This window comes from Perna viridis, chromosome 10 (genome assembly GCF_037379345.1).
Source record: "Perna viridis isolate PV_CMFRI_1.1 ecotype Kerala chromosome 10, ASM3737934v1, whole genome shotgun sequence".
Classification (NCBI taxonomy): domain Eukaryota; kingdom Metazoa; phylum Mollusca; class Bivalvia; order Mytilida; family Mytilidae; genus Perna; species Perna viridis.
In genome coordinates, this window is record NC_142454.1 from 1,643,437 (window position 1) to 1,778,593 (window position 135,157).

General features: G+C 32.7%; 9 protein-coding genes and 2 pseudogenes across 19 annotated transcripts; 5 read left to right on the forward strand and 6 right to left on the reverse strand.

Moving 5' to 3' along the window:
* Nucleotides 1-3,204: 3,204 nt before the first annotated feature.
* On the forward strand, nt 3,205-16,126 carry LOC148604106 (sorting nexin-5-like). Its single transcript, XM_088548456.1, has 14 exons — nt 3,205-3,249; nt 5,119-5,274; nt 5,548-5,652; nt 6,016-6,146; nt 6,625-6,700; nt 7,182-7,265; nt 7,910-7,984; nt 9,069-9,099; nt 10,051-10,135; nt 10,574-10,613; nt 11,759-11,845; nt 13,272-13,361; nt 13,787-13,852; nt 14,455-16,126. The coding sequence occupies exons 1-14, from the start codon at nt 3,247-3,249 to the stop codon at nt 14,590-14,592; spliced, it is 1,167 nt and encodes a 388-aa protein (XP_088404582.1). The 5' UTR covers nt 3,205-3,246; the 3' UTR covers nt 14,593-16,126.
* Nucleotides 16,127-16,725: 599 nt separating this feature from the next.
* On the reverse strand, nt 16,726-22,168 carry LOC148604107 (short-chain collagen C4-like; annotated as a pseudogene). Its single transcript, XR_015915864.1, has 3 exons — nt 21,868-22,168; nt 20,073-20,165; nt 16,726-17,205 (listed from the first exon to the last, which is right to left on the reverse strand). The product of XR_015915864.1 is annotated as a short-chain collagen C4-like (transcript).
* A 478-nt stretch (nt 22,169-22,646) lies between these two features.
* LOC148604108 (short-chain collagen C4-like) lies at nt 22,647-28,501 on the reverse strand. The gene is made up of 3 exons (XM_088548457.1): nt 25,903-28,501; nt 23,945-24,016; nt 22,647-23,183 (listed from the first exon to the last, which is right to left on the reverse strand). Exons 1-3 carry the CDS (start codon nt 26,138-26,140, stop codon nt 22,723-22,725), a joined length of 771 nt encoding a protein of 256 aa, XP_088404583.1. The 5' UTR covers nt 26,141-28,501; the 3' UTR covers nt 22,647-22,722.
* Nucleotides 28,502-30,490: 1,989 nt separating this feature from the next.
* LOC148604109 (uncharacterized) lies at nt 30,491-33,063 on the forward strand (annotated as a pseudogene).
* A 5,494-nt stretch (nt 33,064-38,557) lies between these two features.
* LOC148604110 (aminoacyl tRNA synthase complex-interacting multifunctional protein 1-like) lies at nt 38,558-48,378 on the forward strand. Its single transcript, XM_088547739.1, has 7 exons — nt 38,558-38,694; nt 40,634-40,761; nt 41,967-42,080; nt 43,809-43,976; nt 44,261-44,478; nt 47,021-47,189; nt 48,137-48,378. Exons 1-7 carry the CDS (start codon nt 38,669-38,671, stop codon nt 48,301-48,303), a joined length of 990 nt encoding a protein of 329 aa, XP_088403865.1. The 5' UTR covers nt 38,558-38,668; the 3' UTR covers nt 48,304-48,378.
* A 2,987-nt stretch (nt 48,379-51,365) lies between these two features.
* On the reverse strand, nt 51,366-60,684 carry LOC148604111 (ganglioside GM2 activator-like). The gene is made up of 5 exons (XM_088547740.1): nt 60,368-60,684; nt 57,165-57,332; nt 56,564-56,731; nt 55,502-55,646; nt 51,366-54,904 (listed from the first exon to the last, which is right to left on the reverse strand). The coding sequence occupies exons 1-4, from the start codon at nt 60,578-60,580 to the stop codon at nt 55,506-55,508; spliced, it is 690 nt and encodes a 229-aa protein (XP_088403866.1). The 5' UTR covers nt 60,581-60,684; the 3' UTR covers nt 51,366-54,904; nt 55,502-55,505.
* A 2,503-nt stretch (nt 60,685-63,187) lies between these two features.
* On the reverse strand, nt 63,188-65,693 carry LOC148604112 (uncharacterized). Its single transcript, XM_088550255.1, has one exon. It carries the CDS (start codon nt 65,143-65,145, stop codon nt 63,355-63,357), a length of 1,791 nt encoding a protein of 596 aa, XP_088406381.1. The 5' UTR covers nt 65,146-65,693; the 3' UTR covers nt 63,188-63,354.
* A 1,030-nt stretch (nt 65,694-66,723) lies between these two features.
* LOC148604113 (uncharacterized) lies at nt 66,724-69,274 on the reverse strand. The gene is made up of 2 exons (XM_088550357.1): nt 69,197-69,274; nt 66,724-68,546 (listed from the first exon to the last, which is right to left on the reverse strand). The coding sequence occupies exon 2, from the start codon at nt 68,544-68,546 to the stop codon at nt 66,741-66,743; it is 1,806 nt and encodes a 601-aa protein (XP_088406483.1). The 5' UTR covers nt 69,197-69,274; the 3' UTR covers nt 66,724-66,740.
* A 1,564-nt stretch (nt 69,275-70,838) lies between these two features.
* LOC148604114 (phosphatidylinositol 3,4,5-trisphosphate 3-phosphatase TPTE2-like) lies at nt 70,839-97,204 on the forward strand. The gene is made up of 15 exons (XM_088548711.1): nt 70,839-70,964; nt 74,802-75,038; nt 76,310-76,516; nt 77,356-77,448; nt 78,344-78,510; nt 80,558-80,622; nt 81,212-81,272; nt 81,581-81,662; nt 82,763-82,913; nt 83,465-83,545; nt 84,958-85,063; nt 85,718-85,818; nt 87,807-87,902; nt 89,091-89,164; nt 90,353-97,204. Exons 1-15 carry the CDS (start codon nt 70,957-70,959, stop codon nt 90,462-90,464), a joined length of 1,641 nt encoding a protein of 546 aa, XP_088404837.1. The 5' UTR covers nt 70,839-70,956; the 3' UTR covers nt 90,465-97,204.
* Nucleotides 97,205-102,069: 4,865 nt separating this feature from the next.
* LOC148604115 (galactose-3-O-sulfotransferase 2-like) lies at nt 102,070-109,691 on the forward strand. Of its 10 annotated transcripts, XM_088549775.1 has the most exons (6): nt 102,095-102,178; nt 102,916-103,021; nt 104,328-104,388; nt 106,417-106,484; nt 107,308-107,667; nt 108,340-109,691. In XM_088549775.1, the coding sequence occupies exons 5-6, from the start codon at nt 107,648-107,650 to the stop codon at nt 109,673-109,675; spliced, it is 1,356 nt and encodes a 451-aa protein (XP_088405901.1). In that variant the 5' UTR covers nt 102,095-102,178; nt 102,916-103,021; nt 104,328-104,388; nt 106,417-106,484; nt 107,308-107,647; the 3' UTR covers nt 109,676-109,691. The 10 variants fall into 10 exon arrangements, with proteins under 10 accessions (XP_088405900.1, XP_088405907.1, XP_088405902.1 ...); XM_088549774.1 differs by lacking the exon at nt 102,916-103,021 and having other exon boundaries at nt 102,070-102,178; XM_088549781.1 differs by lacking the exon at nt 102,916-103,021 and having other exon boundaries at nt 102,070-102,178; nt 107,614-107,667.
* An 8,867-nt stretch (nt 109,692-118,558) lies between these two features.
* On the reverse strand, nt 118,559-133,590 carry LOC148604116 (U3 small nucleolar RNA-associated protein 18 homolog). Its single transcript, XM_088549619.1, has 12 exons — nt 133,316-133,590; nt 128,726-128,793; nt 127,933-128,025; nt 127,210-127,277; nt 126,626-126,750; nt 124,312-124,395; nt 123,269-123,440; nt 121,969-122,069; nt 121,315-121,405; nt 120,622-120,920; nt 119,943-120,085; nt 118,559-119,262 (listed from the first exon to the last, which is right to left on the reverse strand). Exons 1-12 carry the CDS (start codon nt 133,514-133,516, stop codon nt 119,238-119,240), a joined length of 1,470 nt encoding a protein of 489 aa, XP_088405745.1. The 5' UTR covers nt 133,517-133,590; the 3' UTR covers nt 118,559-119,237.
* Between the last annotated feature and the right edge of the window lie 1,567 nt (nt 133,591-135,157).

Below are 135,157 nucleotides of genomic sequence, written 5' to 3' on the forward strand. Positions count from 1 at the left end.
AAAGCTTGCCTAAAGACCCAGCTGACGAAAACTTTTTCATACACCCGACAGACGATCCCCTTGCTATCAACGTACCCAAAGGATACTTGGACGACCATTTCATTCCGTGTTTAAAAATCCCAGAGACGTATCACAGGCCATGACCATGGCCCAACAAATGTTCCCTACAAAGACAAACTACTTCATGAAATCGTACGAGTATGCCACCGCAAAACCCCACGGATATTTATTGATCGACATGAAACAGGGCATTCCTGACAACTTGAGATTGAGAAGCAACATTTTCCCATGGGAAATTCAGGATGTGTTCTTGGATAAAGAAAAGTATAAATAGAGATGAAAAATGATGTGTGGTTACTTTTTGGCCGACTCGCAAAGGAGATAGACGCACCCGGAGCAATAAAAATGTTCAAGGTAGTTCCCTGTCGATGGATTCATTTAGAAGAAGTCATCAGTCGCGATGCCGTACATATGCAATGGACAAAAGAATGTGCCAACTGTAAACCAAAGAATGAATTGACAAAAGAAAGTGAAGCCCCAAAAGATCTCGTGGTAGACCAACTGGAGGAAAGAAAAAAGACAATAAAACAGATGTGACACCTGCATATAAAACTGTATAGAGAGGATTTCGGAACAAAGATAGTGCGGATGTATTAAGAACATAAAACGTACAATGTCAGAATATCAAATACTAGTGGAAACCAGAGCAGAATCCTTGTATAAAAAACAACGACTTTAAGAAATCAATAAAGTTACAAAAGTTCAACAAGATGAGTCATATTGATCTACGGTGCCAGAACCTGAGAGGATAGTTCATCAAAAAATGGAGCTATATGGGAAATACAACGAACACCACCAGAAGTCATGTTACCGAGGAACAAATGGAAGTGAAAATCAAATAGAGTAGAAAAAAACAGCCTTGACGCCAATGATACTTGGACGGCAGAATCATAAGAAGATCGGATCGTAAAGTGTTATTTGAAGGGGAAGAAATAAAAAAAAGGTTAGAGGAACAGACCATTTAGCAGGACCCGAATTTGACGACACCTGACGAATATATGAATATGAATTGTAAATAAAATATAAAAGAAAAAAATCTTGTTGTGAAATAAAACTAGACTAAACAAAACTGGGTAGCTCAAAACCGATAACACCTATTAGCGATAGCATGAAAACATGGTTTCTATCAGAGCCTCAGAACACGGGTCAAAGTATAAGTAACTTGAAAACATACTATAGCAATAAAAAATTCCTTAGAGAGATCCCATCATATAATACTTAAACAAAAAAGGGCGGCGAAGGAAATAAACCACGAATGAAAATATGGAGAGAAAAATAAAATTCCATAGGTCAATGGTTTACCCCCATAACGGGTCAAATCTAGTGCACGTCACATGTAAACATTGAAAACATGAAAAAGGAAATTTACCCACTAGAGCCCCATAACACGGATAAAATCGGTGAATAGTTTCAGTGTACCCGACATGCAAATATCGAAAATATTATAACAATAAAAAGTTCAATCTCCTTATAATAACAAAAAGAAAAACATTAAACGAGCATACAAGTCTCAAACAAAAAGGGCGTAAGAAACAAAGTACGAATGAAAATATGGAGAGGAAAAAAATCAACAAATCAATGGTTTGCCCCCATAACGGATCAAATCAAGTACACGCGACATGTAAACATTGAAAGTATGAAAAAAAGAAATTTACCCACTAGAGCCCCATAACACGGATAAAATCGACGAAAAGGTTGAGTGGGTCTGTAATATGTGATGAAATGGTCGACTATACAAATCTAATTATAATAAAAATGAAAGGCAATACACCATTCAAAAGCTATTAACGTTCCAAATGTAAACCTTACAATTGTCAGGATAATCATTAGTGGTTAGTCAAAATAGTAACATTGATTATTCAAACTGAATACAAAAATATTAAACATAATTAAACAAAAAACAATGATAAACATTGATTTCCCTGTTGTAAACAATGCACAAAACGTCCTTATACCTGTAATGTATTCATAAAGCACAATAAATAGCGGTTAAAAATCAATACATGGGCTTTTGAAATCACCAGTAAAATGGCAAGTTTCAGACATCTGTCTAATTCAAATTACACAATCAATTGAACTCAAAGAAATTCAAATCAAAATTTAAAATCTATTCAAAGTGCCCATTCAATTATTACACAATGACAATGAAATTGCAAACAAATAATTAGCAAAAATAAGATAAAAAAAAACAATAAACGTTAATGAAAAAAATGAAAATTAAAAAATATATATATAAACAAAGAAAGATTACTCTTGTCATAATACACCCCCTTTTTTGTACTCACCTGTTTATAGTATACTATATAATGACATTAATTAGGACACTAAATGAGGATACCTATGGAGGTCGTTTCCCCCTCCCAACCTTTAAGACCACCCCTTCCTACATCGAAAGGTCCCAATGTTCCCTTTATGGGGCCCCTCATCTAAGTCCACTTCCGGTCATACCCAAAGTTCACTTCCGGTCTCCCTCCCTCTACCTGTCACTTCCGGTCCGCGACCACCGAATGTGACGTCATGCGCATGCGCATTGGGGCTAATCCCTTAATCCCCCCTGAAAAATACTAAACCAAACGTGCTCTTATACCTGTCAAGATTTTGATATATATTTTTAAAGACATTTCAACAAAATATATATCAAAATATAGCGAAAAGTTAAAGCTTTAAGAATATGTTAAGTATATGTTTTTTGACAGACATGAGTTTTTTCAAGAATTTTCAAGTATTTAGTGTTTTGTTACCATATCCCATATTACCATAAAAAAAAACGACACATTTCAGACTTTAACTGACTCAAAATCAAATAATTCTTATATTAAAATTTCCTAGGACTGTAAGCTTTAAGAATAAATAAACTTAATTTGACAGACATGACGCATTTTATAAATAATGAACTTTATTCACCGACATGTCCCTCTTTTATCGCCATTTTCTTGTCAGAAAAAGTTCGTCCTGTCAAGATTTTCGCTTTATATTTTGACATTTTCCTTATATCAATTAAAAGCACTTTTATTCTTCTTTAGAAATCAATTTAAATTTTTGAATTCCATTGAGGAAAACTAAAGTTATAGCCAAAAATGTATCGGAAAATGCCCGTCCTGTTTTTAGACCAACCTTTTATTAGCTATTTTGTTCTTTCGAATATTTCTAGGTTTACCGTCTGCCCATAATCTTCGTCTGCAGGCAATGGTTTGTAAATGATAACGATTTTAGACTCAGTTTTAACGATTTACTACTCCTTTTTTAGCAAAAATAACTTGCAGTAACTAGATCTACTATCTTTTTCTATAACCTTCTTAATTCTGTGTTGAACATTTTCTGTACAACTGTTCTTTACTTTGGTTGACACGCCCCCATCTTCTTTGAAGGGTTCTTGGTCAATGTTCAAGTCGTTTTAGACATTGGCAGTATTTCGCATTATAATGTGTTTGGCAGTAGGGAAAACAGATGGAACCCTTGTTGATTCTCACTGATCTTACTTAACAGTTAATAGAATAAGAAAAGAGAAGATCTTGTTTTAATGGTCAACATGTTTTGGACAAATCAACTGGTTCCTGAACATGCCCTAGCCTGAATTGAGACTAGATATATGGCCATTAAAAGATGAAAATCTAATGGTGATTTCAGCTGTTGTTGCTGTTGACAAGTTATAAAAAATCTACCTAGGATACCCATGGACTCCCTGAAGTCAGTGCCACTATACATGTACCATAGCTCAATGCCCAAGTAAAACAATCATTGGAATTTCATTTGTAACAAAATATTTTGACCTGTAGAATTTTGCTGGGAAAGAGAAAAAAAGATGAATTATAGGATTTGGTAGGGGGATGTTGTACAGTAGCTGAAAGAGTAATCAAGGGAACCAAGGTTATAGCGGTAATAAAAAGAATGTAATCCAGGGACAAAGACCAGACATGGAAAACAGACATACACAACAAAGAACATAAAGTAACTAAAATCATACATACAAAGTAACAAAAGTAAATGAGCAACTTGGACTCCACTAAAAACAGGGAGCATGGACCAGGTGCACCATTAGGGTAAGCGTCCTCTGCTTTTCTAGAAACACCCGCCGAGTTGCTCATAAAAAGTCAAGTCCTGGGTAGACAAACGAGGGAAGGAAAACTATGACCCGTTGAATAAATCAGTTTTCATGGTGCTGATGGATACACCATAACGATCCACGAGTTCATGATAACGGCCATAAAACTTCTGTAGTGACGACTTCAATCTTGTAGCAACATAACTCTGTTTTAGAAGCCTATTTGTTAGAGTTCTAGCGCGATACAAAAGTCTGCATAGTTTCGACAAGCTCTGGCATAACGTATGAGTTGTGATATGAACACTCCATATGCAGGAGCTGAAGGGATGTTGCCACAGATGAGAGGGAAGATATTTTATTCAAAACATGTTAATTAAGTTATACTAGCTACAGAGATGTGCTAAAAGTATTCGATCACTCCTAAACTTCCCATTACTTTCTATGTAAAATCATACTTTTTAAAACAATTGTCAGTGAAATGCTTCTCAACTGATTTCGAAGAAAATTTACCATTAAAGGACAACTTTTAAAATTAACCTTTTGTTTTTTGATGAGGTTCTTAGACAGTCTCATTTTTCAGAAGTGTTAGAGAGTTTCACACAGGAAAAAAAATCAGTGTCAAAAATTCAGTTGGATATATTGTAAATTTGTGAGTCTGACATCATTAATTGTCTGGGTAATTATAGTGCCAATACTCATTCATTTTTAGTCAGAAAATCTTTTTCAAAATAAATTGCAAGATTTCAGATATTCCTCTTATTATTTGTAAAAAATTATGAAAAAATTGATCCAGAAATTGTTTGGAAAAATGTGATTTTGCATAGATAGAAACAAAAGGTTAAATTAACAAGTGACCTAATACTTTAGCACATTTCTGTACATATATGGAACTTTAAAATTTCTTTTTTGTCTTTTTTTGTAATTTGTGACTGTATTATTTTCACTTGACATCACTTGTTCTTGTCAATTTCCTTATTTATTTCTTATTTCATGCTTTATTCATTTTCGTTTTGTAGGAAGCAGAGAGAAATGGTCCAGACACCGCAGACAGTGTAGATGCCATGTCAAGCTTAACTGTTAATGAGGGACCATTTAGGCCAATGTTTAATGTAAAAGTACCAGATGCTGTTAAAAACGGTGAAAGTTTACAGTTTACAATCAAAGTTTGTAAGGTATGTGATGTGATCATCAACACAGTTAAATAAGATTTTTCAATTCTTAATCTCACAGTGTGACCAAAACAGTTCAATACATGTATATCTAAACACAGTATTTTTTTTTTGTTAAAAGAGCTAGTCAAATGCAGACTTCTGGAAATTACTTATTTTTTCATTACTTTCAATTGATGTATTCAAGGCAAGAGATTAGTGATAGTCAATTACTAACTTTATTTGTGGTTTTGTTTTATTTGTTTGCTGTAGAGATATAGTTCATTTTAATTCCAGCCTGACAGCGATGAAGAATCTGGTAACTGCATATTCAGAATATATGATGATCTTGAATGGCTTCAACACAACTTGATGACACACAACAATATAGCTGGTGTTATTGTAAGCCAGTCTTCTTTTCTTCTTTTTTCAGTGTGTTAACATTCTTTGGTTTGCATAAAGAGAAGCTATTTTTTAGTAATTTTAATATTTATGATAATCATTGAATCAGTCATTTGTACAGAACTTTGACACAATTTTTTACTGTGAGAAAATTAGTGCAAGTCTAATTTTCTGCTCTCCTTTTTGAAAGTAGTATTTTAAATTCAAATAAATGCAGTAATCCAGGTTCTTTTCACAAAGTTAAAGTAAAACTTAAGCAGTTGAAGCAGTAGATGTTCTCATTGTAAGCTTGCTCACATGTTTTCTAGTTTTCTTTTATTTTACTGCTTGGAAAACTCTTTAATCAATATGTTATATTTTTAGGTACCCCCACTACCTAATAGACCTGAGACAGATGCAAAAGCAGCTGAGTCTAAGTCAAAGAAACAACTTGGTAGTAATACAAAAGTTATAGTACCTGATGAGTTCTCCAGAGATTGTTGGAGTGTGGAAAAGTAAGGTTTAAAGTGATTATATCTGCATTAATTTAGAATTGAAGTAACAAAAACTTCATATACTCTATAAAATAAGTTTTCAGTACCATTCTGTGTTAGAATCAGGCAATGGTTGGCACATCATTTATCTCAATTTGGTCTTGTTTGCTTCAAATATATTCAATACATCTAGAAAACAATAGAAAAACTATTTAAATTTATCCTGAATCATCTGTGATGAAGATGTTTTTATACTGTTTTATAAAAGGAAAAAGTGTGGGAAAATTTTCGTTCCATTTTCCACTGTGCGTTTCAACTAAATTTGACTTATCAGTATCTTATAAAAAGTCCAATGTTACTTTGATGGTTTTTTGTTGCCTTGAAAATTTTTAACTGATGATATTTTTTTCTGCAATTATAACTTCATCTGCCATAAAGTACTGGGATTAGTTTTTGCTATCATTAAAGTATTTGTGAAATGATTTATTTCTGATTTCAGCTACTTACAATTAATTCTACAACACGAAATATTTGGGAAGGATGAAAATTTAAAGAATTTTTTACTTGAAAAAGATGTAGGTACTATACTACAAATGAATATAGGCCTTATAATAGTAGTTTGTTATGGTTATAAATGCCCTTGATGCAAGACATCATACAATTTTGTATTATTTTGAGTTTTTGATTTTTTACAAAACAAATAATGTCATGTATTATCAAACTCAATTTTAAAAGTTTTACTGTCTTCTGTATAATATGGGTGAGTGAACCACAAAAATATAAACTTTAAATTCAAGATTCATTACATAAAAAATGCTCTAATGACTTCGTTCTTCACAAGACTTGGGCTAAATCAATTTGATTTTTTTTAATTAATGGTTCTTCCTGTGAATGTTATTCATCTTTTTCAATGTCTTTAGGTATTCATTGTTATGCCAAACCCCACTTACATTGTTCGGCGTTGCATACAGAATCACCATGATGTTAATAATTTCATTGCTGTTCTGACCGAGATTTGTTTTGATTTTACCTTCAATCATATCTTATGTATTGTAGGCAGCAGTGAGGGCCAAAGTTAAGAGAGGATTCTTCAACAGGATGTCCAACTTAGTGGATGAAGCTAGAAAAGGGCAACACAGGGTATGAGCTTTCTATAAACTCCATCAGATACCATTCATAACTTTCTTTAGCTTTTGTTATTCTCATCACAGTGTAATTTATAATTTAAGTTTACTTGAATTGTTCAGGTATAAAAAAAACACTGATTAAGGCTTTTTATACTGGTTGAAATAACCTTGTGGAAGCAGTCAGGTTTTGACTCATCAGTCTTGGTTACCTGAGGACAGCGGTTTTATATGCAAGTAAAGTTGTCTCTACATTATGTACAATTTAAGTAGAACTTGTATGAGAATATGTCTTTTGACAACTGTGAAAAAATTGTGCATGTTTCATCAAACTCCAGTTGATGCTGTTTGAAATATTTAAAAAAAAAAAAAAAAAAAAACATCAAGAGTTCAGGAGAATTTAATGTGGTTAAAGTAAATTCATGAGAGACATTTCATATCTGGACCCACATCACTGTAAAATGAACTTGTAACTAGATCTGACCAATTTCATGTTTTGTGTGCTTTTCTAAGAGATGAAATTTTGTTGAATTGCTTAATTCACTTTCATTCACTGTTATCACCGTCATATTAGATTCCTGATATCAATATATCTACCCATGCAACATATAGTATCTGAAAATGTTAACTTAATAATCCTTTTGAAGTGTTTCTCTGTAGGATTTAGATGAATACTTCCAGAAGCAGAGAGAATGGGCTGTGACATATGGAAAATACATGAAGGAAACTTCATTGGTATGCTATATATACTGCAATGATACATAGAAAATACAGATTATCTGGGTTTGTGGTTTGAAAATTTACATTTTCATCAGGAACAGTAAAAATTGTTATTTACCATAATCCTTGTTGCACATTGACATGTTTTCTTCAATCCCGTGTTAAAAGTTTGGCTATATGTAACTGATTTGTCTAAATTTTCCTCTTATCATTTTGATGGTAAAATGAGTCATTAATTTTATTAATAAAATGCTATGAAAGTTCTTTAAATCATGAGCATCATTATTATTGGATGAGGGATTTCAGTTTGATTGATTACTTCTTCTGTTAGAAACTATTGCATTCATTGTGATTTTGTACATTTTTATCTAAATGCAGTTTTATTATTTTTTTTTTTTTTGGCTATAAGAAAACCTCAAATTTTTTCATATGATTGGATTTGCCATTTAAAAACATATTGCATTTTCAACAAAAATTCAATTAAGGCTATAATAATTAAGTTTACAGTATATTATGAAAAATGAGCTTTTAATGTGATCAAATTTATAGATGGATCTATCCAATAAAACTTAATTTGAAAAGAATCGTACTGTGTGGCAACAATACTATTTTAACAGTATTTTTAGTTATGAGTTCAGTTTATCAATCAAAGCAGGGTTGGAAACTCCAGCCAGTCCGGAATACAATTTTTCAATATATTTATTATGTGGCTAAATAAAATTTTGCTAAAATTAGCCAGCCCTGCCAAAAAGAGCCAGTCCCGGGCTGGTTGGCAGGCTAGTGTTTTTTACTCTGATCAAAGAACTTCATCAGCTGGAAATGAAGTTTCATTTAGAATGAGAAATGATCTTGTTAAGTGTTTATATGAATTAAACAGTGGGTGGAAATACACCACTTTGAAAATTTGGTGTTTCAACATTCAAACCATCAGAGGAAACTGCTTTATATTTTGGTGACTTCTTACCTGAATGTTTCAGAATTTCGTATGTTTACCTTAATTTTCACATTTGAATTTAAATGAACATATACATTGTACATTCACCAGTTATCACATACTCTTTCTGCCTTTGATAAGTTTTTATTTTATCTTTTTTTCCAGAATTTTAACAGAATGGTTTATGCACAAATGAGTAAGTATACTAATCTTCTTTTATTTGCTGAGAATTTGAATTTGTATGTGCTATTTATAATTTATATAATTCTGTTGGTGTCACAAATGTTTATTGTACACTCCTTGAGATGTTTAGGTTTCCCTGCACACACGATACCCAAACGCATGCTAAACGCTCACCAAATGCACAATAAATAAACGCTTCTGTCGTGTACAAATGTACACTCCTATCATGCATTTAAATGCACGATAAATGAACACTCCCAGCATGGGTTTAAATGCACAATAAACAAACGCTCCCAGCATGCCTTTAAACGCACAATAGATGAATGCTCATATCATGCGTTTAAATGCATGATAGATGAATGCTCATATAGTGGGTTTAAACGCAAGATAGACGAACAACAAAAAATAATAATATTGACATATAATGAAGACAGAAAAAATAGAAAATAAAATTAATGAAATTATATAAATTAACAATAGCAAGAAATATAAAAATAACAGTTAAATCAAGGAAATAATCAATGCACAAAAATAAACGAATGCTTCTATCGTGGGTTTAAATGAACGCTCCTATTGTGCGTTTAAATTAACCCTCCCAGTGTGCATTTAAATGAACGCTACCATTGTGCGTTTAATCAAATGATCCTAGCGTGTGTTTAAACGAACACTTCTATTGCACGTATATCATGTGTTTAAACGAATGCAAAATGATGTGTAAATACACAATAAATGATGCACGAACGCTAAAATGGGAAACATGAACATCTCAAGGAGTGTATATTGCTACATTTTGTCTGTTTTTTAATACATTTAACAGTTTTTTAACCAAGAAGCAGTACATTGTGTCAACTAAAGTGTTAAGGGCTATTAACTGTTCCAATGACTTGATGCTCTTTAGGAATATGCAATTGTTTTAATAAGTAGTTGAAAGTGGTTCACAGCTACTTTGATTGTATCTTTTCAGGATTATGTGGCTGCCACACTCATTTTGTGACCTGTCTGGCTGGTACTACCACATATAAAGATGACGCTACACTCAAAGTCAATAAGTAGGTCAATTTCTATAAAATTTCTTTGGTTTCCTTGGTTTTAATTCCCTGGTAACATACTGTTACTTATATCATCTGTTCTGATGTTTATTTAGTTAGTATACTAACAATGGTGATAGCTTTACACTAAAGATTACCTATATTACATAGCATTCTACATTTACTGTATAGCGGGTAATATTTACAGTGGTGCCCAATTTCACAATTTTCCCTATAGATAGGAGTACTTAATATATGTGGTCATTGTTTTTCTTGTCCATAGATACTTTATATGGGTGAAACATCTTGACTTAACTTTGGAGAGCTTTTCATGTGATTCTCTCAGTCTTGCAAATATAGCTAACATTTCCTGCCGTACTTTTTAAGCTTTCATATATTTAACTAGTGCCTTATCACTCGTTATAATGTAATTCCTTAGAACTTAGCTTTGTTCTATAGATATATGGGTAAACTTGGTGAAGGGCTTGACAGGACCAAGGTACTTTATTTTTCATCCCATTAAATACACAAACCTTTTATATCATCCTTTCCTTTACACTAAAAGTGAAAGAATCATCCATTCATTACATTCCTCTTTTCCAAACATTTAAACAGCTACATCAAGCTATAGTCAATTATTCACAAAATACATGTACATTACAGATATGTTTTCTCTGTTTTTGTCTAATTGTGACACAAGCTGAAATATAAGATTTCATTATTTCATATTGTTACTTTTTTTCAGCCAATTGATATAATTATCTCCCTTCCTAATTTGTATTCACGTGTTTTCATTGAATTTTCAATTTTAAATTGTGGATCTCAGGTTTGCTAGTTTTTCTTAGTATAAAATTGATTTAAATAATGATTAACTTTTAAGGTAAAGAAATAGTGTAAAAAACCATATATTTTGTATTATTTAAATGTTGTATATGTTTGGATGTGCTTAGTTTCAGGTTGTTTCTTTTTTTCAGCAAATTAAAGTTATTACCTTCCTTTCTTTCTACAAATTATTATTTCAGCTAATATATATTCATGCATTTTGACCTATATAAGATACCCTTGCATGTTTTTGTACTGGTACAATTTAAAAGAATGTTTTTTTACTTCTTTTCGCTTTGTTTTGTTTTTTTTATTTGTAGTTGAAAAATTCCATATATATCTGACAGCTCTTGACAAAATGTATTTTACTCCATATGGTAATTCCCAGTGTGTTCAAAATATGGTGCTTAAATTAAGAAAATAAGTAATGTTTTTGCCCTATTCATTTAATTCAACCCAAAAAATAAATGATAATGTACTCTCTTAAAAAGGAATATTTAAGAAATAAATCACGGAAACTCCATTTAATCATTGTTTTACCACGGGCTGGCCATTTATGTTGAATTGTGTTACCCTGAGCGATAGCGAGGGGTTAAATAATGACATAAATGGCCAGTTCATCGTAAAACAAGGATAAGATGGAGTTTCGGTGATTTATTTCGAATGTAATAGGACTAGTTTTTTTCATTTTTTTTTTAATAAATGCAGCCTATGTGTTGCACAAAATGTTGGTCATGTGTTTATCACTTTTTTACCATGACTGTGATCTAAAGAGCTTTGAAGCAAGTCATATTAGATTGAAGAAGGAATTTCTATCTGCAGCATGGTCTAGAGGTACTCAGTACAAATGATGAAAAGACTGTAGGATTCCAACTGGATCTGTTTGCTAGATATATGGAAGCTATCAAGGTAAACATTACACAATAAAAATGATAGGAACATAACAATTTAATGTTTCCATAGCAAGTTCAACAGTAAACAATCAGAAAACTTATAATGTTTATTTATATGTTTTAAAATATGGAACCATGTAGTACACATGCAGATAGCTAGAAAATTTTTAAGTGGATTTTAGAGGGGGTTTATTTGTGTATGCATTATTTGTTTGCACAAAATATCATATGTACAAAAAAGAAAGTTCTAAGAAATATCTTCAAAGAAAAAAAATACAAGTTGTTTAACATGAAAATGCACTTATGTGAATATTACTGTGTTCTATTAACCAAGGTAATTAAAATTGTAAGTTAGTACTTTAACCATGAATGATGAAGTAAAATTTACAAGACTTATACTGTCCTCCTTCAGATTCATTCAAAGGGATTATCTAGATTTAAATAATTAGCTGAATCCATTTCATGTAGAGTCGGGGGACCATATTCACCAGGTCCTCATTTTCACCACCCTCATTTTTGTCTTCCAAAATAAGGGCTGAACAATACAACAGTGCAAATTGATGTGATTAGGCATATAATTCTCAATTTGAAACAATATCACTCCAATTAAATGATAGAATCGATATCTGTTTTCTTAAAAGATTTTGTAGTTAGATTATAAAAAATAATGAACAAGTCATGTGATTTACCCTTGAGTTTTATCGCATTTTGGAGTTTTGTGAAGGAATTGCTTTTGATAGATTCATTTGACGAGTATTTTTAATTGATTTACTGACAAAATAGAGCATTTTGTTTATAAATGAAAAAGCGGTGAAAATGATTTCCCCTAGTGAAGTAGAAACCCTAATATGCTTACGTCTTTACATACATGTATTTCTAAGTATATATTATCTCTGAACAATCTAAGTATTGAGTTTTATTTATTAAATAGTTAACTTCATCAAACTGGGGATAAATTTAATTTCCTCTGAAGGTGTATTCCTTCAGTGTTCAAAAATACTGTGGTGAAAATGATCTATCAACTCTACTTTTTCCTCTTTTTTCATGTCTCTATATACACACTTAAATGTTGAATAATGTCTTTGTTATGAGACAAAGGTGTACAAGTTTATGGTATAATTTTAGGCCATTCAAAATTATTTCTGTGGTTCTCAAGCTATATTTTATTAAAACCACTTAGGGAGAGGGCATTTCTTTTTACCTTTTGATTAGGTACATTGTTTGTAGACAGAAAAAAATGAATGAAAGGAAAGAGGTGCTGTGTTCTTTCCAGTTATTTATAGTGCAATAAAGATTGGTAGTTGGGCACATTCAAAAGAGATGAAGGAGGGCCACAGAACAAAGAAATTAACTTAGAATGGCTTAAAATTCCTTAATTTTGTGTATGGTTAATTATATTGAAATATTCTTTGTTTACATACACAAATCAATCTGTTTACTAGGAAATGTTATTCAGAAGAACTTGTTTATTAGTGGATTTTGAGGATGCCAGTAAAGCATTAGAAAAAGCCAAACCTAACAAGAAGTCTGCAGTAAGTATTAGGGGACGTAGATGTGTATTACATTTTTTGTTTATTTTGTATAACAAAAATTTTGACTTAGTCCCAATCATATCAGTATTTTATTTCAACTTCGAATTACGAAACTTCGAAATCATCTATCTCCTTAAAGCACAGAATGTGGAATCCAGAAAGTGAATGCAAGTTCTATGCCATGTTAACCACTAAATTTCAAATGAAAAAAACATAGAATTACTGTTAAAACTTTGAAAACAACCCTTTTGCAAATATTTGGAAACCATGTGAATGAAAAAAAAATATAAAGTTGATGAGAATTTATAACTGTATATTTATCTACAAATTAAAAAACAATGTTTTTTTTTCTTTCTGAAAAGCCATCATTATCTCTGTGTAGATTAAAAATAGGTTTTTTCTTGATTGTGTTTATTTTTTTATAGGCAGAAGAAGCAAAAAACAAAACAGAGAAGTTATATGAAGACTGTTCAAACACAGCCAGGAAGGAGGTAGTCTTTCTTCATTAACTCTTCTAATCTTATTTCTTTAACAACATAGTGTCATTGTCAAAACCTTTTTGGTATATTACATTGATATTATAAAATATTGGACAAATGCTGTTATCATGACTATAATGACATAATTATTTTATTGCTTTAAAATGATTCCATTGCAATTGATTTGTTATATAAAGCCAATTACTTTGGAGTTATGATCAGGAAACTCACCAAAAAATGATAATTGTTATGGTTATAAGGAAATAGGAAATCAGCTAAGTCCTATGAAGATCAGTTATCTTCACATTTACTATTATTAATTACAAATAACAATAGCCTAATTCACCTAAGTAAAATCTAATGATAAAAAATGAAGATTTAAATTTGATGATAAAAAAAGGAATATTTCTAGAAGGTAATGACTATTGTTTTTTTACGTGATTCAATATTTTATATGAAAGAATCGATGTCTTGTGTATATTTCATTCACATGTTTTTGACTTAAGGACTAGACGTGTTCAATGTGATTATTCTAATACACGCAATGCTTTATAATGGGATATACAAATTTCTGTCTATCATTTTAATTTCATATGTATTTTTAACAATTGTAGTTGAAGACATTTCTCCATAACAGATTGATATCCTTTGAGGACTGTTTATCCAAGTTTGCCGAATCACAGATTAAAACTGCCAGAGATACTTATACACTTCTGGTTAAAACGCTTAATGAATTAAAACAGATGGATTGATTTGATAAGTGATAAAAACTAGAAACATGCATATATTACCAGTACTGTTAATTGAGTGATCAGGTGATAACCATGGTGTATATGTTACTGTGACTTGATGATACTCAGTTTGTTGAGATGACTGATTCCTTTTTACATTATTCAGTCATTTTGTTTAATAATTCAGAATAAAATGTATATGCACATATATATTTTTGTTAGATGTATTTATACAGACTTGCTTTGTAATTGATTCATTAATACAAAATTATAGAGATTCATATCTTACCCCTACATTTAAAAATTAGAAAGATAAGATTTAGTATTTATTTAAATATTTATTCCACCAAATAAATTTTTGTTAGCATTGTTCAAACTGGTTTTGTATCTTTGTTTTGTTTTTATTATATACTATAACAAAGTGATGTTTTCATGTAATATGTTTTTAAAATTTATGCTTCTTGTAGTGAGAGATGATTTTATAGAATGTTCATATATATAAATATATATATATGAAGTCAAGTTATCAGATTTCTGCAAATAAATACAATGTATTAAAAAGTCTAATTATGTTTCCCCGAAGAACATTTCTTATTCTTTTGTCTGATGTTTGTCTTGTCCACAGAACTCCTCAGAAAAGACTTAAGGAATTTAAACCAAACTTTGCACAATAATAGGCTACCATATGTAGATTTAGACAATGAAATTTCAAACTTGGCAGCCATTTTGAAATGACGGCTAAAAAAAAAGGGAAAAGGTCAAAATATAGGACATTGCGTTATCGGGGAAAACCTAGATGGCCAGGAACTTAAAGATATAATGGTAGAGTTCAACATGCTGAACAAGATTAAGCAAAAAAAAATACGGAAACGATATGTCACCAGTTGCCATGGCAACCAGTTTTCCTGCCAAAATTTTAAAATGCTCTGATTTGGATGAAATTTAGTTTTTAAGGTGAAATTTACATATCAATCAAAATTTTATGATTTAAAGAAGACTATTTTTGAGTCGCCGTTGATATGGAAACTGCTTTTGTTTCTAAAATTTGTAAAAACATTTAAATATACTTCATTTTGTTTTCATTAATTTTTATCGTCTGAATATAGCTGAAATATTGCTGCTCGGACGTAAAACCCCAACAAACAAACAAACATTAATTTTTAACCCATTTCTGCCAATAAGAAAGCTTAACTTTACAGATATGCAAATTTTCTACTCTGAACTCATTGAAGAACTTAAAATTACCATTTTTTCTTATGTTAAACATAAAGTCTTACCAAGTTAGCATAGAAATAATGGCATAAATCTGTTTGATTGTGCATGAAAATTATCAGTCAAACCTGTTCAGCAATCAAAGGTCTGTGATACACAGCTCACTTTCATGAAGTATTGAATATATGTTAATTATCATTTTAAGGTGTTATGTTCAATATTACTGGAATGTAAATTTTTTTATAATTCAAAACTGATTGTTCTTTATATGTCACAGCTCCCAGTCATGTATTGTTTATACTGGAAGTTGGCTTATATTTTAATAAATATAATCTTAACAGTGGATTGTATTTTTATGGAAAATATACCCCCATACACAGAATTGTGAAAGTAAAACCAATCAGGAAAAAAAACTTGTACAAAATTAGGTATTAGTCTTTTCTAAGTGTTTTGAAAGTACTAAATTAGTATAACAGTCCTGATTAGTTTAATATTAAAGGAAAATTTCATAATTTCCCGAATTTAGACAACTCAAAATTAAACACGTACCATTGGAAAGAGACTTATGAAAACATTGCAACCATTTTGACCACATTTTGTTTCTGCTTAATGATTTTTTTATATTTCTGATAAAAGATGACCCCAATAATTGATTTATCTTTAACCATGTTAATCTTTTAAAATTTACTACCAAAGAGTGGATTTTCCAAGTTTCGAATCAGTGGTCAACCTAAGAAAAACCATTGATTCCCGTTCAAGTGTTACTGAAGATTTTTATAAGTCAAGAACCCAGATAAATCAGATTCACATTAATTTGAATCACTGTACAGTAAGTTCTTTGTTTAAAAACAATTTATAGTTGTTGGAATTCAAGTAAAAAATCATATCGTCATCAGTTTTAGCACCTTTCCGTCATGGAAATATCAAACAAAAACAACTTCATAATACTAGTACTTATATTTCACTTTGAACAAACGACACATGTGAGGGGATGGTTGTTTTTGTAAGGTGGACATTTTAATGTTCCACACTTGGCAAGGACCTCGTAGAACAATTTACCAAGGTTTTGCGTGAGACCACCTAGTATATATTCGGGATTAATATCAACGCAAACAAACGAAGAGGCGACATCATGACCGTGATTGCCTGACGCAAGATAGCCATGATATTCTAGTTTCCATCCGCTATAACAAGTATTCTTGCCAGGAATCATGATGACAGAAGAAGCACTAGTCGCTCTACATAATGCACATGGAACATCCTCATCATATGAATCTGAAGCAAAAAAGTTTGAATGGTACTCTCCCCCGTACATTCGACCGGAATCTGAACCTGAAGTTTTACCAAAGTCAGGATCTGGCGGTAAACAAACATATTCAGCTGCAGAACCCTTTTCACTGTAATGACCACCTCCGGCATAACCTAAATAAAAGGAGGTCTTAAAAAAATATTATGTGATGAATACTTATGCAGTACTGTATATCAACTACATTTCATAGTTAAATGGTGTATTGGCTTTACCAGTGCTGTGAATTGCAAAAGACTTAAGTTTTCTTAAAACAAGACCAATACATGTCTGAACCTGCGTCACCTTCATATATTTGTCAGATTCAATATGTATACAGACACTAAACAAATTTAAAAAAAAAACATACATGTAGTGCATGTTACAAATTTCCATGTGTTGTGTCCTGATGATACATGTAATACCCCCCCCCCCAAAAAAAAAAAAAATGTCTAAGTTCAACATCCTTTAACGTAGGAAACATTCATCAAATTTCTCATAAAATACGAAAATCGAACTTATCTATAGAAAAAGCGTAAAATGAATAACAATTAACATAAAAAACGACAACAACTGGATTACAGGTTCCCGGCTTGGGACAGGCACATAAAGTATAAATCCTTTGAATTCGGCTGTAACTCTTTAGATCAATACTGAATATAACCACTTTATCACATATGACAAAGGACAACACGCTCTATCTACTTCGAAAAAGTACTAACGGTTTCTGTAAGCTAGTTCCAAATCCAAAAGCAACTGATAAGCACACCTGGTTCACTCGAACTAGGAATATCAATGAAAACACTTTCCACAGGATTTATTGAAAATATATAAAATGTCTTCATGCAAATACTAATTAAAATTAGCAATTATGTTTACATGCAAATTAACATAATAATGTTACGAAGGATTCGTTAATCTTGAACTTTATACAAGTACTTTTGAACCCCATCGTTATACTAGAAAACATAGAATAGAGTACTTTACTAAAGAACTTATTCATGCAATTGATCATACAGTTGTCTGTTTGTTAACAAACAATATATTTTGAAAACATAATAAAATACCTAAGTATAAGAAATATTATTCTTGCAAATGCTAAGGTAAAAAATTATAGCAAGAAGTAGGACGAAACACCGTATAAATAAACCAAAGGAACGTTCCCGTCAAGGAAGGAAAAATTAACAATTTGAATTGAAAAATCGTCCCTCTTGTCGAAACCTTTAATTTGAGTATATCTTGTAAAATGAAAACACCCAAATCTAGAACAGGACAATTAAAACTGTCCTTATTAGCTTTGTTTTAAGTCAACTCCTTACGGTAAATTTCAGCAGTGTATTTAAAAAACTCAATTTTATTTGTGCCTATCGGAATACCGGCAGCCTACCGATAAACTTTCCCGCAGCAAATATATTTTGATTATCGAAATACCATTTGATAAGAAAATGGAATATTTGTTCAATGATGTAATGTGGAAGTGTGGTAGAGTAATCAAGGGAACAAAGGTTAAAGCAGTAATCAAAAGAATGTAATCCAGGGACAAAGACCAGACATGAAAAACAGACATACACAACAAAGAACATAAAGTAACTAAAATCATACATACAAAGTAACAAAAGTAAATGAGCAACTCGGACTCCACTAAAAACTGGGAGCATGGACCAGGTGCACCGGTAGGGTAAGCGTCCTCTGCTTTTCTAGAAACACCCGCCGAGTTGCTCATAAAAAGTCAAGTCCGGGGTAGACAAACGAGGGAAGGAAAACTATGACCCGTTGAATAAATCAGTTCTCATGGTGCTGATGGATACACCATAACGATCCACGAGTTCATGATAACGACCAAAAAACTTCTGTAGTGATGACTTCAATCTTGTAGCAACATAACCCTGCTCCAGAAGCCTATTTGTTAGAATTGTAGCCCGATACAAAAAGTATGAACACTCCATACGCAGGTGCTGAAGGGATGTTGCCACAGATGAAAGAAAAGTTGACAATTCTGAATGAAAAGTCATCAAGTTTGGCCAACAATTTTCCTTTACCATCGATTTCTAAGTGTATGTCAAGATATGAGGCTGGCTTCACAGTGTCTGTAGTATCCGTTATCTCAAGTACTTTGGGGTAGATGCGATGTATCAAATCTCCAAAATTAGGATTGTTTAAAGATAATATGTCATCTATATAGTGGAAACTGAGATTAAAGGATCTAGCTAAACGATATTCTTTCTTTTGGATCAGATCAGCTATAAAGTCAGCCTCATAAGAGTGAAGAAATATGTCAGCAGGTAGAGGAGCACAGTTTGTTGCCATTGGAATGCCGACCGTTTGTTGAAAGAGTAATCAAGGTTATAGCGGTAATCAAAAGAATGAAATCCAGGGACAAAGACCAGACATGGAAAACAGACATACCTAACAAAGAATATAAAGTAACTAAAATCATACATACAAAGTAAAAAAAGCAAATGAGCAACTCGGACTCAACTAAAAACTGGGAGCATGAACCAGAGAAGATAGATCAAACGACAACAACATCAGACAAGATACATTATATTCCGCGTCACCCGGTAAACAAAAATTCTAGTACAACGCCTATAAGAACCGTACATGATTACAGTTGTCATGGGTCGAATGATGCACCAAGCTTAAACGATTCCCTAATGGATAAACCAACGGATCTCAACGACTTGGCAAAGATTCTCGTTTAAGAGCGAAACCAGTTGCCAGGTCAACTGATTTTGAGAAGGCCTTTCTACACGTTGACTTACACGAAGACGACTGAGATTCAACACGTGTTCTATGGCTGAGCAATATCATAATGTGATAAAGGCAATTAATTAATAATGTAATATAGGAAAGATTGGGTGTCATTTTGCAGAGGAGAACTTGTCGCAGGCAAATTCGATTTGGTTTTAGTAAGTTCTGTTGCTAAACTCATTATATTTTTTAATTTGTGCAAAAGCATGACGCCCATTAGTAAATTCACTAACTACCATCGCATTTAACTCACCTGAGTAGACCATCTCCGTCTGGTTATCAGGACACTGTTTCCTTCCCCATCTTATGTATGTTCAGCCGGTATCTGAAGGACAATTATTGATTTCTTTAATTAAAATCATCTTGATCCTCATCGGCGGTACGCTAAGAATCGAGGAAAATTGAGAAAGAACAATAAAACTGCTCGCTCGACAACAGTGCGATCAACAATAAATTAATATTTTCTGATATCCTTCTGGACCTTTTAGCAATCAACGCCTTAACATCAGTTTACGTATAACCAAGACAAAGATGTTCCGTGCGGTCAGATAGACGTTTATTTTAATTTGTTTTATTTGGGTTATTTTTTTTTGTTGTTATTTTTACGCATTTTTTATTTGTTTAATTTGTTTTGCTTTGCTTTGTTTTGTAATATTTTTGCTATTTTAGTTGGTTTTGTTTGTTTGTTTGTTTGGTTTTTTGTTGTTTTTTGTTTTTTGTTGTTTTTGTGTTTTTTTTTTTTTTGTTTGTTTGTTTGTTTTTTTTTTTTTGCTTTGCTCCGCTTTGTTTCTTAGATTGTTTTTTATTGTTTTGTATTGTATTTTTTATGCTATAATTTGTTTGAGTGTAAGGTAGTTTGAATTGTCTGTTGCGTCTTTTGTTGTGTTTTGATTGGATAGAAGGAACATCTACAACTATTCTATCTCTTCAAAAATACAATAAAGACGCAACAGACATTTCAAAGTAAGAAACAAACCTTGAATTCACCCATCTAACCCTTTTAAAGTTTGCATGGTGAAAAAAAAATCACTCTTTCCCCCTTTCACATGAAGGTCATATTGCTTTTTTCCTTCGAAAAGGGCAAAACAAAACTGTCAGTGCTAGTATTCGGTATTAAGGACAGGTTTCCGTATTTAGATCACATGGCTTTCTGATACTAGTTAAACATTTCTTTGCGTTAATGAATAGACATATAAATATCATTATTACAAAGTATTATTCATTTTCTCAAACCTTTCCCTTTGGGTACCCATAATTCGTTACATCTTTTTGTTCACATTTTGAAAAATGACGCCTAAGAAAAAAACTTAAACTTTTCTTGTAGCGCTTTTCACATTAGAAATCTCACCGTTAGCACATTGTTGTCAAAAACATAATGGGATTTTTTTAACAACAGCATATAATAAAGAATTAAGCTATACGTGTCTACACTTTTTCTTAATCTGTTCTTTTACTATGCTACTTAGCAGTTGTGCGACGTTTTTCCTGAATGCCATTCTTCTTTCTTCATTAACCTATCTCTGAGTTTACTTCATAAAGAGAGATTTTCTGTCTGATAATCGTACAGCTAACAATCAGATTGTGTTATATCACAAAGTTGAAGTATTTTTAAAGATAATAATAACCTTGTGTTTCAATCTTGGAATTTTTTTAATAGCCCTATGCAGATGGTAGATTTAAAGTCATGGTTTGATCTATAACCTCAAACTTTATATCCCCTTTTTCAATCATGTTCATTTATGGACAAACAAAATTCTTCACCGAAAATTTGGAAAAATGATTGATTTTTTACTGAAATTTTCGAAGAAAACTTATGGTATACAAAGGTATCTCCCTTCAAAACAACTACATAAAATGAATACGAGGTCAGAATCTTATATATTGAAAATAAGTAATATAAAAATAATTAATTGGCAAATATATTGGTATTGACCGAAAATCTGACAAATTTATCTTTGTAACTTGTTTCTCCACAGTTGTATGAATTTGGAATTGTATGAGGTTTGTGTTAAATAAAAAAAAACACTAGCTTACTAGTATTTTGTGACTGCCTTATAGTTGTTGTATGGTGTTTTCCTGTTGTTTGTTGACAGCGAGAACCTGTTGTATGGTGTTCTCCTGTTGTTGGTTGACAGCGAGCACCTGCTGTAACGTAGCATTAAGGGCTGTCACGGTATTCTCCATAGTGGCTAGTCTATGTATGATCACATCAGGGTCATTAATAAGTAACCGTTTTTTAACACCGTAGGCATCATATTCATTGAATATAATAAGAAACAGCAAACAAAAATATACTTTCATGTTTGATTGCTTTAATGAACTTTTGATAGTGTTCTACATAAGATACGTTTCAGACTTGATTTCATATCTTTATGACATAGTTTCAAACTCGCACTATCTCACCACCGAGTTAAATGCTTAATCATGGAGGAAAATATTGAATTTGATCAATGGTCCAAAATTAAAAGAATACAAGCAGAAGAACCATATTTAATAAATCCTGCTGTATTAGCTTCGGTTTGGTTTCAGTTTAGGTTTTATACAATCAACATTAACGCCATTTCTTGTTTTCTTGTTAGTTTATATTTCTGTTTTGTTTTTCCAACAATCGTAGATATAACCAAAGCACTTTGCAAAACACACTCAAATAATTTGTTCTTAAAGGTTATGGGTTCCTTCACGTCCCCGAATTCACAAAACCTTTAATGGGTAAATAGTGTTTATCATATCAGTGAACAGTATTGAACAATATTCATGGCCATTGAAAATGTTTGGCCAACACATGTAAGTAAACATTAAGTATACTTTATTGATGTTTTAACATTAAAAATACCAGTTCGAGTATAGCAATATAATTCTGTAAGGCAAAACAAAAGGCAGTAAACTTAGTATAATGTACAGCTTCACTTTGAACACACGACACAAGTGATTGGAACATCTTGTTTGTATGGGGGACATTTCAATGATCCACACTTGGCAAGAACACCATAAAATAATTTTCCATATTTCTGATCTAGACCACCAACTATATATTCAGGGTTAACATCAACACAAACATAAGATGTAGCTACATCGTGATCATGGTATCCAGCGGCAAGATATCCATAGTATTCTAGTTTCCACCCGCTATAACACGAGTTCTTGCCGGGTATCATAACGGCAGACGAAGCAGATGTTACTCTACATAATGCACAGGGAACATCCTCACCATTAGAATCAGACGAAAAGAAATTAGTGTAGTATTCAGCACCATACATCCGACCCCCATCAACTCCAACTTTCTTACCGAAGTCAGGGTCAGGGGGCAAGCACACATATTCTGCCGCTGAACCTTTCTCACCATAATGACCGCCACCTGCATAACCTTCAGGGAAAGTAGACATTTTGTATATATATATATATATACAGAAATATGCTTTGGACACTTTTATGGAGAAGTACAAACATGCATCACATATTTATTACAATTGTGTGTTTTGAAGTAAACACAAGTTATTATTTGATTTTATGTGTTGATAATAAATTATTTTCAAAAGGCATGATACTCCTTAAAGTGGTCAAATACAAGAGTACACGAAGATAAAACAGTAATGTTATCTTTGTAGTGCTTTATTATGAATTTACTTAGTATGAATAATTATTTTTATTTTAAATGTTTGTTCAATTTGACAAAAGTAATGTCAAAATATGTTAACGCATGTTACTTTAACTCTTAGTATATTTATTCTTCATTGCATTACTAAAATAAATTAACCTGTCAGTTGTCTGTTATTGAATTTTGCTTCTTTTAAGTTTTTGTATTACTTATCTACAATGTGTATTTACGATGCACGTGTTTATCGTCTTTTGACTTTGTAGTTGTATTTGTTTTTTTTTTATTTATTTATTTTATTTATTTATTTATTGATATATGTATAATTCATGATACATATAATTCGTTTTAATAAAATTTTTAGCATGCTTAGATTTTAAGATTTAATTTTTGAACATCGCACTACCTCTGGTGCATAATTGTCTTGATACCCATTCCATTCCATTCTGTTCGTAACATGTATACGTCATCCACTTAACTAAAAACAGTTATCAAATGCATTTTAATGATTTCAATTAAAGCATTTTACTTACCAGAGTAAACCATCTCTGTATCGTTATTAGGGCATTGTTTCCTTCCCCATCTTATATACGTTGATCCAGTATCTGAAAAAGTAATCAAGGGAACCAAGGTTATAGCGGTAATCAAAAGAATTTAATCCAGGGTCAAAGACCAGACATGGAAAACCATTAATTGTAAAATTGTAATATTTTATGCATATCAGTATTTCTGGATGAATTTTTTATTGTTGGAGCTTATCTTAAGGCGATATGACAAGGGAACCAAACACTTTTGTGGATATTAGGAAACAAGTGATCTGGAATAATAAGTAAATAAAACGATGATAAGCTAGCAACTAAATGTTAAACATATACTAATTGGATCAAAAGTAATATCATATTTGTAAATAGCATTCTTGATGTAAAAGTCACAAGAAATCAGTTTAAAGAAATGAAAAAACAAATCCAATTGGATTTAAGATATAAATATTGTTAAGCGATCCATTCCTAAGCGATTGGTTGATGTACTAGTATCGGAATTAGCAGCAAAATCTGCTGTCGGCGTTAAACGTTTATACAAAGATTTAGATAAATTCATATTTATCACTTAAAATAGTTTTCCTTTCCTCGTTTGTCTACCCCGGACTTGACTTGACTCGGCGTTACTTTGTATGTATGATTTTAGTTACTATATGTTCTTTGTTGTGTGTTTTCCATGCTGGTCTTTGTCCCTGGATTACTTTTTCAGATACTGGATCAACGTATATAAGATGGGGAAGGAAACAATGCCCTAATAACGATACAGAGATGGTTTACTCTGGTAAGTAAAATGCTTTAATTGAAATTACTCTTTAAGAAATTGATAGGAACCGGGAAACTCCGATTGGGATATGTAAATAGATTAGAGTTTGATCTCCAAATCTTAAATGATAATGATGTATTACATGTCTACACATTTATTTTTTAAATATTAACAGGAAAACAAATTATTTTTTTAGATGGAAGTTGTTACAATATATAATACCACCAAAAACTTTTTTTTAAATGGAGAACCACCCAAGACAGTCTAAAGTATGTATTTATTGTAATTTAGAAGATGACTACATGTATTTTTTATTATTTTAAATTTTTGTTCTTATTTGCAGCTTAATTGGCACAATATACATAATAGCCTTACTCGCTGCAACATGAAGTTTAAAAAAAAATATCAATGCATCTTGGTTTTGGTAACAAGATATTTTTTTTTTATTTTTTAAGTTTACATACATTTCTATATTACTTTTTCCTAACAATTCCAGATTTTCCAATTTAAAAGATATATTATATTTCAGAAGAGAAACGGGAAAAGGTTAATGTCTTTGAAATTAATAAGAAAAATAATTTATTAAATGAGTTAATTAAGAAAACACAATTAAACTTTTGTTAGATATTCGGTATAATATAAAAATGAACAGATATGATGATGCAACATCGTATAACCTCTATAAAAATTGTAAATAGTTACAGAGATCACCAGAAGGTCTTCAATCAGTGTAAACACACTTTCAGTCATGAACTCGTGGATCGTTACAGTGTATTCATCTGCACCATGAAAGCTGATTTGTTCAAGGTGTCATAGTTTTGCTTTCCTCTTTAGTCTACGCTGAACTTGTTTTATTAGCAACTCGGCAGGTGTTTCTAGAAAAGCAGAGGAAGTTTATGCTACCGGTGCATCCTTTTGTGTAGTAGCTTGGTCTATCAATGCATATTACAACAAAAACTATATTCGATAAGACGTTTATTGTGTTGTTAAAAAAATATTTTGTGGAAATACATTGACGTTGCACCAAATGGTTGACCTTACATTTATAAATTACTAAAATCACAGTAGATGGGTGCTGTTTTGTTATATAGAACTAACAGAAGAATGAATGAAGAAAAAAGAATATTCTAAGGGGCTTCCAGCCCAAACGTGTCATCTCGGAACTTGGTAAATTGGCTTAAGTACTTACTTGAGTTCCGTGCCACCACTTGTAACTGTCGGTCGAGCTGATGTATCGTGTTCTCCTGTTGTTGGTTGACAGCGAGCACCTGCTGTAACGTGGTATTAAGGGCTGCCACGGTATTCTCCATAGTGGCTAGTCTGTGTATGATCACATCAGGATCATTCAGAAGAAGTCGTCTATTAACACCAATTGCGTCATATGTGTGAATAACAAACACAAGAAGCGTAGAAATGTAGATGGTCATGTCCTAAAGATTTACTGATATGTAGCAAAATTTTGATTATATCGGAAATAGTTTAAAGATAACTGTTACAAGTCAGAATTCCTTATCGTTATGACATAGTAAGAATCTTTATACTGACATTATAACCTAATAAATACGATGGTTCTACAAGGGACCTTCGTTTGCATTTGCTTTGAAACACACATTATTTATTTTTAGGACAACTCTTGAAAATTGCAGTTTTGAATATCTATTCTCCAAAATGATATTTATTGGCATGTGTTCATGGGTTTCGGTGTTTATCCTTAATATGAAAAACGTATGTTTCATAATTTTCTATGTATTACAAGTAAGAAAAAACGATTTAAAGATAAAAAGACAAAAAATGGAAAGCAAATTCAATCGGTCACTTACAAACCAAGGTCTTGAAAGGAAAGGAAGAAAACAAGTTTAATAATAAACACAAAACAGGAGAACGAGTAATGCTAACACAACCATGTACAAAAGAAAAAGTGCACTTAGATTTTGTTTAGTAATGAAGCAACCAAATAGAAATAAGGAATGCGGAATGATATTATGCCTGGCTAAATCAATGTTAAATAGTTGGCACATGCTATCAACATTACGTTATTATAATTAGTACTTACTAATAATTAAAACGACAGTATTTAAGGGGGAAAATTGCTCGGTCTTCAAGCTTCTGAGTTTTGCCGTCCATGGGATAAAAAGGTCGATAAAATTATTTTTTAAAAGACGCGTTAATTGATTATCAATTTTGTTTTTCAAAACGCATCATGTTTGAAATAATGTTATTCGATCAGATTACTTTCTGTTTAAAACAATTACGTTGTGCAGACAGTAGTACAATTAAGGCTAATAGATTGGAAGGCGTCTTCATTATGTCTTAGACATATATAGTCGCCTAGTATTTAGTGACTTATAACTTTAACAAATATACTTTGAAATCAAGAGTTGATATTTTAAGTTTTAGATAAATGTTATTTCTGATAATCAATGTTCTGAGAAAAAAAATGGAATAACGAATAATTATTCAATGTATATGAAACTATGCACATTTTGTCCTTCGTTTCCACTCTCAACCATTAATTTTCCATGGCCTGACAGCGTCATACAGTAAGGACGAGGTATGCCAAAATTGTTAAGACTGACGGACTCCACAAGTGTTCCCTCTGGACTTACTAGACGAAGATATAACGAAATAACTGACAGACATCGAGTATAACAATGTTTGAGAGTGGTGTAATAGAAATGTCAGCAATGTTGAGCGAATGTTCTAAGTGTTCACCAAAGGTCAACTTCAGTTCTCAATATTTTTCTAACGCTATGAGACGTCCACAATAGTCTGATGTTGAATCTGCCACGTATATATTTTCTCCTACCAGTTTAAAATTATTCGGAAAAAAGAAAAGAGTTTTGTCAAAGAGAAAACGAGAGATAGAACACTTTTGCACACTAAACATCGACTCCAGTTCAAAATTTCCTATTTCTTATATGACCTTCTCATAAAAAAAGAGTCTCCTTGAATTCTAGACGCTTTGTGTTGTAAGTCTGATTGGGTAACTCATTCACTTGCTGTTTAGCGTCTTTCATTTTCAAATCGAATACATCTAATTCCGAGTAATCCCTTTTACTTATCTTATTTGATAACTCATCGCTGACAATCTTTAGATTACTTGCTGTCTTATTTAAATCATTTATTTGAGGCTGGACGGTTGACTTAATTGCATTAAAGTGTTTCAAAAAGCTTCCACTTTCGATTATGGGCTGCGGTTTCAATAGTTTTCAGGAAATCCTCAACTGATGACTCAATACTTTGCCTTGTGCTCCTCCTGTTCTTGCGATGGAAATCGATAAGTTCTTTGAGAAAAGTGAGTTTTGACTGTAATCCATTTCGAATATTACCATCAATGGCTTTTTTTTAATCCTTCTAAACCTTTAATCCTCTCAACAATAATAGTCTTATCAACGAACCAATGCTTTTGGTGGCTAGTCAGAAGACATGAAGCGCAAACCAAAGACTGAGAGTCCTCATAAAACATTATGTAGTCTTCATTCTCGTGTAGAAGACATTTTCGGGGAATGACCTCTTTTTTCTAAGCCGTTTAGTTTGTAACTCCTTGATATTACCGATTTCATGATCTTGAAGGGCTTTAATTTTCGTATGAATTTTTCTGCATCTTCACAGACGCTAAGATCACAATCTAAGCATTTGAATTTCACATCAAATGAGTCGTCGCACATGTTACAGACCACTGAAGTTTGTTCCTTTGTTGTATGGAAACTTTCAGCCATGTTTGTATTTTGAATATATACATATAGAAATGAAAATAGGTAGATAGATAGACATGAAGACACATCCGCTACGTTTGTCTGACAATTTTTATTTGTACTTACATGTACTCTTTGACTATTTTGAATGTGTTATCTTCCTCTTGTCACTTGAACTTAAAGATGTATTGATTTTTAACTTTTTAAAAACTATTGTATTTTAACTAATATAATTCGTAATATATCAGAGTAACGCAGGTATTCGATTACGGTAAGAAGACTGGGGTTTATGATGCAGTATAATTATTGTTTTCCCCGGACTTGACTTTTTATGAGCAAGTCGACGGATGTTTCTAGAAAAGCAGAGGACGCTTACCCTACCGGTGCACCTGGTCCATGCTCCCAGTTTTTAGTGGAGTCCGAGTTGCTCATTTCCTTTGTTACTTTGTATGTATGATTTTAGTAACTTTATGTTCTTTGTTGTGTATGTCTGTTTTCCATGTCTGGTCTTTGTCCCTGGATTGCATTCGTTTGATTACCGCTATAACCTTGGTTCCCTTGATTACTCATTCATATCAAAATTTTATTTCGATTGAACGTTTTTGTTTTAAAAAATAACTGATAATGGGGAATGTTTTATGGTGATTATTTCTTACCTAATTCTAATTTTCTAAAAATACTAGATGTGATATGATTTCAAATAAGACAATACCAACGAATACCAAGCAAAAAAAAAACAATATATAGGCCACCCTACGATCTTCAATGATGGGCAAAATCCATATCAGAAGTCAAGCTGTAAAAACCCCAAAACAAATGAAGTAAAACTATTCATAAAAGACGAAAATCAACCTAATCTATAGAGTAACAACGCAAAACGAATAACAAATAACATTCAAAACTACGACAACCACTGGACTACATGTTCTTGGCTTGGGACGGGTACATAAAGTATGGGGCCGGGTTAAACATGTTTGGGAGCCCTCAACCCCCTCCTTTTTCAAGTTACCTGGGACAGTTGTGGGAAAATACAACAATAAAACTAAATATAAAAACCTGTTGAATATGGACTTTACTCGTCAAATCGATAAATCGATACAGAATACAAACATCGTAACAATTGGGACAAAAGACAAGAAGCTGTATAAACATATACGCGCCTTTCTTCTTAGAACTACTTGCTTGGCGGAGAAGCAATGACTTCCAATTTTAAACACCTTGGTTTGACTCGACCTGGAACACGCTATCATATTTCACATTCGAGACTAGCTCATTATCTATTCTGGACCCACCATTGGCGAGTATTAAGATAGCTGTCAAAATGTCTGAATAAAGAAATGGAAAATTTCATCATACGTGATAATTTGAGTATTGGAATACCATTCAAATTTGCACAAATAAAGATTAGCGAATGTTATTCATCTCATTTCAACTTAACAGTCATTATATTAATATGAAAATTAATGACATATCGAATGTGTGACTGTATCTGTACATCGTTGTAGATCCCTTTCTTTCGCACCTGATACCATCTGATGTATATCATGTGCTTATGTTCACATACCAGATTTATTTCCGAAGAAGTATCATTTAGTTTATGAAAGATGTTTTTTTCAAGAATCTGGATGGCATATTAATCTAGAACATTGACCTGGGTGTAGGAAGTAGTTTGCTTCGCAAAGAGTTCAGATATACTACTTGGTTGAACTTTCTTAAGATTGAGGAGTCAGAATGCAAGGTTAAAAGATAAGCCATTATCATGTACGTATCCACAACTCTAGCACTGAGTTCAATTATAATCTAGTAGGTAGGTATAATCATGCTGAACCGACTGTCTGTGTTTTTATTGATTTTACAGGTACATATGTGCCATTGACACATGCAGATGAGAAGCGGTTATTACTGAACGATCCTGATGTTTTAATGCATCGTTTGAACCAAGTGGAGAATATGGTGATTATTTTAAACACAACACTATAGCAGGTGAAGACTGAGAACGACAGGCAAGAACAAATAATCCAGCACCAAGGAAATACTATAACAAATCAGGCAGTCAAAATACAACAACAGGCAAATACAATAATGCAACATGAAAATACCATCAATAATCTTCAGCATAACTTGAGTTCATTTAAAGGTAGACAGCTTTTTACGGAATTTGTTACAAGAAATCGTAAATATCCATGAGAATGAAGATCGCATATTGGTTTCCAAAACACGCTCATTCGTATGTTGAAATCATGTTTTATTATGCTCGTCCAATTCAAGATTATTGGTTACTCATTGAAACTCGTGTACAGCATAACTATGCGCCATTTATATTTTTGGTAGTTTTGCATTTAGAAACCATTTGGTCGATGACACTGATGGTGGATGAAAAGCCCAAAGGGTTCTTGCTGGCCCAGTAGTCAAATTTCTCCGGCCTGTATTTTATCATAAATCATTACCAAAATTTGTAATAGCGCAAAAAGTTCGAGACCCCCGAAGCATTGAAGCTTCATTACGTGTGTAACACATTAAAAAGAATGGACATAATGAAACGTAACAAATACTCCAGCGTATAACCTAAATACATAATAGTAAATACTCTCAGAGATCCCCAAATGTCTTCAATAAGTGTCAACACACCTTTCAGCAAGCTCTGGATGGCCCGATAACAAAGTGATAAAAACGTTAACTGAACGATGAAAGTTCTTAAAAATCAAACTAAAAAGTAATATAACGACACAAAGACACATTAATGACCAACATCTCCTTGTTGTGGACATGCACATGAAATCTGCAGTGTGGTTAAATAAGGCCGTAACCATCCCCCTTTAATGTTAGGACAAAACTGAACTGAAACAACATACAAGCACATCATAAAATTCAATCAATAAAACATCCAATTCTCTACATGGAATTCTTCAGCATAAACATGGTAGAACCCCTCGATGCTGAATTTGGCTTTCTATTTTAAATAGTTTTTACAAATCAGACATTTGTATCAGAAAATGAAGTTGATATAATATCAGAATTTAAATTAGTGGAATTTAATAAAACATATAGCAACTACAAAGATATTTTGTAGCATGTCCTCTATACAAAAACGCGCCATTCGAAGTTTTTCTTTCAGTAACTGGTTCAACGTTTATACGATGAGGAAGAAAACAGTGTCCGGGAAATAACACAGAACTTGTCTATTCAGGTAAAAATAGTCAACAACTTATTAATTAAGCACATAATTTCAAACCAGATATTGAAAAAAACTTGCTCGTTGGCAAAATAAGGTTGTAAAATTAGACATCCTTTATAACTATATAATTGAACAACGTTCGGAGTTGTCTACAGATATCAACGCTTTTAATAATGCCCAACATTTAGTTATTCTTGTATCATTTTTTACATCAGATATCTGGTCATTAGAACATATTCGACCCTAATTTGTGCACAAAAGAGATAGTTCTACGTGTTAATTTAATATTATTACTAGTAAGTTTTTTTATAAGGAACGAACTCAGAAGGTAGATTTTAGAAAAAAATGATTTGATTTGTAAATTTCTAGGTTGTCGAACACAGTTACCTAAAAGCTCATGTCTGTCTGAATAAAATGACTTAGCGAAAGCCATGTTGTAACCATGTTAGCTATGTGTAGATATAGATTCAAAATTCTTCATTAATTTGATAAATATATGTATTTTGAGTTTGGGAGATGATGTCACCGTTACCCTGATCGATCCTGAACGTTTATTATCTTCCTCCAAGTTTCCTATAGAACGTCATTACTCTATTCCTATTATTTCTATTTGTTTCTGTTTAAAGAGTTTAAACTTCTGCATATTTTGCTTTTAAACCAGTTCAATTGACTTGTATGTAGAAATATTGGTTAAAGCGTCGTGACACAGGTATAGTATCGTAAAATGGTATTTTTGTATCACATATAAACAAAACTGTGGAGTTATCCAACTCTTAATTAGTTGAACGAACTACATATTGTATATCATTGTCATGAGTAGACAATTGTTACAACGAATATTTTGTTAAAAATATGAAAAATCCGAAATTTTAATGAAGCTGTCAGTTTGCAGTAGTAGACCAAGACTGGAAAATAAAAACTGAGATATTATCCTGTTGCTGCGCAGTTAGCTATGTCTGTACAAATTCATAAATATCAGCCCTAATGCCTGACTTAATTATGTTTTAAATAATTACAGGATATGGTGGATAGGTGGTGGAATGTTTAACGGAAAGGTTCCGCTGTGGAATACGTGAGTTTGCCACCTGACCCAGACTTTGTTAAAACATCAGGAAATGACTACGGAAGAATGTACGGCGGGGAGTTTGATAATTTCTTTGCTAGTAATGGTGTAAGTAAGGACGTACCATGTGCTTTGTGTAGAGTTACTTATTCGACTTCCTTCATTATGATCCCTGAGAAAAATGAATGTTACACAGGCTTGAAGATGGAAAACTATGGATATCTGGCATCCGGTGCCTATGGTCACGAAGCTGCCTCACAATATGTGTGCGTTGATAATAATCCAGAATTCTTCATTGGTGGTGCTACCCATTACGACGGGAAGCTGTTTTATGAAGTTTTAGCGAAATGTGGCTTACTTCAGTGTCCACCTTACATTAACAATTACCCGCTTACATGTGTTGTATGTTCAAAGTAACTACAATTGTGAAGCTAGCAAGCATGGTCACTCAATTTATTTAGGGATCGATCCGTTAAAAAAAACAAACAAACATTTTTTTTATCGTCATTAACTAGTCTTGAAGCAATTACACCTTACGTATTAGACATTGTACATGTATTATATTCACTAGTATAATACATGTACAATGTATTATATTGTATTGAGTGCCCATTACACAAGTATAGGAGACTTCTTTCTTTTAACATTGAAGTATGCGTTTTCACAATACTTCTTTCTGAAACGTTAACATGATAAACTAATTATTTGTCGAATTACCCGCGTAGGTACTTATAATTATTGATTTATCAAAGCTTTCGAAATGTTTTCAGTTATATGCTATTAAAACTTCTATGGTAAAAAGTATATTACCGGTATAGACCCTTTTGTGGTAAGTTTATGAGCATGCCCAATATACGCGTCCACGAGATGGGACTTGGTAATGTCACGACCTTGTTTTCTATGGGGTTGACTGAAGTAGACTCTAATTTCTAGGGTTCTGTATGGTTTATTGCCAGTAAGTCATATGTAAAATAATAATGCCCTCACATATCATTCAAGAGGCACATTTGTAAATGGTCACAGGAATAGTCCTAGGTAGTACTGTATTGTACCTTAGTAATAGTAAAGTCAGAAATATAATTGAGTTGAAAAGAGTGAACATCAAAACCAACATATCCGTTCAATATTTAGGTAGGAGTGTTCAAACAATTACCATAGATAGACAATGATCAATGCATTTGACTGGAGAACAATCATTAACTCCAGTAACTCTATGGATAACAACTGTAAACATTTTAATCAAAAATACTTGGATATTATGTAGGAATGTGTTCCTAGGAAAGAAGTAACAGTTTGTCCAAATGGCAATCAATTACGTAGAGAAATAAGAAAGCGTAACAAATTCCATGAATTAGCAATCAAAATTAAAAAGGATACCCATTTAAGTAAATACTCCCCCCCCCAAAAAAAAAAAAATAAAATAAAAAAAAACAACAAAACAACACAGAAATCATGTTAATAAAATGAAAAAATACCACAAGCGACAACTTTTCTTAAATGTAAATAATATACTAGATGAATTAGAAAGCACTCAGTCTAAATACTATTGGTCCTTAATAAAAAAAAAATTCACCAAAGGTACTAATGAAATTTCTAGAATTAGTCAATTGAAACAGGAAAACAGTGATGTCGTATCTGATGAATATGAGAACGCATGCCGTCTCAATAAATAGTTTTGTTCTATATCTACAATTAATGATAAAACACCTAATTTGAACGGGTAACGAACGTATCTATTGATACATTTATCCTGAAGATGTTAAAGGCATCCTTCAAATACTTAAACTTGGTAAAGCCCCAAGGACCCGATCCAATCAGTCACCACATGCTAAAAAAATTCAAAAAATATATACTTTTTAAGTTATCCCTTTCAACAGCCCAATCCTCTGAACTATGGAAAACCGCTACCGTATCCCAATTTTTGAAAAGGAAGATAAACTCGAAAATTTAAACTTATAGACCTATCTCACTAATATCATCTGTCGGAAAGATTTTTGAAAGGATTGTATTTAAGCACTTATGTTTACTGATAAAACTTTTAAAAGATAAAAGATTTTTGAAAAAGTTAACAATAACAACAGAGATGACTACAACAGACACAAAGTTAAAATATACGATAAGAAAACAAACCTTTAGCTTCTAACTATATTCTGGTACCAAGAATGGTAGTTTCAAAATCCAGACTTTAATTTCTTAAAGTTTTAATTAATCTAAAGTAAAAATCAACGGAGTGGAACGAATTCTAAACTTGACTTGTAACTTAAGGTGAACTTGAACCAAATTTTAATGTCAATATCTGCAACTGCTTAAAAAAAGTCCGGAAAACTGAAGATGGACTGATGGACAGACGGGCGGGTCAAAAACATTATACCCCGCGCAAATTACTGAAGCTCATCAGAGTTCTTCTTTAAAATTTAGAGAACACATTGTTCAGAACAGAATGATGTTTAAATGATTATTTACCCTGATACTTGGGGTTAAGCACAATCAGGTGATAAAGGGCAAGTGATTCTTTACATTTATGAAATACTACGAGGTGAAATATTGCATGAAATGAGTCATTAACTTAAGCCAAAATTTTGTATGTCATTTGACCATAAGGTCAACGGTCAAGTTCGAAAGTCACTAACCTTGTTACAAGACGCTCCGCCTTAGCGTGAAGTAGCCACATACCTAATGTCGGATATCTAAGTAAAAAGACAAAAAAATTATGGCGAAGAAAAAACTTTGGGTGGTATTTTGCCAACATTTGTATGTTGTTTGACCTTGAGGTTACAGGTTGAGGTCAAATGTCACCTACTTTGGTACATGACACTCCACCCTGAGAGGATACCAACATACCAAATATTAGAAGTCTAGGTCAAAAGCCAAAAAAGTTATGGTCTGGACAAATTTTGTACGAAAAGCGTCAAATTTGGTATGTTATATGACCATGAGGTCAAAGGTCAAGTTTAAATGGCAACCACTCTAGTATATGACGCCTCGACTTGAGGAAATATAACTCCATACCAAACATCAGGTGTCTAAGTTAAAACACAAAAAAATTATGACCCAGACAAAATTTTGTATGTCATTTGAACTTGGAATCAAAGATTAAGGTAAAAAATCATCCTATCTAGAACATTACATTCTACCTTAATGTGATTTACTTACATACCAAATATCAGATATCTGGGTAAAAATACGAAAAAAACATTATGGCCAAGAATGGTTTTATATGGTATTTTGCCATTTTTTTTATATTATTTGGGATCAGAGGTGAAAGTCAAAGGTCATCTACATAAAAGATTACTTTCTGCCTTGGTGCGATATATTTAAATGCCAAAGATCAGATATCAAAGTAAAAAGACCTAAAAGTATTGGCACAGACAAAATTATGTATGTATTATGCCAAAATTTGTATGTGATTTGACCTTGAGGTGAAAGGTCAAGGTCAAAAGGTCACCTACTCTGGTACGCAACACTCTGTCCTGAGATATACCAACATACCAAATATTAGAAGTCTAGGTAAAAAACAAAAAAAAATATGGTCTGGACAATGTTACAATGAAAGCGGGAAGAAGAAGAAAAGTCTTCATGGGTGGTGATTTCGGGTTCAGATGAGCAAAAAAACAAAGACAGGGTACACATTTTTATTTTTGGTATGTTTCAGTGGGGAGGTCTTGCCACACATCCATGCATACATTTGGATAATATCTCCTTTTTAGTGCTGGCAAAACGGGTCTGAACATAGGCTATTATCGTATATTTCAAAATGTAACAAAAATTAAGAATTTTGGTTGATATGGTAACCAGATCTAAACCAATCGGATTGCTTTGTACTTAATTGTAAATTGAAAACCAAGGCTTTAATCATTGCATGCTAAACGCAACCTGACGGAAGACATTGATTTATTATTTCGAAACCAACCAACTGGAATTCGTTCCGTCTCATAAACACTTAGGTATTACGTTTGATTCGAACGGGACGCTCTCGACCCATTTAGACAAAAACATACCCTTTCTTCGAAAACTTAAATGTGTTCTAGGTAGAAAATAATTAGCTTAAATTTATCTAATTTTCATTCGTACAGTGTAGTCTTGATGTTAGAAATAGTTTTTAAAAAATGCAACTTGAAGCTGGGCATATTGTAACAGGACAAGTTACTTTTGCCAGCAGGGAATCGATTTACTATAAAACAAGTTGGGGAGTTATGGAAGATAGAAGACGATTCAAACGTCTTAACATATTTTACTCTATACATAACCATCTGTGTCTACAATACTTAAGCGAACTTATGCCCCACTTAATAACCAGAATTCGTCGTACAATTTATGTAACAGTGCGGATTATACCATACCCCATTTTAGATTTACTAGTACCGCGAAAGGTTATTTTTCTATTCAACAGCTAAATTCATAAATAAGATATGCAAGAAATATAAGGATTTTCAACAAAATTACTAAAGGACAACGGGAAAACCCCCCTGAACACTTCAATTTTGGTGAAAGGAAAGTTAATGTTATACACATCAGGCTAAGAAACGTATGCAGTTCCCAATAATGCTGATTTATTTCGTATAAATGTAGTGCCATCCCCTTCTCGTAGTTGTGGACATCCTTTCGAAAGTGCATCCACTATATTTTATGATTTGAAATTTGTTTAATGAACATAGAAATTACCTACTGGCACGGTTTTAACACTAGCAATAGAATTCCTGTTGGCTGGTGAAAAAAGTATTACATATGGTGAAAACAGATATTTTTGCTTCTGTTTATCATTTTATCAAACGAACTAAAAGGTTCGAATCTCTTCAGTCCTGGCCATCGCCACTATACATCACCTGAGATACATGATGTCTCAATACACATTCATACAAAAACCTGCTGAACGTCATATGTATACGTACTCTATATTTCTAAATTTACTACACATTCTTTACAATAAGGCAAGTCTTGACACTCCAGTTTCAAAGCTATAGATCTGGGTATTTATTATTGATGTCGGTTATCAGACTCTGTAAGCCAGTATTACATTTAATTCATGAGGAAGAGAAATGCCTCTCTATCATTTCCGCTTCCCAAAAAGCTAGAGATGCCATTATATTTGTCCAGTGTGGTGGACGTATTTTTTAACAATCGAGCGGCATTCTAAAGTAAACAAATTGTGCTCTGCTATTCGCTGATCCATTCCTTTATTTTTATGAAGTCAACACCATAGTTTGACCTACTCTTATATATGCACATGCACTAGAAATAGAAAGGGATTGGTACAAAAACATAGAGAGAAAAAAACGTATTTGTATATCATGTAATAGTGGGAACATAGAGGATGAATATCATTTATTCTCGGTGTGCACCCACTACACACCGCAAAGAAATCAATACAGAATGAAATTGGACAACCATAATTTAATTTCTTCATCAAAACCTCACTTCACACCAAGAGACATAGCATATATATTAAACAGAAGCTCTATAGAAATACTGAAAATAACTATCAAATTCATGAGTGAATGTTGGAATCGAAAGTCAATTTAATTTAACAGAAATTATATTGATATATAATAATATATAACGTTAAAACTATTGATTAATCTGTTTTAATCAGATTTACACCACTGTCGCACCATGGTCATAAATTTAGTTTACATGTAATGTGTATTACATTGTTCAGTTTTTGTTCATATACTGTAAATGTGTTTGTGCAAATAAAATTGTCTATTGTCTATTATCTATTGTCTATATACAGATTGAAAGGATGATTCAACAATATGACAAGCGCAATGCCCTCACTTCGTATCGTAAACTCTGTTTGCTGAGAAATAAATATCTTAGTGGGGGAATAACACGAGAAAAGTTTAATATACTCGTATTAACCAATATACCGAATAGAAAAATTGTCTGTATGGAACGAGCTAAATAAGTGACGAATTGAATGTATTTTTTACATTCACTCCCCAGTCTAAATTTCACTCAAAATCAGTGGCACGTGTAATAGCAAGGTTTTCCTTGTTGTTGTCGAGGGAACCGGGTTTAATTTATGATAATTCAGTGTATAAGACCAGTGTAAGATCTCGTTTTATTTCAGCCTAGAGCTAAAGAGAGGTTTCCAAGTCTTACATTGCTGTGAAAACATCACTGTCATCTGCATATCCGCGCCGGATGTTAAATGTATTTTCATGAGCTTAAACATATATATAGTAGTGTCAAAATTTATACAAGTACTTTGAATGTGACTTGCAATGAAATTGTATAGCTCATTCCATAATAGTCCAAATAATAAGGCAGTGGCTCCTCGTCCACATATTCGTGGACGGAGCCTCTTCAGGCTAATCGTCCACACATCCTGTTTGGGTTGAAAACATATGGAATCATGATGGAAATGTCCGATTTGTTACGAAAATGTTGTTGAACTTATATGCAAATGTACGTCACTATCAATGTCATCGTGAACAGTGTTCCCATTTAATAAACTGAACAGTTTTCTGTTTGTGTTATATACTAGCTTGACTGCAAATTTGATAGTGAGAGCAAGTTCCTGTGCTTGAAAATGCATGGATTTTATGTTAGTCAAACACAGAACAAATCACTGAACAGAAGTTATGATTACTAGTGCCAAAGTCAATGCACTGTCTTTATCAGATGTTTGAGAATAAATAATTAAATCTTGGCTGATATCATAAATATCCCACGTGTTAAAAAATGCATTAAATGTTCTTAATATTTTAGTTTCTACAAAGAATGACCAGTGTGAATGGATATGTTTCAAATCTGAAATCTGGAATGGCAGCATTATGATTTAAAATGTGCTGGATCGACTGAATCATGTGCCAAAAAAATCTTTCTCGATGTGCAAAAATAGTCTTTAAATTTATTAAATGTGTATTTTGTGTTTATTCTGAATGATTTGTAATCGTAATTTGGTACATCAGTCACCATTTAAATAGTTACTGTATTAAAAAGGTTGTAAATGGACCATTTCCGACATGATTCTGTGTGTTATTGACCCAAACTGGATGTGTGGACAATTAGCCTGTAGAGGCTCCCATTTCATGAATGTGTGGACGAGCAGCCACTGCCAAATAATAGTAATGTTATCTTTGGAAGCTTATTTTTATTTTGCTTGGTTGCCTTAACTCAATATTTAAGATAAAAACACCACAGCAAAAGTCATGATTAGCTGGACTAATTTTATAAATGAAATGAAGTACTGTAAACATATTAATGTATCAGTTTTTATGTCGGTCAGATAAGCACAAAAAAGACCCCATCAAAATTATTTTTAATGATGAAACTGACCATAAAAAGTCCATGAAAATTGATACATATGTACCAACAAATATTGAAGTAACTGGTACTACTTACTTTTCCATCTTTGGATTTCAATACATTCTACATCGAAAAGTCCAGTAAAAGAAACTAGAACCAGACTTCCCATCCCTTAACCTCTTTAAAGTACCTGATTCTATGATAAATAAACTTTTAAAACCAAGAAGCCTAAAGTTTGGTTTTTTAGTTGAACAGAATCCTATTGGATTAATGAAAACCCTGTGCATACCTTTTAAGTTGCAATGTTCTTTTGTAGAGAATACCTCACAAATGTTCAATTAGACCTTTTACAGTACAAGGCTTTTTGCAGATAGTTACCTGATGTGTGAATTTTGTTTGTGAAAAATTGAAATAAAGTTCAGTTAATATGATAAATGTAAATTGGGGTATCTATTAACTGTATCTATATTGTAACACTGTTGTAGAAAATGCCAATCTTAAAAAATGTATATGGTCACTTTAAGAAAAATTGCATGTACTTTTAAAGTTAATGTAACCCCTCCAAAAAATGAATTGGTTGCTACATTTTACCACTATGTGTACAAGGGTTAAGTTACAAGAATGATTTATAACTCCAGTGATTAGTTATCCACGCACTTAGTTGAAACATGTTAAATAACATGTTAAATAATATTAGTATTTTTGCAGATGATAGTAGAACTTTTTGTTTTTGCAGGACAAGTTTGGTATACAAGAGAATGGCTTCTGCTTCTGTGCTTCAGCGACTTCAGCAGAGAACTAAAGAAGCTGAGAACATCATATCTGAACTTAAAGGCCAGATCGAAGGACTAAGACAGACTGCTGGTGAGTAAAACTAGAGCAGTAGGTCAAAAATTATAGAGACAGAGTGCTGGTTAGTTGAATCTAGAGCAGCAGTAGGTCAGAAATTAAAGAGACAGACTGCTAGTGAGTTAATTCAAGAGCAGCAGGTCAGAAATTACAGAGACAGACTGCTGGTGAGTAAAATCTAGAACAGTAGGTCAGAAATTACAGAGACCGACTTCTGGTGAGTAAAATCTAGAACAGTAGGTCAGAAATTAAATAGACAGAATGCTGGTGAGTTGAATCTAAAGGAGTAGGTCAGAAATTACAGACAGACTAGTGATTTGAATCTAGAGCAGTAGGTCAGAAGTTACAGAGAGAGGTTGCCAGTGGGTTGAATCTAGAGCTGTAGGTCAGAAATTACAGAGACAAACTGATAGTGAATTGAATCTAGAGCAGTAGGTCAGACATTACAGGGAGTAGTGATAGTGAGTTGTTTAATGTATTCAACCTTTACAGAACTGTTGTTTTAATTTTCAAATGAAAGTCTTTTGACAATGTAAAACTTTTTTATTATATCTTATAGTCTTGTAACCCTATGTAGTCAAGAAAATAGCTATAATTTTGGCATAAAAATGGCAAAAACTAAAGCATGGGAGTCTATCCACAGGCATGGAAATTTATGTGTTTGTGCCTATAAATTTCACATGGAAACATAAGTTTTTTCTAAATTATATGAAAACCATACTCTTTTCGCACCGTAATTCCTATGGAAGACATATACTGTATTTTACTGTATTTTCATGAATTAATTTGTTAGTCCTAAACATGTTTTTTCGTATGTTTTTTCATGGGGGTTCTAAAAATTTGATAGAGTAATCCAGGGAACCAGGTTCTAGAGGAAATCAAAAGAATAACCCAGAATGTAAAAACATTTGATAAACATATATTATTTAGGTGTTTTCAAACATATGAAAAGCATACTAGTATGTTGCAATTTTACATGTGTAGTTAATTGATTTGTGGTGTTTGGTAGTCATGTATTAGTATAGAGAATTTGACGATTACTGATATTATTATTATCTTATCTAATATGCATTTATTATACTTGTGTATCTTCTAAAATGCTGTATAAAATTTAAGATTAATGATTAGTTTTTAATACAAATTATAAGACTATGGTACAAGTATTTATTGAAAAGACTTGACCTTTTCACAGGTTTGACTGTACATGCTATTTTTTGTAGCCATAAATATCAGTCAACAAGAAGAAGAGAAATTGAAAATAGAAAATGAATCTCTAAGAAAGGAGATAGAAAACCTCAGAGTTCAACTTATACTGGCTGAAGCAAATAATGGAGGTAACTTGGTCTTTAGTCACTTACTGTGAAATGCTTTTATTTGTGGGTGCCAATTTTCGTGGTTAAGGGGTAAATAATCAGTTCATAGATTCTTGAATGTGTGGATTTGACAACTGTCTTATGAACAATTGAAACATTTCCTTTTTGTTGGGAATTAAATTTTGTGGTTTACAAAACCCATGAAAATTGGTACCCCAAAAACAATAATGCTTTCACAGTTTACAATATATATTATTCTTGTTTTTAAAAAATGGGTTTTCTTTCCCATAGCTTTGCAAAAGTTTACTCATATAATTTGACATTAATATATTAAATATGACCCCAGTAAGAACAAAGGTAAAGTAAAAAAAATCTAAAACTCCAATAAAGCTTAATTGTACTGTTTTGCCACTGTTTGTATTTGAATATTATAAGAGGTGTATAATTCACAAGCATACATGTTAGTTTTACCTACTTGTTATAAAATATAGCAAATTGTATAATTCAGTATAGGGCCTGAAATTCATAAATGTACTTGACTAATTAACAAGGAACTGCATAATTCCTAATAATTGGTGCTAGTAGACATACTAGATTCTTAAAATGAACTAAAACATGATAATAGTGACTATTTTATTGCATTATCCCTGTGACCATTTAGCTGGATTTTATTTGCTTGAATATTAAATATCTATTATAAGTGAAATAATTATAGAAATGGGAGATGTGGTATGATTGCCAATGAGACATTTATCCACTAAATACCGAGGAATAAACAATTAAACTTCTACAGGTCACTATACAGTCTTCAATGATGGGCAAAACCTATACCATAAAGCAAGCTGTAAAAGGCTCGTAAACAAATGAAGCAAGTCTTCCGGTATTAAAAATAGACAAAAATTTGCCTAATCTATAGAAAAATGTAAAAAAATAACAATAAACATACAGTTTCCTGGCTTGGGACAGGCACATCAAGTATGTAGCAGGGTTAAACATGTTTGTGAGAGTTCAATATGACAATCTGACATTAAAAACAATTCTCTCAATCCAGTTTTCATGTATATTTAAAATGTACAAATTTTTGGTAGATTCAGGCAAAATTATAAAAAGAAGAAGCATATATTAACCTCCACCAGTGATATTGTTTACTTTAAATTACCTCCAAAATATTGTTTCCCCCAAACAAAAGTTTCCCAATTTGTAAAAAAAAAATGGCTAAAAACTAATCATTAATAACATCAATTATTTCCCTAGTGCTAGTTAAACACATAATATGGTGTTTTTGTTCAATATTACACTGGTTAATTGTGTCTTTTTCTTGTTTATATCTGCTATGAGATTAATGATTTCAACTATGAATTCAGGATTTTATACTGATATTCCAAACCCAGTTTAAAGAATGAGTCATTTATTCTTAATACAAAACTACCTCATAATAGTCACTGTCCACTCTCACATTGATCTCTCATACTAATATTGACATTTATTTTTTGTCTAACCATCAGAAGAAATTTGTTCGTAAGAATATGTCAGAAAATGTTTATTTTGACAGAGTTGTTTACTCCTGACTTATTCATTTGTGGTGCATTTAAATGAAATTTAAAACTAGCTTGTCTCCAGAAAGATATACATGTAGATCTAGCAAATTTTACCATGATAGTTTGATAGTACCAAAGACATATCTTACCATATAACACCACCTGATTCTTACAGAGATCGGTATTGAAATATTTTACATTTAAACTATAGTTAGGCAGGTGCCCTTACCCACCGCCAAGGGAAGATCAGTCCAAGGGTCAAGCCAAGGTAATGCCAAGGCCAAAGAAGAAGTAAAGGTGAAAGTTGAGAAAAAAGATAAAGCTGCTGAGGGTAAAGCAGCTAAAGGAGAAAAGAAAGATAAACCTTCAGCTGATGCTGGTAAGTTATTGGTGATCAGGCTAGAGAACCTAATGTTTAAAAATAGGTCTTAAGCAATACAAATATAACCATTTTGTGAGCTACCTGGTTGCTAATGAAGTCATTGCATGACAAAGTGTAATTCAAGTATAATTGTTTAATCATATTCAATTTATAAGATTTAGAAATGTTAGAAATACCACTTGTGTTGAATAAGTTTCATCTATCAAACAAAGATTGTTTTTATGAAGAAAATACTTTGAAGACCCAAATATAGTAGATGTAAATGTGTTTATACCTTACAGAGCCTAAAGCTAAGAAGACCAAGCCAGACAAAAAAGCAGCAGCAGCCCCTGTCAACGAAAATGTAGATGTGTCAAGAGTGGACTTCAGGGTCGGGAAAATTACAAAGGTTGAGAAACATGCGGATGCTGATTCTCTGTATGTAGAACAAGTGGATGTTGGTGAAGGCAAAACCAGGACAGTTGTTTCTGGTCTGGTTCAACATATACCTATAGAGGAGGTAGGATATTCTATTGTTAGTGGTAGGGAGTACCAGGAAAGTTATTTCTAGTCTGGTTAAACAAGGTGGGATATTCTATTGCTTATGATAGAGAGTATCAGGATACATACTTATTGTTTGTAATGGTTAATACCAGGATGATTATTTCTGGTTTAGTCAAACATATACCTGTAGAGGAGGTAGGATATTCTAGTGTCTTGGTTAGGGAGTACCAGGATTTTTGTTTCTGATCTGGTTAAACTTAACTCCTACAACGTAAGAGGTTGGAATTCTGTTCCTCCATACCCTAACCTCTTACTTTCAAGCGCCATTTTGCATAATGCTCGTTCCGATGTTCTTTGAAATCGACTGAATTAGTAAACTATTTACCATTTAAAACGTTTTATACAATTTCTTTACCATAACACGGGAGAACATGACTACACTGAAGAAAAAGAAATAACCTACGTGATGAGAAAATCAAGCTATCCTGGAAATTCTTTGTAAATGCAGTTAAAATGAACTTCATATTTGGTTTTTAGGTTTTTTAGTGTGTAATTCTGGTTGATAAAATTACGGATTTTAAAATTTGCGAAATGAACATATCAAATTAACCAACGAATTGCCTTTACCAACATTAAGTTTGTTTTGTCAAAAATATATTGTATTCCGTAAAATTAGTGACCTAATTCAAAATTGCTGGTCATTTTGATACTTTTCTTAATTACAAATGTTTTCTAGGTATTTAAGAAATATTTAGGATTTTTATCGATTGATTTCCGGTAGGTTTAACTTCTTTCATGTAAGTAAAAGACTTAAAATATTTTAAAATACATGTTTAGCTAATTCACGTTTGCGGTGGCTATCAATGTGTCAGATGCTAGAGGTTAGGATGGCACCAAGTCAGAAAATATTTTGCCAGACAACCCTTAACATTGCTGGATTAGTTAAACTTATACCTATAGATTTGTAGGATATTCTGTCATAGTGATGGGGAGTACCAGGGTGTTTTGTTTTTTTTCTGGTCTGGTGAAACATACCTGTAGAGGAGGTAGGATATTCTACTGTTAGTGGTAGGGAGTACCAAGAAGGTTGTAACTGGTCTGTTGATACATACCTATAGAGGAGGTAGGATATTCTACTGTTAGTGGTAGGGAGTACAATGAAAAAATATGGTAAGGTAAATCATGCTCATGATTATTTGTTATACGACTACAAAATATTACATGGTATTATATTATGATATTGTCATCATCATTGTAAATTTTTTTCCTTTTCTGTGCGACAACTTTAACGATATATAGTGAACCAAAGGTCATAAAATAAGAATTTATTGTTACTTACAGCTAGCTTATTATTAAAGAGGAAGTTTTTTATTTTTGGTCTGTTTTTGAAAATTTTTTTAGATTCCTCGTGAAAATTCCTGTGTTTTTCAATCAGATTTCAGATATCTCATTTTTAGTTACGGTAAAGGATTGAAAGCTAAGGTTTCAATGAGCAACCGGAAAGCAGAACTTTTTTCATCTTCTCTTGAATTTCAAATTTTGTGCTATATTATGTCTAAGCTAGTGCCAATAATTAATTGTTAAGTCCCTATGCTTAAATGTGTGGAAAAAAAAACTGATATTGTGTCCACACTTGCCACAGGTGAACTGAGTTAAACATTTTGTGGTTAAATCATGCTGTGCTCCACAAAGCTTTTTATCATACCCCCACTTGCTAAAATGAAAAATGATTACATTCTTTTGATTACCGCTATTACCTTGGTTCCCTTGATTACTTTTTCACAGAATTTTTGTTACATGCTCCCATTGTGCACCTCCTTTTTTTAGATTTTGATTCAAATAAATTTGGGGGTTTCACATAGCAAAACATACTTTGTCATTTGTGCATATGAGGACATGGGAGGACCTCTTATCCATTATTCCTACTATATCACTGAATTGAATTGAATGAAACTTTCACAGAATCTTTATTACATGTTTTCATTGTACACCACCTATTTTAGATTTTGATTTGAATCAATATGAAGGTCGAAAGGTGCATGTTATCAAATGGGGGAGTTGGGAAAATCAAGTAAGTGATCATTGCTCAAAGTTCAACTGCAGCTGTGAGTTGTCATTAAGGTAGGTTCAATGTCATGTGTAAGTTTTATGACCAATGCTCAATGGCAAAAATGTATGTGTGTCAAATATTTGTATTGCAAATAAATTTAAAATGTAATAACTTTAAATATGTTGCCCATACTTATGCCAACTATTCAGAGGCTGACCCCTATAGAAGTTTCATATTGCACCCCACATTCTATCAATGAATAGTAGAATTCAAAACATTTAAGTTGATAATAAAGATGAATTAAAACTGGAAATTCATAACAACAGCAATGAATTCTGTTCTGTTTACAGTATGATATAGGATAAAAAAAAAAAACCCAGTGGTCACAACCCCTTGATTATTGTATCTGTCTGGATGACTTGTGTAACTTGTGTTATTTCAACAACCCATTAAACATTAAGGAGAAATATGGATTGTATCTGTGTAAGTAAGTTAACTATCATTTCAGATGCAAGACAAGGTAGCTGTGTTTATGTGTAATTTGAAACCAGCCAAGATGAGAGGGATACTATCAGAGGCAATGATAATGTGTGCTAGCTCTCCAGAGAAGGTGGAAATCCTAAATGTACCTGCTGGGGCCCAGATAGGGGATAAGGTAACAGCAGAGGGATATACAGGTAAAATATATTAATCCCACCCTCCACACAATAAGTGGATGGTATATTAGAATCACCTTGTCTGTCATTTAGGCCATCCAAATTTCATCACAAAAATCTCAGCTCCTTATTGATGGATTGATTTCAAATTTGATTTGTGGCTGTATAAAACAATGTAGTTTGGGTATATGTTGTAAGCAATTTTGGAATGCTGTACAATATCAACATCCAGTTTCATGGGACTTTTTTCATAATATGGAATGTTAGAGAAAATTTTAGTTATACAAATTTTAACTCCCAATAGATTGATTGATTTCAAATTTGGTCTGTTGCTTTATATGGATGGGGCATATGTTGTAAGTTATTTTAATTGCTGTCCAATATCAACTTTCTGTATGAATGGGGGTATCCCTACCACAACCATGCATGCAACTTTATGTTAGATATGTAATGCATGTTAAGGCTTGTATTCTTTGGTTAATAGAAATAGTTGGTCAAAAGCATGTAATGATATAACAACCCCCCCCCCCCAAATGACAATGAAAACAGAAATCTTAATTTAATTTAACCCGACGATATTTGAAATAAGGAAATCTCACATGGCTAGGAAATCAAAAGTGAAAAAAATGAATCCTCAATGTTAGCGTTTTATGGAAAATTTTGAATTGAGTGGAGAAGACAATGGAGACGTGGGAATGTGTCAAAGAAACCACTTCCCTATCAAACTTTAAAAAAAAAAGAAACAGACGATATCCCTATTGACCTTAGAAAAAAATTATCATTGCCATCTTCCTTTTGAAAAAAAAAGAGCCAAAAGCAGTCTATATGCCTATGCTGAACAGTGAGAAATATTTTAAATGTTTATGTAATTGAATCAGACAGGTAGGCTATAGTATATAAAATTTTAGTGCATTTGTACTTGCCAAGTTTTTTTATGTGATGAATATCTATTGTACTTTCTTCTTCAGGAGAACCCGATGCTATGTTAAATCCTAAGAAGAAAGTTTGGGAAGCAGTAAAACCAGATCTACGTGTAGATAAAAATAAAGTGGCTTGTTACAAAGGTGCTCCACTGAAAATAGAGGGAAAAGGGCAGATAACAGCACCTACACAGGCTGATGTTCAAATCCAATAAGGATGCAAAATAAAACTTACAATGTACCTGTATATTAATATGGAAGTTAAAAAGTAAATTATAAATCTGATGAAATTGTTAGTTGTTTATTTCTTAAAATGTTTAGCTAGATTTTAAGCATAGATTTTTTTTGTCTAAGTTGCAGTAGACCAATTTGCCATTATATGATGGTAAGAGGCTGTCATTGCAGTCATCATCATCCAGACTCTGTTGTACCAACTTCAGTAAGAAAGTGGTGATGGATTTTTGGAATGTTCGTATCATCAGTAAGTAAGTGGTGATGGATTTTTGGAATGTTTGTTTCATCAGTAAGTAAGTGGTGATGGCTTCTTGGAATGTTTGTTTCATCAGTAAGTAAGTGGTGATGGCTTCTTGGAATGTTTGTTTCATCAGTAAGTGGTGATGGCTTCTTGGAATGTTTGTTTCATCAGTAAGTAAGTGGTGATGGATTCTTGGAATGTTTGTGTCATCAGTAAGTAAGTGGTGATGGCTTCTTGGAATGTTTGTTTCATCAGTAAGTAAGTGGTGATGGCTTCTTGGAATGTTTGTTTCATCAGTAAGTGGTGATGGCTTCTTGGAATGTTTGTTTCATCAGTAAGTAAGTGGTGATGGATTCTTGGAATGTTTGTGTCATCAGTAAGTAAGTGGTGATGGCTTCTTGGAATGTTTGTTTCATCAGTAAGTAAGTGGTGATGGCTTCTTGGAATGTTTGTTTCATCAGTAAGTAAGTGGTGATGGATTCTTGGAATGTGTCTTTGTGTCATCAGTAAGTAAGTGGTGATGGATTCTTGGAATGTGTCTTTGTGTCTTTGTGTCGTTTTTTTACTTATAGTTTATTTTGAAGAAGAACATTGTTCTGTTATCATGGCATTTATGACATTGTTCTGTTATCGTGGTGTTTTGTTGTCCGGGCCTTATTGAGCTTATTTGGTGTATTATTGATGACCTTTTGGTGATCTCTACATTTACTATTTGTATAAAGATTATACGATGGTGCATTTGTTGCACTTTGCCATATCTGTTCCTTTTTCTATTGGTGGCAAAGGTTAAATTTTGTGAGGTGAATCGTTGTCAATTTTACTTGTGATGTCAAAGTATGAGTAGATCACTCTTTTAAAAATTGACAAGGTTCTATACCATGAAAATAAGTTCAAAACACTGTTATAATAGGATCTGTCCTTGAACCCACTTTATCCATCACCAGGGGTTTCCCTGGATTTCCAAGGAAGAAAGGGTTAAAACATACTATTTTAGATTTCTTGTTTCTTAACGTATTTCATTGTGGTTAATTTTAAAAGTGCCTTACTTTTATATAAGCTTGTCTTGTTGTAGTTAGGTTTATGCCTCTCAAGTAAGCTTAGATTAGGGGCCATGAATGTACTGTATGGCATGTGGAAAATTTTGGGATTTTAAGACAAATATGTATGCAAAATTTTGGCATTTTTTTAATTGCCAGCACTCCACAGTTTAGTTTGTTTCACACTTTTGGTTAGGGATGAAAAATGACATAAATGGAAACTGGTGGTTGCTATAGTAATTAAAAATGAAGAATCTATTGTTGATAAAACATTTTCTAAAAAAGGGGACTTTTAAAAGTATTTTGCAATGTTTTATATATTTTCAATGCTGAAGGGGCTTTTTTTCAATGACAATTTGACTTCATTGTGGAAGTGAAAGCAAGTCAATTTTTTTACCATGCTAAAGTGGATTACAAAGTGAAATAGCTCAAAATCTGACCGGGGATGCTCATATGAGGATGGGGTTTTCAAAGGAAAAACTTTGAACAGTTTCAGGGGATGTAATAAAAATTAGAGATATTTTGCGGGAAATTTGATATTTTTAAACCTGATTATACGAACTTTTTTTGCAAATTTTCGCATATTTTTGCATGATTTCTATGGTAACCCTATTTGCTGTGGGTAATTTTTTTCCAGAAAATATTTACTGCATCCTGAAGGCCTTGGCTTGAGCTATTTCTAGATATATAGATTTACAGATGCTTGACAATTTATAATTTATAATTTTTGAATTAAGTGATAAATGTTACAAAGCATCAGATTACAAGACCAAAATTAGGCAGTTCTACAATACTGTGGAGGGCTGGCAATTGGCAGATGCTTAGTGGTGGACAAAGAACTTAGCTGAGAGTTGATATTTTGTGGAAATTATTTTGGGGCTTCAAGACATGCTACTAAAATATGCCAAAATCAGCACCCTGTCAAACTACCAGCTATATGGTAAATTTGGTTTGATTTCAAAAATAAATCAAAGATATGTCTTGTCTGTTGCACGTGGACACTCTTATTCATTATATTCCCAACTTAACTTGGTCCAAATGAGAGTCCCAAGAGTCTAAAATAAAATAAAATTTCATTGATTTTAATCAAAATGAGATGGTATGGACTTTGATATGCTGAAACCAGATCTGTTTTTACTACTTGATGACAATCAGTATTTTTCACAGTATTCTATGGAAATAATCCGTAAAATCCTGAACTTTCTGAAATTTTAATATAGGTACTATGGAGATCTTAACAATCCGTATTGCAGTAAAAATCCTTAGAAAATACAGAAAATCTGTATAAGTAAACACCTTTGAGAAATAAACTATGTATTACAATTTCTGAAACTGGACCTTGATAGGCAATGTTGGTACAAATTCTCTGACCCAGTTTATTCAGTGGGAGAAACTTGCTGCATCAAATTTTAAATCTCAATCTAAATCAGATATGTAGCAAGATGACATGTAGAGTCCATACTCTCCACAGACTGTTCAGGATTGCATTTTTGCAGATGCATCAGGCAGTTTAATGAAAGAGTTATGTCTTTTTCAGGATTTCCAGTTGTAAGGTGTATTTTTTAAAGTGGTTTGATTTACTTTACTGATGATTGTACTTGAGTCCTCAGAGTACATTGTTCAATAAATTTGACTCTCATTGACAAATCATCCAAACTCCATTCAACAAGTCTTATTTATTGTCATGTAATATTAATGTTTCCTTGCTAAATGAAGTTATCTTTTGAATTGCATATTTTGCAGTTACAAAGAAAGAAAAACAAAATTACAAATGACTTTTTCTTTATTGAAAAAAAAAAGATAAAATTCTTTTTTCACATTTACATAATTGTTTCTATATAGTACCCCAGATACCATAACAAACAATAATCTCATCAATGTTCTCCACTTATTTACATACCAAATTAATAAAATAAATGATTTACAAATGGTTAATTTTCCATTATGCCCAAATTCAGTGATCTATTCTCCAAATATCTTCAAGTCTTATGGAAACGAAAATTGCAAACTGGTTCCTGTAGTTTTGAACATTTTTGAAAACTATTGAAGATCCAAATTATGTAGAATTCAGATGGTCACAAATAAAAAAAACCAATTAACATATTTTAAAAAGACCCTGAATGGCAAAACACATTTGCTGTGAGGAATGGTCCGTGTATATGAAATATAAATGTATAAAAACAAAAGTTCTCTACATGCAATCTTGTTAGAAAACTAAAAAGATTAAGCATACCGAGTGAGAAATAAAAAGGGTGATGGTACCCAAGTTAGAAACTTATATAGAAACAAGAAGATCAAATGCTGGATTATTCTGAACACATACAAATAACAGCTCTGCTACAAATTCTAAAAAAAAAAATCTTATGTAAAGGTAGTGCAGTTTTCCATCCTGTAATGATTATGAAAAAAAAACTTATCCAGTAATGCCAATAATGATGAGGCAAAAATATTCTTTAAATATATACTATACCAAGAAAGTAGTCGCGAAAATAAGTTGTTTACAATATACAAATCAAAAGATCCACAAAATCACGAACATAAAAAATAACATCGAGAAAATATTCTGAAAGAACCCAAATAACATTTATCACAAACAACTTATAATGGACTAAACTTGTACAAAATGGAAACATACCTAGCAAGCAGTAACAACACTTATATATTACTGAAGAAATGAAGTAAACAGCAGTAGCATCTGGAAAAATCTGTATCTATTATAATAGACCAAATATGAACAAAAAAAGATCCTCTAAATCAGGAAAAAGTGTCGATTTTCACAGTTGCTAATTTTCAATGGTAAAATAATATAAACCATCTGCTATTTCACTAATAAACTGATACATTTATACAACTGACAAAGTTTTTTTCTAAGTTCAGAATAAAAAAAAAAAACATTTAATCAACAAGCATAAGTATTGCACTTAAAATACTATTTTATCTTACAAACAAAAGATTAATTTTGTCAACATTGATTTCAATATTTTTAATCATCGGAAAATGAAGTAAACCCTAAGATATAAACTACTGAGATTCTGTTTGGGAATGATCTGAGTACAATGTTCCTATCAAATAAAAGGCAGATAGTTTATTGACATGGAGAAATCTATAGTTAGCAATATCAAGTAATGATACTTAATGTCAAATATCTAGATTTATTCTCCAATACAAATAACACAAAGCTTTATTCAGCCACTGCGTAATAATGTCTCCTGGTTACCTTTTCAGTTATAAGCAACATCAAAACAGGAAACAGGTAACAATTTTAAAGGTGCACATGCTGACAACTGCTCAAAAGATTGCTGAAAAAAATTAACAATTTTGGGCACATTTCGCATGTTTAATTAAGAAAATATGGTTGCAGGATAAAAACAATACATGAACATTGTCAAAAATATCAATATATTTATTTATATTTGCTCCAACACAGTCAGATTAGCTTGCGGAACTTTCACAGTCCGACAGTTCCTAAAGCTCGTCAATATACATGTACTGTATATACATGTATTTAGTCACATTTCACAAAAGTAATAAATTTCTAATTCATTTACAAATGCTACATGTGTTACAAGATCAAGTAATGAATTTTCTCAGTATCTTAATCATATGATTTATCGAACTTCCTTATTCAATTGTATTTACATATCATGCTCTTATAGTGCATGGGTATCAATTTTGTGGTCTGCCAAAATTAAAAAAGTTTGTGGAGTTTTAAACCAGTGGACTTAAAAGGAGTGTTATATGTTGAATGTGATTCTACAAAACAAACAAAAAAATGGCACCTCACTAAAAAAAAGTTAATTTTATATTAAAATCACATTAAGTAATAAACCTAAGGTCTACATGGGAAAAATTTGAGAGTTTTTAAAAAAGTAACCAACTTGATTTAAAATATATTCATTAATAAAACAAAATAAAAACAGTAAGCAAGCACCATAACCCACTTGAAATAAATTGGGAACACTTATATCATTGCACTTTATGAAAAACCTCGGCTGTGTGTACGTATTGGAGATTTTTCAAAAAAACAAAAAAAAAAGGTTACTACATGTATATAAACACTTAAATATTCTAAGTACTGCTTTTGGACAACATACTTGTAATCAAATCATTTCCCCCCAAAAAAAATTTAAATTCATTACACCCAGGGGCAGATCAGCAGGGACAGACCAGTTAGACATCCCATAAAATTTAAGGAATTTAATATTGTCTTTTATATAATATTACATCACATTATATTATATTATATCTTTATAAAAATGGAACTAAATTTCGACTTCAAATAAAAACGGATGCACATAAAAACATTAATTCACTATAATAAAGAATACGAGAATGGACCTATTACTAAATATATAAAAATGTGTTCAATAAAACATACCGCTATTAATGAGACAAATAGATTTTAAATGTGATAATAGTAGCTTTCCTTCAAACATGACTAGTTTTATAAAAACACTCTAACTGTAGATCACAGTAAATCATTGATTGAGATTCAAATTCTGAGAATGGACTTCTTAGTACAAAAAATACTGATTTTAATGGGACATTTTCAGTTTGAATGTTATAAACTGTGTATGGCTCACTCTAAAACCTAGTCACTGGACAAAATCTAAATATTTACAAAGAAAATATCACACCAGATATCTTGTAGAATAGAATTAGTTCGGTAGCTTCATCAATATAGCAGAATATCCATTCTTACACCTAAATCTAATTGCAACAGAACATTGTACATACTACAAGATTTCACATTTGATTTTCTACATCCAATAAACATTGTATATTAAATAACATCTTAGTAAACAATCACAAGATTGAAAAAAAAAGACCCATATACATGTATGTTTGTCTGTTTCTAAATAAAATACATACTCTTCTTCAATATTACATTAAATAACAATTAACCAACTTTGGCAAGAAAAAATGTGGTAAAAGCGGTAAAAATTAGAATCAAGATTTCTGAAGTGTTTCACATACATGTACATGTATAATTCAGTATTATAAAAGGTGTCAGACATAAATAACTACTGTCTTTGTACTTATTTAATCATATTCCTGTGAAAAATTACTGATCCTAAAATTCATGAAAATAAACTCACTTTAAAAATAAGTACACTTACATGACAATACAATGTACTTGTAATATTGAATTAAAAAATATACTTCAATGATCAGCTTAAAATGTTACTTTGAGTTGAAAAATATACAGCTACATAGTGGATGGAATTCTTGTTCCAAAATTATAATCTGATAAAGAGTACATCCTACTAGACCTGGACTATACAGACTGAACTTAGCAGGTCTCTGTAAAGATAATAATATAATATCTATGAATTGCAGACAGAAGTCTATATAAGATAATGGCATCAAGTTACCATTGGATTGTTTTAGTAAAGGCATACATGTATTGATGTCGACAGTATTATATGTAATACTCAACTACAGTTTTTTTTTTTCAATATGTCAATTTATGATCTACATGTAATAGGTATGTTACATGATTCAAATGTACATAAAGCTGTCAACAACATTAAATTACACTGTACAAATGTACACACGCATTTATAAAATCTTTGTACATGTACATGTATCTGGTAGGCCACATACCATATACATGTAGAGGGTTATTTTCAGAGGGTGTTAATTTGGCATAATTTAGCTGTCTATGTAAAATTGTCAGAAATAAATTCCACATCATATTTACTCTGAGCTGAAGTAATATGATAGTGCACTAATTGGCACTCACTAAAATTAGAATTTGCAAATCTTTTTAGCATACTCTTTTCTTCAAATTGCAATTCTTTTAACCCACCATACAGTATGTCAAAAAAAAAACAGGGACTTTCATATTTTTAAAATTCAACGAAAACCCAGAAAGAGTAAAATAAGAACAATGTATACCTGTTTACTCAGAAATAGAGGCATATAGATCTAGACATGCAGCCATTTTCCCACCATAGTTAACTTCAGCATGGAAGTGATAGTCTCCTCCAGGTAATATAGCTGCATCAACTTCAAAGTCCTGGTTAGGTAGGAAGTATTTACCCTACAAATAAATTCAATGGATACAATTATTGATTTATTTTTTACTTTAGTTTCAAATCATGTAATTGTTACATGTACATTTCAAGAAATATCTCTATATCGCAAACAACAAAGGTACTGATACTCTTTTAAAGAATGAATAAGAGTATTCCCATTGAACCATTGTAAAGTACATTGTTTTTACTCTTTGATGGTAGAGAGAAGTGACAAATCATCTCTCTCTGGAGTCCTCCAACAGTAATTTTATTCCGTCATGCATATCTAAATGTGATATCCAACCTTCCTATGAAATTTCATCAAAATCCCTTGAGTCATTTAGGAGCAGTTGCGCTTATGATGTTTTACTATGTGTAAAACACTTAAGTTGAATTATCTCCTTTCGAGGCGTCTGACAGTAATTATATTACTTCATGCACATCTACATGTACATGTACAAATTATATACCCAACCTGCCCATAATTTTTTTTTATCAAAATCCGTTGAGTGATTTAGGAGTTGCATTTGCAAGGTTTTACCATGTAAAACTTTTAATTTGTATTATCTCCCTTTGGAGTCCTCCAACAGTTATTATATTTCTTCATGCACATCTACATATGATACCAAACCTTCCTAAAAAATTTCATCAAAATCCTTGAGCGCTTAAGGGGGAGTTGCACTTACGAGGTTTTAACATGTAAAACCATTTATTTGGATTATTTCCCTTCGGAGTCCTCTGACAGATCATGCAGATCTACATGTGATACCCAATCTTCCCACAAAATCTCAAAAAAATCCCTTAAGCGGTTTAGGAGCAGTTGTGCTTACAAGAAATGTTGGAAGACAGATGCGAAAAAGTTGTTAGATGCATAGTATTTATTATGTTGTATAGTTAAATAAATTAAGAAATTGTTTCAATGTAGTACATTACTACCTCCTACCTTGTTAAAGGGACATTGACATGGAATGCCATGCTGCACTAAAACATCAGGACATGTTACATCAGCTAAGATTGCACAGATATCACTGTAGGTACAGCTACCAAAGTTAGCAATACAAGGGATTTCTATGTAGGCACCTCCTACCTTCTTCTCCATCTTCACAGCAACCTGAAAATCAATACTGGTATTTGTAGGATAAAGAAAAAGCGCAACAAGTTTTAAAAAGTAAGTAGTGTATTTCTCCAAACCATTCTAAATAATGTTCTAAATAAAATGGATGCTGAATGCACACGAAGCTTGTCACTACTGCAGAGATCTACCCATGAATAGTTGGGACAAGTATGGACTTAATGTTAAAGCTTGGTGAAGCTCTGCACTTAGGTTGTGATCAAATGTTTGACATAGTGTATGATTCTGAACAGAAAAAAGACCTTTAAAATTTGTAATTAGCAATTGCACCATTACAAATTACCTAAGATCAAAAATCCAAAATTAATATCACCTTCCATGTACCTTGCAAAAAACTATTTGCGAGGGATATCATGTAGCATAGGTAGACTGTAGCAGTCAAAGTCAGTGGATTATTAAGGTCAACCCTTACCTTGAGAGGGGTATCCAGAGTAGCATAAGTAGATACTTCAGCAGTCACAGTCAGTGTACCAGGGAACTGTATAGGATCAGGAGACAGGTTTAATTGCGTAATCTTCACAATGCTCCCACCACAGTCCTTCCATTGGAACCCATTGACCTGTTTTCTTCCTAAATTCTTCTGAAAATTTTAATTTGCAATTTACGAGACAAATTAACATTCTCAAATCATAACATCCTTTTAAGGCTTGTCTTACATGTACATGTATATGTACATTCATATTTTCTATTCACATGAATTGTCTATTTCATATGATAAATGACTTGGTTTTTGTCGAAATTATTCTTCCTATTTTACTGTACTTGATCTTCATTTCACAGCAAGGTGGATGTCTTGCAAGCTGTAACTGCTGTAAGCTGTAAATGGAGTATCTTAGTTCTCTACTGGTTTTAAATGGGGTTTGTACTGTTGATTTCTGTGTTTTCTTTTTAGCTCATTAGTGTTATTTAATTAGTTCTCCATCCATAGTATAAAATGTAACAAATGTACCATCATATATCATTTATAAAAAATAGTAAACAGAGATCCCCAAAAGGCCTACAATAAGTGTAAACACACCTTTAAGAAAGCTCTAAAAGGCTCAACAACAAAAAAAAAAATCCACTGTAACAGAACATGACACTTCTTAAAAATAAACTAATTAGTAAAATAATGACACAAAGACACATTTGACCAACATCTTCTGTGGACAGGTGAGTTTTTTGCGATGTGGTTGGTTACCTGTGATTTGGTTTTGGTTGGCAAAAAAATAATTGAAAAAGTCTAAGGTTTATTAATTGCAAAAATATTGAGTGAATATAAAAATGAAATTCAAATAACAATGACACAAAAAATTAGTGGATAACCAATACATTAAAATATCACTACAAATTAATTTTTCCAGTAGCAAAGTTACGAATTCCCAGAAAAAATATGAATCATTTCATGTGAATTAAAAAATTTACAGAACCAAAATTGGAGGAAAAATTACAAAGTTATTGAGTTTGGAAGATTTTGATTCTTATCTTAAAATTGTTAATTGTTTATTTTTGTGTTCTTAGTACATGCACATGCTTTTACTGGTATGCTCATACATGTAGTATTTTTTGAAACAGTTAATGTATAAATCTATAGTTGGTTAAACCCATTTCAGTGGTAAAAATATTAAGCTTTTGATAGAAATTCAAGAACGACAATTGATGAACATGTTTTTTTTTCTACACATGTAGCCTGGATATTCACCTATTAAATATCTAAGAAAATTATCAGGATTGTAATTGCTAACCTACATAAGGAATGAATGAATGACATTTAAGGAATAAATATACTGGTCAAAGAGCAGTTCTCACCTGCAAGTAATTCTCGCCAACTGAATTTTCATACTCTCCTGTGAAACAAGTTCATGACTACAATTTAAAAAAAAAATTTCTAACAGGGATCTCCATGGATCAAAATGAACACATGGCTCACTCTCCAGTTGGACAAATTTTCACTGTGGCGTGTGTCTTTCCACACAGAAAATAAATTGCCAAAGAAAGTATGATAAGGTTGAATGAGACATATTTAATAGCGCAAGCTTCAACATAGAAATTTATAATCAACAATTATGGTAAATCTTTCCATCTGTACTGTCCAACTCAGTTATACTAAGGTGAATTCCCTTCCTTATAGGCTTGACCATAGGTCCACAGCTCTAGAGAAATTAAAATGACTAGTAGGTGTGGTCATTTTGTTGGTGCCATTAAAGAAAGTCTTTTTTTTGTAATTTAACCACAAGAAGTTACACAGTCATTTATTAAATTATTATTGAATGTCGTTTTCACCCGAATCTGTATCATTAAACACTATTTTAGAGCTTTTGGGAGTCGATCCATCACCCTTTCAAAAATGTAAAGCAAATTGGATTGCCTTCTGTGTCAGATGAATGCTGAGATCATTAAGACATTGTTGTATAATTCAAGATCGTCTTCCCCTCCTCCGATATTTCTCAAATTTAATTCAACTCTTGATATTTTCTATATTTTATTAAATGAAGTTTTCAAATTTTATTCATTAAAAAACAGTAGAAATTACTCAGCTTATTTGAATCTTATTGATTTTGCCGATGGTGATAATCACAAATTTGACCGATCCAAGATTTGTTTACACATGCGTTTCACTCCCTGACACATTAAACCCCTGGAAATTGCCAATCAAAACATTGTATTACCGTTAAAATAAACATATGCGCCAATCATATTGATTTATGACAGGTATAGGTGATTAATAAGCAGGTGTAATTGGGAAATACATTGCCTATTTGTAATGTGTGATGCAAATTTGAATACATGGCGCATGTCAATTGAACACATGGCACTCGTTTTGACTTCGTGGCGCAAGGAAAGTAACACACAGCACAGTGCTGTGCAAAAAGAGGTCATGGCAAACCCTGTCCAATTGATAGATTGCTAATACTTTACTCTTAAAAAAGGAGCTATGGTACATTAATTTTCATTGAGGAATAAAATTTTGACGAGCGGATTGGTGAGAATTGCTTCTGTCTTGAAAACAGCAGAATCTACTCTCCGACCATCAGAAATATATTTTGTATCAGTATCATTTTTAAATGACATTAAATACAAATATTTTATTGGCACAAACTCATAAAGGAAATATAGTTATGACCCAGTTACAACATACATGTAAACAACATGTAAACATACAGTAACATGTTTCAAATATTGTAGATGTTAACATACCGTACTACATACATACATACATACATACATACATACATACATACATATATATATATAGGTATACCACTATCCCCTTTTCTATTGCTAAAGAATGGGCACTAATACAGAATTTAGAAAGAATGGTTCTATCAGATTTATTTAACAAATGTCTACATATGCAGGTCGCTTAAATGGTAAATGGGTTTTTCGGAAAAATGTAATATATATGTACATAAAATCAAAATCAATTTGTTTCTTATTTCGATAAAACTCTGATATATCAAGAAGTCAGTTTTAGGCAATGTACTGAATTATTATTGAACTTGATTTTTACAGTAAAGTTGAAATACATCCATAAAACCATTAAAGAAAATATGGTTATGACCCAATTAAATGACATTTTTACAAAACACATGAATATTCAGTATATTGCTGGGTCCGAAATTTGTAATTACTTACTAAATGATTCATCATTTTGGTGCCATCGGGTTGCTTTTGGTACATGTGATACATCATCAACATCTTACTAATGTTGTCGGCAAAATCAGGTTTAGATTCATTTCTCTGCACGAGATGCTTCAGTTGTTTCATCTCAAAATTATAAACGTTTGGCAGTGCAAGCGACAACGTCGCAGATAATAAAACAAAAACGAGGCATACAAGCTTCTCCATTCTTCTGCGAAATCAACGGGAAGTTGTCAGAGGAAGTACGAGGCAATGTTATGAGTATTTCTTTGGTGGTATCACAAGACGCCTCATATGACTTTCTAAAGTTTGAACCGGGAATGGAACAGTGATGTGATAATTCCGCCTTTGTTAAGCGTCAGTCTCAGTAAGAATCAGGCGGCGGGTGAAACATGGTATGAGAAGAACCTTCATTTTGAAAGTTTAAGTTGACTATTTACACCATTAGAATCATGAAAAAGACCTTATATTCCATATTACTTTGGTAAATTGAGTTATAATTTCTTGAAATGCACTGATTTCAAATGAACATTTAAAGGGCAGATAACTCAGTCAAAAATATCATTTTTCTAACGTTCTATTTGAATTCTTTTTGGAAAATCCAGTGATACAGAGATTGAATGATGGTCTTTTCAAATAGAGAAAGCATCTTTGAGAGAAATTATACTGTCCGATCGATGGGGTTTTTGACATACATGTGTCTGATTTTTCACATTTTGCCAGATTCTTCCGAAACCTTAAAACATAAAACTAAAAGACCTTGGGGAAAAAATGATAAAATTTTGAATAGTAGTAACCACGAATTTAAGCATCGAAAGAAGAATCCAAGTGTAAATATTTTGGAATATACTTAAAATTTAGTTCTTCTGGATCATCTTCGTATGCTCAAATTGAATTTTATTTAAAAAAAAACAAAAAAACAAAAAAAAACTAAACAAAAAAACTCTTAAAAGCTTATTTCAAATTAAAGAAAGATCTTTCATTCCTCAACCCAAATATTAAAACATTAAAACTAGTGACAGTGTTTTTGACTGTTGTATGGAAGTGATATTTGGGGTATATTCAATCCATTTAGCACTAAATGCAAAAGAAAATCATTCTTCTTGATATAACTTTCCTGATTATATTGTGAAAATTTGCAAATTTATTCTTGGTGTACACAGGGACGTTCTAATATATACTCCCTGGTGTACACAAAAAGACAACCAATATATATGCATATATTGCCATTTTATCAGAGTCTGAAAGATTTTGTCTACCGTGAAGTTCCTCAACAGTATAACAGGAATGTCAATTATTGGTATCGCTTAGAGAACTTTTGCACTAACTTTCCTCTAAGATGCATGCGTAGAATGAATCTAAATTATTACACCTTTCCAAAAAATCCGTCATGGTTTGAATCAACATATTTTTTTGTTTAACTTCATGCAGTTGTCTCTTGGATGAATTTAAGAAAAAAAAACAATATAAACATTATATACTGTAGAATGGCATACACACATAAATCAGTTTTCTGATGGCAAACTAGAAGAATGAACATTTACGTTAACTAATTTTTGTTTTGAAAAAAAAAATTAACACTTATTAGATGTTTTGCGAAACTGCGTTCTTCCTCTCATAGATTACAAATAGAAATTGGTGGATACCAGGGTATTCCCGAAACAATAGAATTTGTACTAAGTGTTCTTTTGATGCTGTTGGGGATGAAACTCGTTTTTAATTTGAATGTTCAAAGTATCAGGAAGACAACGATTGTATGTTGTACATTGTTTCAATAATATATGTGGCAACTTTAAGAAATTGAACAATCAAAACAAATTGATTTGGTTTTTTAATTCTGAAATTGCAGAATTATTGAAATATCTGTGTAAATATAGTAAATTTAGAATCTTCCTCGAATTGAGATTTTCATCCAACTTCTCAATTGCCATGTTTTTCACACTACATTTATTTATACAATTCAAATACGATTTAAATGTTATTCAAAATATCTCTGTGGCATCTAAGTGAACTGTGCTCCATCATAAAATAGCTCAACATGCACTTCCTCACGGCACCGTCCCCTGTTCTTAATTGTATAAAAGTTATCATATATGTTAGCTTTTTTGCCTTAAACATGAGAATGATACTTCAAATGCATGTTAATTTTTATATATCTACTTTTTTTCTGATCTACTGTAGACACAGGGACGAAATTATTCATCATATATGTCATATATAACGTATATGTGTGTATATATATACTGGAGAAAATATGGAATCTCCTAGAGGATTCATGTCGACAATGTGGCGGATACCCCCTTTTAATTGAAAATTTGTCATTTTCATTTGTAAAATAGACAAAAAATGGCATATAATGCCCTAGCGCCCCCTTTTTCTGAGGAACTCCGCCTGGCACTCCTCCTTTTCGAAGTGTCTGGATCCGCCCATGTAACCAGTATACTCTACCAAATAAATCCACGTTCTCGAAAACGCGGACTTAAAATAAGGGTCGAACACATTTTCTGACTTGTTTTGTTATGTTTTACTTATGTCTTTGCTGATGTTTTAGAGGGTTTTGTTGACTCTTTTTGTTTTCTAGTCTTGTTTTTTTATCGTAAGTTTGTCAATCCGTCAAAGCCATGCAAGTATATTTCAGATCCAATATGCTTTAGCTTGAACTTTTCGTTTGTGCATTAAAACTATGATTTTTTTTTTTAGAAATTTATAGACCCACATTAGAAAATGAATAATTGTGTTTTGTTACTGCCCGTTTCCACTGAAAATTTTAAAGCTTAACCATATACTAACAATTCAGAATATATAGGACAGACAACTGTTTGAAATAGTTCTTATCTAAGCGAAAAACACAGACTTTTAGTTGCATGACGTGTCGGAGACGACGACGTATTCACTGACACTCGCATGAGAACATTTGAATCCCGCCGTTTACCTTGTCGGTCATGACCAGTCATGTTCATGTGTCGGAGACGACGACGTGTTCATTGCCACTCACAGGAGAACATTTTTATCTCGCCGTATTCATTCCCTACCCAAATGTGATTTTCATGGTCTGTACCGACACTCACTGGACAGAAGAAATCACTTTCATTTGTAAGAAAGTGTCCAATATAACTACCGTCCTTGTCCAATAAGTGTATTTTATGATTATCAGATTCTGTAATGAAAATCCGACCTTTTGTGTCGCATGCAATGTCAGACGGTGAGAACCTTGACGACGACGACTTCCTGAATGGTGCATTTCTCTTCACTTTATTTCCGTTATATATTGTTTTCAGTAACCCTGTCCTGTCTAAGATAACTACCTGTCCACTTCCCATTTTAGTTTTGTCTATAACACAAATATCTCCATTAATATTTTCAACCACACGACATGGCCGTGTAAAAATTTTTGTTTCACCGTTGTATTCGTAAATTCTTTCCTCTTCTCCTTCTTTTGTGTATTTTACAACTAAACGACGACTTCTTTCTGCAACAACAGTTGAATAACTATCGCTCATACAAACCAGAATACCGCCATCGTTACTGACATTTATCCCTTTCGGATGGAATGGGACGTTGATAAAATTACTCACAGCCCCTTTAGGCGACAACTTTCGTATGCATTTATCTTTGAAAACCGTAACTAAAAGATCTCCATGTGCATTGCACGTTATATCTTCCAGCTTGAACTTCAAGCGAAACGATTTTATTGTGTGCCCTCCTTCATCAACGCAAGACACTTGTTTTCCACTGATACCACAACTTACCCATAACTCATCTTTGTACTTGGTAACGGCATTTATGGGTCCGATTTCTTGCTCATCGTCGTCGCTTTCGACATTATTCCTTTGCTCACATCGAAATGATTGTTTAGTGCGACAAGAAAGTCGCCCACATTGTTGCTTGTTTTCGTATGTAAATGCACCATCATCTGTGGCAACAATAAAATTGACGTTTCCGAATATTTCACTCAAAGATGAAGCTGACAGACAACCATAGTCAAAACTCACATACTCCTTCCATATACGGGGTGGAACCATATCATCAACTGCAGTTTGTTCTGTTTTATAGGATTTAAATTTCTCGAGAAAGTATTTGTTGTGAGTGGAATCAATTAGAGATTCTAAATAACACAATTTGTTCTCGCTTGCTTTTAAGTTAGTGTGTAGTTCTGTTTGAGAAGACATAAATTGTTGTATACAATATTTTTTCTTGCTATAGACATCCTTAACAAGATTGTTAGCAATGGTATCGAGAACATCTTTCATGTAAGCACATCTCTGACGTATCCTAGCTACGACCTCGTCGCAAGAAGTTTTAAACTCGGCCTTTTCGTGCTCAATGAATGAGAGGTTTCTCTGTAGTAACATTTCTTTTTCCTTTTCCTTCTTGATATATTTGTTAACAAGCTCTTCCTTTTTTTCATTTACAGCGATAGCAATTTTCTTTGTTCTGTGACCTTTGTGATCGACCGACGTTCGACAAGCCTGACAGATGGCTACTTCACATTTTCTGCAGAAGTGTGTCAGTTCGATGTTATGAATATCACAGATGGTCCAGTTGTCACTATATATTTTAGGAGGGATTTTATCATTAACGGTTGGAGTAATATTGCTCTGTTCTGTTTCATTTTGCCAGTTTCCTTCGTTGTATTCAAGTTCCTTTAGGTTCAAGTCGTGTGTCATGTCTTTGTATGCACTGATAACTCCTGCTAGTAAATCCTCCTTACTCTCATACGAAAGGTGTACTCTATTCACAGAAAACCTAGCTTCGTAGTGATCTCTATTCATCTTGGACTCTGCTATTTCTCCGAAATTTCAGTGATCCATTAATGAAAACAAAAGATTATTTTTCCTTCACAGTTATCTTTTAACCAACCATAAACCTAACGTCATTAATTGTAGCTAATAAAACAATCCTTGTAGATATTTTAAAACTTGTCATCCGTCGAGTGATTGATATTATGAATTACACAAGCTATGTTATACTAATTGTCGTATTCTCCTGAATAGCAGTGTTCAAATAACTTATTCGTCTTTTTGAAAGCTTTTTATGATATATTCTTAATTTATTCAATTAAACTTGACGTTAAATGATTTTGAAAAGCCTTTCCTTGCTTTAATCTGAATTCTCTTGTCATGTGTGACACAAATATGTCCACGTTTTAGTCTTAAAAGGTGAAGACTGAAACAATTACTTCTCAGGTCCCAACAACCTATAACGTGATTGTAGTCACCTTAAATGCATAGCAGCGAACATAGAAACCATGGGAATAGACAATTATTGGCCACAATCCTGCTTTTGGTGCATATATATGTACACTAAGTTAACTTTCTTGTGGTTGATATCTGCACATTTATCACTAAATGCTATCATTGTTTATTGTACTTTAATTGTATACCTATGTTCACTAACAAACATTTGGCCCGAGGGTACATCTGCACAATCTGTTCCGTTTGCACTTTACACGTCGTTTTGGAGAAAGATATACATTTGATAGAATAATGAGGTTAGATGGATATGTTCGTCAAAGTGTGGGAAAGTGCAGTGATGGGATTGAAACTAATTATTATGTATAGTCTGGTTAACATAAGGATTAAATAAGTCCGATCACATATTCCGCGATACAAGCAAAACACACTGTTACGACGACTATAACAACATATGTATTTTTTTTTTAGAATAATTGTAATCATTGTATTATTTTTTCTAACAGAAAGGGTCCATAATTATAAAGTATCTTATCGTATCTTATCTTAAACATCTCTACCTAATACGACCGATAATATTTATACTAAATTAAAATTTTAAATTTAAAAAAATTCTACTCACACATTTTAATAGTTTGCGAAAAAAGTGAAAATTCCATACCGAATTTTGAATTGTTGTAAAAATCGTTCAATATTTATTTATTTAGTCTCAATTATATCGAAATATAGTTCGATCACGTGTACCTTTTACAAAAAAAAAGAAAATTAATATATATAGATAAACATATTGGGCATGTCATCATTGTATTTCTTGTTTAATATCGCGAGCATTTCAGTACCTGAACGGTTGATCAATCGCGAACAGACCCCTCTTTCTGGTAGACGGAGTTTTAATGTGCTAAAAAAGTCACCCAACGCGGTCACATTATGACTCCAACGCAACCAGTCCGTCAATACATTGCCAATATGCCGTGTGTGTGGCTGTGAGGCATTGACTAACACTAAGTCTCCGGCAAGACTCCTGTTGGGAATCCTACACACGACCTCCCGCAATCGAGGCGAACACGCTACCAAAAGACTACCGAGGCGATTTTCATTTGTTTTGCAGTAACAGCTTTCATTATTCCTTTCCAGTTTTCTACATGAAGTAAGAAAACATGAAATTTATAAATGTTTTATTTATGGAAAAAATTACAATCGGAATCAGAAGACGATTCGTTGTTTATTTCAGACTCTTTTGCCTGAAACTTTTCCAGGCTCAATCTAGCAAGATCTAGCGTGGATTTGACTGTGTGTGGTTTGGTGTCGAGTATAGCCGTGACATCCTCATGATTGTCAGCAAAAATATCTGTATTATCCGTCACCTCTACGTCGTTTATCGTGCACTGCTCTCCTCCGATAAAATCATCAAATGTTTTTGCAACAAGTTTTATGTTCGAGTATCTATCTTGTTTGTTTGGTACGGTTTTACAACCCATATCTTTACTTGGCGACTGACGGACTTGTCCTGCTCGCGTTCTGTTTCTGGCTGGTGTTTGACAAGCCATGTCTTTACTTGGAGATTGACGGGCATCTTTCTCCATCATTCTGTTTTCGACTTGTGTCTGGCAAGCCATGTCTTTACTTGGAGATTGGCGGGCATCTTTCTCCATCATTCTGTTTTCGACTGGTGTCTGACAAGACATATCTTTACTCGGCGACTGACGAAGTTGTCTTGCTCGCGTTCTGTTTCTGGCTGGTGTTTGACAAGCCATGTCTTTACTTGGAGATAGGCGGGCATCTCTCTCCATCATTCTGTTTTCGACTGATGTCTGGCAAGCCATGTCTTTACTTGGAGATTGGCGAGCATCTTTCTCCATCATTCTGTTTTCGACTGGTGTCTGACAAGACATATCGTTACTCGGCGACTGACGAAGTTGTCTTGCTCGCGTTCTGTTTCTGGCTGGTGTTTGACAAGCCATGTCTTTACTTGGAGATAGGTGGGCATCTCTCTCCATCATTCTGTTTTCGACTGGTGTTTGGCAAGCCATGTCTTTACTTGGAGATTGGCGGGCATCTTTCTCCATCACTCTGTTTTCGACTGGTGTTTGACAAGACATATCTTTACTTGGTGAAGGATTTAGTTGTCTTTTCTCCGTTTTGTTATGGACTGGTGTTTGACTAGCCATGTCTGTACTTTGGGAATGACGGAGTTGTCTTTTCTCCACTTTATTATGGACTGGTGTTTGACAAGCCATACTTTTACTTGATGAATGGCGGAGTTGCCATTCGCCCGCTTTGGTATTGATTGGTGTATAATGAGCCATATCTTTACTAGGTGATTGGCGTACTTTCCTTGCAGATCGCGTTTCCTTTCTGACTGGTGTTTGGCAAGCCGTGTCTTTACTTGGTGAATGCCGGACTACTATTGTCTCTGAGTTGTTTAAGACTGCTTCGCAAGACATATCCTTATTTGTTGACTGACGAACTTGTCCTGTCCCTGTCTTACTTAGGTCTGTTTGACTAGACATATCTCTACTTTGTGACTGACGGACCCGTCTTGTCCCTATTTTCTTTTTGGCAATATTATGTTTACTAGGAACTCTCGATGCACCTCCGGATTTATTATAAGTTGAAGGACTTGGTAATGTACCAGATAAGGAACTATCGCCATGATCGTGAATATGTTCACTCTTTGCACTGGATACCTCAACGTCGAAGCTCGTTCGTGACATAGTTAAGCTTCGGTCAAAGAGCTCCCAGAACTCCTTTGACTTCTCAGTAACTGGACGTCTCATCTCTAGTTCATAACTTGAAAATTCATAATTGGATGGGTGAAATCGCTCGTGTAGTCGGCGAAAATTGCTTTCCTGTAATCCATGCATGGAGGTTGACCTTGATGCACTATTGTTACTGTTAGGTATCGGACTGAAGCATGAGAAGCCTGGTGGTATAGCCCGAAGTCTTTGTCTCTTCCGAATAACTTCTTCGGTTGCTATCATCTGTAACCAAAAATATGAATAAAAGAAGAACAAATACAATACAATTTTAGTCAAGTTATACTTTTTCTCTGCATTTTAAATAAATACGAGTAGTTCTTACAGAGATTGTATCGTTGACATGTATAACGTCAATATCGATACATTTTGCTGCTTCCTTTTAAATGTTGTTTTAAAAACATATCATTCTAGTCATGAGGGGGTGGACGGGGGTACTTTTCTCCTTTCTCCTTGTCTCTCGTTAGCCTGTCCGCCATCCCAGTTATGAATATATTCGATCCTAAAGACAAAATTTTTAAAAATAAGTACAAAATCATCTGATGAATATCCTTCACACGGGAAAGTTTGAAAGATTGTAATTGTATAACTGTAAGTGTGTGGCATCGATAGTCTTTTGTGTAAGTCGATACATATAAAATAGGCGTAGGGAATTCTGCTAAAAATTTGTGCCCGTCAATATCCAAATATTTCTTCGGTCTGTGTTGCATCTATTTCATTTTTCCAATGAATGAGAAAAAAATCTTTGAGAAACAAACAATCTATGATTGCATTTTTTTTTGGAAGAGTATGTACGCTAATAGTGATGAAATATTAATCAGTTAAGTGCTGTTTAATTAACCGTTTGTGGTTATGGTTGTTTATGAATTACTCACCCTTTGTCATCTATTTTCCTGGATCATCGGGCAGAGATGTTTTTCGTTTTATGAACTTCGTCACGTCAAAAACGTCACAGAACTAAGGGCGAAGGCGTCGACTAAAATTTGAACAGCGACGTTGGTATTCCGTCATAAATTGACAAAACTTTCAAAACCGATATTACGACCATATGGAAAGCTAAATTAACATATAGTCAAATAATTATACCTATCATTAAATTTAATTGGTCCTATCTTCAATCTTGGTTCCCTTTATTACTCTTTTCAATTCATTTGAAAGAGTAATCAAGTTGAACCAACGTTATAGCGGTAATCAAAAGAATGTAATCCAGGGAAAAAGACCAGACATGGAAAACAGACATACACAACAAAGAACACAAAGTAACTAAAATCATACATACAAAGTAACAATAGGAAATGAACAACTTGGACTGGGAGCAAAACTGGGAGCATGAACCAGGTGCATCGGTAGGGTAAGCGTCCTCTGCTTTTCTAGAAAGCTCATAAAAAGTCAAGACAAACGAGGAAAGGAAATTTGTGTCCCGTTGAATAAATCAGTTTTAATGGTGCAGATGGATACACCATAACGATCCACGAGTTCATGATGACGACCATAAAACTTCTGTAGTGATGACTTCAATATTGTAGCAACATAACCCTGATCCAGAAGCCTATTTGCTAGAGTTCTAGCGATACAAAAAGTCTACGTAGTTTCTGCAAGCTCTGGCATAACGTACGAGTTGTGATATGAACACTCCATACACAGGTGATGAAGATATGTTGTCACAGATGAAAGGAAAGTTGACAATTCTGAATGAAAGGTCATCACGTTTGTCGTAAAGTTTGGTCAATAATCTTCCTTTACCATCGATTTCTAAGTATAGGTCAAGATATGAGGCCGACTTCACAGTGTCTGTAATATCCATTACCTCAAGTTCTTGCGATGTAAGATAAGTATAATTTTCAAATCAATTGTACCGAGGTACATTTATGCGGAATTGAACCTACAATGTATCTTCAAATTTTAATTCAAATGTATACCTATCTTCAAATGAATTAAAAATAAGTTCATTTCGTCTGAAATATGTACAACTGAATTAAACATATAGGTCCAATGCAATTGAATTATATCCTCAAACGAATTAATGAGACGTTGTATTTATACCTACATGGCCTTCATGTATAGTAGGTTCAGTATATTTGTGGATTTAAGGTAGCTATAGGTTTGATTGAAATAAAATATCGTTTATTTTTATTTTTTTTTTCCCACCGAAGATAGTTTATCGAACAATCTAAAGGAAGACAATGTCTGAAGTCATAAAGGTTTAATTTCAGGTCTATGGTTAAGTTAAATGATTAAAATTTTCCTTAAATACTTAATATATAACGATGTGTAATCTATGAAATGCAACAGACTCAAATATTCATTCTCTACGCGAGTTGTCAAATTCGTATGTTAATCGAAAACGCTTTCAGTTCAGTTCAGGTAGTTTTCCGCGTGTTCAGAACACTCTAGTTTGATTAAAAGATGTGCTTTGCACACATAAAACCTTCATTGTACATTATATTTGCTTTTTGAACCCTTAGTGGTAGTATCACCAGTTAATGGGTACACGTACGGGATGACGCATTGATTTTATTTTTTTATGTTATTACTTCCCTTTGAAAAACAAACTTTTCTGAATTTTTCGGACAGAAAATAGTAATTTTCTTTTTGCATTAGATTTTAAATGTTGATATAAGACAATGTCAACAGAATGAAAAGGTAATATAAATCCGCATGTGTCTGGTTACGCTTATGTTCGTCTGAAATTGGCATTTCCATAAAAATCATGTGGCTGTGGTATACTCTCGTATCATTATCCACATCTTAATGTTTACATGACATGTACAGAACACCTTGATTCTGTTGCCAAGGAAAACGTTTTGTTGATTATTTTGTTGGTTATTTGATTAAACATCTTATTTATCACCAAACTTCATGTCTGAATGGTCGTAGTGGCTGCTGTATCTGAATTTCCTTTAAATTCTGCATCCCCATCTTTTTGGGTTTTTGATTTATCAAACACCTACAGCATTCAGTGTTCAGAGCTGTTTTCTGATTTGGCCGTTTCTTAAACACTACACCAACATATAGCCCAAATGTAATTCATTTAATAGCGTTCAATACATATTTTATAACCTGTAAATATGTTTCTGGCAATTATTCAGCTCATAATAGTATTCTATTTTTTCTCCAAATAAAATTAAAAGACCTAGTCTTCAAAATTGAACTGAAGATTTGAGGGAATTCTTATTGGATATTTAGTAATAAATCGGCATTTAGGGAATGAAGTTCTTGCAGTAATTTATCAAGAAGCATTTAATATGCTAATCCTGTTCCATTAAAGTACAAATATCAGTCAAAATCTCCATCATATCATCAATATTTATGATTTATAATCAAGAAGTGAAGAGCAGTTACATTAACCAAGTAAAATTGGCCGGAAAATTCAATTATTATTTTTTTTTACGTCACAATACTTTGATCTACTATGAGGTGATAACATACAACTAGTTTACTCTTATGATTTTTTGTGAAAAGGACCATTATACACTTGGTTATACTGAAAAGTTGTTTTTTTTATAAATTAATTTGCATGCATTATATCCATGCAGAGTTCTAGATTCAATATTTTATTAAAGTCTCAACACATGTACAACATAAGACATCAATATTATAATAAAACATAGTATATACAATAATTAAAGATTTTCATATATTAAAAGTACATGTGCCATTCTATAAAGAATGATGAACGACTAAAACACAAATTAGTTGAATAAGACATAATATAAATGCACTTGTAAAAAGTAACTAAGCTTAAAAGATAAAATGTGATCATGAATACAGAAAACTATTTCTTCTATTTAAAATATTTAAACAGGTTCTGGCAACTATATCAAAGCATTCAACACTTTGAAACATAAAAACAAATTTATCATCATCAGATAAAATATCAAACTCTCTATTTACACCTTTGACTTCATAAAATAATTGTTCTTGCAAATCTACATATAGAGGGCAAGCTAATAACACATGTTTCTCATCCTCAATCTGATCATTACATATAAAACATACTCGTTTATTGATCTTTTTATTTTCATAACGATCTGTTTCAATACGTAAGGGGGCTATGCCACACCTAAATTTTGCAAATGTACTTCTGTATCTGTGAGTAAGTTTTATTTAAATATAATTCTGTTTCAAAAGTAGTTTTAAAAAGTTAATAAGTTCTTAATTTTTTACCAACACAATTGGATAAAATTCTCCATTGCCATTCAGTTTGATACTTATGAAACAACATCTCAAGTTGAGAAATTAAATTCTTATAAAATATCTTATGTAAATCTGTATATAGATCTAAGTCACATTCTCTGAATTTTTCCATAGTTCTAAAACACCAATTTTTCTTATTACAGATAGCATTTTTATGGCACCATATGAAAACTCTATGATTAATTCTATCCATGGGCATAACATTAACTCTAGGCCAGTGTCTGAAAACACAGCTCCATTGTTTAACACTCGGAGGTCTCCAGCCCATATCCCCATTAATGGCATCATTAGGAGCATATTTACCTAGACCTATAAAATATCTAATAGCTCTGTGCTGGGCAGCATTTATACATGAAAAATTTTTGGTGCCTTAGATTGCTGCACCATAGCTTACTACTGACCAGACTAAGCTATCATATAGTTTGGTAAAAGTTTTATACTGGAAACCTCCATGTGTTTTACTCTTTGCAATTAATAAACTAAGAGCTCTACTGGCTGACCTTGCTACAGCTTTGCCATTTCGTTATAATCAAGGTGCTCAGTCAATAATAAACCAAGATAAATATAGCCATCAACAACACATATTTGTTTGTCACCATATGAAAAAATTCTACCTGTTCTATTCATAGAAGGATTCTAAAATGTACAATTTTAGTTTTATCTAAGTTAACATTAAGAAGCTTTTTATTACACCATGTATTAAGCACATCTGATAACAACTGAAGATCCTTTTCAGACTCTGCAATGAGTACTATATCGTCTGTATATAAAAGAATATTAACCTTTTCACCATCAATGTCAATACCTATATCTAATTCCTTTACATCAGGAACAAGACTATTAATATAAATGTTAAACAGTACAGGAGATAACACACAACCCTATTTTAAATCTGAATTGACAGTAAACCATACGTTCATATTACTGTTCAGTTTAATTGCACATTCAACATGAGAATATATTTTTAACAGTATTCAAAAAATGTGTACTAATACCCAGATGATTTAAATTACTGAATAATAAATTTCTGTTACCTGTATCATACGCTTTTTTAAAATCAACAAACACAGTAAATGTAGATAATTTTCTATCATGGTGGTTGTTATACAATGTATATTGTGAGCAGATTGAACTAGAACAAATTACGTCTGCTAGAAAAATATTATTGTTTGTATACATGTATCATAATATTATTGCAAATAGTTGTTAATTATTAATTAATTAAGGACTCATTAGAATATGTGATAATGTCCGTTAAAAGTGGAAGATTGGAAGTAATTACAATCAGTATACACTCAGTTAATAAAATAGACCATAAATGTGAAAAGAATAATGCAAAACAAGAAAGAACAAGAAATCTCACCTTTAAACAAAATGACTAATTATTTAAAAAAAAGTTTTCTTATTATGGTATGAGTTGATGAACAATGTTACTCCACCATTAAAATGCTGTGACTTACATCTAATTTTCATACCGCTGTGAAAAAATTTTAGTCGTACTGTATGGCAGATTAGTTTGACTTTTGTAAAATGTTGTGATTTTTAGGCAAAAAGGTACATTTTTGTATTTTGACAGATTCTTAAAGTTCAGATACACAAAGTGCCTAAGTCAAGAGTAAATATTTTACAGAATTTATTTTAGCAGGCCCGCTAAAGTACACTAAAATTAGCACATTACAAACATTTCAGACTATACAGTATTATGGTATCATATTGTCGTTGTCTACATAGTGGTCCATAGAATTATTATGACCAGACAATAACTTGAATAAATATCAATAGAAAAGGGATTGAATTTCAGATTTGTTTCTGCTAGCTACATTGTAAATTTAGCAAGTACTGAAAATTTACTCTCACTAAATTTAAGTTTTTTAGGTTATTTCTAGAGTTTACCTATATGACATTCAGAATTCCCCTAGCAAATTTTAGTAAGTGGAAATAATTTCTACTAGCAAAATCAAATTTTAACTTGCATTTAGCAAGTATTTCCCCTTAAATTCGATCACTGTAGATCTCTTTGTAATTGTAGCACAAGGTGCCTTACCACAAAAGAAAGCTGGGTTTGATTTTTTGGGGTTGTGACTTGAACAGTTTAGGAATGAGGGCCAGAAACAAGCATTTTCCTGATGTCCAGACAATAAATTGACTATATGTTTGTAAGTGAATGTATCTCTGTGAAATTGGGCCAAAAATGCACAAAAAAAAGCTAAATTTCCAAATTTCTGTAAACAAACTCTTCATGATACATAGTTCAAATTGATGTATTATCATTATGAATTGTAGAGAACATGAAACAGACCTGAATGAAAGGAATACAGTAAATATGGAGGAACAGACTCTCACTGGTCACAATGAAAAAGAGGCCAATGGTCATGGAGATAAAATGGAGGACAGAGATATATTTCTTGTGATTGGTAGTGATGTTGAGGAAGATTTGGATGAAACAGTTCCTACAGACAAATTTATACACTATGATGAAGATGATCCTGCCTATATGGATTATCCAAAAACTAGGATTGGGTAGGTTTTCTTTAGAAGCATACACACTTTACATCCTTTTGTTCTAAAAAATCAAAAACAAATAAACTTAGTTCTTCACCAAAACAACATTTACAATATACAATTGATGAAGAATTATTGTATACCTCCCCCAACAAGTTTACACCAAAACAACATTTACAATATACAATCGATGAAGAATTATTGTATACCTCCCCCAACAAGCTTACACCAAAACAACATTTACAATATACAATTGATGAAGAATTATTGTATACCTCCCCCAACAAGTTTACACCAAAACAACATTTACAATATACAATCAATGAAGAATTATTGTATACCTCCACCAACAAGTGGGTGGTACATTGGAATGATATTGTTCGTCCCTCTGTCAACCCCATGTCTGAAATTTGTCGCTATTATTTTGACTTCATTGGATGGAATTATTTCAAATTTTGATATGTAACGGTAGATGGGGCATAACGTTGTAAGTGATTTTGGTTACTGTCAAGTACGAACTCCTTGTTATGTGGGACTTACATTTAGCCATTTTTCACTACAGCCATATGGAATGATAGTTAAAATTTCGTCACAAAAATCTGGGCAAACCTTGGATGGATTGATTTCAAATGTGGTCTTATTGCCTAGGTTACTTTTATGTCTTATTGCCTAGGTCACTTTTATTGCTTATTCAGAAACAGTTACAGAACACATATGATAGCCAGTCTTAGATTTTCATTGGGTTGTTGCACTTTCAAGATAAAATTATATGGATTTGTATAAAATTAGCACTGTGCAAGAGTTATCATTCTTCATTTGGTTTGATTTGGTTAGAAATGAATGTATGGTTTGCTCAAAAATATAGATTTGAATACAGAAATGAGTAACATAACAAAACCATATACTGGTAGCATGTGTAGACTGAAAAAGCATTGTTTGTTCAGTGGGTTTTCCTACACCATTTTTTTACCTCTTAGCTCAGCAGTGTCTGAATTTTATATGGACTGGTACTTTAATTTACATTGTTGATTTGACTATTTGTTGTTATAATGTTGTAAGCTGGCTGTGCTGTACTTTGCATCAAAAACATATGTGTATTGCACAGTTTTCAAGCCATTTTTTTTTTTCAGAAGATTAAAATAATATATCAAGATATTCATTGATATCGCCAATAAATAATTCAGATTGACATCATTATTAATCATGGTTGATTGAACAATGTGATACATGTACATGTAGGTTGCTGTGACCAATCTATCAATATTTACATAATATAATTAATTTTTCAGGAGGCTGAGATTCAAGATAGCCACTATAATGGAAAATGTATGGTTCCGATTGTTTACTTTAGTTTTAATCCTAGCTGACTTTACCATCGTAATAGTTGATTTAGCGTCAGGTTCGTCCTCACATTACCATAAACAGCTAGAGATGACATCACGATGTATCATCACTTACTTTGTCATAGAAATATTTCTCAGAATATTTTACAAGGGGTGAGTATAAATAGTTACCACCTTTGTTTGAGTGCTACCAGACCTTTCATCTACTAGTGAAAACTAAGGGTTTGGCTGCAGACAAAGCAGAATTAGAAATAGAATCTATCAAGTTATAAATGTGCAGTACATAGCAAATAAAAACTATCAGTAAATAAGGAATTTGTATACTTCTTAAAAGGCTTTTACTGTGTGCAAGGTACACCTTTAAACAGCGAAAGTCAATTGAAAACATAAATATCTTTAATTTTGCATACTAATTACATCTTATTTCTGTTTTTGTACACAATCCTTTAAGATAATATATTTGCCATATGGTATACTGTGTTTTTTCTGTCAATCTGTTATTGAATTCACACTTTGGACTCAAACTCAAAAATGCCTCTTGAGATTTTTTTAGAACCTGCCTTGCATACTGGGTGTACATAGTTCCTGCCATCCATACTTCCCTCGGTTTTTCTGTTGCACAGATAGGTACCCTTCTCATATCCAAAAATCTTCATACAATGCTGAATGGAATTTTACAGAACATTTGTGTAAAATGTATTTTAAATTTTGATCTTTTTTGGGGTTCTCTAATACAAAACATGAATTAGAATATTAGCATTTCTATTACATATTCTCATTGTACACCTCTTATTTCAGAACTTTACCCAATCAATCAGGAGGTACTTCCTATTAGATGACTTTGTACTTACTAGTTAATTATTTTGATCAAAGATTTTCTGATTGGTGAAGAAGAGGATTATTCTAACAAAACAAATGACTGCTAATTTTGTATGACAACTATTATATTTTATTTAATATTTTCTTACATGTTTTTTTTTTTTTTTGTGTAGGATGAAATTTTTCTATTACTGGGCTGATGTATTAGATATGATTATAGTATTTGCCACATTCATCATTGACTGGGCTCTTAGTGATTATGCTAGGTAAGTTAAACTTTAAGTACAACTATAACATTTCATTACAAAAAGAAAATGTATGTGTTAAGAACCAACAAATATATACCAGTAATAGGGTATGTAAGCCTCGTTCTAGTTTTCTTTCCTTTACGAGAATTTCCAACGTAGAATGTATTGAAAACTGAAGATTGGTCTGCATTTAATTGTTTACTTCTGGGTTCTTGAAACGCTGTATAACAATGCAAAATCTTCTATTTTATGTTTTTTCTTAATACCTTTATTATGTAGAAATAGATATTTGTCATTTTTATTGATATTTTTTACACAAAAGATGTTTTGCCCTTAACACTGAACTCAACATTCTTGCACCTGGTCCATGATCCCAGTTTTTAGTGGAGTCCGAGTTGCTCATTTGCTTTTGTTACTTTGTATGTATAATTTTAGTTACTTTATGTTCTTTGTTGTGTATGTCTGTTTCCCATGTCTGGTCTTTGTCCCTGGATTACATTCTTTTGATTACCACTGTAACCTTGGTTCCCTTGATTACTCTCTCTAAATGACTTATCTCCATGCTTTTGAATGGTAGACTAGGACCCATTCTGATGAAATGATGGGGTCACATGACGAGACTTACATACCCTATAATTATTGTATTTAGGCTTTTAGGTTCTAATAGACTTTTGTAAGTATGTTTACATCTTATGAGGTCAATTTGGTTATTTCAACATTTGATCTTGCATCTTTTGTTTAAGTAAACTTGAATAAAGGTGAATGATTCAAACTAGTCATTATGGAGTTCTTCCCTTCTTATGTATAACTCATTAGAAATAGCAAAGTTAAGGCTATTAAAGAAATACATTGTAGTTTTTTCCTCACCAAATTATATACAAAGGAGGATTACTGTATTTGTTTGTCTTGACAGATTGGGAGTGATAGGAAGATCTCTGAGAATTATCAGAATTGTCCGTAGTATCTACATATTGTACTCTGACTTTAGACAATTCAAACGAGCAACACGACGATTGGTGTCTCAGAACAAACGCAGATATGTGAAGGAAGGATTTGACCTAGATCTTTGCTATATTACAGGTATAATCAAATCTCTTTAATTTTCAGACTTGTAAGATAAAAAAAACAGCCGTCCATAATCAGGAAAATCAACATATCTTTGATAGTAACAAAGGAAATATATGTATTACCTTTTATTTTGAACTGTGATATTAGTAAATATTAGTAAGTTGATTCTGAATCGAGGATGACCCAAGCCATATGAATTTTAATTAGCTAAGTGGTCACTGTTCCAATCTTGATCTTCAATGAAAATATAGATTTCACCCTTTTTTACGTAACATTACTCCTGAGAAGTATACTAGTACCAGGGAGTGTAATATAAAGTCCCTTCAAGTACAGAGGATAATACGAATATGTTTAGTTTTTATTGGTTTTGAAAATTTAATTTGATAACCCATAAGGGTTTTGTGCTGAAGCTTCCTTTTGTTCTAAATCTTTTTTGCTAGAATTGAATATTTTAACTGACCTATAAAAAAATTTCGTAGTACCAGAAAAGATATACTTTGTATTGTGTCATACTCTCCATGTAAATTGTTTAATTTCAAAATCCATAAGACAAAATATATTCAATTATCATCAAAGTCATACACCTGCATCGACACCTGTGTCACATGTTGCCGAACCCTGACAAGATAAAAGAAGCCGCCAACACTATCTCTTGGTCATTAGTCTACCAGGCCTGTTTTTTTAATGTAACCCAGTGGCAAAAAAAGAACAATACACAGAGTGCCACTATTTTAGTTGTACTCTCCTGTTCAAGTCCTAAAAATAGTGTGCAAAGTAGTTGTGTATTCACCACACAGGGATGTAAATGTATGCCTAACAAAAATGAAAAGCTCACATAAAAACAAGAACTTAAAATTTAGCCTTCTTACTTTCTAAACAAGATTATTGCACCCAAGTCCCATACACAGATCAGTAGACCACACTGCATTATATATACAAGCTATTTTTGAAGATTTATTTATTTTTTCTGGCACGTGTATACATTTTCAATGTACCCAAATGGAGATTGAGAACCAATTACGTAGCACCTCCATAGATGGCAGTTGAGTGTTTTCATTTATACATATCAATAAGGTGGTCATGAAAACACAAATAAATCATTCTGACTTTATTTAGTGTTAACCTGATGAGAAAACGTTTGTTACACTCAAATCTAAACGTGCTATAGTTCCTATAAATATAGACCTTTATAAAATGATATTTTTTTGTGTCATATCTCCTTTAAGAGTGTGACATCATAATGGTTAGAAGTTACTTTTTTTCTTTTCTTCCATACAAATGATCCAGAGTAAACTGTATGTAAAAAGTATAATATAACAAGTACCTTATAGTTCATGTTTCCTTGGGTCAAATTGCAATATATAACCCTGTTGGTCACCCAAAAAATTATATGGACCTCAGCTATGCTTTGGTTCTTATAATTTTTTTTGGACAATTAACCAGTCCATATATTGCCCTATGATCCATAGCATCATGAACTATTTACCAATATTATACTTCAAAGTTTTTTATTTGTTTACTTTCTTAGATAAAACTGGCAGTCCACATAATGCCATATGGACCGGTAAGAAATTATATGGACTGCCTCGCTTTCAAATTAAGATCATGACGTCATAATTTTCGAAGTTTTGTATGTTTCTCTTTCCTTCACATGAATGATCCAGAGTAAACTATATATAATAAGTATAATATAGCAAATAGTTCTTGCTATTTCTGGCCAAATGGCAATATATGGACCGGTTGGTTGCCCCACAAATTCAATAGACCTCAGCTACATTTCGGTCTATATAATTTTTGGGGCGACCCATATGGCCCTTAATATCATGAACTATTTACTAACTATGTTTTTTTGACTTACACTAAATGTTTAACATGTATTCTTTAATGAAAGAACATATTTGTGGCCATTTATTTCCTTGATTAAAAAAAAAATCACACTCACAGAATTAAGGAAAATAAGTTAGTTTACAGTATGAGGAATTTCTTAATTCTTCATAATTGTCCTTAATTGCCAATATTTACCTGATGAATCTTTTGAGCATAACTCATTTTATTATAGAGCGAGTGATTGCCATGTCTTTCCCTTCCTCTGGGGTACGAGCTATCTACAGAAATCCTATCAGGGTGAGTTGATGTACTTAGAACCTTATTTTGCTTTGGTACACTACATGACTACAAACATTTAGCTCTGGACAAAATTTTACAAAATGAACACAAAAAAGAAAGGGGGAGCATGGACATAGTGCCTTGGTAAGGTAAATAAGTATGCTTTTCAAAAAATACCCGTTGAGTTGCTCATAAAAAGACAAGTCCAGGGTAAATTAAAAAGGAAAGGAAAACTATGACACTTTGAATAAATCAGTTTCAATGTTTCAGATGGATCCACAAGTTCATGATGAGGACCATAAAATCTGTAGTGATGACTTTTATAGAACTTGTAGTAACATGGTATTGAACATTCAAAATCATGTTTAGCTAAAGTTAAAAGGGTGTAGTACAAAGTTAATAAAGAACTAATGTGTCAGTGACTAAGTAGTAAAATGATGGAAGTTTGTGACTATGTAGTAAAATGATGGAAGTTTGTGACTATGTAGATAAATGATGTCAATTTGTGACTAAGTAGTGAAATGATGGAAGTTTGTGACTATGTTGTTAAATGATGTCAATTTGCATTGAGCAGTATTTTAAAGTTATTTAGTTGTTTTCATTTCAGAAAGTTGGAAAGTTTTTAGATACAAAACACAAAGACCATTACAAAGTATATGATTTATGTAGTAAGTAAAATATTACAGACATTTTTTATGGATGATATTATAAACTGGGTGTGAATAGGCTATTTTACAGTTGATTTATTGATTGTATTATCAAATGATTGTTTTAGAAAACAAAGGAATGAAATAGAAAAAAAATAAAAAAAAGGAATTAAAAAATATACATTTAATTGTTAAAAAATAAAATCTAGGATGATATCCACAATTTATTAATTGTCTTTGTGTGGTAAACGAGATATAAAAATCCAACACATATATATATACATGTGTAGTAGAGTGTTGACCCTAAATACTTATCTTTGACATTGAAGGTGAACTTGATTACAACAGGAAGGTATTTCATGACAGAGTTAATAGTGTTTATATAGAAGACCATAATGTTCCTGTTCTTAAGTAAGTATTCTACTATAAATAGACCCAGCAAACTTAATCAAAACCCCCACTAGATAACATTTTACAGTAGAAATTATAACAGTCAAAATAAATATTTTTCAGTAAGTTTTTAATTTTCTTTCTGAAATACCTATTGAACCTGTTCACAAATCTGCTCAAAATGGTTTATCAATTTATTTCTTATAGAAAAAGTTAGTATTGTACTAGTCATAATGTTAATCAACTCTTGTAAAGCCATTCGTTACTTTCTCTTCTGCATTGGAGTACCACACATACACATAATTCATGTAAGAGTAATCAAGGGAACCAAGATTCTAGTGGAAATCAAAAGAATGGAATCCAGGGATAAAGACCAGACATGGAAAACAGACACACAAAACATAGAACATAAAATAACCAAAATAATTCATACAAAGTAAAAAAAGTAAATGAGCAACTCGGACTCCATTGAAAACTGTAAATATCAGAAGAACCACACATACTCTTTCAGTTGTTAGTATCATGAGTACCACAAATACCTTTACTTCTTGTTAATTTCTGGAGTACCACACATACCAGTACTTCTGGTTAATATCAGGAGTACTACACATACCAGTACTTCTGGTTAATATCAGGAGTACCACACATACCAGTACTTCTGGTTAATATCAGGAGTACCACACATACCAGTACTTCTGGTTAATATCAGGAGCACCACACATACTGGTACTTCTTGTTCATATCAGGAGTACCAATCATACCGGTAGTTCTTGTTTATATCAGGAGTAACCAGTACTTCTTTTTTAATATCAGGAGTACCACACATATCAGTTCTTCTTGTTATTATCAGGAGTACCACACATACCAGTACTTCTTGTTGATATCAGGAGTACCATACATACAGATACTTCATGTAAATATCAGGATCAGCCAGTTCTTCTTTATACTTACAATCATAGGATACATCTCAAGGCAAGTTTTCTCAAAAGAAATATTGTGCATAGAACAAAATCAATACTTTAGCATGTTACTAGTTTAAAGTGTCTTATGTCGATTATTTTACATTTATTTAATTGTAATTGTGATACCTTTATAGTGTGTTTTATTGATATTTCCTACAGAGCTATGGTAGAGTTCTGTAAAGATGTCAGACAATGGTTAGCTCAAGATGACAAGAATGTTGTAGCAGTGCACTGTAAAGGGGGCAAAGGTCGCACAGGAACTATGATATGTACATATCTTATACACACTGAACTCTTCCAGGCTGCAGAGGTAAGGGTTCAAAGGTCAGGGTACACTATAATAGGGACAAAGGTCACACAAAAACTAAGGTAGCAATGGTAGAGGTTCAAATGTCCTGGTACACAATAAAAGGAGAAAGTTTGACAGGAACTGTAATTTGTACTTATCTGACACACACAGAACTCTCCGAAGCAGCAACTGTAAGGGTTCAAAGGTCATATAACACTGTAAAATGGTACAGTTTGCACGAGAGGAACAATATTTACATATCTTGTACATGTAACAGGCAAGAAGATTAAAGTTTATCTCTTGGCTCTGTCAGATCAAAGACTAAATAGTAATGACTATTTCTCAGACAATTTGGCGTAGTCAGAAAATCGGAATATGCAGTGTAATTCTACCCAGCCATTGCTTCCATAAGCTAACTTACGAAACTTTGGCTAAGAGAAATTGACAAATACAGAAAAAACCCCATTCCAATCAGTAATTGTTCTCAATATAAATACGAAGTATCTGTCATCGATCATGAAACTACTTATGCTATCAGCACTGAGTGTAAACTTTTTCCATTCCATTTACAGGATAGCTTGAATTATTTTGGAGAGAGAAGAACAGATAGAAAAGTAGGAAAGACATTTCAAGGTGTAGAAACACCAAGTCAGGTAAATACAGGTAGTTTACAGGTTACTATAGAACATGTACAATAAAAACTGTCTGAAGACCCATCATAACAATGTCAATGTATGTAAATGTGTGAACGCTTGTCATAACCAAACAATGGTTCATCCAACAGGGGATCAGTTTAGGCATGTTTCACGTATTTCTCTAACTTATTTCTATGGAATTTCTATTTTTCTATTTAGAAATATATCTACTTACTATATGTCACTGATTGGTTGATTATGACAGTCAACCATTGAATAGTACATGTTAATGTTATTTATAATTCCCATCTTCCTAGGAACTAAAATTGATCGCTTTTGACCTGTCACAGAAAATGGAAGTAGGCAATTAAATCAAATTCAACAACCCTAATTTTTCATTGGATAACTCTTTTGGTCAGGTAGTTTCTAATTGGATAATATTTTTTCGGACTGGAGAAGGTAACCAAAAAAGAGACTATCATGTGTTTGCTTTTCAGAATCTTCTGATACTTTGGAATTTCAATTAGAAAGACTTAATTTTTCATCACCCTGACAACTTTTCCAGCGGAAAATAAGTCTTGATTTCTTAAATGTTTTGTTTTACCCTGAGCAATATTTTATTTTATTGGCTAAATTTGAATCATGAACTTCTTGATAGCAAGCAGAATAGTAATAAATATTTTGTGTTGTGTCATATAAAATTGGAAAGTCCTATAACTAGACAGCACCTATCTCAAATATATGTAATACTATGGTGTTATAAGTTTTATATTGGTGAATATTGTTCTGAGCAGAAATTTTATCACATGAGCTTGCAAGTGCAGTATGATAATGTGGAAGGGATTATAATCTCCAGTATATATGCAATAACTCTTTCAACATAATAATGAATATTTGAGTCATCCATATCTGCTAATGTGTGCCCAATATAATTGTTATTATAACTAACATTAAATAATATTATTACCTAATTATAAGGTTTTATCTTGTTTATTAAATATACACATATTTTTCTCTATTTTCAAAATTTATTCAGGACAGGGTGATCTATTGCACTGACCCCATAATGACCTTTATCTAAGCCTTTTGATTGGTTGAACTTTTTTTAAGCGCTTCATTGAATTGGAATTTACACACAAAAAACTTGTGTGTAAAAACGTAGATGTGACTCTCGTCTGCCAATTTGTAAACATGGAGCGGTCAATTTCCTATTCCTGGTCGAATGGCTGTCTCTTTGACATATTCCCCATTTCCATTCTTTATTATATCTCATAGACAAATTAGGTTATAAAACAGTTATTAAATGGGTTGGATGCAATAGACCAACGGCCTCGTGCAATAGAACACTTGATCATTCTCAGTACCAAAGGACAAATATTCTGGTCTATTGCATCCAACCCATTTAATAACTGTATACTATTTACTTCCAGAGTCGATACGTAGGTTACTATGAGAAGGTTAAGTTTGATTTGAATGAGGAGATGCCACCCCTCCGTCCACTCATAATAGAGTCTATTAAAATTACTGCCATTAAAGGTAAAATTGTGAATGTAATTCAGAATCTTTACAAAACATCTAAATATAGTTTAAGACAGATTATTTGTACTTTATGTTTGACACGTAATTTACTGTATAAAACAAACTTATTTCTGTGTTTTGTAGTGTCTATTCAAAGTCATAGCTATTATAAAGCAGTCGTGATAAAAATCAGACAGGGGGTAATTCATGCATATCAAAAACCCATTAAAGTCACTTTAATTTCTTAATCAGGATTCAATCTTAGTCAGTCAGTCAGTTGTACTTTTGAGATCAAAATCATATAGATTGTGTATGAAATTGACACCTTGCAAGAGTTATTGTTCTTGATTTGTGGATGAGGTTAGTGTACTATTTTCTCAAAAAAGCAGATTTGAATACAGAAAGGACAATTGTTACGTAAAAATATAAAGAAAAAGAAAACACAAAGAAAATTCCAACATATGTTTTACATGAAATCATGAAAATAAATTATATGTTTTTCATAGGATTTCATACCTGAGAAGAGGATTGTTTTCCAATGATTTTCAGGAAAAAAACATGTACATAAAAACATAGATATATCGATATGTTTCCATGTTTTAAAACATATGAAAACATGTGTTGAAATCTTCACATGTCCATCAGTAATTATACAATATGTTATCATTACAGGTGTAGGAAATGGTGATGGTTCAGACCTGACCATGCAAGTCAGAGCTGGATATAGTGATAATATATGTCAGTATGATCTTAAAGAACAGCAAAAATGCAAGGTAAGGCCCAACTTACATTTACAAAACAAGTCTTGTTAATTGTGATCAATTTCTGTAAAAATTGAAGAGTGGAATATCCCTAGCTTATTTTTTTTCTGTACCTCTTTTAATAATATGTTTTTTATACATTTGTATTATGTAAAATTCCTATGTTTTCATTGGTTGTCAACTTACATCATAAATTCCAGTGAGCAGAGAATTTGTATGCCCCCTCAACTCTAAGATTCAGTGTTAAGTTAATTATGTATAATGTGTTGCCTAAGTGTCAACAGACAAATCTTTCATGTATGGGGCATCCTATGTGTCTGCCAAACACAAATCTGTTCTAGGATAGTCGTTCTTTGAGTGTTTTGCCTGGACAGTTTTGTCCATGTGGAGCGTGGGGGCATCACTTTGTGTAGTTTTTGTCTTGTCCCAAAAACACCAATACATTAAACTGTTAGTTCTAACAAACTTCTTGGTCATAAGAATTAAATGGAATTTTACCATAAATTCTCTTTGTTAATCATACAATATTTAGCCTCTACACTGACTCCAAAAAATAATGAGGTCATTTACAATTTAGGCCACTGTAAATTCTTTTTCATCATTTATATAAAAAGAAATCTATGAGGAAGGGCAGCATTAATTTTTATCTTTTATTGCCCAGAAAAAGTGATGTGGGTGCATTTTACATTGTTAATATACCTTTGAAATATGCTGACTGGAGTGTTTTTTATACTGTGAATGTACTTAAATTTGTGGATACCAATTTTCATGGATTGTTGAAGAAACACAAGTTCATGGATTCTTGAATTCATGGTTTCGAAGTTTTGAGTAAACCCATCAATGGAAATCTACTATTCGTTGGGAATCAAATTTTGTGGTTTGACCTATCCACGAAAACCATGAAAATTGGTACCCCATGAACAGTAGTACTTTCACAGTATGTCATAAAAAAGTATATAAGTATGGCACTGAGATTGGATTTGTCTGTGTAATTGTCATCATCTGTAGACACTCGATTTTTGAGTGATAACTTGAGTATTACTCAGTTGATCTTCATAAAAAAATTTTAACAAGATTTCAAACCACAAATTGAAGGTTGATATTAAGTTTTGGTGGATATGGCACCAACTGTTTTAGAATTAGGAGCCAAAAAGAGGCCTAAAACAAGCTTTTCATGGAATTTAACTACTAATATATAACTCCAATAAAAACATAGGAATGTCTATGATATTGTTCCACAATATTCTATACCACAATGGTCAGGCTTGGAATAGTTTTTGGAGTAAAGACTTGAACTTTTTCAGAAACTAGGGGCCAAAAAACAGGGGACCAGAAACAAACATTTCCTGATGGCAATGGGTGACCCCCCCCCCCAAAAAAAAAAAAAAATATTGACTTTAATTTAGTGCAGTTTGACATTTTTAATTAGATTCTATAGGAAGAGCTTTAAGAAGTATGTTGACTATCATTTACTGTTTTTGAGATAATGAGGTACATGATCCATGAATGCACCCTGAAGCAGACCTTTTTTTTAAATTGAAATTTTAATTTGGGGAAAAAGACTTGATTGAGAAAGAAGACAAAACACAGTAAATAACTAATAACACAAATTAAGTGAAGTAACACACACTGAAACTTAAGAATCAACCTTGACTCCACTATAAACTGAGAGAGTAAACCAGGTGCACAGGTTATAGTTCTCTGCTTTACTAGAAACATCTGTTGTTCATATCAAACCTACAAAGGAGGGAAGCAGTTAAATCTGTTCTCATGGTGGAGATGATCACACCATAATCATCAATAAGTTTATAATTTCAACCATAGAACTTTTGAAGTGGGACATGTGGATAAAAATGGAAAGTGGGGCACTCTCAAAAGTGATGATGGGAGGGCTTCAGAACCTAGCAATTATATTAGTTGACCTTAGAAGTTTATGTTCTGGTCGACTATACAGTTTAAAACAGGAAATAAAAACAGTAGTTTTCATATGTTCATTGTAGGTTGAACACAACACAGATGAAGACTTTGTAGTAGTTACCTTCACAGACAGTCCTATAGTGTCAAAAGATGTCAAGATTAGATTTATATCCAAAGCTGTGAGTTATTGTTATAGATTATAACATGGCATTTTTCATATCTTACCAATTATCAGCCATTAGTCATGATCACAGCTGAGTCTTAAGGGTCGAGGGGTGATATTGTCTGCCATGTTTTTGATTGGGTAATGTAAGAGGTGAATGAATCTAAAAAAAATGGGCAACTCATCCACTATTGATTGAGAATGTAATATAAACAGAAGCAGTTGATATAATCTAGAAGCAGTCAATAACAAAGTCATGGCTTAGACAGTTCTTTAGATTTCATGAATTTATAAGTTTAATTGTTAGTTTATCAGAACTGATAATTATACCTTTGTTTTCTATAAGTATATAATAAATTTGTAGATTTCTAACTATTACATTGTCAGGAGCGTAGCCCCTGGTACGGCAGGTAGTGGTGAAGCAGTACCAATAATTTTTATTGATATGTCATACAGTACCTAAAACTCTTGTCAAAAACTTTAAAAAAAAGAACAGGGTTATTTTACTCTGTAACTAATTAAGAATGTGTTGGTAATCCCTGCTGTACCAAACGAGATTTGGGTTCTACTTGTGAGAGATTCATTACTCATAGAAAACAAATTATTGCTACCAAAAGGGTACAAGTTTTCAGTGGATAAATTTAATGCTCAAATAAAGAATATTCTTATCATAATATTGATTTAGTAATGACAGCTCACCTACTGGGTTATCAATCAACAATCACAATGAGTTTTAAAAAATTATTATGTTGGTAACACTTTGAAATAATGTGATGCCACATCCAATAAAAATCAAGGTAGGAATCATGGGAAATATGTCCGAGGGATCCTACTTTACTACCATAAAATATCTTTTGTAGTGGACACATTCTATCAATGATTGTCAGTTTCCGGTATGATGAATTTAGAGTACTGAATGTGGTATCACTATTTCAAATCGAAATACAAATTCCTGATATGAAAAATTGAACTGACAAATGGCTGCAAGGTTTAGTTTGATTGTCATTCTCTGTGCTGTTTTTGTAGGAATTTGTGAAAGGGAATTTATTTGGAGTTTATTTGAGAAAGAGGAACAATACTGGTAATTAATAGTATTACCATTATGGAGCTATAAAAAGAAAATCCATAGTCACCCTGACATGTACTGGTATACACATGTATCCAGACTTAAAAGCAGAATGATGTTCCTTTCTTTTCTTTTCAGAAAAACATTCCTAGGATTTATGATAACTGTGCCTTCTACTTCTGGTTCCATACTGCATTCATTGAAGATAAAAGGTAACCATAGACACTTTATCATAAAAAAATAAAATAAAAAAACATCCAATTATGACTAATGAATTCTTACACAAGTTGAAATGAAGACTAGGAAATCTTCAATGAGTTTTTATTTAAATTTGTTGTTTCAAAGTGTAGTGCAGTGAACTATAACAAAAAATGCAGAAAATGAGTTGAAGATTTCCCAATACTTCATTCATAAAACTGAATAATTTACATAAACTTATTGTTTGAGTAACTGATCATTATTTCCTGTGACTTTCTATGTACTGTTACATTTCAGAATCACAAATACAATATGACATAATCAATACTTAAGAGAACATTTTTTTTTATGTTAAGTTGTCAGTATAATTTGAGCTTTGACATCTGTTTAATGCCAATGTAATATTAAGTAAATATGAGTGTGCATAAGCTTGTTTTACAACTCAAAAGCCCCCATTTACCAAAGAATGATCAAACTATTATGTCTGCCATATAGATTTTCATAAAGCAAGATGTTATTCTAATTATTCTCTTTGTCAAGATGCTTAAACCTGTTATTCACATCACAGTGGGTAAGACACATCTATCCAGCATAGATATATTGAAAATGTTCATAGATCCCAAACTGTATTGTTAAGTTCATGAAATATGACACAGATCTTACAAATGTATCATGGATATTAATTATAAGTCTACCATTAATTTGACATACTGTTATAATTGAAATATTGCCACTATTTTTAGTAACGAAGCAGTTACTTGAGATGGACATTATCATACAGTAAATACAAAGACAAGATGCTACAATTTCAAAACATTTATGAAAGATATACAATAAAAAACCATTTGAATAGAAAGTAATATAATTCTGACCTTATTGTGTAAAACAATTTGTAGTTGTTTTTTTTGTAATTTAGTTTTTTTTTTCGATAATAAAAGATGAAAAATGATTCCACTGAAGTCCTGTACATGTACAGATTTATTTATTTATTTGATTCATCAAAGATGAGTTTCAGGGTTGTAAAATCTTAACTATAGTTTGCTACCAAATTCTCCCTGCTTTTGATTTTAGTGGTCAGGTAAAGGGTGTAAAACATTCATATGGGCTTATTGTTGATCTGTTCATTACATGGACTTGTGTTGTATACGCCCCTAACACCCCCTACATCCATGCTGTAACATCCTATGTGTTTTATTTTTAAGATTGTTCCTGCCCAGGGATGAGATAGACAATCCCCACAAGAAGAAAGGACAGAAGGTGTTTAGAGAAAACTTCAGTGTGGAGATGATGTTCAGTGATCCACATGTGTCCTAGCCATTGTTATGCCAGCTGTTTTTGCTTTTATTGAGTCCATATCATATCCTACACAAAACGTGAAGATGCGAAGTTTTATACTACAAAATGATTGAAGTAATTGATGTATGAATTGTGTCCCTTTCAATTTACAGAACAATAGAAAGAATGAAACAAGATTTCATGCTTCAATTTGTGTTTTAATTACTTATTTTCAATAATTATAATGTTTTATTGTAAAATACTGAAATGGTGAAAATGTAAACTTTTCAATAACTTCTAGCAAAGGATGTAGATTTTTTTATTACATTTTAAAATCTTTTTTTTTTAGATTATATCAAGGATTTGGTTGTATATGTTTGATAGGATTTGTAGGACCTTTTTATTAACATGGTTCAGATGTATTACTTCCTTGTCAGTATGTCAGTATTATAAAGTTTCTGGTTTTTATAAGATTATGTGTTTCTCTACAGCATGCTGTTGTTTAGATGTACTTGTTACAGATGGGTTTCTTATCACTTTCAAGACATCATAACTTTAGATAACTTTAGAGTTTATGTAATTGGTCTTACTCTGTTTTTCATTAAGGTACCAATCAACTTTCATATTACGGATTGATAAAGTTTTATGTTTGACAGGGGATATGTTTCAGGATGTTATGTAGGTAAGGCACTTTAATGAACAAAAATGTATAGCAAATTTGATGTGTTTGTTTTTGCAAGCCAGAACACCTATGATTTATTTTGGTAAAAATATAAATTTAAGATTGAAATCAAAGTAGTTTGACCATTCCAGCCAAATAAGCCAGTGTGTTACTGCTCACAGCTTTCTTTATTGCATTGTCTTGCTTTCAATATTTATCATGCAGGTAAACAATTCTACTCATTTTTAAAACTTCTTCTACCAGGAAGAACTGGAATCTTTTTTTTATCAATTCTTTAATGCAAGGAGAGGATTTGCACCGTTTATATGTACATTTATATATGGGCATTCCATTCTACAGTTTGTGCAATGTATTATGACTAGAATTTATTATTGTTATATATTATGGAACTTGGTATTGTTGACGAATATCCCTTAATCTACGAATCTATGCATGGCAGGTTTTAAAGAATTCAGATGGCCAATATTGCCGTTTGATACTTTTTTTGATATAATGTGGAGTTCCGTGATTAGCATTCCTAGAAGTGTCGTAGATAATATCAAGGTTATGTGATAAAAACTTACTCAAGGTTAATTTATTTAACAGTACCTTGTATGTATATTATTATTGTGAGGGATAGACTTACTAAACTGATCTTTAGATTTCAACGCTCCATGAGGAATTTTGACATCATGTACTGTATGGCAGATTATTTTGGAGGATGTAAAGTTTGGCAATTTGGAGGCAAAAAGGTATACAAAAAATTGTTGTTGCTTGATGGTGCTGAAAGTACCTAAGTCAAGAGTAAGTATTTCACAGAATTTATTTAAGCAGACCTGCTTATATATAAGCCAAAATTAGCACCCCGTAAAAATTACCTGCTATACAGTAAATGATAAACGAATACATGTGGTTGTTGAATGGAAGTGTTTAATTAGAAATCTCTACAAAATACCAATGTTGACCTTATTGTGGTTTAAAAGTGTAGTCAGATTATTAACAGAAAAGCTTGAAAATTAACATGCATTTTAATTAACTACTCTTGATATAGTTTATTAACACTCTTGGGTTTAGTGAATTTAAGATATTCTGATTCTGAATTAAAATTTCTCTGAATGGGGTGGAACTCAACAATTCATAAGGGGTACCACCAAGAAAATTCATCTTCATTTTTTTCAATGCATTAAGTTGTGTAAAATATTAGATATACAATTGTACTTCCAACCAAGGTTTAAGTACGAGTCCATATAAAATTCAGACACTATCCATATTAAAATGATTCATGCTGAAGAAAAACCCACCAAACAAACAAAGCTTTTTCAGTCTATATATGCTATATTTTTACGTAACAGTTGTCCTTTCCATATTCAGATCTGTACTTTGGAGAAATTCATACATTTATCTCCCATAAAAATCAATCAAATCTGACAATATCAAGAACGATAACTCTTGCAAAGTGCTAATTTCATGTACAATCTATACATTTTATCTAAAAAGCACAACACCCAAATGAAAAACTATGACCGGTTATGTGGTTGGTAACTGATTCTGAATAAGAATAAAATTGAAATCGGTGGGTTTTTGACATGCATGAATCACCTTCTGTCTGATTTTTATAAAAATCACTACTTAAATACTTAAGTGACATTCCACCCCTCCACGGTAATTTTACTGGATTACTGACAATAGTGTGTATTGTGTTGATTTTTGTAGGTACAATTCAGTTGATATTATGTGTGGGAGTTTAGGGTAACCATAGTGCTATTGTTTTATGTCTTAAACTAGTTTACAATTTTCTTTTTTAGATTTTAGGTTGTTTTTGGCTATTATATATTAGATTAAGAGTACATTATGAGCTGTATATTTTTATATTAAATGTTTGTCCATGGAAAAGGCAGAATTTTCTGATTTAGTGATCTCTATTCATAGCTTCACTCAAATCTTCATATAACTGGAATATGTAGCCATGGTCTTTTTTTAAGGACCATTCTGTGTAAGAATCAGGCAGTGGGTGGCACATCATTTTGCCCAATTTAATCATTTTTTGCCTAAAATGTATTCATTACATCTAGAAAACAACTTTAAAGCTATTTAAGTTTATCCTGACTGAAATTTTACAAACACTGTGATGGTTATTTCTGGTGGTTATTAGGTATAATTAATTGGTTAATGCAATAAAATATCGGTGTTTTTTTCTCCATGTGCCACACTTATATACATTTTGACCAATTCTCAGATGGAGAAGTTCTTTTAATTGAATTAAAAAGTCAAATGAAATACCCACTGAATACTAGCTGCCAAAGATATGACAAAGATCGTCTTAAATTTTATGTGTGCAGTTCAATTGTTTTTTTGCCCAAAATAGTGTTAGATGTACATGTTGACTTAAAATTATTGGATGATGTTGTTATTTGTAGGTGATGTAAATTTTTTTCAAGAGTTCAGTAAAACAATCTGTATGCTCAATTACTACATGTTACATGACAGAAATAGGTGGTTGTTTCTTATGATTTGTTCATTTAAGATTTTTTATATTCCAGTTGAACACAAAGCTTTATTTTTTTTCCCTATTGTTCTTGGTTTTGAATGTTATATTTCATGTACATTTGTTAATAGCTATTATTACACTTTACTCTACACTGATTTTTTAAAAACACACTTTCGCAATTAGATCAGTTGTATGAAAGTTCTATTAGCAACCTTTTATGTAATTGGTTGTCTTGTTTCCGTATATTTATATATATATATATACAGGGGAAAGGGAATCTGAAATGTGATCTGACTTTAAAGGACAGGGAACATTAAGGCAGCAACCATTTGATTTTTTTTTTGAGGGGGGGGGGTTAAATGTGATTTTAAAAAGGATTGTTTCCCCTTCCAAATTTTGAAGAAAACATGTAAGAAATGACACTTATTATATATAAAAAAGTTCTCATATACCATTTTAAGGTGTATTTAATGAAATTATGAAAAGAAAAGTGGGGATCATTGGGCAAAAAATATTAATGCTATGGAATGGATAAAACCAGAGGGGTTGAAAATCTAACAAAAATGACTGAAGATGAGCAGTTAACATCCTTAAGTGATTGTTAATCAAGTAAAAATAAGAGCTATTTTGGGCTTCCATGATTTGCTGGCTGGTACAATTCTGTTTTTGTGATAATTGTTACATTCTCAGGGTTTGTTTTATATGATGGTTATTACATCTACACATATTGTCTTTATACAGGCTTATCTGAGCTCTGGTGAGCTGATTTTATCATTTACTGTCCATCTATTGTTGTAATTTCAGTGGCCAATCTTAGACTGAATGCTGGTGTTGGCCCATTGACTACCTTTGTTTTGTTTTACTGTAGGTTTTGGAAATATCTCAAACTTCATTGAAGACCCATAGATTCCCTTTGGTTGCTTTTTTCATTGTTTGGTAGTGAAACTTATAAAACTTTAATAGACTCTTAACTTAGAGATATTTTTTGAGTTAGTGGGAGTTTTAAACCCAAATTCTAGTTTAGCGGTAGAAAGTAGTCACGTAGCCAAATTCTAGATGAGCTTAAGTCTGGCTAATTAAATTTTGAGGATTGCATATTTAAATACATTTCACATTATCCACAATATTTGTCTATGCCTTTATTTCTATAAAAGTGTGGCTAATGTTTTTCTACAGTATACACAGAAATTGTGATGGTTTATACCTTTAATAGAGTTCAAAATCCAATAATTAATATATACAGAGTCGTCTGCATGATTTGTCAACTTACTCAAAAACCTTCTATTGTTGATTTTTTTTATAATTTTATTACTCATTTATTTATACATTGTATTCTTAAGAATTTCATGTATGGATTTACATTTTTGTATTTAATGCATATATGCATGTATATAGTATGCTGCATAGGTTGATCTTATACAAAGAAATCATTTTATAGTAATATAAATGTATATAATTGTATTTTGTAAATGAAATGTAAACACAGTTGTTACAATAAAAGCACATCTATTAACCTTTGGAACAGATCATGTGGGAGATTCTCCATCATTGACACTACCTTGTGTTGGAAATTTTTATGTAAAAGCAGATGTAAAAATTCAATTATTTAATATTTTCTGTGTTTTTACAGAAAATTTCTGTAATTCAAACCAAAACCCTTCCACAAACTTTACAGTTTTGTGTGGGAGATTCTAAGTTTTTCATTTATTTTGTGGTAGTCTCCATCCTTATGTGGGAGGGTTAGCAATAGTGGTTCATTTACATGATAAAGTTGTAACAAAATAATTTGGTGGTCTACATTTAACTTAGGAATGGTGGGAAGGGAGAGGATGACTTAGGAATGGTGGGAAGGGAAAGGATGACTTAGGAATGGTGGGGAGAGGATGACTAAAGGATGACTAAGGAATGGTGGGAAGGAAGATGATGACTAAGGAATGGTGGGAAGGGAAAGGATGACTTAGGAGTGGTGGGAAGGGAAAGGATGACTTAGGAATGGTGGGAAGGGAGAGGATGACTTAGGAATGGTGGGAAGGGAAAGGATGACTTAGGAATGGTGGGGAGAGGATGACTAAGGAATGGTGGGAAGGGAGAGGATGACTAAGGAATGGTGGGAAGGGAAAGGATGACTAAGGAATGGTGGAAAGGAAGAGGATGACTTAGGAATGGTTGGAAGGGAGATGATGACTAAGAAATGGTGGGATGGGGGAAAATTGTCAAATATTTACACACATTTGACAGCAGTGCTCACGAATTCCCCAAACCGACAGCATTATAAGATTAATGCACTATTTTAAATTATTTCAACAAAATTGTTTATGTCAAAGATTCTTGAATTTTTATTCCAAATTGAATTTTTATACCTGCTACATGGTGAGGTATTATATGATTCCTTCTGAAAAGTTGTGTGTCTGTCTGTCCAGATGATGTTTTTGAGTTTTTGATCCTTCAGGATTAAAATACTTTATGTTTCTGGTCCATCACAGGAACTTCCCTACTATTTCTGAACACTACACAAAAATATAGTCCAAATGTAATTCCTTTTATATCATTCAATACCTCTTTTATAAGCAGTAAATATTTTTGCATTTATTCAGCCCAGAAATATTGTATTATTTCTGCAAATAAAATTAAAAGATCCAGTCTTTGTATCAACTGAAGATTTGAGGGATTCCTTTTTGGCCTTGAAAGGTATTTAGTAATTAATTTGCATTTAGGGAATTTATTTCTTTCAGTAATGTGTCAAGAAGTGTAAAATTCTCAAACCTATCATTAATATTTTACCATTAATAGACAGGGAGTGAAGGGCAGTGATTTTAACCAAGTGAAATTAATAAGAAAATTCAAATTGATAAAAGTAGCTTTTGAAAATCTTCTTTTCATCAAGGAAATTTTCTTCTTTAACTTAAATTCATTTTATTTTAGTATACATACAGTATAAAATAAATACTCTGTTAATATAGTTTTTTAATGCAAAGCACATTAACTTTTGGACAGTTTTGAAAATTTGGGGAAAAGGTGAAATGAAACAAAATTTGTAAATGCATGATAGTATGGATTGAATTCAGGGAAAAAACAGTTCTTAATAAGATGTAAAATGCAAATATGATCACAGTTCTATTTTACATTATGTAATCTTCGAAATTTTGTTAATGTTACAATTTCTCAAGAATCAAATACCTTCAGTGCTTACAGCACTTTGATTTTTTAAAATTTTCCACAGTCCTTATGTACCATAAACTACAGGTTAAGTTCTATTGTCAGCAAAATCCAAAATGCAGTTTTCAAGTAAGGTCTTTTTGAACATATTGCCATCCACCATTACAAGTGGTGGGTTATCACTTATTAATGCCCATTTTTATTTAAGGAATGCACCATAAAAACATCATGGTTTGGTAATTGATCATTGTATTTTACCAATTGTATTTGATGTTAATCATAATGTGCTTATGATACATTTGTAATACAATGGTATTAATGTTGTTTCAAATGTCAAAAATACATTTATTTTGTTTGTTAACAACGAAATACAAACTGTTTTAATAAATGAAATAGCTTTTATTAATGTACATTTAGTTACAAACTATTGTGTTATTTTTACATGAACATATTAAAAGTTTATTGTCTAAAGAAGCTTTTCTTGTTTCACCATGTCATTTTGTCAGAAAGAGAGTATATTGATATATAGTTATTGCGGGGGCAGAATTTATAATTAAAGAGGTTCAAGGCAGACTTTATAATTAAGAGGTTCAAGCCAGAAATTGAAAATTATTGGCTCATTTTTACACATTTTTTTTATCAAAATTTTACAAAATTTTCTAACAAAGACGGAGTCCATTGAAATAACACCATTTAAACTTACATGTAAGCCATATTCATAGGCAAGACTTATAAAAATTAGTTTTTCTTTAGTGTAAAAGAAATGGATTTGAGAATTTCTTGTGTACCATATAGTTTGAAGATTTGTGGAAATAACTTGAAAACCAATAGGTTAAGCCAAGTTTTATGAGGTAAAATTGATCAGCATGGTGAGGTGACCTATTTCAGAATTTTTATGAAGATCCATTGATCGATGTTGGAGTTATTGCCCAAGAGGAGTCGAAAAATGACTACGAGAGATTTATTTAATATGAAAACCTGGTGGATAACTAAGTAAGGTCAGGTGTCGAGCTTTAGAAGGCTTAGAAGGCTTAAAAGGCTTATTTTGATCATGTGGGCGATTCAGGCTTTACAGAGCCTCTAGTTCTGTTTTTTTTTTAAGTTAACATTACCTTTGCGTTTGATTTTAATGTTGCTGATGAAAGGTTACTCCTTCAAACACCTGTACAGCATATCAGAATTTGCAGTATTGTATGGAATGGTTCTTTTGTATTTAATTCATAAAGGCTATTCAGGCCGTTTTTTTTCTGTGGAAAAAAGTAGGTTGAATTGCGATCAGTCAATGTGCCCGCCCATTCTTCAATTAGTGTAACGCTTCTGATTTACATGGCCTCGTGAAGGTCCGGGTGTTAAAAGAATAGGACTGCAGCAGCGCTAAGCTTGTCGTAAAAGGCGACTAAATAGTGCTCAGAACCCTAGCCGGGGGCTAGGGCGCTCTGCCCACAGAGCAACTGGGATGTGTGCCCCAGGTAATAGAATGGGGTACCCCTGGCGTGTTACATGCTGGGTTTGTCAGGTTATAATACGGAAAACCTGACCGCAAACCATAGTGGTGCACCGTGTTGGGAAAGATGCCACGTTTCTCGCACGTTAAAGAACCATACTGTGGTATTCTCCCGGAGTAGGAACCATAGGACTCTGCCACAGGAGGCTAAATTGCCCGACTCTACCCACCTCTCCCTATTTCCAGTGGCAATCAAAATTTGTCGACCCCATTATCCTTGTGTCCCATCCCTTTTTCATTTCATGATCAGTTCATGTTCATTTTATCATCCATTTCATGTTCATCGTCTGAATATAGCTGAAATATTGCTGCTCGGACGTTAAACCCCAACAAACAAACTGATTTACATGAATAAATCAAATGCTTTTATTTTCGGTTTTACTCTACATTTATTACTGGATTTGCTCATTTTTGTGCTAATTACTCATGACTGGACAAAAGCCGGAATAGCAGTTCTAATTTTGTAGCATATTATGAATTTTTCGCACCTGAAATATTTCATTTATCACATTAAGAATTTATGAAGTTATTTATGCCTGACCCCATTTCCCCTACCTGCAATCTGTCGGATAGCATGGACACTACTCAGAATAGTCACTGACCACACATACGGTCCAACATTTGTGGCATTTGACAATCACTTTGGCATTTGGACACTCCTTGGGAATTATAATTTGTCTTTAAAATTTATATCAACATTGTTACATTGATATGACCATACTACAATACTAATGTTGAAGGAGTAATTAAGGGAACCAATATTCTACCGGTAATAAAAAAAATGTAATCCAGGGAAAAGAAAGAACACAAAGTTATCATGAGCAATTCGGACTCCACTAAAACACGGGGAGATATATGGATGTGGAATTCGGGGGAATTTTCTGTACCCTCTGCTGTCTTTAAGAAGAATGAATAGTATGCTTTGGAAAAAAGGTTTATGAAAATGATTTCTGTGCAAAATCACGAATGAAATTTCTAATATGTATTTTAGGTGTCAATTAGAAATCAAGTACTAGTAATTAATCTGTCATATCATAATTTGGATACTTGCATGTAAGTATCAAATCATCAACGATGAAATACTATTACAGATCTACCAATTTATGAAGTGGACTTCAGTATGATACACTTGTATGTGTATTGTAAAGAACTACATCAGAACATTGTGGTACTGTAGTATAGAATGTATCGTTAGAAGAATACTTGTAGTTTGAGATTTAGTATCTTTTACTTAAGTAGTAAAGGTTAAACTTAATTGTGTACAATACTGGGATGATTTCAAACATAGTACGCTACAATCAGATGCTAGGAAACTTTTGACATATTGTTCTTTAAAACACGTTTGGTTTTGAGACATTTAATTTAAGGGAATTTCAAAAGTTAAGACAATCCATTTCTAAAATTATAATTAGTGCTCACTCTCGTTAAGAGTACGTTTTTCAAATCATTGTCTTTTCTTTGACCCTTGTGATATTCAGTATTGCACTACATCAAATATTACCTATTTTTAGTACTTGGCGTTACTTCTCCTAATCCAGTCCACTGGAATTGTAGTGACAGATTATTTCTAATGCTGATAAGTTTGATGATATTGTCATTCTTTAAATTGTTTAGGGGTTTTGATACGATTGTACAAACCACTCTAGGAAGATTCATATTCAATTTGGAATTTGTGGCCCCTATCGTTTTAGATTAAGAGGCCAAAAAGAGTAAAAATAGGTGTTTTATTAAAACCTATGTAGAATGTTTGTTTTTCTTCCGATTTATATATATATTATTCCTTTTCATTGTGTTTTGTTTATTTAATTCTGGTAAATAAATTTGGTCTGATTTCGACATTTCGATTCCTTATAAAAATCCGTGCTTGCATTTTTTCTATCAGATTCCAGATATCTATTTTTTTTTTCGACTAAGAAGGGGTCAAAGAGGCCACACCCCATAAAAATCGACTTTTTCTTTTTGTCTGATTTTGAAAATTTTTATTTTTATTTCAGATTTTGTTCAATATAGTGTCCGAACCAATTATGTTCATAATAAATTGCATGTCCCTATGTTTAAGTGTGTCAAATACAAATATCGTGTCCAACTGTTCAAGGTTCGACCACTGCGAAGCTTTTTATTTACCTTACATTAAAGGGGATGGTTAAGGCCTTTTAAAACTAGTTTAACCCCTTCGCAGACATGTATAACAGCCAAAAGTATCCTGTGTGAAATACTTTCCACAGGAAAAAAATATCAAATTTAAGCCATGCTATTTCGTCATAATCGGTAAATAAGCAGACACATCAGCACAAAGGACAATCATTATTCATTAAGAAGAAACTGAGTATTTTCCCATCAAGGACTGATATCTGAAAAAGGTAGTATCTTTTATCATAAATCTTAGTGAGATGACTACTGTTGTCAAATTCGAGATGTAGGTCAAAATAAGATGTAGAACAAACTGTCTCTGTACCTTCTTTTTCTCGAGCTCTGGTGGATATATTGAAGGTAACCATTTACCAAAAAGAAGGGTTGTTGATGGACATCATAAACATATCTTTATGTAAGCTCATAGAATTTAGCATCTTTTATATTTTTATTCTGAACGATATTCTGCAGAAATTCAGTCTCGTATGAATAAAAACACAAATCGGCTAAGAGGGGGGCACAGTTAGTGTCCAGTGGAACGCATCTTGTGGAAAAATAGCTCCTCCAAATGTGACAAATATGTTATTAATGAGAAAACCAAGCATTTCGCAAACCTGCTTTTCTGTGTAGCAAACCTTGCCCTTCTGCGATGTTTTCGAAATATATGTGAATTTTTAACCAAGAACAACATAATTTTTCGAAACTGCAAAAGATTTACGAATAAGTGCTTTCAAACGAGATTTCAATGAATCATGTGACAACATAGTGCAAAGAGTTGAGAAGTCAAAAGTTTATAGAGAACTGATTTCCGAAAAGCTGTTGGATTTTTGATTTTGAAGTATCCACACATAATTAATGCTAGAGTAGGTGGTATTGCAACTAGCTTGCTGTCCATATTTCAAAAAAACATATTTTTATAGATAAAATTAATAGAAAATGTCAATATTGTACACTAGATAAAGTTGAAGATGAGGTTCATTTTGTTACCGAATATACTCTTTATAAAAATATATTCGAGATGATACATATTTAGAAATCTAATGAGCATATAAAAGCTTTTTAAAGATTTGAATAATGAATAAAAACTTCTCAAATGTTTTTGAAAGTTTTTGTCAATTATGTTGACGACGAGGAGACTGTCGAAGACGATGATAATTATGTCTATATGTATTTTTTCCTGTTATGTTCGATTTGTAACTGTCTGGTAATTATCTTCGTATATGTAAGTGGCATAAACGGTCTGTAAATGGTCACTTGATTGGACAAAGCATGTTTTATTTTATTATAATAAACAAGCGCCATGATAATCAAAGTGTTGCATTTCCCTTTCTTGCAAATGTTCGGCTCATTGACATTGTCCATTAACCTACGACTCTGAAAACGTATTTGGTATGACTTTATAAGCAGTATAATTGAGTCTGCTGTAACTAGAAGTGTTCGCACGATTACTACGGACGGTCGGTGGTGTTACTTTATAAAAACGTCCTTTGTGGGGGGATTACAAATAATAATGCGTAAAAACATCGGGCGCTTCTTAGATAATTTGAGAGAAAATAAAATATTCAATAAAAAAGTATTCCCACAGAACGGAAAAGAACTAAAACGGTATTTTGAATTTTAAATGCCGAAATACTCAATCATTTATTTGCAAAAAGCTAGTAATCGATTAGGCTTTCCAATTAAAGTGCCTTCTTCTCAAATTTCTCAATCTCCTACGACGGATCATTATGCAGTTCTGTTATGTAATCTACCGCAGGGGTTTTCCAGATAAAATAGTCTGGGATTTATATGTGTCTTCGATGCTACTCGGAACGGTAAGCTTTTATATTATAACCTCGACGTTTCTTCATTCCACAATTAATCCATATCCCTTCCGTCAAGAGATAGAGTCACCTGTATTAAAGATTTTATAAATATGGTGTACATGTTCAATTGTCATGACAATTTAGACTTCTTGATATTGGTCACATGTTACCCCTACTAGTCGCAGACCCAAGGGAAGGCGTGCCGGGCGAACATCCCCTCCAAAAATGGGAATATTAAACAATTAACATTTAACCCATTTGTAGGAGATGGTGGGACCGATAGTAGACTTATTACTACGAAAAACGTTTTAAAAAATGTAGCCACTGCGCTTCCTCTATCGAAACATGTCCTACAGCTGGGTGCAGCAACGAAAAATCGTCTCAAGAGTAATGTGAATGTAACTTGAATGAATGACCGGGAAAGCTGGGCAACAGGAGCCTCCCCCCCCCAAAAAAAAAAAAAAAAAAAAATACAAACAAACAAAAACAAAACAAAAAAAAAACAAAAAAACTTCGATGCATGCATTTACACGCAAAACAGATGCTAAATAATAAATTTTGCAAATTGATACCACGCCCCCATTGGATCCGCCTAGGCTCTGCTTCATTGAACAAAGTTCATGTCCCGATGTGCATTGCAATATACATTGTACTTTGAAATTTCTTTATCATTTGACCATTATTTACATTCACGACATAATCTCTCAGTACTGAAGTAAAATACTAAAGCTTGTCTCATATTCTAGAGCACTTTGTGAGAAAGAGAAGAGAAACATAACTACCTCTTATCACAGAATAACGGAGAGAAGATACACGGACAAAGAATTCAATCTTCAAAGAAAAAAAACAATGGTTAGACGCCAAGACGACCTTCTAAGACAGTTTTATATTGAAGTCTTGACATGCTAATTCTTCCATTGTTGTTTTATGTGCTTCATACTAAACACCGTAAATAAATCACGGGTTCAGGAATGCGTTTGTCATAATTTCAGTAAAAATGCCTGTAAATCAGAAGTTAGTGATATATTCATTTGCTCAGTAAGCTGCTGTTGATTTCTAAATTTAATTTAGTACTTAAAACCAGAAACAGGAACGATGTTTCAGACACGAAAACTTGACACTTTTGAGCTTGTATACAGTACTTAGATCGCTGTTTGTATTCCGTAGTACTTTAACTAAACAATACAAAGACACACTGAATTTAAGATCATCCATTAGACTAGAGTTTGATGCATCTACTTTAGGACTTGACAAATCAATAACAAATTCATTAATATCAATTCAAATTTTAAAGCTCTTGAATTTTTCAATATGAGAAACAAATCATTAAAATTGGTGAATAAAAGTATCTACAAAAATCTGTAAATCTGTTTTATATGTATAGTATTATATTTTTCCTCTTTGAAATATTTATAATGATGTCGGCTTAAGAATGAAAAACGGGTGATTTAGAGAAATTTCATGACAATAAATGTTGTACACAGTATACTTTTTGCTTTAGGAATCAATTCCCCAATACAAAAGGAGTAATGGTCAATTAGTTGAGCCTGTATACTTTATTGTCCCGATCTGGTTTTGATTTTTAAAACTGATAATAAATACAGTTTTATCACTAAGCTCTGCATTTGTTCTGTTGTCAATTCGATTCCCGACCTGAAATGAAAGATGAGGTTAAACTGTGGTACCCCATTCTTTACAATGATACAGTTACCTTTGCATTGATAGTACTATCTACTGAGGTGTACAATTGTGTTATTACAGAAGAAAAATCATGACTGTGATATAAAGCGTTCTTTTTATTGTTTTACGATCAAAATGGATTTAATAAACGTTGGTTAAAAATATAAACATTAAAACAATCAAATTATTTTTAATCAATGGATTAAAAAGTGTTAAAGAATTCAGAACAAACTGTAAACAGATTTTTTTTCAAGCGAATAGAAGAAGATCCTTTTCAGTAAGCATGCATGTGATAAATCGATTTTAAAGACCCAATTTTTGCTAGTTCCTCTATACATTTCGCAGACTTTAAACTAAACGGAAGAACTTCAGTCGACTGCAGTAAATTACCATTAATATTATAATACAGTATCAATCTTACTGTAATTATCTAAAACAACAGGAAATTAATAAATTATCCAATTTTATGTCGTTCCAGCCGAGAACTCCATCTTCAGTAAAAAGATAGAATAACGAGACAGAACGGTTGCCATCTTCAGGTAAGACGGTATATTCTATTAGATATAATGTAAATTTTTGTCATTTAAAAGAATATATTCGTTTTTTAATTATCAAAAGTTGCGGTTTCCAACTAATACAAAGTTGAGTTGAATTAACAAATATAACATTTCATTAACGAAGGTTTGGATGGGTCTGTTTGGAGCTATCATGCACCTTTTGTTAGAACAATTTGGTCATTCCGTGCATTACTTACCAATAACAGCCAGGAACGCCCTTTGTTCCTAACCCGTCATTTTTCGATGTACTAAATATCACTAGTAGTTTCAATATGGCAAAGATGAATTAGCAATGCACGTCAGTAATTTGCAGTATTAGACAAAAACAAACAAAAACAAAAACAAAAACAAAAACTTAAATGCATTCAAATCCATTTTATGCTACACTTGTACTACTTCTTGTTTGATTTCTATGTAAGCTGTGGGTAAAGTAAATAACTGGGTACATTTATATAATTACGGATGATAACCATCCTTCTTAGCATGAGGTATTCTGTATTTCTCAGTGTTTTGTGGTCTATATAGGTCTATACTAGTACAAACGGGACATGGTTCTCCAATCATTGATCGACAGCAAAATAAATGCTGACACAGAGCAGGATTTTTTAGATGACTGAAACTTGTCTTTTACCAGGAAATGTTTTTCACAAAGAAAAATAGTCGATACTGCATTCAAATCGATAGTCTTGTGAGGATGATTAAACACAAAATATGAACTTCTAGTCATACTACATGTAAATGGAGGATTCTCAAAAAGGGGGATGGAAGGGGATGCTCTGATAGTTGTAGTACGCATGGAATTTGACTGATTTAGTGATAATTTTCGTATTGTTGCGGAGGTGTTACTAAAGTTGTGGTTTATTATGGAGTTGATATAACTATCTGGAATTTTGGAGGATGGGAGGGAAAAAAACAAGTCATGATATTCCTTTGCGTAAAATATGTACTAGTAAACCATTTTCCTATATGCATTTCATTGTGTGGTTAATTATTTCTCAGATACTTTGGGATAACTTTCGAAGTATATATATATATATATATATATATATATATATATATATATTTTTTTTTTTGGGGGGGGAGTACTGTAATTTAACGGTAAAAAAACGTTAGCTATCAGGGACGAGCGTATACTTCCATACATACCTTTAAGTGCTATATTGATTTGTTATTGTCATGTACTATGTGAGGCTTTATTACAATTATAAAAAAATATCAGACCGACGAAATTTTGCAAGAAGAATTGTATAGTAGGTTCATGACTGATTTCACTGAGTGATACGCTCATCTTCACTAGGTTAAAGTTGGAATTAATATTTATGTTTTAACATTTAAACCCCTTAATTGTGACGTATATCCATTTGCAATAATCAATTAGTAATCATCATGTTACATGATGACCAACTTTCATATAAACAAAAAGTTTATCTAAATCTCTTGAACCGTTTACGTGGTGTTGTGTTTACTGTCAATGAACCGACGGACAGACGGACGTCTGTGTGTGCTTAGACGGCACCCTCAACCACCACATTCATTATTAATGTTAAAGCCAACATGTATGTAGGAAGTATCTACTCAACCTATCAGTACTTGACCATTAGAAACAAACTACAGATTTAGACGGGCTGGGGATGTTAGCCAATAGTATTCGGTTAAAGTTACAGATGAACCACTAATTTGAGGAAAAACGTAACAAAAACAAGTAATTAAGCTAATGGATAAACTACAGTGTAGCCTGGTGCAAAATATAAAGTTTTGTAAGACTTGGTACGAGGTAGGTTCAATTAATCCGTAGTTGATGTGGTCCTATGACGTTAAACCCCAGACACACTTAACCGGCTTGCTAATTATTTCAGACCATTAAAGTTTATGTTTTGATACAAATGCATCATAAGGTAAATCGATTTTCTGATATCAAAAATTTATTTAGTGAATTGATATGATATTAAATAAATATTAAAACGGCGCCACCATGAAGGCTTTATTTCTACTAGTTCTGTTTACTTGAAGAGAAACATAATGTGAGGATGGTAGCTGTTTATACCTTCGCCACAGAAACACGCTAGCATGGTATAGGTGTAGGTATCTGTAACATTAATGTAAACCAGCAGGTCTTCGGTATCGGTTAAACAATAATGGTTGATAGGGGGACGGGGATATGGGTCTGAAAGGCGGGGAAAGGTGGTTGAAGTGGCGGAGAACGTGGAGAGAAATATAAGGGAAGCGGAGATTATGGTTGGTAACAATAACCGGGGGAATGGAGGGGGTCGAAAAGTGGTGTTCAGGATGGTGGGAGGTTATGGTCTAGGGGAAGGGGGAGGGAAGCGGAGATGAAGTATAATCCTGCCCACCCCTTCAATAATAGGAATGAATCGTATTTGCACTGAACTTGGCTAGACTAACAGTGTAAACAATCCTAATTTCATTAACATGGCGACAGGAATCAAAAGCAGCATTATACATCCAAGAATCAATTGATTTACCTCAAAGTATGGACTTTCTATTGACTGAAAGATTAATAGTTCTTCTAGTATTAAATTCACTCATGTATGGACATCGTAAGCTAATGGGTACTGTATTGATATATTCAAGCATCATACGGCATATTAGTATAAACTTTATGGATATCCATAATAGATATAACTTGCATTCAATGGCAGATGCGGTTACAATTATAACAAAAAGAAACCAAAAACAACTTTTGTTCGATATACGGAAGTCCGACAATGCCATGCAGTTCATACATTAACGACGTTAATAAAGGTAAACATCACTTGAAAACGACTTTCAGCCTCCGTAAGTTGAACATTGAAAAGGACAAGTGACATTTCAAGGGCTTTAAGATAGTACTTTACTCATATATATTTATTACCATTTACCTTATACCAAATACCATTTCAGAGATTAATCCAAGCTGGCCACATTTCCGAAATTTCAGGATCTGCTGCTATATTCCGTGTTACGGTGGTGGTACTACTTTTTGTATTTTTTATCCGAATTCAACTCATGGGATTGTTATCGTGTGGTGTTTCTGTCATGGTTGTCTCTTAGAAGCAGAAACCAGCCTCAGCTGAGGCTACAGTCAAAAATCCATCTTACATGCAGCTATACATGTAAAAAAAACAGCTTACATACAATATTTACACAAACAGTTAGTGCTGAATCGCTTTTTCAAGCATTCCACATCATAGTTTACTTGTATCACAGATTCTGGTTTTAAACAGAGAGGACCAAGGAGGATATGAGAAAATGGCAATCAAGGTAATAATATGCTGTGCATCTCCGTTTCAATACAATTTAATTAAAAGCTGGTTTGATATATATACAACTACTATATTGGAACCAGTTTAGAGCTTGTTGTTCTAACTGAATTGTATTTCGTGTAGGAGGATGAAAAAGTGCCCAATTTATGTTTATTTTGTGGGTTGTCTTACCAAATTGATGGAATTGTTGTCTCATAAAAGTTTCCCTCAACTTCTCTGTTGCATACACTATAAACATTTCAAGAAACGGATAGGAGGGTAGATTTTTTTGTTGCAATAGACATGGGGAAGTGATTGCATATACGATATATATGACAAGTATGTGAATTGCTTTCCGAAAAAAAAAAAACATTCGAAATGCCGATTTAAAAAATATAATGAGACAAAATCCATCAAGAGATCATAACGAAAAGCTCATCGTTTATTTGACTAAATAGAGCATTAACTTATTACATGTATTAAAAAGCTTAGTTATGTTTAAAGTCCAAATGACATGCACGGTCACAGCGCCACCTCGTATTTATCATCTCTCGGCTCTATGTGTTGATAATTTTTTATTAAAAAAAAGAACATAAAACGTACAGCAAGGAAAAAAACCTCAAATGAATGGATTTTCCTATAATTAGTTAATTTTATTTACAAATTTGACGCATGTTTGTTTCTGTTTCAGGATTTTGTGCTCTTCCATTTGGCTGACAATAGTTGTATGTCTCGTTTTCGTAAATCTTGAACTATTTATTTCGTCTGGGTATGGAAATATAGGACCAACAATAAATGTTAAAGGGACCAAGAGTAAATCTTCAAAACAAAACATTACTGTTATCGCACGAAGTAAACAAGATTTAAATTCAAAACAAACCCTAAAAGTTTCCGGTGAGCCGATACGAAAAGTAAGTTTTTCAAATTTTACCAGAAGTTTGCTGGAGCACGAGCCTTTGAAATTATCTCCTTCTGAAAGAGTGTGTAAGCCAAGAACGAACATAGCCTTTCTAAAAGTCCACAAAACCGGAAGTTCCACAATCATGACCATGTTTTATAGGTTTGCCGATAAACACAACCTTAATATAGTTTTGCCCAACAGTACCAAAGGCAATTTTAATTATTTAGGTTATGGCAGAACAATGAACCCCAGTTCCTTGATAAAACTTCCGACTGGGGAAGAGTACAATATACTCTGTAACCACGTGATGTACAACAAGACAATCTTTAAAGCCGTTATGCCAAGAGACACACTTACCATTGGGATTTTACGAGATCCAGTGGCCAACTTTATATCTGCTTTCTCTTACTTTGGTGTGCTTCAAGATCTACAGTCAAAAATGATTAAAAAGATAGGATCTCCATTGCCTGATAGTGTCCTTATGAAACTATTTCTACAGAGACCCGATGCGTTCGGTTCGTCAACTTACAATCATTACATCCACAACAAGATGTCATTTGATTTTGGTCTTCATTCTAAGAACTTTGATGACGACAGAGCAATAGACGAATTTATTGTAGATATCGATAACGATTTTATTCTTGTAATCATATTGGAACATCTAGACGAGTCGTTAGTTCTAATGAGACGAATCCTGTGTTGGGAATTTAAAGATATTTTATATGTGCCTGCGAACGTCAGGATATCACCGAGTTACCGAGAACGGCTTCAACTAAACAAAGAAAGCATAAAAAAATTAGAAAAGTACAATAAAGCAGATTTTAAGTTGTACTCATTCTTCAAAAACAGACTTTTAACGCAAATTCGTGACTTGGGCCCTGAATTCAAGTCAGAAGTTAAATATTTAAAGATAGTTCAATCACAACTAGTGAACTACTGTAGCCGATATCCTCGACAAAATCTAACCGTCCACGGTAGCAAATGGAATACTGAATTTACAGTGACATCAACCGACTGTGATTTCATGATGACAGACGAACTGATGTTAGTGAGAGATAGAATTATAAAAGGTATCGATAAATATGAGATATGGAAAAGACGGACGCGAAACATACGTCGCAAGTAAATCTGTGTGTGTCGTACATAGTCTTGTCTTGCTTCTATTACTTAGATTTACTTTCAACAACCAACATGCATTATCAGTTGTCAACATATGTGGGATGTACCTTAATACCCTACCCAAATATTACAATAAGAAACCCACAAAGTGACTGGTACGATAGCTAATAGGATTCAGTTATAATTAAAACCATCATTAATCGAAGACAAAAAGCACCAAACCAAGTAGTTAAGCTAAGGGATATAATAACGTGAAAAAGTCACACTAAAACGTCGCTCGATTCAAATATAACTTTTGTAAAACTGAGCTTTTCGGTTAAAGAAATGCGTATTAAACATGGTTCTTCGTTGATAACGTATGTAACAATTGTTCCTGTCGTGTTGCAATCATATAGATGATCGTAAATTCGATGTTCACGTGTTTCTATGAGTAACTTCTCATCAGTAGCATTACAACCAAATACTTATGAAGTTCAAGCTTCTGAAATAAATTGTATACAAAAAGTACTCAAAACCAAAAATATCGAAATAAGAAGCCAAATTTAGTACCGATAATGACAGAGGAGCTAAAGTATCGTAGACTTACACAAGTGAGTAAGAGACAGCACTGACCAGTGTAGTAACTCATGGTTTCAAAAACCAAATACATTTACCCTAACGCTGCACACCAATAATATTTGTGGTATATATTTTTCACTTACAACCATATCATGCCAATAATAATTTGGTTTTTATACAAATGGCGCCCGTTTGAAGGGGTTATCCTACTTGGTAATGATTAAAAAAAACACGTCAACTTCGAGATCAATATTTTTAATTATAACAAATTGAAAGCATAACTTCGAGGTCTGTTTTCGTGTATACTTTCATGCGCCTTTTAGTAAAAACCTTTCCGTTGCAAAATATGTATGAAACTCGTTTATAACTTTAACAGGAATGCCTCCAATCGAAGTTGTATATTGTTCCATATTTACTAGAGAAAACAAGTATTGATTCAGATGTGTACACTAAATAAAAGACAAGAAAGAAATTAATAGAAATTTCACATCAAGGGCATTGAAACGTACTACTCATGTCATATTGTAGAACCATAAAATAAATTAAAACGGTGGTCAACAACAACACACTAGCTTTCAACCAGTCAAAATTATATAAAACACACACACACACACAAATACTAGCTAAATGAATAAAAAAACAACACAAACAACAGTAACAATTTTTGTACACGGAAATATTTCCTAATCCGATTAAGATCGACTGATAGGTATAAAATCTTCAGCTAAAAAATTGCAAAAAAATGTTTCTCAGGGCGCAGCTTGTTGCGACAGAAAAGGTATTGTTGAACCCTGAACAGGTCGGGTAAGTAATGAACAAACCAAAAGATCTATCTATCTGTGGACAAATTTTTGTGAAAATCTGTTGACCCAAGTTGGAGTTATTGCCTTTTTTTGATGTATTTTGCTGTTTTTTGATGTTATTACTTTCAAAAATCTCCTTAGAATCTAATGTACAGAATTCAATGAAAGTTTGTTCTACTGTTTAGGGTATCCTGTACCACATGACCATTTTGAATTTTGATTGGTGAAAAAAAACATGGCCGCTGTTACTAAAAATAGAACATAAGGGTCGAAATAACTCAAAAACTGTGGAATTTAGCAAAATTCTGATGAACAGTATAATTGTTCACCACCAGAAGACATACGTCCGCCGAAATTTTCAAAATGATTTGTTGCCTGTTGTTTGAGTTATAGCCCCTGAAACAGATATTTTTGTCGTTTTTCGCGTGTGCAAGTCTCTGAAACCAATTGCAACAAAATTTAATAAAGTTGACATTATTTGTTTAGCGTATCCTTCACAAAATGATCATTTAATTTTTTTTTCATCTGTCAAAAAGTTCTGGGCGGCCATTTTCCGGCTAATTTTTATACTTGCTTTGATTTCAACGATAATTAGTTCACATAATTAATATACATGGTCAACTGATATAAATGGCGAATGCAGATGATGAAAATGTTGGATAGACACCGTTTAACTTCCTGTTTAGACCCGGTGGAATAACAGGGTAAAGAGGGACCCCTGGCCATTTTTTTTCTTTTGTAATACAATTTAATGGGTATCAATACTGTTATATCTGAGCTATCAAAATCGTAGACATTCATATGGGTTCTATGAAATACTTGTTTCAGACCCACTTTTTGGCCCATTATTCTAAAACGGTTAATTTTGGCCAAAAAAAAACAAAAACAAAAACAAAAAAAACAAAACAAAACAAAACAAAACATAACAAAACAAAATCGATGCCATTTTTTCTATTGTGATTTTGACTCTTGCAATAAAAATACAAACTTTTTAAGATCAACCATCTTATACTAAAATTATCGCACGAAATCCAAGTGCCTAAGGACGACGACAGCGCCATGCTAATATACGACCGCGGTCGTATAAAAACAGTTCAGTTGCATCGATCCCGTAATACAATATTATATGTTAATAAATATGTAATTTCATATTGGCCCTGTTATAGTTTTGAGGTTTGCCATATTGGTCGAGGCGGTCATATTGGTCCCGAGGAATCGCCGAGGGCCAATACGGCTGTCGAGGCCAATATGAATGACCGAAACCTATAACAGGGCCAATATGAAATTACATATTTATTGACAATTTTATTAACCATGTCTTTACTAGATGATTTGTAGAACAATTGTTTTCGTGTTTTACCAAGAAACATGTAGGTTTATCAGCATTAATCAGTCTTAAATATCATTTTTGTATAAAATGGAAGATTTTTTGTGTTTCTGCAGCTTGCCCTCTTTTTTCATACGACTCTATTCGCTACACTGCTCCATCGGATCAAATTGATACAGAGAAGATTACGTAAACTTATAGAAGGGTCTGAAAAAATTCCCAATGATGTTAGAACTGTCAAATTTGCGATGCAAATTTTTGGTCGTTCCCTCCGCGGGACTCGAACTCGTACCACTGTGACAACACCGCCTGCACAAAGTCCAGCGCCCTAGACCACTCGGCCAGCTAGGCTATATAAAAATATAGCTTTCGCTGGCCGGGTTATTCCTCCTGGTAGGATTAATCTAGGGCTCTAACTTAGTACACGATGTATGGTAGTACGGGGCATTTCATCTAGGTGTTATGTAGGATAGATGATCAAATTAATGTTAATAATGCATGTCACAACAAAAGATGGTGAAATTGACATTTGAATATTTTGGATAACTGATATCCTTATTCAGCATAAAACTCAGAAAACTTTATGAGCATAAAACTTTGTGACTTTGTTTATATATAAAGAGATAACCGAGTGTAATTTTCAATTGAACTGCGATTCTATTATAACTCTTCTATCATCTCCAAAATAAATAAGTCAATACCTCATCAAGCCAAAGCATCGATATTACATATTAAGAAATATCTTTTAATTCTGTAATGTTGTTATTTCAAACTACTTATCTATACATGCAATAACAATTATTGAGCAATTTCCATGATTTTTTACCAGAAGGAAAAAAATATTATTGTTAATTTTTTTTCAATAACATGCAGTTATAAAATATATAATATGGTGCATTCACCCGGTAAAAAATGCACAAAAATGATTTAGTTATTCTTATTTAAAATTTCAAACCACGAGTAAACAAAACGAATGTAAACTTGACATATCTAACCTGTTTGATAAAATGTTAATTAAAGCCAGTGCTAACATGGCTCCACGTCTTTACAACTGTGGAAAATGTCTTTATACATAAAATGTAATGCAGTAAAACATTTCTACGGAAGCCCATTAGTGCCAGGTGTTCACTTATTTTTAAGTCGTTATAACGACTTAGTATCTCGTTTAAACGACTTAGTATCTCATTATAACGACATAACTGGCGTTGTAAACTATGTCGTTAAAACGAGATACTAAGTCGTTTAAACGAAATGCTATGTCGTTTAAACGAGTTAGATATGTCGTTATAACGAGATACTAAGTCGTTTAAACGAGATACAAAGTCGTTTAAATGAGTTACAATGTACCTATGCCGTTATAACGATATACTATTACAAAGTCGTTTAAACGAGTTACTAAGTCGTTATAACGACTTAAAAATAATTGAACACCTGGCACTAATGGGCTTCCGTACATATCAGATCTAGATCTGCCAATTTTTCTAGGGAGGTGTTTGGATGTAGCCGTTATTTCACATTTTTTTTTCATTATGACTAGCTACGGAGACAAACGAAGATATCTTATCGTAGGATCTGTCATCCTAGAAATAGTTACTCCCAGATTTCGAGGTCGATTAGAAAACGAATACAAAAAGCTGGGCTTTAACAATCTAACACAGCAAACAGGGTTTACACCCACTATTCCACGTAAGATTTTATGGGAACATAAAGTGTTGTACAGACCAAGATAAATGTATTAAGCCTGACACTAATAGTATGAACCTAGTCTGCTGTCAATGGAATACTTTGTGTATTTGATGTATTATGTCCTAGAATATGATCCCGATGTACAAGATGGAGTGTTAGAAATACAGAATAGAAGCTTAGATGTGGTTCAATGGTATAACTGTACTGTAGAACTTCTGAATATACAACCACAGCTCAATGAGGTACCCAAACATAATAAATTAATTTCTAAATAAGCTCATAAATCAAGGGTAATCCAAAAAATAGTATACCTCTAGAAATTTACATTTAACTAGAGGCTCCCAGGAGCCTGAATCACTTTCGCCTTTCAAGGACCCCAACAAGGATTCGTCATACAACTTTAAACCATGGAGACTTGTGTAGGCTTTATCATAATCGCTTCATCAAATGAAACTTTCTCAATTTTATGGTCTATTATGGTTTTCAAGATAATGGCTATTCATGGCAAAAACGTCAATTTTAGTCTTTCAAGAGAAATAACTGAAGCAAAAGGTCATCCTATAATTTCAAGTCATTTTGGAATTTGGTATGTATCTAAGGGTATTCTGCCTAGAACTGACGTTGGGATTGGTGATCCGTTGATATAAGATAATAGTATTCAACATGATGAGATGTATCTGCGGTCAAGTTTTTGTCAATCTGTCAAGCAATGAGTTATTGCCCCTTTTTCAACGTTTTTTGTTATTTTTAATGTTATTACTTTGAAAAAAGCTTCTTCTCTGACACTACTGGACCTACATGGCCGCTTTTACAAAATTTAAATGTGGCTTATTAAGCAAGGTGAGCGATTCATCTAGTTTATCGTAAATATTTAAATGATATTTATTTTATTGCAGCAGATGAGACGAGACAGAATACTTAGAACACCTGGAACAGAGCTATAATAAATGACACATCGAATCCTATTTTATTACATACTTTTAAGGCTTAATGTATTATTTTTTACAGTGAAATGTGAATGAAGTCAAACTTAAAAGTTTAACAGTGAAATTTCAAATGCAAACTTCTTATTTTCTTTTGCAAACAAGTGCGTTTTTTAAGAATCAAAATACTAAAGTTACCTTTCTTCGGAGAAGTGAACGAAGGCCCACGAGCTGTAGAGTACAGTCACATAACAAACATCAAATGTCTAGACCAAGAAAGGTAAGCTGTTAATGTGTAGATGTAAGGGACCGGTCAAAATTTATCGCCATATAGGACCAGTGCAAATAGCAGTAGGACAGACACTTTTTTTGATGTAATGCTTTTGTTGGGACACCACTTTTTTTACTGATAATATCCATAGGATACATTTTTTTACAAACAAATACTTTGAACTAATTTTTTTTATTAACTTGAAAAAAACTATTATAACAAAATTAGTCTACAACATATAAATGCAGTAGAAAATACAACTATTTAACATAATTCATTGTAATTGGAATAACTATGTCAGTGGTTTTAGAGCCAGTTTTAGGGCCCAAAAATTTTTGTTGACAGGATTAGTGGTGAGGATCACAAAGTGTTCTACATTTGCTCGGGGGGGGGGGGGGTGTGGGCATGGCCCCCAAAAAATTGAAATATTAAACCTCAAATCCTGCATTCTAAGGGTATCTTGAACAACTTTCAACAATTCTAAAAATAGTAATTTTGCAAGGGGGGCCTGGGCCGCTCTTTAATACACTGTATGTCTTAAAATAATATCTTCAAATAAAAACGTTGTAAGAAAACCATGATAGGACACCAACTTTTTTCTTACCAAGTTGACATAGGATATCATTTTATTTCAAATCAGATAGCCATAGGGTTGCAAGTTTTATTTAGGCTCTTGTTGATTTTTTGCACCGGTCCTATGTGGCGATACATTTTGACCGGTCCCTAAAACACATGGAACAGCTGAACCTGTTGTGATCAAATCCTTATCAAATGGAAGGTTTTGTTTTCTCAGACAGGTGCTCTATTGGTAAAGAATATCTGGTTAATTCAGTGTAATAGTCAATTTGAACAATTGCAAAGGGAGGGGGATAAAAATTTATAAAATGGGGGAGATGTCAAGTCCAAAAATTTATAAAAAGGGGGAGAGGTTCCAGACTTCGTTCGCCATTACACCTGAATGCCAGTTTCCTCAACAAATCTGGCTAAATGTCATTTTAGTTGTTCGTGCGTGATGTTGTGGTCTGTTCGAGTGCGCTGTATCGTCCAACACCTCCGTCCTCAGCACTCTACGTTTTCTAGCGATTACCTCACCCTTAGCTTCTGAACAAAAAGTACAGAAAAGAAGTTACAGATTCCTGGTTCTGGATTTTCCTCGAGGTTGTCTCCTGAAGCCTTTCCCTGTCGAAGGGTGTAGCCGAGGTTTTAGATCAGAGTTTTCCTTCTCCTATATAGATTACCCTCCAAGATATACGAGCCCCATCTACCCGGTGCTATCTGGTTTTAAGGCGCCAGTGACTCGCCTTCGCCCCTTCTCCAGTCAGTCGAAACGACCGGACCAGGTCCACCAGTTCGTAAACCTGTTGTGAATGTTGGAGTTGGAATTAAGTTGTCAGAGACTGTTTGAGACGCACGCCGAAAAGAGCATTTAAAATGATATTGGGAGCCCATTCCCAACACCACCCCTTGGCTTTGACAACCTTTCACGAACCGGTACCAGACTATCATGGGCTCATTTTTGCAATCAACAAAAATGTTTCCAACCAAACTAAAGGGGAGTTCCAACTCCTAGACCTCTCCATCTGAATGAACAATTGTGTTAGAGTAACAAGTTATTCAATTTTTTTTTTACAGATAAGCTTATTAAGTTAAAAATCTTATTTTTATAGAACAAAAGATTCAACAAAGACCATAGGAACTAGGACAACTGATCTTCTACCTCCAACATACCATAGATTTTAAACCTGTGATGGCAGACATGCTAGGGGATATTAACACCTACCAAGAGTGACTGCTGACGATACAAGTATTAGTACCTCACTACTTGTAAATGATGGCATTTTAATGGACAGTGACAAACTTGTATTCTGTTTCTCTAACATGTATGCTCTACTAATTTGTGACCTAGATGGTTTGCTGGCTGAGATGATCCTCCTCGATGGTCAACCTAGAAGTGTTACTGCAGATCGTCTGAATATAGCTGAAATATTGCTGCTCGGACGTTAAACCCCAACAAACAAAAAAGTTACTGCAGTTGACAGTAAAACCGTTGCTGTTGCTATTGACAACTCCGAAACCATTGATTTTTATGACATCCACACAAAAGATAAAGTGAAATTTATTTGTACGAACAAGAGGATAAGTTACTGGGGGAGAAATCACTATGGGTGTTAAGTTATTAATTCTAGGAGCTGATAGACAACTTGTGTTTGTTGATCATATGACTAGACATGAGATTAAATCAACAGACCTTGGGCTTTACCCTACTCTTGTCCATGCCATGGGAGATGTACATCTCAGGGAGAGCAACTAACTCCAGCTTCATGTCAAGTGTGTACACAAAGGAGCATAAAAACCTTCTGTTATAATTCTTCATCAGGGGCCAAGACAACAGTAACATTTACCTCCCCTGCCAACAATTTGACAACCTTATGTGATGGGAGTCTCTATCTGATCTGTGATGATGGTTCCCTGTTACATATATCAACAGCAGTCAGAAGAGAATTTCCAGGGACCAGCTTGAAATTAAAGGGAAATGTCAATTGATTCGATACAAGGTCCAGAAAAAACTAATGGCTTTTGACAAACATACAGGTCATGTACAAATATGTCATGAATTGCAGTAACAACACTACTAGATATGTGTATACTTTACGTTAGAGATTTATTTAAATTCATAATAACATTGCGTAAATATTACCAGTTAAGTTGTAACCTATTTATGTGCTTTGTTTTATTTGTTAATTTTGTGATCGAAATATGTGTAAATAAAATCAAAAGGAAAAAACAAGATACGGTTTGAGAAAACAAATTCGCTTATATTTGTAGATGTATCACTTTAATGTAAATGGAATAGGAGATTGATACAAATAAGACCTTCTTTATACCTGCTGATGTTCTACATCATTTAGTCATGTTTTAATTTGTTGTAAATCTAAAGTATTTATTGCCTGATTATACACAATAATCCAGTTTATTGTATTAAAAGTTATAGAGATATTTCGTCAATGTGTAGTGACTAATGACATGTGTGCTCTGTCATATCAGTTATCCTGAATTTTCCTTTATATGTATTCTATGCTGTGTGAAAATCTTGCATCAAAAATTACTCTTACACAACAAAGGGTTACTTTCATTGTATGACTTAATCAAGATATTTGAGATAATATTACTACTAAGTATACAAGACAAATTTACTATATCAATTGATTAAAATGACATATCATGAATAGAAAACTGATTCTAATTTATTTTACCCAGAAACACTGTAATCACCATGACCATTGCTGGAATTCTATTTTCATCACACAATTAACATTGAAAATGCATCAATAAAATTTTATTAAAAACAATCTTTCATCATAAACAACCATAACAACAGGTCTTCAACTAACAAAGAGATGTACATAGTTACAGCTAAAATGGAATCAGGAGTTGAAACTAGGCCTAAGAAATTAATTAGTAAATTCTCACCCCCCTCCCACTCCTAAAAATGAAAAAAGAAATTTGGGCTGTAGAGTACAGTCATATAGCAGCTGTTTGTATGAAAATTTCACATTAGCATTGATATAAAGATAAAATTAATTCAAAATACTTCAGCAACATAAAAATTAAACATTATACAGCTCATGGTTTTATTTTACATTCATTGTGACTACTTTTGTACTATAGAGCAAGGATGATATAAAGAAACACATAATATTTGCTGAAACAAATCTCTTGAAGGATGCTGCCTTTGTTGCTATAAAAAAAATACTAAATATTTGCCATTCAGTAGCAGTAGCAGATAGTTTACATCCAACTTAGCTTGATAACATCAACAAATGTTTGTTTAGTGCCAATTGAATCACAACACTTCACTGATATTGCTAAGCATTTATTGTTGCTGTTTCGCTCCAGCCATGGATACAGCCATAATTTATTGTGTATGTGGCTAGCATGAAGCCATAGGCAGTGACAGCACTTTCATTCAGATGGCTAATAATTGTTCGAACAGTTTTCCACTAGTAATTGGTGTAATGTTTCACTCTGGAATTAAAAAAAAACAAAACAATAATAAAATACTAAAAAAATATTAAAAAAAATATGGAAGATACAATTTTTTTTTTCAATGTAGCACCTCACAGAAAAAAGATAGATTGTTTTACAATGTACTACCTTCATTGGACAGAAAATTAAGGAGGTAGACATAGGCAAAGAACACAACTTGTGTAACAAATGTAAGTTTTACATAAATCTCATGCAAATGTCAAAGTAACTTGGATTGATTTCATTCTGATTCAAAGGAAAGCTTGATACCCTTTGGTGAAATAGAAAATGATACAACCATATCACTGAATTCAAGAGTAATGTCCCTTGACCTAGGTCTACCTCCCTAATATAGGCACATTTAATAAAATAGCCACCAAATAATCATGCAAGGGAGTTTTATCAATCCCTATTCCATCAATAAAATGCCATGGGGTTCAATAAACAACAATCTGTGACATTTTTTTTAAAAGGCTGATTCTAATTATGCATGATATTTATATTTATGTGGACAGCTGTTAAAAAATGACAGCATCGTGGTGGTTTCCAACTTTCAAGTTTTTACACTGATATTGCTATTTGTTATATAGACTTTCCTTTTGACTATTTTGACTACTGCCAAGATTTGATCAGTTGGGTAATTTTGTCATTACCCTTCATAAATAGAGTAAAAAGTTTACCTATACAACAGTGCTTGTCCTTTGTGTGTACCTATAGTGAAGTAGCCACTGTTTCTAGAGAAATCTATACAGGCAGGTATCCGTAATTTGGTGTCAAGGGGGTCAGGAAAATTAGAATAAACTGTCTGAGATGGCACATGAACCTGTATTAATAAACCGATATTTAAATCTCATGATTTCAATAATAAGACATTATTTTATGAGGGCAATTTATCACACATAACTACATCAGAGCAGAATATATTAACACAGCTCAGAAAAAAAAACAACACATTTCTGAAAACATTGAGTTGCATCAACTGGTTGCAGAATTTTGTTTCTTCCTCCTTCGCTTTTCAATGCTGAAATTAAGCATTAAAGCACAAAATGTGACAGTCTATGTATTAGCTATGCCTCTTTTATTCTTAATCTGCACAGAAGAAATTGTCAAGCCAGCAAATATGAAATGTACAGTCTTATGTTGAATTGTCAAAGATAAAAATGAATGAATATGTAAGTGATGACAAGTAACAATACCAGACACAAAGAATGAAGAAACCACATGACATCAGCCTCAAATGAAACTAACATCATCAATACAAGAAACTAACAAATCAAGTACATGGTGACATTAGTATGCAAGCAAACTATTACAGGTATTATCAAATTTCTACATGTAGTTCCTTGTGCTACAACTTACCAATTTGACTGCCTTTTCTGCATTATCAGAAGCCATTGCAAGAATCTCTGATGTAGAATTAAACACTAATTTTTTACAAGGAGTAGTCAAATTTAACAATGCTTTCTGAGGTTTTGGTGACCTAGATTTAAGACACACAGAAGGTTCATATAAATTGACAACACCACTGTCCGATCCACATGCAAGAAAATTATTGTCATGTGACACAGCAATTGATAGTCCTCTGATACATCCATCATCTATAAAATGGTGAATACAGTCCCTTGTACTCATGTCCCAGACATACACATTACCATCATCTGAAAAGATTATAAGCTTAATACATGTAGTATATTATTAAAACAAAAAACTACAGAATTTTGACTAGTGATAAACATTTCTGTGTTTTAAATTTCCAAAGTGAACTCAAACATTCTAAACATCAAACTCAAATATAACCTGTATTCCAAGGTATAAATTATTAAAGTTTGAAAACTTCAGCATGTTCAGGTTGAGCAGTTCTTTAATAAAAGTATGCTGGACAAACAAAACATAAGGATCAATATACAGGTATATCCTTGGCATGTTGAATTGCAGATTTAAACCATGTCTTTTTCTACCACAAAATTTGAAACCCACCATGATAGATGAAACCACAGTACCCAAAAGTTATTAAACACTCATAGTGTGTTCAGGGCATCAATAAACGCTTACCACCATGTGAGTACATTGTATTACCATCCTGGGTAAAACACACACTTTCTACAGATCCATTCATCTTAAGTGAAAATATCCATTCCTTCGACTGTAAAACATAACAGATAATAAGAATACATAATAATTGCTAAACCAAACCCAATTATCCATGGGCATAGTCTTAATATTGTTCATTGAAATAAAATTTGTAATTGACAGTCATCATGACGAAAGTTTTCATTTTCACCCTATTTTTTCAGTTCATTTTAGGAGTGTTTTGATGTGAATACATCTAAAAGTTAAGTACTAATCGTGGTCACTGCTAGAGAATTTGTTCATTCAATTCTTATAAAGGAATTTGTATGTCAATTCATTAAAAGTAGAAATGGATAATTCTCCTACAGCAAAATTATCTCCCTTTTTACAATGTCCACCAATGCTGATATTTTCTAGATACTGTAAATCTGCTTATTTTCCTGAGTAATTAATTTCTAGTTTTTTTAGCAAACAAGAAAAAACACACAAGTCCCTTCATTATATAATACATTTTAAACAGTGTGTAAGTTTATACAGAAAACAGTGGTGAAATCAAACCTGAAATACAAAAAAAAAATGTCAGTATCTGCAAAAATAAGTTGGTTAATGTACTCTGTATAACAAAGTATGACTTACTCTGGCAGACAACATGTGAATGTTTCCATAAGATCCTAGAAAGGCAAGAAACCTTCCATCAGGGGATACTACAAATCTCTTCATGTCTATTTCTTCTAAACCTAGAAAATATATGTAAAATGCTATACAATTTAACTGGGAGAAAATTTTATCTCAATGTGTGTGCTGTATTCTGTCATTAAACAACTGCTATACTGTATATTATTTGTATTCTTTATCTCCTCAATCACAGAGATACTTGTATATGCAAATTTTTAGAGACTATTATGTTTCAATATATGTACTAATAAGAAAAAGATATATGTACTAATAAGAAAAAGGAAAATTACAACAAGAATCACAAATAAAATTAAGCATGAGAAGCAAAAATAATCATTAATCTGAATGTTTACCCTTCGATCTGAGATCTAGAAAATACACAGATGTCAATAATCTATAATCTGACAGAAAAATAAAATAATTAACTGAAACTTCACATTTAAAATTAAGGAAGTGATTGATTTTTATCTGAATGTTTGTAACAAGAGAAGTATTCTTTAGCAGTGTCACACAAGAATTTGGCATGAGTGTTAATAAAGTTATATATTTCTTTTTCATACGGACTTTTTTTTACCATGGGTAAATATATGCACATATATCATATTTAAAAAAAATTTGATAGATATGGCGTTTGGTGGTATCTTCAAAGGAAACAACTTTCAAAACAAAAGACATTGTAACGAAAATACCCTCCCATTCTGTGGTGTAGAAGAGTAAATGTCAGATAAGAAATGGGTTTTGCATAACAAAAAGAAGGAAGGACAGACAGAGTGAAAACGTCCCATAACATAGGAAGATGAGTTGGACAGCAACAAAATCTCTAACAACATAAGTCCTATCTATGTAAACCTACAACAAAACTTGATATCAATCCATCCATTGGGTGCTGACATATCATTGACCAAATTCAGATGGACAGGCAGACAGACAATTTGATTCTAATAAATATCCAACTTTTTGATTTGGGATGTAATACTTTTGTATTTGTCCACAATAGGAGGTGCATATCTTTTAACATCTTTATACATGTAAAAACAGCACAAAGTTTGAATAATAAAGATACAACCCTTAAATACTTTCTGAGTTACACATTACACTAAAAATGTAAACTGCATTGTAACAGACAGACAGACAGTCGAGCAGCTACTAGACCAGCTTTCACTATAAGATACATGGGTAAAACCTTATTTTTGACAAATCTAAATGAATCTTTTCTCATTTATAATTTGTCAAAAAAAAAAACAGACACATTTTCCCTTACCTTTAATTGGAGGAACATTGACCATTTTCCCTGCCATCATATCATAATAATGAAAACCTTTATGAAATGATCCCAAGATAACTTCTTCTCCATTAGCACTAAAGTGAGCCGTGTAAATTGGAAATCTCTCCATAAATATACTTTGGATTTTAGGGTTGTTCTTACCATCAACCTGAGAAAAAGGTACTTCACTGATTAACAAAGTCTAATTTTACCTATGGAAATAAAGGTAAGTAATTACTTCACTGATTAACAAAGTATTATTTTACTTATGGAAATAATGCATTAATGATCCATTTCACAAAAAGCCCTCTGATTATAAAGCTGCCAATGAGTAATGGCATCATAATGTTTTTTTCTGTTATGATGTCAATTCTTAACAGCTAATTTTTACTTTGAGAATTTTTTAAATAAACTACAGGCTTTTGATTGCAACAACTGTATCACACATATCTGACTTTATCAAGATATATCCAAACTGAGTTTGTAAAAAAAATGTAAAATTAAAAAAAATTCTAGCAGTTGTAAAATAACAACATCAATACAATCATTTCTAGATGAGTAATATATGAATACTTGGCAAATGTTTCTAGAAAGGCATATAATACCAGTGCACCTGCACTATGGTTTAATTTTATATTTATTATTCAATCATTAATGCTGTAATGTTCATTGTTGACTTGTACATGTATGTGTATTCAGACATTAACTACAATTTACCTTGACCTTCACCATTTGTCTTCTTTCTGTCTCAAATTTAAATGCTTTGTCTTTGCCATTGACTTTTGAATTAGAGTGATGTTTCCATGATTTTACTGTCAGATATATTACAAAAGTCTGGGCAAAAATTAGCAGTGGCCTAGCATCACATAGCTACCTGATTTGGAGCTGGGCAACCAAAATTATGGGTAGAATTCAGTTGAATATACAGAGAGTATTTGACCGAACTGTGGACTGGGCTACCAGCTTGAAAATTCTTAGTTTTCCCCCTGCTTTAACAGCATTGTTTTACATGTGTGATTGATCTGAGGTTTAATACTTACCTGAAATAGATTGAGTGTCTGGTTCATACCAGCAACTAACATCACCTGAGCTGTTGGATGAAACTCTACTGATGTCAATTTACACTGAAAAAAAAAATTTATCTAGTTCATACATGTTATAAGAAAAGATGAGATCAAGTAAGTAACCTAATGTATCCTAATTCACTCTGAACAACACATCATATTTATTAACCCCTTTAAGATGAACAAAACATGAAATTGTACAAAGTTGTCACAGTTGTTCTGCTGTATAATCACATATTTGGTAGAGTAATCGAGGGAACCAAGATTCTAGTGGAAATCAAAAGAATGTAATCCAGGGTCAAAGACCAGACATGGAAAACAAACAAACACAACAAAGGACATAAAGTAACTAAAATAATACAAAGTAACAAAACAACAAAGAACATAAAGTAACTAAAATAATACAAAGTAACAAAAGTAAATGACAACAATAAAAACTGGGAGAATGGACCAGGTCTACCAGTAGGGTAAGCATCATCTGCTTTTCTAAAAACACCTGTGGTGTATAATACAATGGTGTTATTCTGTAATACATGTAAGATGGCATTCTGAAATATATGTAAGATGGGCTTCCTTGTCATTCATTGTAGACAAATGGGTGACCTTGGGCCGACATATTCATCCTGGTGGGGAATTTATTTTGTTGTTTTAAGTCAAACTGCTACAATACACCAAAATTAGCAACCTCCATAAATTTTATATTTACCATAGTTGGGGAGACTCTATTACCATCTGTACATTGTTATATATTTACTGTAGTTGGGGAGTCTCTATTACCATCTTTACATTGTTATATATTTACCGTAGTTGGGGAGACTCTATTACCATCTGCACATTGTTATATATTTACCGTAGTAGAGGAGTCTCTATTACCATCTGTACATTGTTATATATTTACCGTAGTTGGGGAGTCTCTATTACCATCTTTACATTGTTATATATTTACCGTAGTTGGGAAGACTCTATTACCATCTGTACATTGTTATATATTTACCGTAGTTGGGGAGTCTCTATTACCATCTTTACATTGTTATATATTTACCGTAGTTGGGAAGACTCTATTACCATCTGTACATTGTTATATATTTACCGTAGTTGGGGAGTCTCTATTACCATCTGCACATTGTTATATATTTACCGTAGTTGGGGAGACTCTATTACCATCTGTACATTGTTATATATTTACCGTAGTAGGGGAGACTCTATTACCATCTTTACATTGTTATATATTTACCGTAGTAGGGGAGTCTCTATTACCATCTGCAAATTGTTATATATTTACCATAGTTGGGGAGACTCTATTACCATCTGTACATTGTTATATATTTACCGTAGTAGGGGAGTCTCTATTACCATCTGCACATTGTTATATATTTACTGTAGTTGGGGAGACTCTATTACCATCTGTACATTGTTATATATTTACCGTAGTAGGGGAGACTCTATTACCATCTTTACATTGTCATATATTTACCGTAGTTTGGGAGACTTTATTACCATCTGTACATTGTCATATATTTACCGTAGTAGGGGAGTCTTTATTACCATCTGTACATTGTCATATATTTACCGTAGTAGAGGAGTCTCTATTACCATCTGTACATTGTTATATATTTACTGTAGTTGGGGAGACTCTATTACCATCTGTACATTGTTATATATTTACCGTAGTAGGGGAGTCTCTATTACCATCTTTACATTGTTATATATTTACCGTAGTTTGGGAGACTCTATTACCATCTGTACATTGTTATATATTTACCGTAGTTGGGGAGTCTCTATTTCCATCTGCACATTGTTATATATTTACCATAGTTGGGGAGACTCTATTACCATCTGTACATTGTTATATATTTACCGTAGTAGAGGAGTCTCTATTACCATCTGCACATTGTTATATATTTACTGTAGTTTGGGAGACTCTATTACCATCTGTACATTGTTATATATTTACCGTAGTTGGGGAGTCTCTATTACCATCTTTACATTGTTATATATTTACCGTAGTTGGGAAGACTCTATTACCATCTGTACATTGTTATATATTTACCGTAGTTGGGGAGTCTCTATTACCATCTTTACATTGTTATATATTTACCGTAGTTGGGAAGACTCTATTACCATCTGTACATTGTTATATATTTACCGTAGTTGGGGAGTCTCTATTACCATCTGTACATTGTTATATATTTACCGTAGTTGGGGAGTCTCTATTACCATCTGTACATTGTTATATATTTACCGTAGTTGGGGAGTCTCTATTACCATCTGCACATTGTTATATATTTACCGTAGTAGGGGAGTCTTTATTACCATCTGTACATTGTTTCATCTGTATTACACCTTTAGGTAGAGATCTGGAGGCTGTGATGTAATCACCTGTTGACTGTAATAAATCTTCTACATCAGAATCCTCTGTAAATAACAGGAAATTTCTGACAACTTTTTAATTTTTCATTGTATAATAATTTTCACTATGGAAAGAACACTGTGGAAAATAGTAACTGGGAAATTGATTTTTAACACTGCAAATGGCTTAACATTTTTTGAAATCACAAAAATCAATACCTGCAATCAGTTCACTTGGAAAAAAACTGTGAAAATGAATATTTTACAGTAAATAGCTATCTGATCTCCATTCTTCATGTTTGGCAGAATCAGACCAGTGACATCAAGTAAAATTATACATTATATAAACATAAGAAAACTGTAATTTGATTTTCTGTTTTTATGCGGGGGAAGGGGTGTGACATTAAACCTACAAAAATATAGGTAAACTGTATTTGTGGGTTTATTTGTCTGTATTTTGTGAGAAGGGGTTGCTTTTACGAACCAAGAAAATTGGTGGTTATCTTTTCAATTTTCTCCACCTACCTTCTGATTGTTCAGATCCTTCTGATGTGAGTCTTGCCCAGTTTGGTGTGGAATGAACTTTTTGGTGTCTACAAAAGAAAAAAAAAGGCAAATCTTAAGGTTATATGATATATCTAGAATTTTAAAACCTAATTTTGTACGCAAATTCAATTAATGTAAATTCTTTTCCAATTTTGTTGCAATCAACTGTGATTTTTTGTAAAAATCAGGCTATATTTGGAAATTTTGAATATGAAGAACCAAAAACCTACTAATCTGACAGTATAATAACCCCATAAAAGTTTTCTGTGCTAACACTGCTAATACTGAATGTCATTTAGCCTTAAAACAATTGCAACAATTTTTTTAAACAGAATTTTAATTTAACTGATTTACAGTTATTTAGTCGCAGTGCTAATCATTGACCTTTAAACTCACTTTACTACATGTGGAAAGGCAGGCTTCTTTGAGATGTTTTCCATAATCTGATGGCAATTATACCCAAATATCTCTTTGTGGGCTGTTTGGTTTCTTTATTTCCTCACCTTGTCAAAAAGGAAGTCGCAATGCATGCCCCAGCATTCTTTGATAACAAATTTTTTAATGCACCTGAATTTATCTGCAGAAAGTAGAGTTTGGCAAAGTGCCATGAACAAGCAGATGGACATTCATGATCACCTGTCATTTCACAAAAGAGGACAACAAATATACCCATGTGAATACCATATAGCCTATGAAACTTACTTAGTTTGTAATAATTTTCCATACTGGTCTGTTGATATCTCTCCATCCCCTATCTTCTCCCTGGCATATTTACCAAGCCTTTTTACAGCAACACTTGAAAGTTAAAAATATTCATATACATAGAATATACAATACTGTAGCGTTATTGGATGGCTTTTTTCATATTGGTCTCTTATTATGTACAAAAATAATGCCAAGGCCTAATATGGCTTGTCTCAGTGAGGACATGATATGGGGACAATATAAGAAACACCATTATAAACTACTTGTAACAAAAAGAGGAAACATTACTAAGTGTACAAATAGTGCTAGAAATTCAAATTTTTACCATAAATAATGATTGATCGTACTTTGAAATATGTCAACACTGTCAAAACATCACCATTACAAATAGTTTTCTCGTGAAATTTTGGAGTGTTTTTCTGTATTTGTTCAAACATTGATTTTGATTGGCTTTTTTCATTTAGTGTAGGAGGAATAGGGAACATCTGTGTCATCCATATATTTGTCAGCATATGAAACACTGTGCAAAGCTTGACAAACATTGGTTTCATGCAGTTTGTGTTAAAGGTTACACTAAATAAGTACCCTTTTTAAAAGTATGTTGGACAGATACATGTAGATGGAGTCTGAGGTTATTTAGACCCTCTTCCTTTGGTGTCAATGCAGGTGAAAATATAAAATAAAGATAATTAAACAATATTGAAGTGGTGATGTATTAATAATACACTGTTACCTACAGTGTATATTGATAAAATGTGTCACTTAATAAGCTGTAACTACATGTACTTACCTCCCAGATTGATCATCTTCATCTTCCCATACAGGTCTTTTACTGTCTGACTTCCTTTTCTTTCCTTCCTGAATAATTGCATAATGTAAATGAAAACAAATTTGATTAGGGCAAAATAATCTCTGTTTCTGGTAACATTTCCTTCAAAATTAGGATAGGTAATTACATGTAGGATTTTCAATGTCATTCCATATCATATCCATTATATTATATTAATCAATATACAGCATTGAAAAGAAAGTTTAGCAAAAAATTGTTGACAAAAAAGCTGAAAATAGTGCATTCTTTACATGGCATTATCTCAAAGCATTTACAACTTTGTACATATAATGATGTTTTCTAAACTATAACATGTACATACACATATAGATTTACATACAAAAAAAAGGAGTATACAATGAACAATGTACATGTAAATGTAAACATGAGACATTATTTGTTAGCACAAGCACATTTACAATAAATAGTTAAGCAGAAAAAACATACATGTATCATAAACAATAAAGCACAAAACTAACAGACATACATGTACATTTGTACTATCTTACAGTAGAACAAAATAGACTGAATCGATTTATTTTTATTGTGGTTTCATATCCAGAGGCAGATATTTCATGCAATTTTGGACCAAAGTTATGCACCATTTAAACAGACCCTACATTGTAATGGATTGGGCTCCCTATTTTGATAGTTTTGGTATGAGTACTTCATGTATACAAATAATTGTTGGATTGAGATTTTCCTATAAATTTGATTCTAAAGCTGCTGATGAGAGTTTCCTTTTTGAAACGTGTACAAAATACAAAAATCTGCCATTTATATGATTGGTATTTTTTTGGGGATTTGTAATACTGTAGCCTTTTCCAAGATAGGGATGGCAAAAATAGTTAACAATATGATGGCTCCAAAATGCTTACAAAACATGACATTATCATATTCTCTCCTATTAACACCCTGTAAAACATAGCCCCTACCATAATGTAACCAAAGTTCCTTATGAATGCTAGCCAATTATAGCACAAAAAAAAACATTCTGGACCATGACAATTATACCATATTTAAAGGTACAAATGTAATAAGGGCTGACACAATGAAAGGTGGTATAAATTTATGATTATAAATAATAGCTTTCATTTCGGAATAAAATTTTGGTGAACAGATTCATCGGCAAGAAATGCTGCTGTCTTGAATATGGCGAGATCTGTTCTCTGGCCGGTATATTTCAGGGTTCTCACTAGGAATTTTACATGGTGAGTCCTGGGACTCATCACTTTTTGGAAAGGTGAGTCCCAGATGAACTTGGTAGATCCCACCCTTTTCCTGGTTTAAAACCAGTTTGAACGCTACAGTCATTATTTTAGTGCATACTTGGTGCTACATACATGTATGTACAATCATACAAAACCATATCTCACTGCAATTATGCATGTCATCCATATTAAATTGTGTAGAGTAAACTCACCATGTTTTTATTTTATTTGAAAACTAACTTATTCTGTTTGTGTGAACCAACATTTTCAGGACATATTTTACAAGTTGCATGGGTTTTACTGTAGTAATGTATGAATAAGCATTTTAGTGCCTTTTTTTCAGGTGAACATGTGCATGCACTATAATAGATTGAAGTTTGTAAGCCCCCTTTTTTGTATTGGATTCCTCCAAACCTAATTAAAATTCCTAAGTTTAATCAAAAACTTTTATTTGCATTCAAACTCATTGCTATTTGAGAATACATTGAGCAAATCTTTCCTTCTTCCCATTGATGTTGGTTGAAGAGGGTTAGTATTCAAGTTATGAAATTGAAGAATGACAGTACAGTAAGTTTATTTGTCTAAATAAGCCTAATATGGATTTTGTGACGGCATGATGCTGTATAGTCCTGAGAATATGTTGGTTGAAACTTTGGCAACTATTACTGGTCCATGCTCCAAGTTTTTGGTGGTGTCCGAGTTGCTCATTTACTTTTGTTACTTTGCATGTATGATTTTAGTTACTGTGTGTTCTTTATTGTGTATGTCTGTTTTCCATGTCTGGTCTTTATCCCTGGATTACATTCTTTTGATTACTGCTATAACCTTGGTTCCCTTGATTACTCTTTCATTAAATCCACACCACGAGATGTAGTATATGAGGAAATGTAACAAATACATGTATTCAAGAATGTAGATATTGAATTTCCAAAATCATCAAAATTTTAAAGGAATAGTAATTTTTTTAATTATTGCAAACAAAACTTATGGGAAAAATAATGCACTGTTGAAATTACAGGAAATGTGAGGACTGGAGGGGAGGTAACTCATTTTGAATAAACAGTGATAATTTTAAAATTTGCTTACACACCTGGTTCTACAAATTTGAGACAGCATTGTCAAACTAAATGTAATTGTGGAGTAGAAATTAATCTTTAGAAAATGATTTGATGTTCACAAAATAGTGGTATACCAAATCAGGATTCATTTTCTAATTGTCAAACCCTTTCTAGTCATCTCGGCCATATAACGTTTCGGACACAGTACTTTTGGCCATAGTCATTTAGAGCATAGTCTTTTCGGCCATAGTTTTCAATATGTATTCAATCATTATACCATTGGTAAATTAACATTTAATTGGTTCCATTATGTAATATATTTATCATTGTCATCTGTTTTTTGGGTGGTGAAGTTGTTTTATTAGAGTTAAGAAGTGTCTTATGTTATACGGAACCGATGATATACAAATGGCATATCTTTGTAAATAATGAAATGTGGAGCAAAATAATATACCTTTTGCACATATTTAAGAGGACTCTGAATAAAATCAAATTATGAAGAAAAAAACATTTAAGCTAAAAATACAATCAAATCGAGTACACTTAGCAACATAAATACAATAAGTAATAACAAGAGGCTACCAGGAATCGCTCACCTGTTTGAATTTTGCCTTTTAAAGGCAATAAATTTAACAAGAAATTGTCCAACAATTTTACTCAAGAAGTCTTTGGTAGGACTTATCATAAGGATCATTTCAACAACTGACAGTTTCTTTTAATCCATCATAGTTTTCAAAATATTGACTGAAAACTAAAAATAAGTCATTCTTCACCTTTCAAGGGAAATAACTCTTACAAGGAGTCGCCTGACAACTTTAATTCCTGAAGACTATTGTAGTCCTAATAACAAGGATCATTTCAGCTACTGAAAGAATTTAGCTTAAACTAACGGTTTTGGAGATATATGCAAAAACATCTGTCTGACATCTATGTTCTATTTTTAGTAACAGTTGCCATGTTTTTAGACAGATCAAAAATCCCCATAACAGTTTTATGCAGGATACACCAAGGAACATTCATGCCAAGTTTAGTTTCAATTGGTCAAGTAGTGTCAGAGTAGATTTTTGAAAGAAATAACATTAAAAATAGCAAAAATCGTTGAAAAAGAGCAATAACTCCAATATGGCTTAACAAATTAAAGCCAAAATTTGAAAAGAGATAGATTTTATCATGCTAAACACTTTTACCCACGTCAGATTTTAGCTTCACCTAACGGTTTTGGAAATATATGCAAAAAACTACTGTCTGACACCTATGTCCTATTTTTAGTAACAGCGGCTATGTTTTTCGATGAATCAAAAATACCCACTATGCAGGATACCCCAAGGAACATTCATACCAACTTTAGTTTCAATTGGTCGAGTAGTGTCAGAGGAGAAGATTTTTGAAAGAAATACATGTAACATTATAAATAGCAAAAATCGTTGAAAAAGGGCAATAACTCCAACATGGCTTCACAGATTAAAACCAAAATTTGACCACAGATAGATCTCATCATGCAGAACACTTTTACCCTAGTCAGATTTTAGCTTAACCTCTTTTACCCACTAAAAGTGTCTTATGATATACGGAAGTACCCATAGTGGGTATTTTGGAGATATATGCAAAAAAAACTACTGTCTGACACCTATGATCTAATTTTAGTAACAGCGGCCATGTTTTTCCATGAATCGAAAATCTCCACGTCAGTTCTATACAGGATACCCCAAGGAACATTCATATCAAGTTTGGCTCTAGTTAGTCAAGTAGTTTCAGAGGAGAAGAGTTTTGTATAATTGTTAATGACGATGACAAAGACAAAGACGGACGCTAAGTGGTGGCAATAGCTCACATGGCCTTTGGCCAGGTTAGCTAAAAAAATAAACTTAATAAAACTATATCAAAAATAAAATCTTATGTTTGGCATTGACAACTTATTAAACATTATAAATCTTTACATACCTGTATTGCAAACTCAATTTTGTTTTGTAAAAAAAATTGTATGATGAACATCATGTGTAATTTACTTAGTAAACTTCCGGTTGTCCAGATTGTCAAAAAGAAAACCCCAAAAAATCCGAGTTTTTCATGATTTTTAGGATAGTTTTAATGATTTTTAATTGAATTACTGATGTTAGGATGCATCTGATATTGTGTAGACGCATCCCATGGACGCACAATGTTTTAATTTGGCGCGTCCAGCAACCCTGATATTTAAGGTTTTTAAATTATGCATGTGAATATAACCACCTATAATTGAATATTTTTAAAGGAAGAAGATATATGTAACTTTGTTTACAAACTTTAGCATCTGTTCCTTTCTTTTGGAAACTTTCAACCAACTTGTCTTCTCCACCGAAAACAGTTTCTTCTAGAATCCTTTCTGACGTTTCTTTTGCATCTGCTTTACTTCCGAGGGGAATGGATTTCTTATTCGGACAATGTTCTATATGAACATTGTCCTTGGTACTTCCTTGTTGTCTCTTTTTTGCTCGTCTCAACATTTTTGAATTTTTGTGAAATTTTTCACGTGTATGAATTCAAACCGGAAGTTGTTTACAAATATTAAATTTAAACCGAACCTTCATCATTCTCCGGAAATAGGTTAATTCGCCCTATTTGAGTTCATCCCATTCGATTTACAGTTCAAGTTTATATTGTTGAGAGCTGTAATACTCTTGAAATACAAAATAACCTTTTCGAACATTGAGTAACCTGGTATATAATTACCTTGAAGTTGGAGATGGGGCAGACGCATGGTATAATTATCCCTTACATTCACAGAGGCTTAACTATGCATGATGTTGAGTTGCCAATAATTCTGCTAAATTGGTTTTTTTTTAACGATTTTGTTTTACATTTTACTACCCATGGCCATACTCCAAATATGTTGAGTGTATGTCCATGGATATATAAAATACTGTGAAAAGTCGTAAAAATAAATTTTAGTAGAATTATTGACACTAATATGGATCAACACGCGCGTAGCTGATGCCAAATTGAAGTGTAGTCAAAATTACGGCAGGGGGTCTGGGGGCCTCTTAAGGCCCCCAGCAGGTCCAGGGCGAAGCTCCGCGGAGATAGCGCTATAGAGCACCATTTATGCCTCTCCATGATGTATTTTATCTTAAAAAAAAATTGGAAAAATTCAGTGCAGGCAAAAGCTTTTTTGCCTAACGGCAGCTACGCGCCTGATCAAACTCAAGAACTCAAATCCTTGTGTTAATATTGGGGAGAGAAAAATAGTGAATATACTCTTTGCATAGGAGTTATGCAAGTGGTAAAATTGCCCTTTACATGAGAGTTGGGCAACTGGTATAAAAGAAAAGGGAACAGATATCAAATGGATCATAATCCTCTGCTTTCCTAGAAACACCCACCGAGCTGTTCATAAAACTGAGTCAAGTCCAGGTTAGATGAAAGAGGAAAGGAAAACTATGATACGTTGAACAAATCGGTTCTCGTGATGCAGATAAGCAATACCATGCATTCTTTTGATTACCGCTATGACTTTGGTACCCTTGATTACTCTTAATTAAGAAACCTGCATTATTGTATCAAAGTTTTTTTTTCAGTGAAAAAACTATGTTAATGTTTTTGAAGTTTGTGATATCGATATTTCTGTAAGTTTGTGAGTGAGTGAGTGAGTAAACAAAGAAGTAAGATGTGGCGGATCCAGGAGGGGGAGGTCAGTTGTCCGTTAGAACCCGGGCCCTTTTGACGGAAAGTTTTGTTAATTTTTAGCAAAACTTGGCAAAAAAATGAGCTGATGATAGCCTAACTTTATAAATTTCGCTGAAACATCCATTGACCACCATGAAGTTTGTAAGTAAAGTTAATACATTTGTAGTTAGCATTTTAGTTAGCTGAAGTTCTAAATTACACCATACTTAGGATGGCACCCAGGGGCCGATCCAGGATTTCAAGTTAGGATAAAGGCCATTATTAGAATTAAATACCTACGAAGCGAGGCAAGAAAATACTTTCGAGGTAAAAATGGTAAAAAATCAAAATTTCATGCAAAAAAAAAAAAAAAAAATCCCTCACCCAATTTTTGGGGAGGATCGCGTCGGACGCACACATGCCTGAATCAGCGCCTGGGCAACAGGTCAGACAATAGCTTGTCACTCAACGGAATTACTGGA

What these genes read in the sequence shown, in the direction of transcription:
- LOC148604116 (XM_088549619.1), bottom strand. Translation starts at nt 133,516, where the DNA reads ATGTTGAGACGAGCAAAAAAGAGACAACAAGGAAGTACCAAGGACAAT. An exon ending in GGAAAATTATTACAAACTAA is followed by an intron (nt 127,278 to 127,932) that starts GTAAGTTTCATA and finishes TTTCTTTTGTAG; the next exon opens with ACACCAAAAAGTTCATTCCA. An exon ending in TACAATGTACTCACATGGTG is followed by an intron (nt 120,921 to 121,314) that starts GTAAGCGTTTAT and finishes TAATCTTTTCAG; the next exon opens with ATGATGGTAATGTGTATGTC.
- LOC148604111 (XM_088547740.1), bottom strand. Translation starts at nt 60,580, where the DNA reads ATGGAGAAGCTTGTATGCCTCGTTTTTGTTTTATTATCTGCGACGTTG. An exon ending in CCAAAATGATGAATCATTTA is followed by an intron (nt 57,333 to 60,367) that starts GTAAGTAATTAC and finishes TAAAATTTTCAG; the next exon opens with AAGAATTTAGGAAGAAAACA. An exon ending in GTCAATGTCCCTTTAACAAG is followed by an intron (nt 55,647 to 56,563) that starts GTAGGAGGTAGT and finishes ATTTATTTGTAG; the next exon opens with GGTAAATACTTCCTACCTAA.
- LOC148604114 (XM_088548711.1), top strand. An exon ending in CAAAGTATATGATTTATGTA is followed by an intron (nt 81,273 to 81,580) that starts GTAAGTAAAATA and finishes TTGACATTGAAG; the next exon opens with GTGAACTTGATTACAACAGG. An exon ending in AACTCTTCCAGGCTGCAGAG is followed by an intron (nt 82,914 to 83,464) that starts GTAAGGGTTCAA and finishes TTCCATTTACAG; the next exon opens with GATAGCTTGAATTATTTTGG.
- LOC148604115 (XM_088549774.1), top strand. Translation starts at nt 107,648, where the DNA reads ATGAGAAAATGGCAATCAAG. An exon ending in ATGAGAAAATGGCAATCAAG is followed by an intron (nt 107,668 to 108,339) that starts GTAATAATATGC and finishes TTTCTGTTTCAG; the next exon opens with GATTTTGTGCTCTTCCATTT.
- LOC148604112 (XM_088550255.1), bottom strand. Translation starts at nt 65,145, where the DNA reads ATGAATAGAGATCACTACGAAGCTAGGTTTTCTGTGAATAGAGTACAC.
- LOC148604108 (XM_088548457.1), bottom strand. Translation starts at nt 26,140, where the DNA reads ATGACCATCTACATTTCTACGCTTCTTGTGTTTGTTATTCACACATAT. An exon ending in AGTGGTGGCACGGAACTCAA is followed by an intron (nt 24,017 to 25,902) that starts GTAAGTACTTAA and finishes TTACTTTTTCAG; the next exon opens with ATACTGGATCAACGTATATA. An exon ending in TACAGAGATGGTTTACTCTG is followed by an intron (nt 23,184 to 23,944) that starts GTAAGTAAAATG and finishes CTTTCCCTGAAG; the next exon opens with GTTATGCAGGTGGCGGTCAT.
- LOC148604106 (XM_088548456.1), top strand. An exon ending in TTACAATCAAAGTTTGTAAG is followed by an intron (nt 5,275 to 5,547) that starts GTATGTGATGTG and finishes TTTTAATTCCAG; the next exon opens with CCTGACAGCGATGAAGAATC. An exon ending in CTAGAAAAGGGCAACACAGG is followed by an intron (nt 7,266 to 7,909) that starts GTATGAGCTTTC and finishes GTTTCTCTGTAG; the next exon opens with GATTTAGATGAATACTTCCA.
- LOC148604110 (XM_088547739.1), top strand. Translation starts at nt 38,669, where the DNA reads ATGATAATTCAGTGTATAAGACCAGT. An exon ending in AGGACTAAGACAGACTGCTG is followed by an intron (nt 40,762 to 41,966) that starts GTGAGTAAAACT and finishes TATTTTTTGTAG; the next exon opens with CCATAAATATCAGTCAACAA. An exon ending in TAAACCTTCAGCTGATGCTG is followed by an intron (nt 43,977 to 44,260) that starts GTAAGTTATTGG and finishes TATACCTTACAG; the next exon opens with AGCCTAAAGCTAAGAAGACC.
- LOC148604113 (XM_088550357.1), bottom strand. Translation starts at nt 68,546, where the DNA reads ATGATAGCAACCGAAGAAGTTATTCGGAAGAGACAAAGACTTCGGGCT.